The sequence below is a fragment of the Lampris incognitus genome, chromosome 11 (assembly GCF_029633865.1).
Source record: "Lampris incognitus isolate fLamInc1 chromosome 11, fLamInc1.hap2, whole genome shotgun sequence".
In the NCBI taxonomy this organism is placed as follows: Eukaryota; Metazoa; Chordata; class Actinopteri; order Lampriformes; family Lampridae; genus Lampris; species Lampris incognitus.
Genome location: NC_079221.1, coordinates 51,036,524 through 51,180,702, shown reverse-complemented (window position 1 = coordinate 51,180,702; position 144,179 = coordinate 51,036,524). Strand labels below are relative to the sequence as shown.

Below are 144,179 nucleotides of genomic sequence, written 5' to 3'. Positions count from 1 at the left end.
AACCAATTGTAGCTCGCTGCTATTTCAAAGTAGAATCTTCTATCTCTCGTTCCAGTGGCTTCTCTCAAGCGCTTGCCTGGCGTTCTGGAACCTAGCTGCTTCTGGGACGCCCTCCCTCTCGAGCAAGGCAGCTGATTGGCTAATCAGCACTGCACGTGCTGCGTTCAAGAAATAGCAGTCTGAACCAGCAATATGAATAGGAATTTATTGGTACCATGAATTACTTATCTACTGTTCACTATTTACTTGCAAAATGAATAACTATGATTATTTACCTATTTATTTATTATGATTCAACTGTAATTATATGTAGGTTATTTTAACATGGGTTACACATGTGCGTCTTGACTCTCACATTTTACAGCGAGGGTAAGTGATCTTTTAAATCTGTACTTCATTCTGCTGGTTCATTGTCTGTGTTGATAGCTGTCTTGTTAAGACAATGTGAGTTATCTCTCTTATCCTCCATAAACTACCATCACAGCTCATATATGAAACTCAGCTTATTTTCCATGTATGTGTAGCGAATTCGGGGGGCAGTCTGGGAGACCGTCGCCACAGCCGGGACGCGAACCCGTGTCTCCCACTCCGCAAGCAACAACGTTAACCAGCCGACTAAAGGGTCCGACCCGTTAGTCAAGGACCAACGCGTCTACTTATCCATGCACGTTACACTACCCCCCCTCCTCCTCCTCCTTCGGGAAGCGCGTCCCCGCGCTTAAGCATATCAGCTCCTTCACGCCTCTCGGCGCAGACGCTTCCGATGGCCTTACGGTCTCATCACCCCACTCCTGGTACCAAAATATGCAGCCTGGTAAAATTAATGATCCCAAGACAACATAAAAAAACAGCGTTCTTTATTCCGATCAATTTTATGATTTAGAAAAATGACATTAATAAATGTAGAGTTTCAACAATGATCCTGCTCAACATAAATCTCAGGCTCTTAGCCTATAAAATGCCTAATCCCTTGTGCAGCTAGCCGGTGGAAACTAGCTAGCATACAAGTGCCTAATCACATGAAAGACAATAACCACATAGAATAACTGCACAATAAATAACTGCAGGGTCCTCCCTGTTACACGAAAATAAATGAAACAAATGAAAAGCACAAAGTTAGTTGCCACCAAACACAACATCTGTAGCTAGTAAATGTGATTAGCCTAGCTAACACTCACAAGTACAGCGTTTTACATGGTCCTCCCCCACGTGGTGTGATGGATGCCTGACTCTGCTTGGCTATCCGTTACACATGGAAACGCTCTAACGATAAATCTGCGAAGATCTCACAGTATAACATTACAATCGGCAACAGATCTCACATATTACATCTAACACAGCATTATTAACATGAATCTTTCCATATGTTCTGCATTAGACACCATTTAATATAGAACGTTACCTCTTTTACAAGCTCTTAGAAACACAGCCGACCACTCCAGCGCACTTGAGGAAGGGAACAATAAACCCGGAACTTCCGGTTTAATCTCCGCTGTTCTAGCTCGCGCTGGGGGGGGGGGGCGCCACAAGGCACAGCGCCCTCTGGTGGTTTTTTACTTTAGAAATCAATCCCCACCCGGCTACATATGTAAATATTCACAGTGTATGATCTGGCATGTTAATGTAATATTCTAACTCATGTACACTCCGTAACGGTCGTGGTTGTGTGGTCTGGACCATCGGGGCTCGCCTGTTCTCCATCCCCTGATTGGTGTTTCTGTTCACCTGCACCCCATTTGCCTGAGTAACCTTGATTGGGGTGTTTCTGATAATCACACCAATGAGAGTTGATTTGTTTGGTCATCATGACAATCGGCTGGAAATCATGGCACTCCATGGCACATGGGTGATACCAGCCATGTGCCATGGAGTGCCATGTGCGTGCAGGTTTTTCTCCCCAACCCAACACTGCTGTACTTCAGATGAGTTCACTGACCACACACCTTCAGCCAAACACAGGAGGAATGGTCAGTGAGCTCAGCAGCTGTAGTGTTGGTCTGAAAGAAAACCTGTGTACACACAGCTCTTCATCACACATGGTTGAGTGCCACTGTCGTACGATCTGAATCTCCAGCTATATAATAACCTCCTCCCTCCCTCCCGACCCATTTCCCCAGTCTCACACGATCCTCTTCCCCTTCCTCAGCTGTTGAGGGCCAACCAGGGCCTGATGAGGTCTGGCCCCGTGATCAGCCATTAGAGGAAGGTGAAGAAGAGGAGGAGTCCGCTTTAGTTGAGTACAATGACCCCTGTACAGAGGAGGACCCTCCCTGGGCTCCAACAACCTACCTTGAGAAAGGTAGAGGATTTACGAAGAGACTGATTCTAAAACCAGATGCTAACCATCAGCACAACATATGGACCAAGCGAGACAACAGCTGGGATGAGAGTAAAGAACAAAAGAAGATGAACATCGCAGTTTCGATGCTTAAAGCAGCCAATATGTCAACTCCATGTCATCATTACGAGATTAGATCTTATCCAGCACAGAAGACATGGAATTGTTATTATTGTGTTTTTTCTCATTATTATTGTTGTTAATAAATATAGTAGTGGCAGTGTTGGTGGTGGTAATAGTAATCACAGTAGAACTAGTAGTAACAGACCTAAAGATGTGATTATTATCACAGTCTATTTTCTTTATTAGTGGGAGTAGTGGTCACAGCAGTGGTTATAATGGTAGTGTCTCTCGTAGGAGCAGTGATAGCTGTGTTTGTAGTACTTAGCTTTAATAGTACTAATAATTAGTAATAATAGTGGTAGTATAAGCACTGTGAATATTACTTGTACTACAAGTTGTTAATGTTATTGTTGGTTTACTGTTAACCAGCAGCGTGCTTAACTGGGTGTTTGTCTCCCTCTAGTGGTGGCCATCTATGACTACATGGCTGATCAGGAGGACGAGTTGTTCTTCCAAGAGGAGCCATTATCTGTGTGATCAAGAAAAACGAGGATGGCTGGTATGAAGGTGTGATGAACGCCACCACAGGCCTGTTTCCAGGAAACTACGTTGAGGCCATCATGCACTACGCTGACTAAGGGGGAGGGGGGGGTGTCTTTCTGTCTCCAGCTCACTTTTCACTTTATCTTCCTTTTTCTGGAGTTTCCACTTTTCTGTCCTCACGCTGTCGACTGCTCTTTTTCTCCTCCCCTCTTTCATTACCGTCACGTCTCTTTCTGACTTTGTGCCTTGCTGTCTCGGTCTTCACCCGCTCCCAGACTCACCTTGACCCCTCATCTTTGCTTGTGACCCTCCCAGCCTGGTGTAAAACAACCAAAAGTATCTGTATTTCATGGGGATGCACTTGTCATCACAGCCTTGACTAGAAGTGTTGCCTCTCTTGTCCTGCGGGGACCAAAAAGAAGAAGGTCTGTGTTAGTTAGTAGCGAGAAGTAGTGAAAAGGCTGGTGGATATGAGGCCTGCCAGTGTTGTGTTAGCCAAGCCATCATTACACAAGTCATAGTATTTGTATTGTTTCCCCCAACCATCGTTTATCAGTTAGATTATATTTTTGCTGGAGGTGTTACTGAATCATCAGTAGGACACCTTCCTACCAAACTTCCAAGCCCTACGCCTCTGCTGATTGTCATCCTTGGTAAACATCTTGAGGTCATCACTGTAGAACAGATGGGTCAGTTTGCCTTTCTGTGATTTGTACCCATAGCTGCTGTTGTTCAGTGGACTGCTGAGTGTTGCTAGTGCAAGGCAAAAGAGCAGTGGTGATAGTGAGTCCCCTTGGAAGATTCCACTTCTGATGTTGATCGGTCTCGATGTTAACGACCCCTCTGCATGATGGAGATTCAGGGTGGTCTTCCAGGTCTTCATGCTCTCCGTGATGAATTTGACAGTTGTTGGGCAGACTCTGTGGATCTTGAGTAGTAGTAATAGTAGTTGTGGTAGCAGCAGTAGTGGTATTAGTAGTGGTAGTAGTGGTAGTAGTGGTAGGAGTGGTAGTAGCAGTAGTAGCAGTAGTAGTGGTAGTAGTAGTAGTAGTGGTAGTAGCAGCAGTAGTAGTAGTAGTGGTAGTAGCAGTAGCAGTAGTGGTAGTAGTAGTAGTGGTAGTAGTATTAGTAGTGGTATTGGTAGTAGTAGTAGTAGTAGTAGTAGTAGTAGTAGTAGTAGTAGTAGTGGTAGTAGCAGTAGCAGTAGTAGTAGTGGTAGTAGTATTAGTAGTAGTAGTAGTGGTAGTAACAGTAGCAGTAGTAGTGGTAGTGGTAGTGTAATGGGGTTGAAAATAGCCTCAATGAAAAGTTATCTTAAAAACTATACCCCCCCCTATTTTTTAGATTTAGATCTAACTTAGTTACGTGATTGCAATGCAGTAAGGGTGTTTCTCCACCAAGCCATTAGAGGGCGCTGTAGCGCCTCTGTGGATCCCCGGAGTCAAGCTGCTCCCAGCTTCCTCAGCAGCTCAGAATAACCTGGTTGGAGCTGGAGTGAACATGGCCTCCTGCGTTTCTCTTCTATGATCCACAGGTGCCCTGCAGCAACACATGAAGCGCTTGGTTGGTTCATGGAAAGGTAACTAGATAGGTGACAGCAAGAGCTGCTAGTGTCCAATGTTTTGGGGATTGATTGATGTGTTGGTTTGGATGTGACGAACTCTACGCTGGTGGTTAGCCAGTCTAGGTTCGTTGCTGGCAACGGAGTCGTGAAACGTGAAAGGCAGTCTGATAATAAGGTCCGGAGACACGGCGAGATGCAAGTTTGTAGGGATGTGTTACTACGTTCAGGGCAGTACTATGGGGAAAGGGGACATTTTGAGAAATGTTCAGCTTCCGCCATTCCCGTTCAGATTGTATGTCCCGCGCTCTGGGAGTGACATGTGCACGTGCACCGTGGCAGTGTGTGTGCGTGGGTGCGTGCGCGCGCGCGCGCATGGAGCCGTGCAGAGAGGGAGAGAGAGAGAGAGAGAGAGAGAGAGAGAGAGAGAGAGAGAGAGAGAGAGAGAGAGAGAGAGAGAGAGAGAGAGAGAGAAAGGGAGAGAGAGAGAAATCGGAGCAGGTGCAGATCACGGCAGGAGAGTTCAGTAGTCATGACAGCTTCTATAGTAAAGATGGTGTTCTTCACTATGTTTATTCTACTGTATGTTTATTCTACTGTACATTGTAAATGGATGTATTATTTGTCACTGATCATATTATAATGATGACGTTTGGATATTATCGAAATTGCCGAAGAGGGTTATTGTTTATTATTTGAGATGTGATTGTTTGCTTGGTACTGTATAGTGAGTGATACAGTAAAATACATGGAAATGATTTATTAAAACGAGCTGAATGTTTTATGTTAAGCAGAATAAACTGGTTCGAGCTGGAGTGAACATGGACTCATGCGTTTCTCTTCTATGACCCACAGTTTATCTACCCAGCTCACCTCACCGGTCCACAGTACCCACTGTCTGTGGATCCTTGCTACCACCCAGATTCCCCTAGGTCTAGGCCGGTAACAGTAGTAGTAGTGGCAGTAGCAGTAGTAGTAGTGGTAGTAGCAGTAGTAGTAGTAGTGGTAGCAGTAGTAGCAGTAGTACTAGTAGTAGTAGCAGTAGTAGTAGTAGTGATAGTAGCAGTAGTAGTAGTATTAGCAGTAGCAGTGGTAGTGGTAGTGGTAGCGGTAGTAGTAGTAGCAGTAGTAGTAGTAGTAGTAGTAGCAGTAGCAGTAGTAGTAGCAGTAGCAGTAGCAGTAGCAGTGGTAGTGGTAGTGGTAGTGGTAGTAGTAGTAGTAGTAGTAGTAGTAGTAGTAGTAGTAGCAGTAGCAGTAGCAGTAGTAGTAGCAGTAGCAGTGGCAGTAGCAGTGGCAGTGGTAGTGGTAGTGGTAGCGGTAGCAGTAGTAGTAGTAGTAGCAGTAGCAGTAGTAGTAGTAGTAGCAGTAGCAGTAGCAGTAGCAGTGGCAGTGGCAGTGGTAGTGGTAGTGGTAGTGGTAGTGGTAGTGGTAGTAGTAATACACATGAATGTGTGTCCTACTGTCTGAGTGGTCCGGGTGCAGGCTGCTGACTGTCTATATCAGTCTCTTATCCACAGTTACAGCAGTGGGTTTTACTGTCATTGCATTACTCAGCCATGTTGCAGCACATTGTTAATACACACACATTTACAGTTAAAAGGGTTAACACATGTCCTGGGACTTTCATACTTCTACCAAGGAGAATACCATTTCCTGCTCAGGTGAACCTTCAGACTGAAATATCACCAATAGTCTACCAGATGACATCACAGCAGGTGGATTATTTCAATAGTGGCGGTTATTTCATAAGAGGACTGAAAGTCAATATGATGGCCAGCTGGCGGGGAATATTAGTGTGTAATGTACATACTCAGCACTTCCTGGTTTTGACTGCTGTCAGATTATATAGAGAGACCTTAGAAGAGACATGTTCCTTTGTCACATGACAGATGAGCAGGAGCAAGAGCACAGCAAGATGATAAACTGGTTTATTACTGGATCACCATAAGACCATCTGAAATAAGAGCTCTGTTAGAAAAGCTGCTCAACATTTAAGCGGGTCAAGCTCATTTTAAAGGACAGCTTAAGTCTGTCTGACAGAAGGACAACACTTTTACAGATGCTCCGCTCTAAACCTCACACACACCAAACAATTAGCACCTGCCAACTGTTTGTTTCTCTCCCAAACAGGATTTTATATCATGTTGGAAATAAACTTCTCAGTTCTTTGGTGAAACGTGTCTGAAAGCTGTAATTTCCATAGTCGAGGTTCACTGGTTCCCCCGGTCCAAGAATAGAGATGCACTTCAGAAGGTGTTTGTTTCATGCTCCATATTCAAACTCTGCTGTAGACTACAGGAAGGACTTGTGGGACTTCCTCAAATGGGTGGTGTGCTGCCTCCACCCTGTGGTTTGCATAGTCAAGCTTCACTGCTCCCTGCTGGGGCCAGAATAAGCCCTGTCAACACATGTCCACGTCTCAGAGGGACTCTACACCAGGTTTCTAACCCTTCTGTTTCAGCTCATGGTCAACAATATGTGCTCTGTAATGCCACAGTCCATTTCTAATTGTGTTTTCCAGACCAACCTAGTCCTGCTGCTGCTGCTGCTGCTCTGAAGTATTAGCTTCCCTTCAGGACTTTTGCAGCTGCACTTCTCTTGTTTCCAACTCCAGCAAGGGCTTGTGGGTATATATGGTGAGCACATGCTGATGGGACTAGTTGGTCAGGGCTGTACTCATAGTGAGGCACTCTGGATAAACATGTCAGCTATGACACAAGTGTAAAAGCTCATCTCACTTTATTGTCATTACCGGGATGAACTCTCTACAGCGCAGGTTAGAGTCCCTATCTTGTTACTACAGCAGATTATAAACCCACATTACAGGCCTGCCTGCTGTGGGCTGGCCAGGATTTGTAAATTATTTAAAGGGTTTTTATTTCAGCTTCAGCTGGTGCCACAGTTTGTAAATTCACGACAAACCAACAAATACAAAACTGGATCATTTGACAAAAACTTTATTAACTTCTGAGCAGCAGGCAAGCAGGAATACATTCAGCAACAGAAACCAACAGTAGAAGCAACAGATGAACTTAACCAAAGTGCCCCTCTCCCCAAACTCACCCCTACACACTTAACTACAACACACCTAAGCACACACATGTTAGAAACTGCAAGGGGGCTTTTGTGTTCACATTCCTGCCTCATTTTTATTCATCTCTTTTTATAACCCCATGCATTTGAGGGAAGGTTGCTTCCAGCCAGTAGGGGGCGTTTCTCTAGCCGCTGCACTGTGTCCTCCTGAGCTCGGTGGACTGCCTGCGGCCACCATGGGCCACCAAGCAGGTGTAGAGGTCTCCTTCATCCCAGCTGGCTTTGCTGAGGGTCAGGATGCTGCTGCGGCTGTACCCAGTGCTGCTCCACACCTCTTGTCCCGTCAGGACGCCCGCCGTCACCTCCCTCCCATCCTTCTGCCAAGTCACCAGCGCTCCTTTTGGGGAGTAGCTGCTCAGCAGACAGGACAGCGTGGCCGAGCCCTTGGACAACTCCTCAGAAGAGGGGGGGAGCAGGGAGAGGGTGGGTTTGACTGAGACCCCCGCTGTAAAGAGAGACACAACTGAATACACCGACTTGCTGAACTATGTGTTACTGAGAGCACTGCAGCACCACCACTACTCACCAGGACCATGTTAATGCTACTGTGCTGTGTGAATAAGCACATGCAGCATCAGTGTGTCATGTTGTAGTCTTTGTTTCCATGTCTTTATGTGTGCAGTGTGTTTTCCATAATCTATTTGTACAGTAGTCTATGTGTGTTTCCTTTAATCTGCCGTCTCTACTGTACCTGCAGGACCACAGTTGAAAATGAGTGATGCTGCTAAACTGCCACATTTACACAAATGTGTATCAATGTGCCCCGTCTGTGTGTAACTAAAGGCAACAAACTAAACTAATACTCACAATTTACATGACTTTTTACAACCTTAACAGTAAATAAAGGATGAAATAAACAATATGCCATAGGCTGTAAATCACCAGTTAAATATTCTGCAAGTTTACAATAAAATTAGTTTTAAAAGCAGTTTTCAGGTGTGCATATATGAATGTGTGTGGCACATAAAGTGAATATGAATGAGCTCATTTCTCAGACTGCCAGTGATTTAGCAGATTATAAATGTGTAAGTTAAACACGGCTTTACATGGGACTGTACACTGTGTGCAGCCTCTATTCAACATGTTCAGTGTGAGTAAAGCTCATTTAACCACCGTTGTACCTGCAGCTGATTTACACTGCTGCGGTGCAATCCTCATGCAACAATTTCTGCAGCTTTTACTGATACAAGACACCTAAAATATACACGGGTTAGAGACCAAACGTCGAATAAATAGCTCAGTGTTGAAGATTGTGATTTCAGTTTGTCTTGTAAGATTTCCAAACTGACAGCATTGTTCAGGCTTTAACCAATGGTCGACTAAAGCTGTCATGTCAAGTTATGTGACGATGCTACGGCATACTGATGTTGTTAGAATAACATGGACTACTTTACAATATTCAGCCATTGCCTTTCCACCCTGGAGTCCTGTTAAATGTCACGACTGACTCCAAATGAATCATTAAACAAATCAAAATCTAGTTTTGTTTTCCCAAACCAACACTCGACATACGTAGCAACACGTTGTGAGAAGCAGCTAATGTAGAAAATGACTATGGACACACAAATGTACAAGAGAAATCACTTACATGAGACGATGACCTCAGTGCCGCCACCAAAAGTGATCCACAGTGATAGAGCCTGGTTAAGACGCCGTACAAAAACCTCCTTTCCACTTGACACACCTCGATGGCTGCTGCTCAACACGCTCACGTGCTGCAGCTCAGCCTTATTAGTGTATATGGCAGGAAGTTTTAGCTTTTAACCCTCTGTTTTTACTCCAGCTCCACCACTTAGCCATTTCCTTATCAGAAACTGGATGACAACCAGCCTACTTATAATCCCACTGTACATCACAAGTATCCAGGTAAAACACCAAACTCATGATATCCACATTCTATTTTAACTATCCTGTCTATCAAAAGTTATATTCTAAATGATATTTTAACTATCCTGTCTATCAAAATCATATTCTAAATGATATTTTAACTATCCTGTCTATCAAAAGTTATATTCTAAATTAACTATCCTGTCTATCAAAAGTTATATTTTAAATTATATTTTAAGTATCCTGTCTATCAAAAGTTATATTCTAAATGATATTTTAACTATCCTGTCTATCAAAAGTTATATTCTAAATGATATTTTAACTATCCTGTCTATCAAAAGTTATATTGTAAATTAACTATCCTGTCTATCAAAAGTTATATTCTAAATTAACTATCCTGTCTATCAAAAGTCATATTCTAAATGATATTTTAACTATCCTGTCTATCAAAAGTCATATTCTAAATGATATTTTAACTATCCTGTCTATTAAAAGTCATATTCTAAATTATATTTTAACTATCCTGTCTATCAAAAGTTATATTTTAAATGATATTTTAAGTATCCTGTCTATCAAAAGTTATATTGTAAATGATATTTTAACTATCCTGTCCATCAAAAGTCATATTCTAAATGATATTTTAACTATCCTGTCTATCAAAAGTTATATTTTAAATGATATTTTAACTATCCTGTCTTTCAAAAGTTATATTTTAAATGATATTTTAACTATCCTGTCTATCAAAAGTTATATTCTAAATGACATTTTAACTATCCTGTCAATCAAAAGTTATATTCTATATTATATTTTAACTATCCTGTCTATCAAAAGTTATATTCTAAATTAACTATCCTGTCTATCAAAAGTTATATTCTAAATGATATTTTAACTATCCTGTTAATCAAAATTTATATTCTAAGTGATATTTTAACTATCCTGTCTATCAAAAGCTATATTATAAATGATATTTTAACTATCCTGTCCATCAAAAGTTATATTCTAAATTAACTATCCTGTCTATCAAAAGTTATATTTTAAATTATATTTTAAGTATCCTGTCTATCAAAAGTCATATTCTAAATGATATTTTAACTATCCTGTCTATCAAAAGTTATATTTTAAATTATATTTTAACTATCCTGTCTATCAAAAGTTATATTCTAAATGATATTTTAACTATCCTGTCTATCAAAAGTTATATTCTAAATAATATTTTAACTATCCTGTCCATCAAAAGTCATATTCTAAATGATATTTTAACTATCCTGTCTATCAAAAGTTATATTTTAAATGATATTTTAACTATCCTGTCTTCCAAAAGTTATATTTTAAATGATATTTTAACTATCCTGTCTATCAAAAGTTATATTCTAAATTAACTATCCTGTCTATCAAAAGTTATATTTTAAATTATATTTTAAGTATCTTGTCTATCAAAAGTCATATTCTAAATGATATTTTAACTATCCTGTCTATCAAAAGTTATATTTTAAATGATATTTTAACTATCCTGTCTATCAAAAGTTATATTCTAAATTATATTTTAACTTTCCTGTCAATCAAAAGTTATATTCTATATTATATTTTAACTATCCTGTCTATCAAAAGTTATATTCTAAATTAACTATCCTGTCTATAAAAAGTTATATTTTAAAATATATTTTAACTATCCTGTCTATCAAAAGTTATATTCTAAATGATATTTTAACCATCCTGTCTATCAAAAGTTATATTCTAAATTAACTATCCTGTCTATCAAAAGTTATATTCTAAATTAACTATCCTGTCTATCAAAAGTCATATTCTAAATGATATTTTAACTATCCTGTCTATCAAAAGTCATATTCTAAATTATATTTTAACTATCCTGTCTATCAAAAGTCATATTCTAAATTATATTTTAACTATCCTGTCTATCAAAATTATATTTTAATTATTTTAAGTATCCTGTCTATCAAAAGTTATATTCTAAATGATATTTTAACTATCCTGTCAATCAAAAGTTATATTTTAAATGATATTTTAACTATCCTGTCTGTCAAACGTTATATTCTAAATGATATTTTAACTATCCAGTCTATCAAAAGTCATATTCTAAATGATATTTTAACTATCCTGTCTATCAAAAGTTATATTTTAAATGATATTTTAACTATCCTGTCTTTCAAAAGTTATATTTTAAATGATATTTTAACTATCCTGTCTATCAAAAGTTATATTCTAAATGATATTTTAACTATCCTGTCAATCAAAAGTTATATTCTATATTATATTTTAACTATCCTGTCTATCAAAAGTTATATTCTAAATCAACTATCCTGTCTATCAAAAGTTATATTCTAAATGATATTTTAACTATCCTGTCTATCAAAAGTTATATTCTAGATGATATTTTAACTATCCTGTCTTTCAAAAGTTATATTTTAAATGATATTTTAACTAGTTAAAATGTAATTTTGCATATCAACAATTCAAATCTTGACATCAAATTAAATCCTAACTACTGAGGATTACAACTTTCCCCCATTCATTTCAGCGAGAACTGGAATTTAAATTAGTGGGATATTAAGTAGTTTAAGTACCAGTCGTTGAAATATTATTTTTTTTTGCAATATCAACATTTGGAACATAATTGTTGATATCAAAAACGAAATGTCTGACATCAACAACTGAACCTCTTATATCAACAACTGGTGTTTCAACTACTTAAAAGTGAATTATAACTACTTAAAATTCACTTTCTGATATGAAAATTGGATATTTTAACAAGTAAAAAAATGAATTGGTGATGATAATAAAGGACATTAAAAGCTGGAACAGCTTGCCATATTGTCCACCATGGACATCCTGTGGCCAAAATGTTGATCCAGTCTCCACAGGGATTTCTGTTTTCTTGGCCATTCAGACTTTTTATTTTTCCTTTGTCCGACTGCATGGTCCTCTCTAGTGTGCCCCCTGTAGGCAATAGATGTCCTGTGTGAATCCCTACACATCAACTGTTAATGCTGTGTAGAGTTCCCTGTGTTTTAACTGTGTCCTTTCAAGATGCATCTGTCATAAATGTCTGAAATACCAAAGATGAAGATCAAAAAAGGTCCATAAATTGACACCACGTATGGAAGAAAAGGAACGGGTTCATATGGTGCTACTGACATGTCACCTGAGAACAGGACCTGTTCAAGTCTTGTTGGGGTCCTAAGCAGAATTTGATTTGTCCTCCTGGTGTCCAAGCAGCACTTTGTTAATCGTAGGACTTCACAGTCTAAGAGGCAGCTTAGTTGTCTTATACCTTAGGTGGTCCTGCCTACATGGCAGATGTTTGTACAGCCTTCTATCACTGTGTGGTTGCTCAGCCATGAACACAGATATCACTCTGACAGTAGGAAATCCCTGCGTCCTCAGCCTGGACTGCTGTGACAGTCAGGGTGAAGTCACTCCCAGATCCGCCGGCGCTGAACCGAGAGGGACTTCCTGCCAGGAGAGTGGTCCCTGTGCCAGTCAAGGCTTTGGGGACTGTTCCTGGTTGTTGGTAGTACCAGGCTTGACATTGTTGGGTACGTTGAAGGTATATGGTGGGTTAGCCTACTTGTACACTGCTCAAAAAAATAAAGGGAACACCTAAAAACACAATATAGACCTCGATGAATGAAATATTTCAGCTGAAAATCTTTATTTATTAGACAGAGGAATGTGTTTAGAGCAAAATAACCTAAGAATGATCAATGGAAATCAAAATCATTAGCCCATTAAGGTCTGGATTCAGAATCATACTCAAAATCAAAGTGGAAAATGAGAACATAGGCTGATCCAACTTCTGTGGAAATTCTTCAAGACGATTCAAAATGAGGCTCAGTAGTGTGTGTGGCCTCCACGTGCCTGTATGCACTCCCTACAACGTCTGGGCATGCTCCTGATGAGACGACGGATGGTCTCCTGAGGGATCTCCTCCCAGACCTGGATCAGGGCATCGGTCAACTTCTGGACAGTCTGTGGTGCGACATCACGTTGGCGGATGGTACGAGACATGATGTCCCAGAGGTGCTCGATTGGATTCAGGTCTGGGGAACGTGCAGGCCAGTCCAGAGCATCAATGCCCTCGACATACAGGAACTGCTGACACACTCTGGCCACATGAGGACGAGCATTGTCATGCATGAGCAGGAACCCAGGGCCCACTGCACCAGCATATGGTCTGACAATGGGTCTGAGGATCTCATCCCGGTACCTAATGGCAGTCATGGTACCTCTGGCTAGCACGTAGAGGTCTGTGCGGCCCTCCAAGGATATGCCTCCCCAGACCATCACTGACCCACCGCCAAACCGGTCATGCTGGAGGATGTTGCAGGCAGCAGAACGTTCTCCACAGCGTCTCCAGACTCTCTCACGTCTGTCACATGTGTTCAGTGTGAACCTGCTCTCATCTGTGAAGAGCACAGGGCGCCAATGGCGAATCTGCCAACCAAGATGTTCTCTGGCAAAGGTCAATCGGGCTGCACGGTGTTGGGCTGTGAGCACAGGCCCCAATTGTGGACGTCGGGCCCTCATACCATCCTCATGCATTCTGTTTCTCACTGTTTGAGCAGAAACCTGCACATTAGTGGCCTGTTGAAGGTCGTTTTGTAGGGCTCCGGCAGTGCTCCTCCTGTTCCTCCTTGCACAAAGGACCAGATAGCGGTCCTGCTGCGGGGTTGTTGTCCTCCTGCGGCCCCCTCCACGTCTCCTGGTGTACTGGCCTGTCTCCTGGTACCTCCTCCGTGCTCTGGACACTGTGCTGGGAGACACATCAAATCTTCTTGCCACAGCACGCATTGATGTGCCATCCTGGATGAGCTGCACTACCTGAGCAACTTCTGTAGGTTGCAGATACCGCCTCATGCCACCTCTAGTGGTGAGGGCACTAGCAACATGAAAAACTAACCAAAGATCGGCCAGAAAAAGATGAGGACAGGCAAATGGTCTGTGGCCACCACCTGCAAATCCATTCCTTCTATAGGGGTTGTCTTGCAAATTGTCTAATTTCCACCTGGTGGAAATTAGACAATTTACCAAAAGGTGAAATTGATTCACAAACCAGTGTTGCTTCCTAACTGGACAGGTTGATATCTCAAAAGTGTGATTGACTTGGAGCTACATTGCATTGCTTATGTGTTCCATTTATTTTTTTGAGCAGTGTATATATATATATATATATATATATATATATATATATATATATATATATATATATATATTTAGTACTGTGCAGTGTTTTGCTACAGCGTGCCATGACGGCTTGACAACATGTGGAACAATGCATATCACAACAGGACTGGACAGAAAGGTCTCTTTAAGGACAGTACCCAAATGATTTGGAGGATTTCCAAATGTATTAAGTGACGTGTTGTCTGAACTTCATCATTCAGTATCTGCAAGACTTTTACACACTGAACCCTTCAGAATTGACCATTTTGTCAATGACAAAGCAATGAAGTGAGAACAGGTGTGGAGCCTAAATCTGCTGTATCTCCATCCATTACTACTGCAAAAAATAATACCAATGAAGAAGAATCACAGCCATAATCCCATCAGCTGGGCTGTTTCTAATGACATGTTAAAGGCTACAGGGCTGTGATGGACTACTGTATAAGCCTGTCCAAACAGCTGGGCTTGGTTCTGGGTAAAAGGGTCATTTTATTCTCCTCAGGTGTGATGGTGTGTTTCTTTGACCCAGCAATGTAAGGTGTGCAGTGACTCAGAGAAGTCTTGTGGCCCCATCGGGCCCGGAGACGGTCCTGGAGGGGAAGGACCTGACCTTGTCCTCTACGTCAGTGGGCTGTGTTTCTTTATTTTACACATGTTAAAAAGACACAATGTGTAACTGGAAAGACAATGTGAAGGAGAGTTGCCTAAAAACCCTCAGGGGGCTTGAAAAGTGGCATTCTGCAGGCGGCACACTGCAGGACACAACTACAGCAAGGCAGGACGCACAATTTATATGTGTCTATCAAGAACTCCACACATGGCAAAAGATGGAGACACAGTTCAGCACAGCACCCGACAACGCTGCAGCCCATAAACACCCATGTTACAGCAGTACAATGAATCAGACATAGTCACACACACACACACACACACACACACACACACACACACACACACACACACACACACACACACACACACACACACACACACACACACACACACACACACACACACACACACACACACACAAGTGATATTCATAACAGGCCTTTAAACTTACATGACAAAGGAAAATGGTGGTTGGAGCAGCTTATATAGGCAGACCATATGGAAAATGGCCACCAGAGGGCGCTGTGGGCAGCAGGATATTGTAGCCTATGCAGTCTACTGCCAGCTAGAAGCAGAGCTTGATAGGTCAGCACACACACATACAGGGCCACATTCACCACTGTTCAATGTCTCTCCATGTGGAGAGAATGGCTCCACTGTGGTTCTCTGGAGTCCCAGAGACTTGCAGATGGCTTTGTAGCCCTTTCCAGACTGAGATACCTCACCACTTTGTTTCTCTCCTCTTCTGGAGGTTCTTCTGATAGCAGCATAGTGTGCTGCCTGGTGACACCTTGTAGCTACGTCACATTGATGGTCAGGTTTTATATAAGTGGTGTTTAGCCTCAACAGGGCTGCAGGCATCAAGCCTGGGTGTGTCTGCTCCACCTGAACCCAGTGATCCATTACATTTGCTTCGTTGGTTGATGGAGCAACTAAGGGGGCAATTACTTGTTCCCACAGGGTCAGTTGGTGTTGGATAACCGTTCTCCTTAAATAGATAAAATGAGCATTTAACAACTGGATTGTGTGTTTACTCGGGTTCTCTTCGTCCTATTACATTTTGTATGAAGATCTGAATCAAATAAGTTTGACAAATATGCCAAAATAGAGGAAACCAGGAAGGGGCAAATCCTTGTTCATGGCACCGTAGATAGGGCAGCTCATATTTGTCCACAAAAGAAGTCCCCACGAGAGCAGTTTGAGTTGGATCATGAATAGTATTTCTATAAATGTGTGTGAACGGTACGAGCTCAAAGTCAACAACACCACAACGTGACAACAGGTGTATTAAAGAGACAACTCCTTATGGTTTTAGGAATGTTTTTAGACTCTTTCTCATGTCAATAATCCAAGATCATTTCTTCTTCATCTAACTTGGCATTAGTCACAGAAGGTGGTGGTGACTACTGTAATAAGTGGCTGGAGCACACACAAGACGGTGTGTCCTCACAGGACATGATATACACATCTGCTACTAACAGCAGTCTCACCAGGAAGCTCATTTGCATAGAGAGGACACTTCTTATTTGAAGGACATGCTTCACATCCTATGATCACACAAAAAGTACCATTTCAATAAAATGGAAAGTAAATCCTACATGACATGAAAGTGTGAGATTTACTTTGAACAATTACTGAATCCCCCAACCTCTGAAACCAGAGTTTAGCCTCCTCAGAAAATGGACAAAATAAATGTGGTCATCCATTGATAAAAGTCGGTGCTTCACACAATATGTTTAGAAAACTGCTGATTTCAGAGTTTTCAGTCATGTTGCCTTGTTGTTTGAGAGCAATGTAAAAGAATTATGATTTTAACCAAATATAACCTGATGCACCAACATGTTTAATGATGTGTTCACCTACATGGTGCAATAATTAAATCAAATGATCATTAATGGTGTGATTACCACCTTCTTTAAATAAATTAACATAAAACTGCCACAACAAGTATGTAAGTAAGAATTTGCCACTTAAAATATTTTCGTTGGTTTTGTGTACAAAATAATCTCCTATTGACATGTCGAGTGGATATTTTTTCTATCAAGTTATATATTTTATTTAGTGGTAATTATAAAACATATGATCAAATTCAAAATTGAAAGAATTCCTTGAAAAGTTATAAATTAGAATATATTTTGTTCAGTTTTGAAAGCAGAAGTTTTACTTAACATTGAGAATTTGCTGCCCAAATATCTTTTCAAAATATCATCTTGACATTTATTTAAAGTTTAATGAACGCAGTCATATTTTAGAATTACCGAATTTTTCTTTTTCTTTTGGTTTTTATCATTTGTTTATGTTGTGTCCAATTTTAACATTTCTGGTGTTAAAACTATTTGGTTGTATGTGTAGTGAGAAAGAGTCTCAATCCCAAGGGAAATGTTTTTTAGAGGAAACAGAAAACACTGGAAATAATTAACAATACCAATAACAATAACAATAATAATACTATTAATAATAACAATAATAATAATAATAATAATAATAATAACAATAACAATAATAATAATAATAATATTGGGGGTATGGGGTACCGGGACAGTTGCTACAAGCCATCCGGTCCTTGTATAACCAAAGTGAGAGCTGTGTCTGCATTCTCGGCACAAAGTCAAACACGTTTTCAGTGGGTGTCGGACTCCGCCAAGGTTGTCCCTTGTCTCCGATTCTGTTTGTGATATTCATGGACAGGATCTCAAGGCGCAGCCAAGGTGAGGAGTGTGTCCGTTTTAGAAACCTCAGAATTGCGTCTCTGCTCTTAGCAGATGATGTGGTTTTGTTGGCTTCATCAGAACGTGACCTCCAGCGAGCACTGGGGCGGTTTGCAGCGGAGTGTGAAATGGCAGGGATGAGAGTCAGCACCTCCAAGTCTGAGGCCATGTTCCTCTACTGGAAAATGGTGGATTGCTCCCTGCGGGTTGTGGATGAGTTGTTGCCTCAAGTGAAAGGGTTCAAGTATCTCGGGGTCTTGTTCACGAGTGAGGGTAGCATGGAGCGGGAGATTGACAGGCAGATTGATGCAGCATCAGCAGTAATGCGGAAGTCGTACCGAACCGTTTTGGTGAAGAAGGAGCTGAGCCGGAAGGCAAAGCTCTCAATTTACCAGTCAATCTTCGTTCCAACCCTCACCTATGGTCATGAGCTGAAATGAGTTTCCTCCGTATGGTGTCTGGGCTCAGCCTTAGAGATAGGGTGAGGAGCTCGGACATCCGGAGGGAGCTCAGAGTAGAGCCGCTGCTCCTTCGCGTCGAAATGAGCCAGTGGAGGTGGTTCAGGCATCTGATTAGGATGCCTCCTGGGCGCCTTCCTTTGGAGGTTTACTGGGTACGGCCAACTGGGAGGAGATACCGGGTTAGACCCAGATCTCGCTGGAGGGACTACATGTCCAATCTGGCCTGGGATCGCCTTGGAAACCACAGGAGGAGCTGGAGGGCGTTGCTGGGGAGAGAGACGTCTGGAGTGTACTGTACTTCAGATGAGTTCACTGACCACACACCTTCAGCCAAACACAGGAGGAATGGTCAGTGAGCTCAGCAGCTGTAGTGTTGGTCTGAAAGAAAACCTGTGTACACACAGTTCTTCATCACACATGGTTGAGTGCCACTGTCGTACGATCTGAATCTCCAGCTATATAATAACCTCCTCCCTCCCTCCCTACCCATTTCCCCAGTCTCACATGATCCTCTTCCCCTTCCTCAGCTGTTGAGGGCCAACCAGGGCCTGATGAGGTCTGGCCCCGTGATCAGCCATTAGAGGAAGGTGAGGAAGAGGAGGAGTCCGCTTTAGTTGAGTACAATGACCCCTGTACAGAGGAGGACCCTCCCTGGGCTCCAACAACCTACCTTGAGAAAGGTAGAGGATTTACGAAGAGACTGATTCTAAAACCAGATGCTAACCATCAGCACAACATATGGACCAAGCGAGACAACAGCTGGGATGAGAGTAAAGAACAAAAGAAGATGATCATCGCAATTTCGATGCTTAAAGCAGCCAATATGTCAACACCATGTCATCATTACGAGATTAGATCTTATCCAGCACAAAAGACATGGAATTGTTATTATTGTGTTTTTTCTCATTATTGTTGTTGTTAATAAATATAGTAGTGGCAGTGTTGGTGGTGGTAATAGTAACCACAGTAGAACTAGTAGTAACAGACCTAAAGATGTGATTATTATCACAGTCTATTTTCTTTATTAGTGGGAGTAGTGGTCACAGCAGTAGTTATAATGGTAGTGTCTCTCGTAGGAGCAGTGATAGCTGTGTTTGTAGTACTTAGCTTTAATAGTACTAATAATTAGTAATAATAGTGGTTTTATAAGCACTGTGAATATTACTTGTACTACAAGTTGTTAATGTTAGTGTTGGTTTACTGTTAACCAGCAGCGTGCTTAACTGCGTGTTTGTCTCCCTCTAGTGGTGGCCATCTATGACTACATGGCTGATCAGGAGGACGAGTTGTCCTTCCAAGAGGAGCCATTATCTGTGTGATCAAGAAAAACGAGGATGGCTGGTATGAAGGTGTGATGAACGCCACCACAGGCCTGTTTCCAGGAAGCTACGTTGAGGCCATCATGCACTACGCTGACTAAGGGGGGGGGGGTGTCTTTCTGTCTCCAGCTCACTTTTCACTTTATCTTCCTTTTTCTGGAGTTTCCACTTTTCTGTCCTCACGCTGTCGACTGCTCTTTTTCTCCTCCTCTCTTTCATTACCGTCACGTCTCTTTCTCACTTTTTGCCTTGCTGTCTCGGTCTTCACCCGCTCCCAGACTCACCTTGACCCCTCATCTTTGCTTGTGACCCTCCCAGCCTGGTGTAAAACAACCAAAAGTATCTGTATTTCATGGGGATGCACTTGTCATCACAGCCTTGACTAGAAGTGTTGCCTCTCTTGTCCTGCGGGGACCAAAAAGAAGAAGGTCTGTGTTAGTTAGTAGTGAGAAGTAGTGAAAAGGCTGGTGGATATGAGGCCTGCCAGTGTTGTGTTAGCCAAGCCATCATTACACAAGTCATAGTATTTGTATTGTTTCCCCCAACCATCGTTTATCAGTTAGATTGTTATCACGGGGAATATTTTTTCCTTGAGGTGTCACTAAATCATCGGTAGGACACCTTCCAACCAAACTTCCAAGCCCTACCCCATCCCTCCAACCTCCACCTTAACCAAACCACCCACACACAGACATGTCCTTCTCAACAGCCCTCGATGCAGCAGCGTAACCATGGAGAATAAACCCAGCTCTCTTCCTGCTGCGGAAAACCTCATCTTCCTCTGATCAGAGGGGTGAGAATACGACACATATGGGGGGGTGGGGGGTGAGGGTGGATTGATGACTCTTTTAAGACAGATGAGAGGAGGGAACAGGAAGACACCAGGAGAGAGACTTTGGCACCAGTGATGTCTTATCTCACCAAACTAGCAGAAAGCAAACAGCAATGGAACTACAGCAGATTAAGGAGCGACATGAACTCTCTTCCTCTGTGTAGCAGATGAAGGAAGTTCAAGTCCTGTTTGCCTCTGTACTTCCTGTCTGTCTGAGCAAAGAGAGAGTGGTTATGGCTCAGGTGGACAGTCGCTCTGTGATGCGATGCTTTTGTCCCTGGCAGCAGAACATGTTGCTTGCCTCACAAATCATTGTGTGTGAAACGTGTGAGTCAAGCCTTGCTTCCTGCGATTGGAGGGTCATGGTGGACATGACCTTGGTGTTTTCTACATTTTTCAAAGATGCATGTGGAATATATCTCTGTTAAAAGAGTTGTGAGTACACATTTTAATGCGAGCACAAAAACATACACTACACTATGCACTTATGTGTCCCGGATGTGCTGGAAAGTCCAACATTTCAACTTCTTACTGGAAAAGTGGGGTCGTCTGGTCCTTTAAGGTGAAGTGTGAAACTCAGAGCGTTTCTTTTCAGTCTGTAGGTCACCAAGATGCACTTATTAGAGCTCAGCAAGGCTGTATAGCATAATAGTACACAGCATTATTCACAATGTCTTCTCTTAAATACATATCATTTTGATTTTCAACATTGAATGGCCTCAAACTTTATGAAAAATAAAAACTGTGTGTTAAATGGCCAAACACAAGTTTGAAATATTAATTTACAACACAGCTGATACATTTCTTTGGTAATGGGCCAGTATACATTGCCAAATATTACTGACATAATGCCAGCCATATTAACGTCAGTCTCTTGTGGGTGTCCATATTTGTCCCCTGTTATTTCCAGTCTGGCCACTGGGAGGTGCAGCACTTCTTTTTGTGACCAACCAGCTAGAATTTCTGACGTCAGACATCAAGTGGAACACAACTTAACTGTTTCAACACAGTTTAGAAACAAAAAAGTACCATGATGCAACAGCACGTGTGTCCATGCCCCTGTCTTAGACTTAGGCTGTCTTAGACTTAGACTGTCTTAGACTTAGACTGACTTAGACTTAGACTGACTTAGACTTAGGCAGTCTTAGACTTAGACTGACTTAGACTGTCTTAGACTTAGACTGTCTTAGGCTTAGGCTGAAATGGATGATCCGCAGTGACGACCCCTAACAGGAGCAGCCGGAAGTAGTAGCAGTAGTATTAGCAGCAGTAGTAGTAGTAGTAGTAGTAGTAGTAGTAGTAGCAGCAGTAGTAGTAGTAGTAGTAGTAGTAGCAGTAGTAGTAGCAGCAGCAGTAGTAGTAGTAGTAGTAGTAGAAGCAGTAGTAGTAGTAGTAGTAGTAGTAGCAGTAGTGGTAGTAGTAGCAGTAGTGGTAGTAGTAGTAGTAGTAGTAGTAGCAGTAGTGGTAGTAGTAGTAGTAGCAGTAGTAGTAGTAGCAGTAGTAGCAGTAGTAGTAGTAGTAGTAGTAGTAGACTGTAGCTTCAGTTAGCACCCAGTCTTGTTCTCGCCTGTTTGTTTCTTATTGGTGCACAGATCTTCTCAGACAATACTTGATTTGGGATTAAGTTCATCTCTGGACACAACAATCAGGAATGTTAGACAATAGCAACTGATTTCAGGGAGGTTATTTGTATATGTGGCGCCATCCTGTGCTTTACCTGTGCCCCCGTCCAGAGGGTTACTGGTTGTGTCAGGAAGGGTATCCAGCGTGAGTTTTGTCAAATAGTTTTGCTGATAAAAACTAATTAATAAATAAACAAACAAATAAATAAATAAATAAATAAATAAATAAATAAATAATGGTGATGATAATAACAAAACATTTTATCTGTTGGCACCTTACAGAACACAGTAAAAAACAAGCAGCACTGTATCAGACAGCAGAGCCTCCAAACAAACCAGGTAGATAATAAGAAGTTAACACAACAGATAAGTATAACTGTGGCGTATTGATAAATGTTCTATCATTCACTGTGGATACGGAACTACTTATTGTTCACATGTTCTTGACCGGATGTAACCCCGCCCAGAAAGGATATAGATATTAGGTGCAAAAGCGCCAAATCCCAGAACTGCGCTCTCCAATGCCTTGACAGTCAGGTGGCCATGTGCAGCCGAGAGATATGAATAAAAGCTCCTTTACATAATTTCATCTCCGGGTACTTTGTCCATAAGAACACAACACTGGCGACGAGGGGGATTCGTTTTTATTCCACGAAAACGTTTTCTTCTGAGACGGAGGAAAAGGTGTGAGAGAAGAGAGAGCTAACCGGAGCAACTAGCAACGTCAGTCACGACAGGGCTGTGCTGAGCAGTGAGTCGGGTTTGTGCTTCAACGAGGCTAACGGAAGCTTCAGCACGGACGAGGATCGTTCTGCACAGTTTATCCAAGCCAACGGGGTTGAGGAGGGGAAGCAACGGGCTGTGCTCCTATCCGTGGTGGGTGCAAAGACTTTCGCTTTACTGACTGACTTGGTAGCGCCAAAGAAGCCATCGGAAACGCCATTAGCTGGTATTTTTAAAGCATTGAGGGACTTTTATGTGCCGAAGAAGAATGTCCTGAGCGAACGTTATAGCTTCCGTGCCCGCAAGCAACAAAGTGGTGAGTCTCTAGCCGAGTATGTTGCCGCGCTAAAAGGGTTAGCAGCCTCTTGCGCATTTGGCGCGACGCCAGAAGAACAACTGAGAGATCAGCTAGTATATGGTATCAGTAGTAAAGAGCTGAGAACTAAGCTGTTGAGTGCTGCTTATGGACAAGAGCTAAACTGGGCTAAAATGATGGACACGGTGAACAATTTTGAGTGCACATTCACGAGTCTTAGAGCGTTCCAGCAAGCTCCGCTGAGAACAGACATCGTGAGAGCCAGCAGCTACGAAGGGAGCGCCAGTGCGCGCGGAAACGCGGCACACGACAGGAAAAAGGGCGCCAGGGACACGGCGTGCTACCGGTGCCTCGGAGAGGGACATCAAGCAGCGACATGCAGGTACAAAGAGTTCCAGTGCAGAGCCTGCAACCGGAAGGGCCATTTGGAGAGGGCGTGCAGGTCCACTGCATCATCGGAGTCGGAGACGGCCAACCACGGCGGCAGCTCCAGACGGGGACCTAGGACGAGCCGGAGGGCCACTCCTGCAGAGAGGCAGACTCGCTACATCACCAGGGAGGAGTCTCCCCACGAGCAGCAAAGTGCATCGGAGGAAGAGACTGATGATGAGGACTACAGGGCCTCCAACAAAACCCACAAGCTGACCATCATCGAGGTAACAGGAACTGAAAAAGACTTGGGGTTGTTTTCCGTTACCGGTAGGCCTAAAAATGATAATGAATATGTCAGACCATTTATGGTTATGGTGAGATGTAATGGTGTAAAGATCAAAATGGAGGTAGATACAGGCGCAGCCATGAGTATCATAAATGAGAAACTGTACAGACAGAGGTTTAGCAAGTGTCAACTAATGCCATGTGATGTAAGTTTAAAAACTTATTCTTCAGAGCCGATTCCATTGTTGGGTAAATTCCAAGTGAAAGTACAGTGTGGGGAGCAAACAGAACAGCTATCTTTGTTAGTGTGTAAGGGACATGGGCCAACACTGATGGGTAGAAACTGGATCCAGTTCTTAAAGTTAGACTGGTCTAGAGTGAACCATGTACCGGGGGTAGTAGATCCACTGACTGAGATGTATCAGAAATACTTCCAGGTGTTTGAGAGAGACAGGGGGGTCATTTCAGGAGTAAAAGCAAGGTTACAGGTGGTTAGCGACGCCACGCCCAAGTTTTGCAAAGCAAGATCTGTTGTGGTTACACCGCCCCGAGCTGCTTCCCCGACACGTTCAAGCCACTCCCCCAGCTCGGACGTGCCGGAAACATCCGAGCGCTCGGCTCGCGCTCTGAGGAGACGAGCGCTGCACTGCACCAGGTGTTTGCCATCAGGCAGCCTTCTACAAGAAGCCTCCCAGAACGCCTCTCAGTGCTTCGACGTACTGAACCCTGCGACTCTCCCTCCGCGACTTCCACGGCTCCCCGCGTCTCCCTCGTCCCCAGCGACCTTCACGTTTCTCCCCGGACCTCTCCTGCGATCTCCCCCCTTGTCCCTCTATCTGGACCCCTCCTTTCGGACTCGACTTCCCGGATCTCGGACCTGGACTTTCTCGGACAACCCCTCTTGGATCACGGACTGGACTTTCTCGCCAGGTGCACGCACATTTCTTCAACACCTCCTGGTCATTTACATACCGCACCACACATTGGCTAAAAACACTCACACATAGTTATACACGCAAACCACGGGACACCACACATAGTTTATTCACACATCCCACTAACAGAACGCCTTTTTTTCACCATACATTTCCCTCCCATAATAAAACCTCCCTCTGTAGATTTTGAAGTCATCTCGTGTCTGTCTGTCTTGGGTTTCGCCACACGGGTCAGGTTCTGGTGCGCGAGCATAACAAGATCAGAGCCTTATGCACTGACTACAGCAGTAGAACGGCAGCTAGACAGACTGCAAGAAAAAGGAGTATGGACCCCGGTAGAATATAGTGAATGGGCTACTCCCATAGTATGTATCCCCAAAACAAATGGAGAAGTCAGAATATGCGGGGCTTATAAAGTGACAATAAACCCATGGCTAGAGGTAGACAAATATCCTCTGCCAAAGACACAAGACCTGTTTGCTAAACTAGCAGGTGGCAGGTATTTCACCAAGTTAGACCTCACACAAGCATATGAGCAAGTAGAGCTGGATGATGAATCCAAGCAGTACCCAACTATAAACACGCCTAAGGGGCTGTATCGTCTAAACAGGTTGCCATATGGAGTAGCAAGCTCTCCAGCAATATTCCAACGCATCATGGATCAGGTATTACAGGGGCTGCCAAGGGTGGTGTGCTATTCAGATGATATACTCATCACAGGGACAACAAAAGGCGAACACTGAGAAAATCTAGAACGAGTGCTGGAGTGGTTAAAAGATAGAGGTGTAAGGGTGAACAAAGACAAGCGTGCCTTCTTCCAGCCAAGTGTTACATATTTAGGGCACAAAATAGACAAGGAAGGGTTACACCCCATAGAAGAGAAGGTAACAGCCATAGCAAATGCTCCCACCCCAAAGAATGTCACAGAACTGAGAGAATTCTTAGCCCTACTGACATATTATGGGAAGTTTATGGACAACTTATCCACTATCATAAAGCCTATGACTGAGTTGTTACAGAAAGACAAGCCATGGGTATGGTCTACTAAGTGCCATGAAGCCTTTGAGAAGGCCAAGAGCCAGTTAACATCAGATACAGTGCTGACTCACTTTGACCCCCAGCTACCACTATTACTAGCGTGTGATGCAAGTGCCTATGGGTTAGGAGCAGTGATAGCACATAGAATGGCAGATGGTAGTGAACGTCCAATCGCATATGCCTCACGCACGCTTAGCAAGACTGAGATCAACTACTCTCAAATTGAGAAAGAAGCAATAGGCATCATTTTTGGGATACAAAAATTTAGTATATGGAAGGAAATTCATATTAGTGACGGATCATAAGCCTTTAGTAAAGATTCTAGGGCCAACAACAGGGGTGCCAGCATTAGCCGCTGCCCGCCTGCAGAGATGGGCATTACTCCTCTCTGCCTATCAGTATGACATAGTCTACAAACCCTCCTTACAGCATGCAAATGCAGATGGTCTGTCCAGGCTCCCAGTACAGGGAGAAGCACCAACGAGTAACCCAGAGTACAGAGTGTCTTGGTTAGAAGCAATGCCAGTCTCAGCCAAAGATATTAAAATCCAAACAGATAAAGACAGGGTGCTCACAAAAGTTAGGCTTTTTATACAGACAGGATGGCCTAAACATGTAGCAGATGAAGAATTAAAGCCATACTGGAACAGGGGTGACGAGCTCACAGTGGAAGCCGACTGTGTGTTATGGGGTTTACGGGTAATCATACCCATGACACTGAGACCTACACTCTTGAAAGAGTTGCATGCAGAGCATGTGGGCATTGTGAAGACAAAAGCAGTAGCCAGAAGCCATTTTTGGTGGCCACGCTTAGATCAGGAAATAGAAAATATGGTAAACAATTGTATTTTATGCCAAGAAAACAGACACCTGCCCACCAAAGCGCCCGTAAAACCATGGAAATGGCCAGAGCAGCCATGGGAGCGAATCCACATCGATTTTGCAGAAAAAGGGAAACAGCAGTTTCTTTTGGTCAGTGATGCATACTCGCGTTGGCCAGAGGTCAAGCTTATGACCAGGACTACAGCTACAGCCCTAGTAGATGCAATGAGGGGCCTCTTTGCAGCGTGGGGGCTCCTCCAAGTGGTCGTTTCAGATAATGGCCCACAGCTAGTGTCGAGGGAGTTTGAAACCTTCTTAGAACAAAATGGTGTCAAACACATCAAGTCCGCTCCTTACAATCCAGCTTCCAATGGACAGGCAGAAAGGTTGGTCCAGACTTTTAAACAGTCTTTAGAGAAGCAGAAGGAATATGGGTATCCAGTGCAACGGTGCATTGATAGTTTTTTGTTTAGTTATAGGAACACTCCATCAACAACCACAGGGAAATCCCCAGCTGAGCTCTTTCTGAAAAGACAGGTTCGAACCAGGTTGTCGCTGATAAAGCCAAAGTTCTCAGCACAGATGCAAGAGAAACACACAAAGGTTACAGGCAGTCCTAGAACCCTCCAGCCCAATCAGAAGGTGAAGGTTAGGGATTTTCGGGGAGGGGATGGGAAGAAATGGAAACCAGGGGTGATAGAGCGAGCTCTAGGGCCAGTGACTTACTTAGTCAAGGTAGAGGGGCAAACCCTCAAGAAACACATTGACCAGTTGATCACAGATAAGACCACAGACAACACAGGAGACCCAGAATTTGACATTGCAGAACATATGTTTGTCAGGGCTCCAGAAACGGAGGTGGTACCCAGTGGTGAACTGGAAAGAGATGAAGCATCTGCTGCTACGGAAACACCACGCACCAGACCACAGCGAAACAGACGAGCACCTGATAGGTTAACTTTATAATCTGCTTAGGAGAAACAATGATTGTAAACAACTGTTCATTGAGTGTTGACTGTAATAGGAAAAAGAATGTCACTGCTGTGGGTGGAAAACGGGTTTTATTTTTGTTGTTGTTGTTCAGATGAAAATATGAGAGGTTTAAAGTTTCTGGGGAGGAATGTGGTGTATTGATAAATGTTCTATCATTCACTGTGGATACGGAACTACTGATGGATTTTACAGGTTATTGACCGGATGTAACCCCGCCCAGAAAGGATATAAATATTAGGTGCAAAAGCGCCAAAACCCAGAACTGCGCTCTCCAATGCCTTGACGGACAGGTGGACATGTACAGCCGAGAGATTTGAATAAAAGCTCCTTTATGTAGCCGGGTGGTAAATCTGTTAAATATGTTAAATGATTTCCACTTAAATTTAGTATAGTTTAACTGTTAATATATGTAATTGTTACACTGTCAAGCCATGTAAAATGTCATTTGATGTATTTAAATTGTGAGGCAGATTGTGAGTGTATTTTTATAGTTTTGGTTGTCATTGCATGTTTTGACCAGTAAGTGGCAGTGGCGGACTTTTATTGTAACTCCGTGCAAGTTATCCAAGTGCATCTTGGGTATTCTTTCTTTTTTTTCTTGTGTGGAGCGCCTGAAGATTGCGGTGTGACAGTGCTCTGACTCCGTAACGCTACTGGAGTTGATGTTCGGTGATTTTGGGCGCGAGCCGTCGACCGCTGTTCGCCATTGCAGGCATGACAAGGTAACTGACAGAGTGAGAAGTTGCGCGATCTTCAGGAAGTTCCACATGTCTTTGTTAAATCCTGTTTAACGTACATAGTCCTCTGCCGTATTTTGCACCGTATTTTGTATTTATTATTTCCCTTTTTAAAATCTTTTCTGTTAAACTTGCCACATCTGTGAACATTTATGAGCTGTTTGCTCGAAAGACACAGGAATGTATGCACTCAGTAAAACGATCTGCATTCGAAGGTTCAAACAATAAAATGAAAGCTACAAGAACCCCGGAAGTAATTGTGTCCTGTGTGGTATCTAATTCCACGGGCTACATAATTTTGGTACCAGGAGTGGGGTGTAGCTAAAACATTTTTTTTAAAAATTGGCAACAGAGTGGCTTATTTTTACTTAAAAAAAATACGGCAGTGGTGAAGATTGCTGGTGACGTCCGTTGGTGTTGAGTCTGAAGCCATCCTGCTGTGGAGGTGGTGACCAGCGAGAGATGACGTGAGGGCATCTAAGAGGTTCTGGTGCTTCCTGTTTCACACGACTCAGCCGTACCAGCGCAGAGGACTCCAGCGCTAACTTCAGCTACAAAGACCAAGATCCAGCAAGGCTCCAAGTTAAAGACTGTCCTTGTAGTATCCTTGAACCAGGTTTTGAACTAAATATCCTCATTTATACTGGACTGAGAAAAGATTAATATATCATTATGTCTAGTGATTCTGGTGATGAAGGGAATTCACGTAATGATAATGGCCACACCTCAGGTGGCATAATGGGTATAGGTGAAGGTGCTACAAAAGAAATGCAGACCACCATGCAAGAGCTTGCCAGACTGCGAGATGAGCTCACCAGGTTAAATGGTGAAGCAAGGGCTCAGAGAGCAAGTGATAACAGTGCACCCACACGTTCATACATCTACGTTCCAAGAGAACGCCAGATCCAAGCATTTAGTGGGGAGTGTGGTACAGACAGGAGATCTGTCGAAGAGTTTATTGAAGAGGTTGAAAGGGTTTTAAGATACAGAGAGCAAACAACAGAAGAACAATGTGACTATATACTATCTCTATTGCATGGCCCTGCATTGGAAGAGGTGCGACTATGCATGAGGGGTCAGTCAGTGGGGCCCAGTGATTTATACTCTTACCTGAGCAATGCATTTGGGGAAAAGCGCAGTTCCACACAGCTTTTGCAGACCTTTTACAACCGTAACCAAACTGATGGAGAAGACCTCCGTGACTACTCCCATGCACTATCCCAGATTTTGAGCTCTGTAGTGAAACAGTCCACAGATGTAATGCGTAATGAGAAAATTGTGCTCAGAGACCAGTTTATTGAGGGTTTAAGAGAAGCAGCACTCAGGCGTGAACTCAGGAAAATGGTTAGGGACAAACCAGAGAGCAGTCTTCTAGATGTGAGGAACGAGGCCCTCCTGTGGGAGATGGAGGACAGCAGATCTCATCGTCCCAGGGTCATAAAGAGCAACCAAGTTACATCAGAGGTTCCAGAAACCCAGTGCTCTATTATTAAAACAAACAATGACCAAGGTACTGCATTAAATGATGTTCGGAGAGCAGTAGCCCATCAGGAAAAACAGCTAGCAGAGTTAGGCAAAACACTTGCTGATCTAGCCTTTACTGTAGGTGAACTGAGTAAGCGCAGCACTCAACAGACATTCCTAGAGCCCAAGCCACGACCTAGACCCCAGCCAAAGTTCACACCAGATGGTCAGCCTATCTGTTTCAAGTGTAGAGGCATAGGTCACATTGCAAGAAAATGCTCACCGGCCAGAGGGGGTCAAGGGGACGCAACACCTAGTTCTTATGTAGTGCAGGAAAACTCGCACCCTCAGTTGTCATGAGCCACACAACTCGAGGGGAGGAAGCTGGCTCACCAAAAGAGACTCCAGACAGAAGCAGGATCTTAGAGCGTGCAGTCGGAGAATGTAAAACTGTTGAGGTGAAACTACGAGGTGTTACAGTGTCCTGCTTACTTGACACTGGTAGCCAGGTCAGTACAATTTCTGAGAGTTTTTTCAGGGAACACCTGTCAGTGAAAGGCGAAGACGTTCACCCGGCATTTGAGTGGTTAAAGATCACTGCAGCTAATGGATTAGACATACCCTATATGGGCTATGTGGAGCTTGATGTAGAAGCCATGGGTCTGACTATCCCAGAGCGAGGTTTTCTGATAGTTAAAGATTCTGAACACTCTTCCTCTGTTCCAGGTCTAATAGGGATGAACATTGTCAAAAAATGCAGAGAGCTAGTACACACTGAGTTTGACACCACACTGCAGGAGAGGTTTGACTCAAACTGGAGAGAGGCTTTTAATCATCTTCATGCAGTACATGCAACAGACAGACTCTCTTTCACTAGGGTAGCTGGTAAGGATGTAGTCCATATACCTGCTTCATCCGCTGCTACAGTTATGGCTAGGGGACTCAGGACCGTGAGTGAGGATGGTTCTTTTTTGTTGCTGGAGTCTGTGGGTGTCCCCGTTCCTGGAGGTTTGGTTGTTGTGCCTACTTTGGTTTCATCGGGCAATCACATTTTTCCAGTCCGAGTCATGAACATGTCTGATGAAGATATCTGGCTAGGGCCACGGACGAGGCTAGGGGTTTTGACTCAGGTAGACTGTGTGAAAAGTGATGAGCTTTGTGAGGTACTGTTCCAGAGAATCTCAGCAGACACTGAACAAGTGAGTATCAGTGAACATCCTGAAACACCGACAGATGTGCAGGAAATTCTCGGCAAGCTCAATTTTTGTGGTAGCCCAGAACAGCAAGCACAGCTGACTTTGTTACTGGAGAAGTACTCTTTTGTGTTTGCAACAGAAGATGAAGATCTAGGCCACACTGACAAAGTACAACATGAGATCCATCTGACAGATGACATACCTGTAACACAGCCATACAGACGAATCCCACCCACACAGTACAGTGAAGTCAGGGAACATATTGGCAAGCTGCTAAAAAAAGGGGTCATTCAAGAAAGCTCCAGTGCTTATGCTTCGCCCATAGTACTAGTGAGAAAGGCAGATGGTAGTCTGAGGCTATGTGTCGATTACAGGAAATTAAACTCAATGACAAGACGTGATGCATTCCCGCTCCCGAGAATTGATTTGAGTTTTGATGCGCTGAGAGGGGCAAAGTTCTTTTCGACCATAGATCTGGCGAGCGGATACCACCAGGTAGCTATGCATGAGAGAGATCGGACTAAGACTGCATTTACTACACCGTTTGGTCTATATGAGTATGTGAGACTGCCTTTTGGTGTTTGTAACGGTCCAGCTACATTTCAGAGACTTATGCAAGTTACTATGAATGATCTCATTTTTCAGATACTCCTGGTCTACCTAGATGACATCTTGGTTTTTTCAGAGACATTTGAGCAGCATTTGGAGAGACTTGAGACTGTGTTTAAGAGACTGGCAGAGACGGGCCTTAAGGTGAAGTTGAGGAAGTGTGCTTTTTTACAACAGTCAGTAAAGTTTTTGGGTCATCAGGTGTCAGCAGAAGGTATAGGAACTGACCCCTCCAAGGTCTCTGCTGTTAAGAACTGGAAGGTCCCAACCACTGCCAAAGAGCTGCAGTCGTTCTTGGGTTTCTGTAGTTACTACAGGAGATTCATTCGAGGCTTCTCACAGATTGCCGGGCCACTGCATGACCTAGTCAACAAATGTTCAGGTGTGAAGAAAACTGGGAAAGTAGGTCACCAGTTTTGTAATATGTGGACACCAGAGTGTGACTCTTCCTTTGAGCAGTTAAAGGAAAAACTTACCTCTGCTCCCATTTTGGGTTTTGCCGACTTCACACAACCATTCGTAGTTGAGACAGATGCTAGTCAGCATGGATTAGGCGCTGTATTGTGTCAGCAGCAAGGTGACACCAGACGTGCCATAGCATATGCTAGCCGCAGACTACGCCAGGCTGAGAAGAATGACCGTAATTATAGTAGCATGAAGTTGGAGTTGATTGCCTTAAAATGGGCAGTTGCTGAAAAATTCAGGGGTTACTTGCTTGGTTCAAAGTTTGTTGTCCTGACTGATAACAATCCCCTCTGCCACCTCAAGACAGCCAAGTTAGGTGCTATAGAGCAGAGGTGGGTAGCGCAACTGTCTGTTTTTGATTTCGAGGTTAAGTACCGTCCTGGTAGCAGTAATGCCGCCGCAGATGCTCTCTCTAGGCAGGAGTTTGCAGGGGAGCCTGAAACAGACCCTGACTCGGATTTTGACGACTGTATCACTGTGTGTAACCTGATTGAGCGAGGAACAGTTCTGGATCCTGGTCTTGTCTCTAGAGGTCTGGAGTGTTACAAAGTGAGACAGATCCGTGCTGGGGAGTCGAGGTCTGGTGAGACAGGTACTAAACAGGGCAACACCCCCACACTGCCAGGTTATACCAGAGAGGAGCTGGTAGGTTTTCAGGCCGGTGACCCCACCCTAAAAGAGTTTAGGGCATTTTGGGATCGGGGGAGGAGGCCATGTCCCAGAGAGAGAGCAGCCCTGTCTAGTCAAGTGAAAAGATTGTTGAAACAATGGAGATGCATACAACAACGAGAAGGGTTGTTGTACAGGGTTATCACAGACCCACGTCATGGAGAAGTGTGGCAGTTACTTGTGCCTAGTTGTTTGAGGGACCAAGTTCTAGAAAATGTACATAACAACATGGGACATCAGGGCATAGAGCGCACTGTAAACTTGCTAAGAGAGAGGTGTTTTTGGGTAGGGCTATGCGAGGATGTTGAAAGCTGGGTTAAAAACTGTGAGCGGTGCATTTTGACCAAGATGCCTCAGCCAAAAATCCATGCTCCAGTTCAGGCACTCCTGGCCTCCCGACCTCTAGAAGTGGTGGCTGTTGATTTTACAGTGTTGGAGGCAGCTTCAGATGGCCGTGAAAATGTCCTTGTTGTGACCGATGTGTTTACAAAGTTCACACAAGCGTATGCTACCAAAGACCAGAAGGCTGACACTACAGCTAAAGTTTTGCTCAGGGAGTGGTTCATGAAATATGGGGTCCCAGAGAGACTCCACTCAGACCAAGGTCGAAATTTCGAGAGTGAAATTATAGCAGAGCTGTGCAAACTCTATGGGGTTAAAAAGACACGGACAACTCCCTACAGGCCACAGGGAAACGGTCAGTGTGAAAGATACAATCGCACACTCCATGACTTGTTAAGGACACTCCCACCAGAGAAAAAAAAGTGTTGGCCAGAGCATCTGTCTGAAGTAGTATATGCCTATAATGTCACTCCTCATTCCACCACAGGGTACTCGCCTTATTATTTGCTTTTCGGGGTACAGCCACATCTCCCAGTAGATGCTTTATTAGGGCGTGAGTGTGTGTCAGACAGGAAGCAGGATTGGTTGTCTGTTCATCAGGAGAGACTCAGACAGGCACACGAGAGAGCCAGAGAGTACTCAGAGCAGAAGGCAGCTGAGAGGATCTCACTGCAAAATGAGAAGGTGTATTGTCCTCCTGTGGACATTGGTCAGTTGGTTTTCCTATGTCACAGACCCCCAGGTAGACATAAGATTCAGGACACATGGACCTCAACAGTCCAGGGTACCACACACACCGTTGAACCTTTTGAGAGAGGTCCCATTAAAAGAGTTCATAGGTCAGAGTTGCGACCTTATGCAAAACCAGTTCCCAAACCAAGAACTAGAACTAGGTTACAGACCACTACACAGCCTGTAGCTGAGGATGAGCCTGAGTCACCTGAGACTGATTTTGTTATTGTTGAGGAAGTCATCCCTCGCCGGCTTGTGCAAGTACCTAACCTGCCTCTTGCAGCAGAAAGTGTTAGTTTACCTGTGACAGCACCCACAGATGAGAGTGACGGTGAAGGACCTGAGGAAGGTTATTCAGATATGAGAAATTGTGGCACAGAAACAGAATGTGTTAATGATGTGCATCCAGACGTTAGCGACAGTGACTTGCCCATTATTGAAAACAGGGACAGGCCTGCACCAACAGATGATGCTGGTGGAGCAGAACGTAGAACCTATGCACCTAAACCTGCCATTAGGAAAAGCAAGCGGGAAATGGCTGGATCTCATTCAAACCCATTTCATCTGCCAAAGTCAGCCTGTAATGCAGTCTCAGTCAGCACAGACATGGTCTCTAAGGTTTTGACAAGCCTGGGTGCTGCTCTCTTTGAAAAGGCCTTGCAGAGAGTATTTGAGTCAGTTCATGTTTCGTAGTCACCGAGGACGTTGACTATATTTGCAGGGGAGTATGTAGCCGGGTGGTAAATCTGTTAAATATGTTAAATGATTTTCCACTTAAATTTAGTATAGTTTATCTGTTAATATATGTAATTGTTACACCGTCAAGCCATGTAAAATGTCATTTTATGTATTTAAATTGTGAAGCAGATTGTGAGTGTATTTTTATAGTTTTGGTTGTCGTTGCATGTTTTGACCAGTAAGTGGCAGTGTTGCGGACTTTTATTGTAACTCTGTGCAAGTTATCCAAGTGCATCTTGGGTATTCTTTCTTTTTTTCTTGTGTGGAGCACCTGAAGATTGTGGTGTGACGGTGCTCTGACTCCGCAGTAAGTAGGGGTAAATATCTTGTGAAATATACCTGTAACATTATTCCAAACAATATTGTATGTCGGTAATTTGACAAGATGGTTTGATTTGGACGCTACTGGAGTTGATGTTCGGTGATTTTGGGCGCGAGCCGTCGACCACTGTTCGCCATTGCAGGCATGACAAGGTAATGTTGGCGTGCATAAAGCCACACCATGCCATTGTATTTGGGCAGTAAGGGAAATGTAAAGGTTTTATATGCATTTTAATTCTGTTTAAAGGTAACTGACAGAGTGAGAAGTTGCGCGGTCTTCAGGAAGTTCCACATGTCTTTGTTAAACCCTGTTTAACATACATAGTCCACTGCCGTATTTTCCACCGTATGTTGTATTTTGTATTTATTATTTTCCTTTTAAAATCTTTTCTGTTAAACTTGCCACATCTGTGAACATTTATGAGCTGTTTGCTCGAAAGACACAGGAATTTATGCACTCAGTAAAACGATCTGCATTCGAAGGTTCAAACAATAAAATTAAAGCTACAACAACCCCGGAAGTAATTGTGTCCTGTGTGGTATCTAATTCCACGGTCTACACGACATATTAAAGGCGACCCAAGTAATCCGACATCTCAAAAACCGCTTGATCAAAAAATCTGAAATTTGGTATACTTATACTTGGACCCATTTGGCTACATTGTCTAAAGTGCTGATTAGCTTGATTACAAAAATGGCTGCCAAACAGCCAATCAAAATTCAGCAGCTAATATCTGCTAGTGTGAACGGCCAATCTTCATGAAATTTGATAGGCTTATTCTTTGTGGCACATAGAAGCCATGTACCAAATATGAAACAGATCGGACACATGGCGGCTGCAATACTGCTTGGACCCCATTAATCGCCGCTTGCGGCTATATTTATTATTATTATTATTATTATTAATATTATTGTTATTATTATTACCATTATCATTATTATTATGTTTAGTATTGTTGTTGTCATTGTTATTATATTATTATTATTATTATTTCTATTATTATTATTATTATCATTGTTGTTATAGAGCTTATGTCCCAGCTGGCAGATCAGTCACTGTGAAACAGAAGGAGGTTTTTGTACGGCTCTCTATCACCGTGTGAACACAGCCTGACTATTGATACTGTGGAGACTCTGACAGTAGTAAACTGCTGTATCCTCAGCTTGGACTCCACCGATGGTCAGGGTGAAGTCAGTCCCAGACCCACTGCCACTAAACCTCGATGGAGTTCCAACATCTTGACCCCTTTAGTGGGCGAAACACCTCACCATATCCAAAACTCCATTGATTTCGAGGACAAGGTCCAAGGCGTAAAACTGGAACCGGATGAAACCATGGTATCCTACGACGTGACCTCTTTATTCACCTGCATCCCAACCATGAAGGCTTTGGAAACTGTGAGGCAACGTTTGCTACGTTACAACACCCTCCACAATAGGACCAACCTCAGCCCAGACCAGATTTTCCAACTACTGGACCTTTGCCTGAACACTACATATTTCCAATTCAGGGGCCAGTTTTACAGACAGAAACACGGCTGTGCAATGGGCTCACCGGTATCTCCCATTGTAGCCAACTTATATATGGAAGAGGTAGAACACAGGGCCCTGAACTTCTTCAGAGGAACACCTCCGAGCCACTGGTTCAGATATGTGGACGACACATGGGTCAAAATCCAAACATAAGAGGTGTAAGCGTTTACCAAACACATCAACTTAGTGGACAAGAACATTAACTTCACAAGGGAAGACGTAAAGTACAACAGTTTGCCCTTCTTGGACTGTGACGTCCACATTGGGGAAGACAGGAGCCTCCACATTGGGGTTTACAGGAAACCTACACACACAGAACAATATCTACTTTTCGACTCACACCACCCTCTGGAACACAAACTGAGCGTCATCAGAACTCTGCAACACAGAGCTGATAATGTGCCCAGCAACACTCAGGCCCATCGAGAAGAACACAAACACCTGAGGGAAGCTTTAAAAACCTGCGGCTACCCCAGTTGGACCTTTATGAAAACATAACACGTTCCAGAAAGACCAACCAGGTGAGCGATGAGGAGAAGAGGAACACAAGGAATAACATAGTCATCCCGTATGTTTCTGGGGTCTCCGAGAAACTCAGGAGAATGTTTAACAAACACCGCATCCCGGTATACTTCAAACCCAGCAACCCACTCCGACAAAGACTGGTTCATCCCAAAGACCAGGTACCACACACCCGGAAAAGCAATCTGGTGTATGCTGTACAATGCAATGAGGATTGCACTGACCTATACATAGGAGAAACCGAACAACCACTACACAAACAGATGGCCCAACAGAGAAGGCCAAACTCCTCAAGACAAGACTCAGCAGTCTATCTACACAGAAGACACACTCCTTCCAGGACAGCAACGTACACATTTTGGACAGAGAAGATAGATGGTTTGAAAGAGGGGTGAAGGAAGCCATCTATGTGAAACTGGAAAAACCATCCCTCAACAGAGAAGGAGGTCTGCCACACCACCTACCTCCCACTAACAATACCGTCCTTTCATCTCTACCCAGGAGACTCAAGAAGCCTAGCCTCCAAGAACAACAGTCGGTCACTAACGGCTCCAACGACTCATGACCACTGAATGGAGCACTAACGAAGTCAAAACTAACACCTCCAACGACCGTCGCTGCTTAACATCGGATCACAAAGAGCCATTGACATCAATAGCTCTGATAACGACTCCAAAGAGGATAGATATCTGAGTTTCATCACCAGCCAGTCAGACTAGCTTGGTCTAGTCAGAAAGGCACGAACTGATGAAGCCTCTTGGATGAGAGGCGAAACGTCTTCACGGATATGTACCAAATCCAGCTGCACTCGATTCAATTCCTTTGGACAACCATGACCTGGATGAATGAGAACATTCACAGACTTCCTGTAGTGTGGTATTCTAACACAGGTAGAAGGTTTTCTCTGCAGCATTGTGAGGATGTTTTGGGGATGTTGTTGAGGTAGCAGATTATATAATCTTATTTTATGAAACATTACCACAGTGTCTCAAAATAAAGGAATAACATTCTCACTGCAACATTCATAAAATGTTTGAGGATGTTATTGAGGCTGAGATGATGGAACATTTCCTATAACATGTTCCTGTCATGTGATATAATAACAAGGTCTCGGTCAAGGTCACATTTATTTTTAGAGCAACTCAACACCAAGCCAGGTTTGTGCCAAAGTGCTTTACAACCATCAGAATTGAGCAACAGTTATCATTAAACATAAGTACATACGTACACACATGCATCATCATCATCATCATCGGCGGTCACTCGAAGCGAGTATGACTGTCCTCTCAATTGGTTTGTCTACTTGTGGGTCTTCAGATGGTTGTAGAGGCAGATCTGCGATCCACATACTTTGGTGCAGTGTGGACAGGGGAAAGTGGTTGGTGGTTGGTGGTGGTGGTTGAGTCTTGTTCTCTGTCTCCTTGTGGTGCTGTGGTTTTTTCTCTGCAGCACAGTGGAGCTCCATTTCATGACATGCAGCTACCTCCTGCACGGATTTCTTCCAGGAGCATCTATCCAGTGCAATGTCTTCCCAGGTGCTCGATGTGATGGTGAATTTCTTCAGACTGGGCTTGATATTGTCCTTGAAACGGTTTTTTTGTTTTGCCTGCCGGGAGCTCACTGACCTTCCTTCAGCTGGGGTACAGGATCTCTTTGGGGAGACGTGTGTTGGACATGCGGATGACACGGCCTGTCCATCAGAGTTGGTGCTGCATTATTGTGGTGGTGATGCTAGTCATGTTGGCTTCTTCCAGAACACTGATGTTGGTGCGTCTGTCCTTCCAGCTGATCCTCAGCATCTTTCATAAGGATCTTTGGCGGTATTGTTCCAGGACTCTCAGGTGCCTGCTGTAGGTGGTCCATGACTCTGCTTCATACAGCAGGGTGGGGGGAACCACCCTTCTATAGACCAGGAGTTTTGTTTGGGCCTTTAGGTCTCGGTCTTCAAAGACTCTTACTGAGTCTGGCATAAGCACCACTGATACAACTCAGGAGATGGTTGACCTCAGACTCGATGTCAGTTTATGAGGAGAGAAGGCTGCCGAAGTAGGAGAAGTGATCAATGTCTTCAATAAACACATACATACGTATCTCTTTTAAAAGAGTTGTGAGTGCACATTTTAATGTGAGCACAAAAACATATACTACACTATGCACTTATGTGTTCCGGATGTGCTGGTAAGTCCGAAATTTCAACTTCTTACTGGAAAAATGGGGTCGTCTGGTCCTTTAAGTTGAAGTGTGAAACTCAGAGCGTTTCTTTTCAGTCTTTAGGTCACCAAGATGCAGTTATTAGAGCTCAGCAAGGCTGTATAGCATAATAGTACACAGCATTATTCACAATGTCTTCTCTTAAATACATATAATTTTGATTTTCAACATTGAATGGTCTCAACTTTATGAAAAATAAAAACTGTGTGTTAAATGGCCAAACACAAGTTTGAAATATTAATTTACAACACAGCTGATACATTTATTTGGTAATGGGCCAGTTTACATTGCCAAATATTACTGACATAATGCCAGCCATATTAACATCAGTCTCTTGTGGGTGTCCATATTTGTCCCCTGTTATTTCCAGTCTGGCCACTGGGAGGTGCAGCACTTCTTTTTGTGACCAACCAGCTAGAATTTCTGACGTCAGACATCAAGTGGAACACAACTTAACTGTTTCAACACAGTTTAGAAACAAAAAAGGTACCATGATGCAACAGCACGTGGGTCCATGCCCCTGTCTTAGACTTAGACTGACTTAGACTTAGACTGAAATGGATGATCCACAGTGACGACCCCTAACAGTAGCAGCCGAAAGTAGTAGCAGTAGTAGTAGTAGCAGTAGTAGTATAAGTAGTAGTAGTAGCAGCAGTAGTAGTTGTAGTAGTAGTAGTAGTAGTAGCAGTAGTAGTAGTAGAAGTAGTAGTAGAAGTACTACTAGTAGTAGTAGAAGTAGTAGTAGAAGTAGTAGTAGAAGTAGTAGCAGTAGTAGTAGAAGTAGTAGTAGTAGTAGTAGTAGAAGTAATAGTAGTAGTAGTAGTAGACCAGGGGTCCCCAATTACCTTTCATAGCGGGCCGTTTTCAGGGCCACTTTTAAAACCACGGGCCACTCAACCTCCAGCAGATTGTTGTTCATTAGTTTGTTTTGGTGTCGATACGTTGCAGGTATTATAATTTAAACAGAGATTTTTCATCTATTTTTCGATATATTACTAGTCTTACTTTTACTAAGAAAAAAAAATATTTTTTTTTGGTAGGGAAATAAAAAAATTCTTCCTTCTGGCATTTCTCCAAAAATTCTTGCGGACCGTAAATCAACCCGTCACGGGCCGAACGTGGCCCGCGGGCCGCCTATTGGGGACCCCTGTAGTAGACTGTAGCTTCAGTTAGCACCCAGTCTTGTTCTCGCCTGTTTGTTTCTTATTGGTGCACAGATCTTCTCAGACAATACTTGATTTGGGATTAAGTTCATCTCTGGACACAACAATCAGGAATGTTAGACAATAGCAACTGATTTCAGGGAGGTTGTTTGTATATGTGGCGCCATCCTGTGCTTTACCTGTGCCCCCGTCCAGAGGGTTACTGGTTGTGTCAGGAAGGGTATCCAGCGTGAATTTTGTCAAACCGTTTTGCTGATTAAAAAAAAAATAATAATAATAATGATGATGATGATGATGATAACAATAAAACATTTTATCTGTGGGCACCTTAGAGAACACAGTAAAAAACAAGCAGCACTGTATCAGACAGCAGAGCATCAAAACAAAGCAGGTAGACAATAAGAAGTTAACACAACAGATAAGTATAACATCATCATCTGCACCAAACTCAATGAAGCGTGGATCAGACTGAATATGCCAGTTTGAAAAGGTGCGTTTTGAGATGAGATTTGAAGGTTGAAAGAGAGTCAGTCTTGTGACTGTCTTGTGGGAGAGAGGTCCATAGGCGGGGGGCAGAATGACTGAAGGCTCTAGACCCCATGGTAGTCAAGCGGGCCAAAGGTGCAGTGAGTTAGAGAGCAGAAGAGGATCTGAGAGTGTGGGAGGGCGTGTGGATATGAAGGAGTTCAGAAAGATATGAAGGAGCTAGGTTATTAAGGGTCTTAAAGGTGAGGACAAGACCAGACCGGATCTGTCAAGGCCTGGATTAACAACGGCCTCCATTGGTGCTGCGCCCAGTTTCCATCAGTACGATGGAACTGTAAAATCCACTGTGGTGACCCCTGAGAAACAGGAAACAAGCTGAAAGACAAACAAGAAGATCTGCATATGTAGGGGAGCTTGTATTTGGACATAAATGAAAAACCCTGAGAGAAGTTTTTTTTTCTTCCAGTTTCATCATGAACTGGATTTGTGTTCGAGTGTGTGAACGGTATAATCTGAATATCATGAAATCAAAGCATGACAATTTCACATAATTTCTCAAGGTGTTACGAAGTGTTATAGAGTGTTCTTAATCCAAGATCATTTCTTCTTCATCTAACTTGGCATTAGTCACAGAAGGTGGTGGTGACTACAGTAATAAGTGGCTGTAGCACACACAAGACGGTGTGTCCTCACAGGACATGATATACACATCTGCTACTAACAGCAGTCTCACCAGGAAGCTCATTTGCATAGAGAGGACACTTCTTCTTTGAAGGACATGCTTCAGTGCTCATGAAACCTTTATAACTCTGCAAGTCCAAAGCAAAGCCACCAACACTTGTTCATTGTGACAGCAAAGGTAAAAACCATGTGTTGGAGCAGCATTTTCATCCTGACATGTGCTGCCTTTATTCAAGGTAAGACCGGCAGAGATGATTCACTGTCTTCCTTGTTTTCCTCATCTCAACTTTTCCTCCCCTGAAAGAACTTTCTCTGATCTCACCAGTTTGTGTTTCCCCACCTGCACATTGTTTCTACCAAGTCCCTGTTTGTGTTTTACACTGTTGAGTTTCAGTTAAAACAACACCTGAAAAAAGGAATTCTATGTGTTTATGTGATGTAATGAGTAACACATCTGTCCTTTCACAGAGATTTCCAGATGTACATGTGAGACAATGAAGGCCTTCACTTTCAGTCTGTTTGTGTGTTTCTGTTTTCAGGATCAAGCAGTCAGGTCACTGTGACTCAGACTCCTTCAATGAAAGCTGCCAATGTAGGAGAATCAGTCAGTCTGGCATGCAAACTGAGTCAACCTGCTGATACTGGTTGTGATAGTGGCACGAGACTCTGTTTCTCCTGGTACCAACAGAAACCTGGAGAAACTCCTAAACTCCTCATTTATTACGCAAACACTCTTCAGTCAGGAACTCCATCGAGGTTTAGTGGCAGTGGGTCTGGGACTGACTTCACCCTGACCATCAGTGGAGTCCAGGCTGAGGATACAGCAGTTTACTACTGTCAGAGTCTCCACGATATCAATAGTCAGGATGTGTTCACACGGTGATAGAGAGCCGTACAAAAACCTCCCTCTGTTTCACAGTGACTGATCTGCCAGCTGGGACATACGGTAAGCTCTATAACAACAACATCACCATTAATAACACTAATGATAATAACAATAATAATAGTAATAATAATAATAATAATAACAAAAATATAATTGTAGTACTATGTTGTTGTTGGTCTTCTTCTAATATATGGTATTAGTTGCATTGTCTGTTTTTCTATTCTATTATTGTTATTGTATTACTGGTTTCATACTAATGCACAAATAAAAAATATTAAATATTCTTTTCAAATTTGTCAGTTTTGTCAGTGTTTCTCTTTTGTTGTCCTCACATCTGTATACATCCTATGATCACACAAAAAGTACCATTTCAATAAAATGGAAAGTAAATCTTACATGACATGAAAGTGTGAGATTTACTTTGAACAATTACTGAATCCCCCAACCTCTGAAACCAGAGTTTAGCCTCCTCAGAAAATGGACAAAATAAATGTGGTCATCCATTGATAAAAGTCGGTGCTTCACACAATATGTTTAGAAAACTGCTGATTTCAGAGTTTTCAGTCACGTTGCCTTGTTGTTTGAGAGCAATGTAAAGAATTATGATTTTAACCAAATATAACCTGATGCACCAACATGTTTAATGATGTGTTCACCTACATGGTGCAATAATTAAATCAAATGATCATTAATGGTGTGATTACCACCTTCTTTAAATAAATTAACATAAAACTGCCACAACAAGTATGTAAGTAAGAATTTGCCGCTTAAAATATTTTCGTTGGTTTTGTGTACAAAATAATCTCCTATTGACATGTCGAGTGGATTTTTTTTCTATCAAGTTATATGTTTATTTAGTGGTAATTATAAAACGTATAATCAAATTCAAAATTAAAATAATTCCTTGAAAAGTTATGACTTACGATATATTTTGTTCAGTTTTGAAAACAGAAGTTTTACTTAACAACATTGAGAATTTGCTGGCCAAATTTCTTTTCAAAATATCATCCTGACATTTATTTAAAGTTTAATAAAAGCAGTCATATTTTAGAATGACCGAATTTTTCTTTTTCTTTTGGTTTTTATCATTTGCCAATGTTGTGTCCAATTTTAACATTTCTGGTGTTAAAACTATTTGGTTGTATGTGTAGTGAGAAAGAGTCTCAATCCCAAGGGAAATGTTTTTTGGAGGAAACAGAAAACACTGGAAATAATTAACAATAATAATAATAATAATAATAATAATAATAATAACAACAATAACAATAATAATAATAATGGGGGTATGGGGTACCGGGACAGTTGCTACAAGCCATCCGGTCCTTGTATAACCAAAGTGAGAGCTGTGTCTGCATTCTCGGCACAAAGTCAAACACGTTTTCGGTGGGTGTCGGACTCCGCCAAGGTTGTCCCTTGTCTCCGATTCTGTTTGTGATATTCATGGACAGGATCTCAAGGCGCAGCCAAGGTGAGGAGTGTGTCCGTTTTAGAAACCTCAGAATTTCGTCTCTGCTCTTAGCAGATGATGTGGTTTTGTTGGCTTCATCAGAACGTGACCTCCAGCGAGCACTGGGGCGGTTTGCAGCGGAGTGTGAAATGGCCAGGATGAGAGTCAGCACCTCCAAGTCTGAGGCCATGGTCCTCTACTGGAAAATGGTGGATTGCTCCCTCCGGGTTGGGGATGAGTTGTTGCCTCAAGTGAAGGAGTTCAAGTATCTCGGGGTCTTGTTCACGAGGGAGGGTAGGATGGAGCGGGAGATTGACAGGCGGATTGGTGCAGCATCAGCAGTAATGTGGACGTTGTACCGGACCGTCGTGGTGAAGACGGAGCTGAGCCGGAAGGCAAAGCTCTCAATTTACCAGTCAATCTTCGTTCCAACCCTCACCTATGGTCATGAGCTGAAATGAGTTTCCTCCGTAGGGTGTCTGGGCTCAGCCTTAGAGATAGGGTGAGGAGCTCGGACATCCGGAGGGAGCTCAGAGTAGAGCCGCTGTTCCTTCGCGTCGAAATGAGCCAGTGGAGGTGGTTCAGGCATCTGATTAGGAAACCTCCTGGGCGCCTTCCTTTGGAGGTTTACTGGGTACGGCCAACTGGGAGGAGATCCCGGGGTAGACCCAGAACTCGCTGGAGGGACTTCATGTCCAATCTGGCCTGGGAACGTGTTGAATTAACGTTAGCCATCCTACAGCGAATTAATTGTCTTGCCAAGACATAAACATAAATTGTGCCATTCAGGCGGAAAATGACACACACCCACACTGTGCTCTTGCGTTCGAACAAGAGAAGAAGAATATTTATTTGACACATGCGCAGATCTATATATACAATACGGGTCCTCACAGGATCAAAAAGCTGGTCATTGACAATGCGTGGATGAGACTGCATTAGATCACATGTTCAACACCCCCACTCAGGCTCATCTTTATAGCAGTGTCAAAATAACAAAAAACAAAAACAAAATAATGTCTCCCATGATCCCATACACCAGTAGACTGTTTTTCATAGACACAATTGTCTGCTGCGTTCTGTTCAAAACCATTTTCTACCAGGTGATCATGAAATAGCTTATTCCAATTACGTCCAGATTGCTTTAGACCATACAAAGACTTGTTGAGTTTACATACTAAATGTTCATTAGTTTTAGACTTTACTTCAAATCCCTCAGGTTGCTCGATGTAAACCTCACAATCTATTGGAGCGTGTAAATAAGCTGTTTTGACATCCATTTGGTGGAGCACAAGGTCATCCTGTGCGGCTTTCTGCATGAGAATCCTCACTGAGGTCATGCTAGCGGTCGGAGAGAAGGTCTCCTTGTAATCTATACCCTCTACCTGGCTGTACCCCTTTGCTACATATCTAGCTTTGAAAGTCTCAGGTTGGTCAGGGCTTTCTTTGACAGCAAAAACCCAACGCTCCCCCACTGCTCTTTTTCCCTTTTGCAGTGGACACAGGGTGAAGGTGTCATTCTCTTTTAATGAGGTAAATTCGTCCTCCATTGCTTTGACCCACTTCTGAGATCTTTCAGAGCTAATAGCCTCTGTATATGTTTTGGGTACATCATAGACAGCTCTATAGAAATAATCCACCTCTTGTTCATCTTCAATATGTTCAGTCTTACACTGATAGTCCCAAATATATGCTGGTGGTCTTCTACTTCTGTCTGGGTAGCGGCGTGTGCCCCCACTATCACCTTGAACCCTAGGTGATGTGCCACTTTCACCCCTTGCCTCTGTAGGTGCTGTCTGACTAGCCTGGGGCTGTTCACCCATCCTAGTTGGTGCTCCATTCAGCTCAGTGTCATCATAACAATCATCATCAGAATAGTCATGTAGACCTGTCTGGATCTGGCTGCCCTTCAATATGGGCTTGACTTGTCTGTGCTTTGACACTCTCCCTGTCTCTGGGAAGTACACGTTGTATGCAGGGCTATATTTGTCATACCCTATGAAAATGCCCTTTTCACACCATGGATCAAGTTTCTTTTTGTCTTGCTTATAAGCATAACACTCAGTACCAAATACCATCATGTGAGCAATATTGGGAGTTTTACCTGTGAAAGCACTATATGGAGTTAGCCCAAGTCGCTTGCAATAGCATCTGTTGCGTATCTGTGCAGCCGTTTGCACTGCAAACCTCCATAGCTGTTTTGGTAATTTACTCTCAGTAAGCATGCACCGGCCCATGTCAAATAATGTTCTCCAATTTCTCTCTGCTGTGCCGTTTTGATGCGGTGAATAAGGAGCACTAGTCTGATGACTGATCCTGTTCTCCCTAAGAAGGTCTTGGAACTCTCTCCCCGTGAATTCTGTACCATTGTCAGAGCGTATAGTCCTGACTTTCCCGTATGGGGCAGTATCAGCTAGGAATTTCTCTGTGGCTCTGGATGTGTCGCTTTTTGTCTTAAGGAAATAGGTCCAAGTCATACCACTATAGTCATCTGTGAAGGCTACTGTGTATCTATACCCGTCTCTGTCGGTTGGGTCCATAGTACCACACAGGTCAGTGTGAACTACTTCTAGTATCTCTGTAGCTTTGCTATCGGCCTGTCTGTTTCTCATCTCAACAGTTTTGCCCTCTATACATATGTCACAGTTGAGAGTGGACTTATCACACTTTCCCTTGATTTTCATGCCATCGACCACATTCTCCAATCGGGAGACATCATCAAAGTTACAGTGTCCAAGTATTCTGTGCCACGGCTGTATATCATGACACACCTTGACCTTGTCATTGTTTTCATCAGTAACCGTGGGCAGATAATACAGTTGACCACATACCTCAATGTTAAACCTTGTAGCATCATTGACACCCATCCAGTTATCACCATCTTTGAAATGCAATTCTGCCCCGTTGCCTGTAGCTGCCCTCACAGAGAACACATCTTGTGGAAAGGTTGGTATATACAAAGCATTTTTCAGCAGTGCTCTCACCTTGTGACCCTTACTGTCTACAAGGGAGATTTCTGCTTCTCCTCTGGCTTTGGCAACCCCAGTAACTTTTGTACCATCAGCTAGTTCAGTCACATGGTTCTCAGGTCTGAAAGCTTTATCGATAGTCTTAAACTTCTTAAAGTCACTTATCATGTGCGATGTCACACCACAGTCCACCATTAAGCCTTTAGTGTTAACCGTCCTCTTCACTGGACTACCGCTACCGATCAGCTTAAAACAATACGACCTTTTATCGCCGCAGTCCCCATCGTCTGCGTCTCGTCTTCGCCCATGCTGGTCTGCGGCTCTTCGTTGCGGCTCTTCTCCCATCGCCCGCGACATGGAGTCCCGCTGTCTTCCCCGGCGTGGCGTGTCGCTCCTGCGGTCTCGTCTCCTCTCGTCAGGCAGGTTGTTGTTGGGACACGTCCTGGAAATGTGTCCCCTACGGTGGCATCTCCAGCATTCAACGTTGGTGGAATCTGGTCCTCCGTCCTCCGGTCCTCCGGTCCTCCGCCTCGTCCCCGTGGCTGGTAGCTGGCTGTCCCCGCGGCTCGCATCACGTTGTCCTCGGTCAGGTCACTCGGCTTGAATCTTTCGGCGTCCTCGAAGTTCCTCAGCTTTGCCTTGAAGTCACCGAACGTCAGATTCTCGCCCGTCTGAGTAATGTGGACCACAGACGGTTTAAATAAGTCCGGCAGGCCTTTCACTACCATCGCAACTTTCAGCCCGTCACTGATATTCTCGTCCGCCCCGCCAACCAAGCGAGTATTGTCTCAGCGCGAGCAACATATTCTGTGACAGCCTCGTTGCTTTGCACGCGGAGGGCCGCGAGCTCGCAGTATAAACTCACTGCACGCGGCTTTCCTTTGCCTGCATAATGCCCCCGTGGTATCGCCAACGCCTTGCGTCCGTCTCCTGCCGCCTCTCTCATAACAAGCGGCAAACTCTTGTCGTCTAAAACGTGCAGCAGTTCCGCGTGTGCCTGTGCGTTCTTCGCAGCGTCGGCTGCTGGTACAGCGTCGGCGTCCTCATCTCCGCCAACCTGCGGCTCGGCTTTGATTGCTGCCGAAAGCCCGCGCAGTTCCAAATGTGCGAGGCATCTCGTTTCCCACAGTTCGTACCACCTTTCATCGCCGTCAAACAACAGCCGGCTAAATCGTTGGCTAGACATAGCGCTGGGCCCAGAACCTGCTGAGTTAACGTTAGCCATCCTACAGCGAATTAATTGTCTTGCCAAGACATAAACATAAAGTGTGCCATTCAGGCGGAAAATGACACACACCCACACCGCGCTCCGGCGTTCGAACAAGAGGAGTGTGGTGGACACGTATTGGGGATAGAATTCCCCCCAGGAACTAAGGGTTAAGTCATGGTTGCCCTGGCAGGTTAACGCAGGGTTAAGTCATGGTTGTCCAGCCAGTTTTCTGGTTCTTCTTGCCGCCTCCGCTCAGTCGAGCTGTGGTTTTGTTGTCTCTCGGATTTACCGTGGATTAAAGAAAGTTGCCTACACGGCTAAAGTGTGAACCTACGGTCTTCTCCGCTCCTTCGGCTCTACACTGGTGACCCCGACGTGATTTTTGGATAAGTTTTCTGAAACCACACACATTATGGCTACGAACGCCGTTGCAATTAAACTGCCGGAGTTTTGGGAGTCTTCCGCGGCTACATGGTTCGCGCAGGCTGAGGCACAGTTCGCGCTCAGAGACATAACAGCGGACGAGACCAGGTACTACTACGTAGTGGCGGCGCTGGGGGGCGCTACGGCTTCCAGGATAAGCGGTTTCATAACCAACCCACCGGCCGATGGTAAAGACGCCGCACTTAAACATCTCCTCCTTGAAACTTTTGAACTGTCAATAACGGAGAGAGCACGTCGCCTCTTCGCAATTCAGGGCTTGGGAGATGGCAAACCATCGGCGCTAATGAGCAGGATGTTAAACCTACTGGGTCAAGAAAAGCCATGTTTCCTGTTTATGGAGCTGTTTCTGCGCAACATGCCGCCCCACGTCCAGACTGCGCTCGCTAACTCCACCATCACTGATCCCCGTGAGCTGGCAAAGGAGGCTGACCGATTCTTCGTCGCTACACAACGTTCCTCCCATGCCGGGGTGCTGGCTCCTACCTTCACTGGCCCCCCGCCGACATCGCGGGCGTGGCCCGACGGTGGCGCCACAGCGTCAGACCGCTACAAGCCCTCTGGACTCTGTATGTACCACGCTCGATTTGGTGCGAAAGCTAAACGGTGCCGTTCCCCCTGCAACTACAGGCCGGCGGGAAACGAGAGGGCCAACACTCAGTAGTGGCCATGAGTGTTGGCGATACGAGCAGGCTACTCTTCATCCTCGACACCATCTCCGGTCGGCGATTTCTCTGTGACACGGGCGCACAGAGAAGCGTGCTCCCTGCTACTGACGTCGACATCATGGGCGGGGAGCGGGGCCCCCAGTTGGCGACGGCCGACGGCAGCCCTATCCACACCTACGGCGTGCGGTCTGTAGAACTGTGTTTTGGTGGACAACGTTTCACGTGGGAGTTCGTCATGGCCAATGTAACGCTTCCCCTCCTCGGAGCTGATTTTTTATGCGCTTACGGTTTGCTAGTGGACATTCAGAACAGCCGTCTGGTCGACGCCTTAACCTTCTCCTCCTTCGCATGTACGCGGGGGGAAGCAGCCTGTGCAGGTCTAGCCAACTCTCTCTCAGAGGCAGACAAGTTCAACCGCCTCCTCGCTTAGTTCCCCGACCTCACCCAGCCTACCTTCTCTGCACCCACCGCTAAGCATGGGGTGGTGTTGAGATATGACACCAGTGTATTTGTATGACTATGTGTTACTGTGTACTATTATTTTGTTTACGACTTTGTTTGTCCACAAGTGGGCGGTGTTGCGCTTGCATGCGCGGATTGATTACGTCACTGAGACGCCGTTCATTTTCTTCTTCTCCCAAAACGACCGAATAAAGGAAGGCTGCATTTTTTCCCTCCAGCAGAAGTTCGATAGTCAGTACGATTCTTTATAACGGTTTAATAATCCACTTCATCTGCGCAGAGATAGACATAAAGTATTAGTCTAGTCTTCTAACAGGTTATGGGCCCAGATAACGTTGGATTATTTAGTAGCTTGATAAAAGAAGTACACAAAGTGTGATAACCTCGGATGGCGGGATGCGCACAGGTTAGCACGGAGTAGCAAGTTAGCAAGTGTGAAGCTAGTTAGCATCGAGAGAGGCTATCGGGAAGCTAACGGAACGCTAAGCTAAGCTAACGCTACCTAGGGAGATGGAGCGAAAGAAGAGCAGGTGGCCCACATTCAACGGACAGGCCGATGAGTATGAACTGTGGGAAGAGCGAATGCTCTGCTGCATGCAGGATGTGGGGCTGAAAACCACCATTCTTACCGAGCCCGTGGGACCTTTGACAGTGGAAGAGCAGGCCCTAGACGAGGAGCGGAACGCGGACGCCTACTGCGCATTGGCGCCTTTATTGGACAACACAAGCTTGGGACTGATCTTCAGAGAAACGCAGAACAACGGTAGAGAGAGTCTACGGGTGTTGCGGGAACATTACATTGGTAAGGGCAGACCCCGGATTGTCACTCTGTATGTAACATTGACTGGGCTAAAGAAAGCTGATAATGAGACGATAACCGAATACATTATCCGAGCTGAACAAATCATTACGGCTCTCAAAGGGGCGGGAGAAGCACCGAGTGAGGGACTAATGATGGCCATGGTGATGAGGGGGTTACCCGAGAGATATAAGCCATTCACTCTAATGGTGACACATGGCGACAGTGAGTTGACATTGGGACAATGTAAGGCCAAATTGAGAAACTTTGAGGCGGCTGAAGATGTAGCTAATGTTACAGCATCGGACGAGACGTCCGAGAGGGTGATGAAGGCCCACGCAGCGCCTAAGAAAAAGCCAGTGAAACGCTGTGAGGGAGATGATGAACAAACGGTGTGCTGGCGATGCGGTGACAAAGGCCATCGGAAATCGGACTATTCACGCAGCGTGTGGTGCAGCTTCTGCCGGATCAAGGGTCACACGGACAAAGTGTGCAAGAAGAAGGACCGCGCTGATGGAGCCAGGTGTGCACGCGAGCAAGGTGGCGGCGGCGGTGGTGGTCACGGAGCAGGTCGAGGTAAGGGACCGGGGAATGCTGCGGAAGAAGAGAACTACATCTTCAGAGTGCAGGCTGGAGAGACCAGCTCAGCAGGACCAGGACGACGGCAACAGTTCAAACCAGGAATGATTGTGGACTGTAGGGCTTCTTCCCACATGGTGTGGTGCAGGGCAGGGGAGATGCTACGGTATGTCTGCTCGACAGTGAGTGGCGACGGTGTAGAGTGACACTGCGGAACGCACTATATATTCCATCGTACCCCCAAGAGCTTTTCTCTGTGAAGTCTGCGACAGCACACGGAGCCAGTGTGTTCTTCGAAGAGGGTTGAGATGCCCTGATGTCACCGGATGGTACCAGGTTTGACATTTTTGTACAGGGGAAAATGTACTATTTGCAAACTGAATGTGTTGTTGAAAAGTGCCATGTGAGCCATGATATAGAAACTTGGCATGAGATAATGGGCCACTGCAACTATGACGATATCATAAAGATACAGGATATCACTGATGGTATGCATATAAAGGGTAAAGTGTGTAAACCTGACAAAGAGTGTGCAGTATGCATAGAAGGGAAGTTTACCCAAAACAGGAACAGGAAATCTACAGACAAAGCCAAGACACCACTGGAGTTGGTAAACACTGATTTAGCCGGTCCTGTGGCAAACGAGTCCATTAATGGTTTCAGGTACATGCAATCATTTACAGATGTGTGCACAGGGGCTGTGTGTGTTTATTTCTTAAAAACAAAGAGTGACACAGTGCAAGCGACCGAGAAATTTCTGGCAGATGTAGCTCCCTATGGGACAGTGAAATGCATAAGGTCAGATAATGGAACTGAGTTTACAGGCAAGGAGTTTCAAACCCTGTTGAGACGGAACAAAATAAGACATGAGACGTCCTGCCCATACTCTCCCCATCAAAATGGCGTTGCAGAGAGAGAAGGACGCACACTATTCGAGATGGCAAGGTGTATGCTAATAGATAGTGGTCTACCAAAGAGCCTCTGGCATTATGCTGTACAGGAGGCAGCCCACACCAGAAACAGATGCTTCAACAAGCACACAGGCACTACGCCATACACGGCAATGACAGGTAAAAAGTGCAACATGCCTAGAATGCAAAAGTTCGGGACAGAATGCTATGCTTACCAGCAGGACAAGGGAAAGTTAGATTCTAGATGTGAGAGGGGGCGTTTTGTAGGACATGACAAGAACAGCCCGGCCTACCTAGTCTACTACCCTGACCAAGAGAAAGTACAGAAACACAGACTAGTTAAGTTTATACACAAGGCAACTAGTGAAAATTATACTCAGACACCAGGTCTGCACCCAGAAGACTGGGTAAGAGAGAGAAAGTCTGTTGAGACAGCTGCAACTCAGCCTAGAGTACAGACTGACGGTACACAGTCAGCACCCGAGGATGATGACGAGGAGCACCCAAGGGTGACATCACAAGCCTCAGCCAGTGGGAGGTACCCCCAAAGGGAATGCAACCCTCCGAGATACCTGATTGACTATAGTCAGGGCGACAGTGATGACAGCTCACTCACTACTATAGATTATGCATACAGGGCAGTGTGCGGTGTCCCTCTGACCTTTAAAGAGGCCATGGAATCGCCAGAATCAGAAAAGTGGTCCAGGGCAATGGACGAGGAAATGGAGTCTCTAAGAGACAACAAAACATTCACCCTTACGAAATTGCCAGAGGGCAAGAAAACAGTGGGAGGAAGGTGGGTGTATTCGATAAAGACAGATATAGACGGACACGACAAGTACAAGGCTAGATTTGTAGCAAAGGGATATAGCCAGAGAGCTGGGGTGGATTATGGGGAGACATTTTCGCCGACAGCCAACCTAACAAGTGTTCGAGTGCTTCTACAGAAGGCGGCTCAATATGACTTGATTTTACACCAGATGGATGTAAAGACGGCCTATCTTCATGCCCCCATAGACTATGACATATACATAGAACAACCTAAGGGTTATATTGAGAAGGGAGAAAAACTAGTGTGTAAACTAGAGAAGTCAATCTACGGCCTCAAGCAGTCTGGCCGCAATTGGAATTTACTGTTACACGAGTGTTTGACAGGTGATGGTTTTACACAAAACCAATCAGACCATTGTGTGTACTCCAAGGAGTCAAAGGAAAGGATGTCATTGGTGTATTGCCCTACAGACGAAATGGTTGCGGATGTAATGACGAAGCCCGCATCCAAGGTAAAACTGAAGACATTTGCTAAGGCAATGTTTGGTGTGTGAAATGTGAGTGGTATGGGTTATACCAAGTTTTATTTTTATTTTTGTTCTATGAATAAGAAAAGGTATACAGTAAGCACATGATTCATAAGTGGGAGTGTTGAGATATGACACCAACGTATTTGTATGACTATGTGTTACTGTGTACTATTATTTTGTTTACGACTTTGTTTGTCCACAAGTGGGCGGTGTTGCGCTTGCATGCGCGGATTGATTACGTCACTGAGACGCTGTTCATTTTTCTTCTTCTCCCAAAACTACCGAATAAACGAAGGCTGCATTTTTTCCCTCCAGCAGAAGTTCGGTAGTCAGTACGATTCTTTATAACGGTTTAATAATCCACTTCATCTGCGCAGAGATAGACATAAAGTATTAGTCTAGTCTTCTAACAGAGACAAGATTGAGATGGCTTGGACATGTGTGGAGGAGAGATGCTGGGTATACTGGGAGAAGGATGCTGAATATGGAGCTGCCAGGGAAGAGGAGAAGAGGAAGGCCAAAGAGGAGGTTTATGGATGGGGTGAGGGAGGACATGCAGGTGGCTGGTGTGACAGAGGAAGATGTAGAGGACAGGAAGAAATGGAAACAGATGATCCGCTGTGGCGCCCCCTAACGGGAGCAGCTGAAGATAATAGTAGTAGTAGTAGTAGTGGTAGTAGTAGTAGTGGTAGTAGCAGTAGTGGTATTAGTGGTGGTAGTATTGGTAGTAGTGGTAGTAGCAGTAGTAGTAGTAGTAGTGGTGGTAGCAGTAGCAGTAGTAGTAGTAGTAGTAGTAGTGGTAGTAGCAGTAGTAGTAGTAGTAGTAGTAGTAGTGGTAGTACCAGTAGCAGTAGTCGTAGTATTAGTGGTAGTAGCAGTAGTAGAAGTAGTAGTGGTAGTAGTGGTACTAGCAGTAGTAGTGGTAGTGGTAGTAGTAGTGGTAGTAGTATTAGTAGTGGTAGTAGTGGTAGTAGTAGCAGTAGTAGTGGTAGTAGTGGTGGTAGTAGTGGTAGCACTAGTGGTAGTAGTGGTAGTAGCAGTAGCAGTAGCAGTAGTAGTGGTAGTGGTAGTGTAAGGGGTTGAAAATAGCCTCAATGAAAAGTTTATCTTAAAAACTATACCCCCACCCCTATTTTTATATTTAGATCTAACTTAGATACGTAATTGCAATGCAGTAAGGGTGTTTCTCCACCAAGCCAGTAGAGGGCGCTGTAGCGCTTCTGTGGATCCCCGGAGTCAAGCTACTCCCAGCTTCCTAAGCAGCTCAGAATAAACTGGTTCAAGCTGGAGTGAACATGGACTCATGCGTTTCTCTTCTATGATCCACAGTTCATCTACCCAGCTCACCTCACCGGTCCACAGTACCCACAGTCTGTGGATCCTTGCTACCACCCAGATTCCCCTAGGTCTAGGCCGGTAACAGTAGTAGTAGTGATAGTAGCAGTTGTACTACTACTACTAGTAGTAGTAGTAGTAGTAGTAGCAGTAGTAGTAATAGTAGTAGTAGTAGTAGTAGTAGCAGTAGTAGTAGTAGTAGTAGTAGTAGTAGTAGTAGTAGTAGTGGTAGTAGCAGTAGTAGCAGTAGTAGTAGTGGTAGTAGTAGCAGTAGTGGCAGTAGCAGTAGCAGTAGCAGTGGTAGTGGTAGTGGTAGTGGTAGTAGCAGTAGCAGTAACAGTAGCAGTAGCAGTAGCAGTAGCAGTAGCAGTAGCAGTAGTAGCAGTGGTAGTGGTAGTGGTAGTAGTAATACACATGAATGTGTGTCCTACTGTCTGAGTGGTCCGGGTGCAGGCTGCTGACTGTCTATATCAGTCTCTTATCCACAGTTACAGCAGTGGGTTTTACTGTCATTGCATTACTCAGCCATGTTGCAGCACATTGTTAATACACACACATTTACAGTTAAAAGGGTTAACACATGTCCTGGGACTTTCATACTTCTACCAAGGAGAATACCATTTCCTGCTCCGGTGAACCTTCAGAGTGAAATATCACCAATAGTCTACCAGATGACATCACAGCAGGTGGATTATTTCAATAGTGGCGGTTATTTCATAAGAGGACTGAAAGTCAATATGATGGCCAGCTGGCGGGGAATATTAGTGTGTAATGTACATACTCAGCACTTCCTGGTTTTGACTGCTGTCAGATTATATAGAGATACCTTAGAAGAGACATGTTCCTTTGTCACATGACAGATGAGCAGGAGCAAGAGCACAGCAAGATGATAAACTGGTTTATTACTGGATCACCATAAGACCATCTGAAATAAGAGCACTGTTAGAAAAGCTGCTCAACATTTAAGCGGGTCAAGCTCATTTTAAAGGACAGTTTAAGTCTGTCTGACAGAATGACAACACTTTTACAGATGCTCCGCTCTAAACCTCACACACACCAAACAATTAGCACCTGTCAACTGTTTGTTTCTCTCCCAAACAGGATTTTATATCATGTTGGAAATAAACTTCTCAGTTCTTTGGTGAAACGTGTCTGAAAGCTGTAATTTCCATAGTCGAGGTTCACTGGTTCCCCCGGTCCAAGAATAGAGATGCACTTCAGAAGGTGTTTGTTTCATGCTCCATATTCAAACTCTGCTGTAGACTACAGGAAGGACTTGTGGGACTTCCTCAAATGGGTGGTGTGCTGCCTCCACCCTGTGGTTTGCATAGTCAAGCTTCACTGCTCCCTGCTGGGGCCAGAATAAGCCCTGTCAACACATGTCCACGTCTCAGAGGGACTCTACACCAGGTTTCTAACCCTTCTGTTTCAGCTCATGGTCAACAATATGTGCTCTGTAATGCCACAGTCCATTTCTAATTGTGTTTTCCAGACCAACCTAGTCCTGCTGCTGCTGCTGCTGCTGCTCTGAAGTATTAGCTTCCCTTCAGGACTTCTGCAGCTGCACTTCTCTTGTTTCCAACTCCAGCAAGGGCTTGTGGGTATATATGGTGAGCACATGCTGATGGGACTAGTTGGTCAGGGCTGTACTCATAGTGAGGCACTCTGGATAAACATGTCAGCTATGACACAAGTGTAAAAGCTCATCTCACTTTATTGTCATTACTGGGATGAACTCTCTACAGCGCAGGTTAGAGTCCCTATCTTGTTACTACAGCAGATTATAAACCCACATTACAGGCCTGCCTGCTGTGGGCTGGCCAGGATTTGTAAATTATTTAAAGGGTTTTTATTTCAGCTTTAGCTGGTGCCACAGTTTGTAAATTCATGACAAACCAACAAATACAAAACTGGATCATTTGACAAAAACTTTATTAACTTCTGAGCAGCAGACAAGCAGGAATACATTCAGCAACAGAAACCAACAGTAGAAGCAACAGATGAACTTAACCAAAGTGCCCCTCTCCCCAAACTCACCCCTACACACTTAACTACAACACACCTAAGCACACACATGTTAGAAACTGCAAGGGGGCTTTTGTGTTCACATCCCTGCCTCATTTTTATTCATCTCTTTTTATAAACCCATGCATTTGAGGGAAGGTTGCTTCCAGCCTGTAGGGGGCGTTTCTCTAGCCGCTGCACTGTGTCCTCCTGAGCTCGGTGGACTGCCTGCGGCCATCGTGGGCCACCAAGCAGGTGTAGAGGTCTCCTTCATCCCAGCTGGCTTTGCTGAGGGTCAGGATGCTGCTGCGGCTGTACCCAGTGCTGCTCCACACCTCTTGTCCCGTCAGGACGCCCGCCGTCACCTCCCTCCCATCCTTCTGCCAAGTCACCAGCGCTCCTTTTGGGGAGTAGCTGCTCAGCAGACAGGACAGCGTGGCCGAGCCCTTGGACAACTCCTCAGAAGAGGGGGGGAGCAGGGAGAGGGTGGGTTTGACTGAGACCCCCGCTGTAAAGAGAGACACAACTGAATACACCGACTTGCTGAACTATGTGTTACTGAGAGCACTGCAGCACCACCACTACTCACCAGGACCATGTTAATGCTACTGTGCTGTGTGAATAAGCACATGCAGCATCAGTGTGTCATGTTGTAGTCTTTGTTTCCATGTGTTTATGTGTGCAGTGTGTTTTCCATAATCTATTTGTACAGTAGTCTATGTGTGTTTCCTTTAATCTGCCGTCTCTACTGTACCTGCAGGACCACAGTTGAAAATGAGTGATGCTGCTAAACTGCCACATTTACACAAATGTGTATCAATGTGCCCCGTCTGTGTGTAACTAAAGGCAACAAACTAAACTAATACTCACAATTTACATGACTTTTTACAACCTTAACAGTAAATAAAGGATGAAATAAACAATATGCCATAGGCTGTAAATCACCAGTTAAATATTCTGCAAGTTTACAATAAAATTAGTTTTAAAAGCAGTTTTCAGGTGTGTGTATATGAATGTGTGTGGCACATAAAGTGAATATGAATGAGCTCATTTCTCAGACTGCCAGTGATTTAGCAGATTATAAATGTGTAAGTTAAACACGGCTTTACATGGGACTGTACACTGTGTGCAGCCTCTATTCAACATGTTCAGTGTGAGTAAAGCTCATTTAACCACCGTTGTACCTGCAGCTGATTTACACTGCTGCGGTGCAATCCTCATGCAACAATTTCTGCAGCTTTTACTGATACAAGACACCTAAAATATACACGGGTTAGAGACCAAACGTCGAATAAATAGCTCAGTGTTGAAGATTGTGATTTCAGTTTGTCTTGTAAGATTTCCAAACTGACAGCATTGTTCAGGCTTTAACCAATGGTCGACTAAAGCTGTAATGTCAAGTTATGTGACGATGCTACGGCATACTGATGTTGTTAGAATAACATGGACTACTTTACAATATTCAGCCATTGCCTTTCCACCCTGGAGTCCTGTTAAATGTCACGACTGACTCCAAATGAATCATTAAACAAATCAAAATCTAGTTTTGTTTTCCCAAACCAACACTCCACATACGTAGCAACACGTTGTGAGAAGCAGCTAATGTAGAAAATGACTATGGACACAAATGTACAAGAGAAATCACTTACATGAGACGATGACCTCAGTGCCGCCACCAAAAGTGTACCACAGTGATAGAGCCTGGTTAAGACGCCGTACAAAAACCTCCTTTCCACTTGACACACCTCGATGGCTGCTGCTCAACACGCTCACGTGCCGCAGCTCAGCCTTATTAGTGTATATGGCAGGAAGTTTTAGCTTTTAACCCCTCTGTTTTTACTCCAGCTCCACCACTTAGCCATTTCCTTATCAGAAACTGGATGACAACCAGCCTACTTATAATCCCACTGTACATCACAAGTATCCAGGTAAAATACCAAACTCATGATATCCACATTCTATTTTAACTATCCTGTCTATCAAAAGTTATATTCTAAATGATATTTTAACTATCCTGTCTATCAAAAGTTATATTCTAAATGATATTTTAACTATCCTGTCTATCAAAAGTCATATTCTAAATGATATTTTAACTATCCTGCCTATCAAAAGTTATATTCTAAATGAACTATCCTGTCTATCAAAAGTTATATTTTAAATGATATTTTAAGTATCCTGTCTATCAAAAGTCATATTCTAAATGATATTTTAACTATCCTGTCTATCAAAAGTTATATTCTAAATGATATTTTAACTATCCTGCTTATCAAAACTTATATTCTAAATGATATTTTAACTATCCTGTCTATCAAAAGATATATTTTAAATTATATTTTAACTATCCTGTCTATCAAAAGTTATATTCTAAATGATATTTTAACTATCCTGTCTATCAAAAGTTATATTCTAAATTAACTATCCTGTCTATCAAAAGTTATATTCTAAATTATATTTTAAATATCCTGTCTATCAAAAGTTATATTCTAAATGATATTTTAAATATCCTGCCTATCAAAATTTATATTTTAAATTATATTTTAAGTATCCTGTCTATCAAAAGTTATATTCTAAATGATATTTTAACTATCCTGTCTATCAAAAGTTATATTTTAAATGATATTTTAAGTATCCTGTCTATCAAAAGTTATATTCTAAATTCTATTTTAACTACCCTGTCTATCAAAAGTTATATTCTAAATTAACTATCCTGTCTATCAAAAGTTATATTCTCAATTATATTTTAACTATCCTTTCTATCAAAAGTTATATTCTAAGTGATATTTTAACTATTCTGTCTATCAAAAGTTATATTTTAAATGATATTTTAACTATCCTGTCTATCAAAAGTTATATTCTAAATTATATTTTAACTATCTTGTCTATCAAAAGTCATATTCTAAGTGATATTTTAACTATCATGTCTATCAAAAGTTATATTTTAAATGATATTTTAACTATCCTGTCTATCAAAAGTTATATTCTAAATTATATTTTAACTATCTTGTCTATCAAAAGTCATATTCTAAATGCTATTTTAAGTATCCTGTCTATCAAACGTTATATTTTAAATGATATTTTAAGTATCCTGTCTATCAAAAGTTATATTCTAAATTCTATTTTAACTATCCTGTCTATCAAAAGTTATATTCTAAATTAACTATCCTGTCTATCAAAAGTTATATTCTAAATTATATTTTAACTATCCTGTCTATCAAAAGTTATATTCTAAATTATATTTTAACTATCCTGTTTGTCAAAAGTTATATTCTAAGTGATATTTTAAGTATCCTGTCGATCAAAAGTTATATTCTAAATTATATTTTAACTATCCTGTCTATCAAAAGTTATATTCTAAATTAACTATCCTGTCTATCAAAAGTTATATTCTCAATTATATTTTAACTATCCTTTCTATCAAAAGTTATATTCTAAGTGATATTTTAACTATTCTGTCTATCAAAAGTTATATTTTAAATGATATTTTAACTATCCTGTCTATCAAAAGTTATATTCTAAATTATATTTTAACTATCTTGTCTATCAAAAGTCATATTCTAAGTGATATTTTAACTATCATGTCTATCAAAAGTTATATTTTAAATGATATTTTAACTATCCTGTCTATCAAAAGTTATATTCTAAATTATATTTTAACTATCTTGTCTATCAAAAGTCATATTCTAAATGCTATTTTAAGTATCCTGTCTATCAAACGTTATATTTTAAATGATATTTTAAGTATCCTGTCTATCAAAAGTTATATTCTAAATTCTATTTTAACTATCCTGTCTATCAAAAGTTATATTCTAAATTAACTATCCTGTCTATCAAAAGTTATATTCTAAATTATATTTTAACTATCCTGTCTATCAAAAGTTATATTCTAAATTATATTTTAACTATCCTGTTTGTCAAAAGTTATATTCTAAGTGATATTTTAAGTATCCTGTCGATCAAAAGTTATATTCTAAATTATATTTTAACTATCCTGTCTATCAAAAGTTATATTTTAAATGATATTTTAAGTATCCTGTCTATCAAAAGTTATATTCTAAATGATATTTTAACTATCCTGCCTATCAAAAGTTATATTTTAAATTATATTTTAAGTATCATGTCTATCAAAAGTTATATTCTAAATTATATTTTAACTATCCTGTCTATCAAAAGTTATATTTTAAATGATATTTTAAGTATCCTGTCTATCAAAAGTTATATTCTAAATGATATTTTAACCATCCTGTCTATCAAAAGTCATATTCTAAATGATATTTTAACTATCCTGTCTATCAAAAGTTATATTTTTAATGATATTTTAAGTATCCTGTCTATCAAAAGTTATATTCTAAATTATCTTTTAGCTATCTTGTCTATCAAAAATGATATTTTAACTATCCTGTCTATCAAAAGTTATATTTTAAATGATATTTTAAGTATCTTGTCTATCAAAAGTTATATTCTAAATTATATTTTAACTATCCTGTCTATCAAAATTTATATTCCAAATTAACTATCCTGTCTATCAAAAGTTATATTCTAAATCATATTTTAACTATCCTGTCTATCAAAAGTTGTATTCTAAATTAACTATCCTGTCTATAAAAAGTTATATTTTAAATGATATTTTAAGTATCCTGTCTATCAAAAGTTATATTCTAAATGATATTTTAACTATCATGCCTATCAAAAGTTATATTTTAAATGATATTTTAAGTATCCTGTCTATCAAAAGTTATATTCTAAATTATATTTTAACTATCCTGTCTATCAAAAGTCATATTCTAAATGATATTTTAAGTATCCTGTCTATCAAAAGTTATATTCTAAATTATATTTTAACTATCCTGTCTATCAAAAGTTATATTCTAAATTAACTATCCTGTCTATCAAAAGTTATATTCTAAATGATATTTTAACTATCCTGTCTATCAAAAGTTATATTCTAAATGATATTTTAAATATCCTGCCTATCAAAATTTATATTTTAAATTATATTTTAAGTATCCTGTCTATCAAAAGTTATATTCTAAATGATATTTTAACTATCCTGTCTATCAAAAGTTATATTTTTAATGATATTTTAAGTATCCTGTCTATCAAAAGTTATATTCTAAATTATCTTTTAGCTATCTTGTCTATCAAAAATGATATTTTAACTATCCTGTCTATCAAAAGTTATATTTTAAATGATATTTTAAGTATCTTGTCTATCAAAAGTTATATTCTAAATTATATTTTAACTATCCTGTCTATCAAAATTTATATTCCAAATTAACTATCCTGTCTATCAAAAGTTATATTCTAAATCATATTTTAACTATCCTGTCTATCAAAAGTTGTATTCTAAATTAACTATCCTGTCTATAAAAAGTTATATTTTAAATGATATTTTAAGTATCCTGTCTATCAAAAGTTATATTCTAAATGATATTTTAACTATCATGCCTATCAAAAGTTATATTTTAAATGATATTTTAAGTATCCTGTCTATCAAAAGTTATATTCTAAATTATATTTTAACTATCCTGTCTATCAAAAGTCATATTCTAAATGATATTTTAAGTATCCTGTCTATCAAAAGTTATATTCTAAATTATATTTTAACTATCCTGTCTATCAAAAGTTATATTCTAAATTAACTATCCTGTCTATCAAAAGTTATATTCTAAATGATATTTTAACTATCCTGTCTATCAAAAGTTATATTCTAAATGATATTTTAAATATCCTGCCTATCAAAATTTATATTTTAAATTATATTTTAAGTATCCTGTCTATCAAAAGTTATATTCTAAATGATATTTTAACTATCCTGTCTATCAAAAGTTATATTTTAAATGATATTTTAAGTATCCTGTCTATCAAAAGTTATATTCTAAATTCTATTTTAACTACCCTGTCTATCAAAAGTTATATTCTAAATTAACTATCCTGTCTATCAAAAGTTATATTCTCAATTATATTTTAACTATCCTTTCTATCAAAAGTTATATTCTAAGTGATATTTTAACTATTCTGTCTATCAAAAGTTATATTTTAAATGATATTTTAACTATCCTGTCTATCAAAAGTTATATTCTAAATTATATTTTAACTATCTTGTCTATCAAAAGTCATATTCTAAGTGATATTTTAACTATCATGTCTATCAAAAGTTATATTTTAAATGATATTTTAACTATCCTGTCTATCAAAAGTTATATTCTAAATTATATTTTAACTATCTTGTCTATCAAAAGTCATATTCTAAATGCTATTTTAAGTATCCTGTCTATCAAAAGTTATATTCTAAATGATATTTTAACTATCCTGCCTATCAAAACTTATATTTTAAAATATATTTGAAGTATCCTATCTATCAAAAGTTATATTCTAAGTGATATTTTAACTATCCTGTCTATCAAAAGTTAAATTTTAAATTATATTTTAAGTATCCTGTCTATCGAAAGTTATATTCTCAATTAACTATCCTGTCTATCAAAAGTCATTTTCTAAATGATATTTTAACTATCCCGTCTACCAAAAGTTATATTTCAAATGATATTTTAAGTATCCTGTCTATCAAAAGTTACATTCTAAATTATATTTTAGCTATCCTGTCTATCAAAAGTTATATTCTAAATTAACTATCCTGTGTATCAAAAGTTATTTTCTAAATGATATTTTAACTATCCTGTCTATCAAACGTTATATTTTAAATGATATTTTAAGTATCCTGTCTATCAAAAGTTATATTCTAAATTCTATTTTAACTATCCTGTCTATCAAAAGTTATATTCTAAATTAACTATCCTGTGTATCAAAAGTTATATTCTAAATTATATTTTAACTATCCTGTCTATCAAAAGTTATATTCTAAATTATATTTTAACTATCCTGTTTGTCAAAAGTTATATTCTAAGTGATATTTTAAGTATCCTGTCAATCAAAAGTTATATTCTAAATTATATTTTAACTATCCTGTCTATCAAAAGTTATATTTTAAATGATATTTTAAGTATCATGTCTATCAAAAGTTATATTCTAAATGATATTTTAACTATCCTGCCTATCAAAAGTTATATTTTAAATTATATTTTAAGTATCATGTCTATCAAAAGTTATATTCTAAATTATATTTTAACTATCCTGTCTATCAAAAGTTATATTTTAAATGATATTTTAAGTATCCTGTCTATCAAAAGTTATATTCTAAATGATATTTTAACCATCCTGTCTATCAAAAGTCATATTCTAAATGATATTTTAACTATCCTGTCTATCAAAAGTTATATTTTAAATGATTTTTAAGTATCCTGTCTATCAAAAGTTATATTCTAAATTATCTTTTAGCTATCTTGTCTATCAAAAATTATATTTTAACTATCCTGTCTATCAAAAGTTATATTCTAAATTATATTTTAACTATCCTGTCTATCAAAAGTTATATTCTAAATTATCTTTTAACTATCCTGTCTATCAAAAATTATATTTTAACTATCCTGTCTATCAAAAGTTATATTCTAAATTAAGTATCCTGTCTATCAAAAGTTATATTCTAACTGATATTTTAACTAGTTAAAATGTAATTTTGCACATCAACAATTCAAATCTTGACATCAAATTAAATCCTAGCTACTGAGGATTACAACTTTCCCCCATTCATTTCAGTGAGAACTGGAATTTAAATTAGTGGGATATTAAGTAGTTTAAGTGCCAATCATTGAAATATTTTTTTTTTGCAATATCAACATTTGGAACATAATTGTTGATATCAAAAAAGAAATGTCTGACATCAACAACTGAACCTCTTATATCAAAACTGGTATTTCAACTACTTAAAAGTGAATTATAACTACTTAAAATTCAATTTCTGATATGAAAATTGGATATTTTAACAAGTTAAAAATGAATTGGTGATGATATTAAAGGACATTAAAAGCTGGAACAGCTTGCCATATTGTCCTCCATGGATATCCTGTGGCCAAAATGTTGATCCAGTCTCCACAGGGATTTCTGTTTTCTTGGCCATTCAGACTTTGCATTTTTCCTTTGTCCGACTGCATGGTCCTCTCTATTGTGCCCCCTGTAGGCAATAGATGTCCTGTGTGAATCCCTACACATCAACTGTTAATGCTGTGTAGAGTTCCCTGTGTTTTAACTGTGTCCTTTCAAGATGCATCTGTCATAAATCTCTGAAATACCAAAGATGAAGATCACAAAAGGTCCATAAATTGACACCACGTATGGAAGAAAAGGAACGGGTTCATATGGTGTTACTGACATGTCACCTGAGAACAGGACCTGTTCAAGTCTTGTTGGGGTCCTAAGCAGAATTTGATTTGTCCTCCTGGTGTCCAAGCAGCACTTTGTTAATCGTAGGACTTCACAGTCTAAGAGGCAGCTTAGTTGTCTTATACCTTGGGTGGTCCTGCCTACATGGCAGATGTTTGTACAGCCTTCTATCACTGTGTGGTTGCTCAGCCATGAACACAGATATCACTCTGACAGTAGGAAATCCCTGCGTCCTCAGCCTGGACTGCTGTGACAGTCAGGGTGAAGTCACTCCCAGATCCGCCGGCGCTGAACCGAGAGGGACTTCCTGCCAGGAGAGTGGTCCCTGTGCCAGTCAAGGCTTTGGGGACTGTTCCTGGTTGTTGGTAGTACCAGGCTTGACATTGTTGGGTACGTTGAAGGTATATGGCGGGTTAGCCTACTTGTATATTTGTAGCTCATCTCCTGAATCAGTGGAGACACATTTCAGGCAGTCTGGTTAATGTGACAAGTCACTGTTTCATCTAGAAATGTCTTCTGATGGGTCCTGTTCAGCTGTTACAGACACCTTGTCTTTCATCAGAGGAAGGTTTTTGTGCAGGTCTTCATCACTGTGTGAGTGGTGAGACTTCATGTTGCTGACAGTAGTAAACTCCTGAGTCCTCTGTCTGGATGTTACTGATGGTGATTCTGAAATCATAACCGTTGCCACTGCTGCTGTAACCACCTGAAATAAAACCCCAATAGAAATTAATAATGAATCTGGGAGCTTCTCCTGGTTTCTGATGATACCGGGCTAAGTCATTACCAATGGCTCCACTGGCTGATGGAGGCAGGACCTCCTGTCTGGACTGAGACAGACTCTGGAGTCTGGGTCAGTAAAGTGTCTCCTTTACACCCTGAAACAAAACACATGGAGCTTTTACTATTATTTTATTCATAAATCATATCAGTCATGTTTATCATGTCACATGGGAGGACAGTGAAATAAAGACATAAAATAAACAACTCATGTGCTGTGCAGCATTGTTGAACGACAACAACAAAGTGGATGCAAAGGACAGCTAACTTAGTTGTCTCAGTAGGGTACCAAATGGGACAGCTATGCCACCAGCTGAATAAAGAAGCCCATAGCAGTATAGTAATAAGAAATAAAACACAATCAATAGTGATACTATGGCAGGATGAGGAAAAACACAGGAGACCAAGGCGAGTTTGATGTTTATTCCTCAACTCCAAAAACCAACTGCAGCAGGAACAACCCTGCACCAGAGAGCCCGGGAACATAAACCACGCCCCCAGCTCACAGCCCTGCTTGGTGAGAGGCATAGCCCCTAGTGTCCACCACACAGCCCCCCCCCCCCCGAACACCCAGAAGGGATTCCTGGATAGAAAATTAGTGTCTCACTGGAGGCTTAAGCAGCCTGCCATAACGGCTGCGCCGTCCCTCAGCCGAAACAGTAGGTGAAACACAGTCCAAAGCCGGCTGAGAAGCTGAATGCTGAACCCGTGAAGATACTGCCGGGGTCCTGGAAGGAGGACGACCCCGACGGGGAACCTGGGCCGGAAACACAACTTCGCCTGCCACCCTGTGCGCCGGTTTAAGCCTATCAAGCGTGACACACTCCCTACGCCCACCCATATCCAGCACAAAACCCTTAGGACCCGTCTCAAGAACCCGAAATGGGCCATCGTATGGGGGTTGGAGGGGCGAGCGGTGAGCATCATGCCGGACAAAAACAAAACGAGCCGACATGAGCTCCGCAGGCACGAACGACCGCGGAAAACAGTGGTGACGGGGCCTGGAACTCGAGTGCTGTTGGACAAATAAGGATAAACGGCCGGACGGGGTCGAGGAGCGGAACTCTCAGGCAAAAATTCCCCAGGGACGCGGAGCGGCTGGCCGAGCACCAGCTCAGCGGCGGAAGCGTCGAGGTCCTCCTTAGGAGCCGAACGCAACCCGAGCATAACCCAAGGTAAACGATCCACCCAGTTACCATCCGAGAGCGCAGCGCACAGAGCTGCCTTGAGCGACTGGTGAAAACGTTCACACAAGCCGTTAGCCTGCGGGTGGTACGCGGTAGTGCGGTGTACCTGCACAACCAGGGATCGCGCAAGTGCCGAACAGAGCTCTGACATGAACTGGGGGCCCCTGCCTGAGGTGATATCTGACGGAGTGCCGAAACGGGCAACCCAGGAGGAAAGAAACGCGCGTGCAACATCCGAGGATGTTGTGGAGGACAGAGGGACAACCTCTGGCCACCTGGTGGTCTGATTTACCATTGTGAACAGGTGCGTAAAACCTGTGAAGAAGGTAGAGGGCCCACCAGGTCCACATGCACGTGGTCGAAACATCTGGCCGGGACCGGAAACGGTTCGAGGGGCGATTTAGTGTGCTGGTGGACCTTATCGCGCTGGCACGCTACACATGCAGCTGCCCACCCCTTGACTTCCTTGCGGAGGCCAGGCCAAACGAACTTGGAACCGACCAACTTCACCGATGCCCGAACTCCAGGGTGCGAGAGGGAGTGAATCGAATCGAAAACTCGACGGCGCCAGGCCACTGGAACAACGGGACGGGGACGGCCGGTGGAGACATCGCAGAGGAGGGGAGGACTGCCCTCCTGCATCACAGCGTCCTCTAGCTTGAGACCGGTACGCGTTGACCTAAGGGCAAGCACGTCAGGGTCGCTGGGCTGGTCGGCAGCCATAGCGGAGAAATCCACACCGAGGTGCACAGGACACACAAGCACACGCGACAGACAATCAGCAACAGGGTTGGACTTCCCGGCCACATGCTGAATGTCCGTTGTGAACTCGGAGATCGCCGCTAGGTGGCGTTGCTGACGAGCAGACCACGGCTCAGTCACCTTGGACATGGCGAAAGTCAGCGGCTTATGATCCACATAAGCCGTGAATGGGCGACCCTCCAGCAGGAAGCGGAAATGCCGGGTTGCAAGGTGCAGTGCCAGCAACTCCCGGTCAAAAACGCTATACTTGCGCTCGCTGTCCCGCAGTTTGCGGCTAAAAAATGCGAGTGGCTGCCACGCATTCGCCACGCGCTGTTCAACCACAGCCCCCACGGCTATGTCAGACGCATCGGTTGTTAAAGCTATGGACGCCGTGGATGTGGGATGGGCGAGGAGGGCAGCGTTAGCCAGGGCGCACTTAGCTCCGTCAAAGTCCTGGACCCGTTCGGGAGTCCAGACGACTGGGTCGTTAGCCTTCTTAAGCCGCAGGGCTTCGTAAAGTGGCTGAAGGAGGTGGGCAGCGCGAGGGAGGAAACGGTTATAGAAATTCACCATGCCCAAGAATTCCTGCAATGCCTTAACAGAGACTGGGCGGGGAAATTCCGCCACCGCTTGCACCTTAGAAGGCAACGGGACCGCGCCTTGCGGCGAAATGCGGTGACCCAAGAAGTCAATCACCGGCAGTCCAAACTGACACTTGGCCGGGTTGACTATCAGGCCGTGTTCGTCCAGGCGACGGAAAACCTGTTTCAGGTGCGCCAGGTGCTCTTCAGCTGACGGACTGGCCACTAATATGTCGTCGAGATAAACGAACACGAAAGCAAGGTCACGCAACACCGAGTCCATCAGCCTCTGAAAGGTTTGCGCTGCCCCCTTCAAGCCAAAAGGCATGCGCATGAACTCAAAAAGCCCAAACGGGGTCATCACTGCGGTCTTGGGCACGTCCTCTGCGCGCACGGGAACCTGATGATAGCCGCGCACCAGGTCCACCTTAGAGAAAATAGTGGTACCTGCCAGGCGTATGGAAAAGTCCTGAATGTGTGGGATGGGATAGCGGTCATTGGAGGTGACGTTGTTCAGGCGGCGAAAGTCGCCGCAAGGCCGCCACGACCCATCCGCCTTGGGCACCGTGTGAAGCGGCGAGGCCCACGGGCTGTTGGAACGCCTCACTATACCCAGACGCTCCATGATGGCGAACTCCTCCTTAGCTGGAGCCCATTTTACCGCGTCGAGGCGCCGCGCGCGCGCAAAAACTGGCGGTCCCAGAGTGGGAATGAAATGTTCTACTGTAGAGCCGAAGGAACGGAGAAGACCGTAGGTTCACACTTTAGCCGTGTAGGCAACTTTCTTTAATCCACGGTGAATCAGAGAGACAACAAAACCACAGCTCGACTGAGCGGAAGCGGCAAGAATAACCAGAAAACTGGCTGAACAACCATAACTTAACCCTGAGTTAACCTGCCAGGGCAACCCTGACTTAACCCTTAGTTCATGGGGTGAATTATATCCCCAATACGTGTCCACCACAGTGTGATTATTACCTTCTTTAAATAAATTAACATAAAACTGCCACAACAAGTTTGTAAGTAAGAATTTGCCACTTAAAATATTTTCGTTGGTTGTGTGTACAAAATAATCTCCTATTGACATGTTGAGTGGATTTTTTTCTATCAAGTTATATATTTATTTAGTGGTAATTATAAAACGTATAATCAAATTCAAAATTAAAACAGTTCCTTGAAAAGTTATAACTTACAATATATTTTGTTCAGTTTTGAAAACAGAAGTTCTTTGTGATCCGGTGTTAAGCAGCGACGGTCAAACACCTGAGGGGAGCTTTAAAAACCTGCGGCTACCCCAGTTGGACCTTTGTGAAAACTGCAACACGTTCCAGAAAGACCAACCAGGTGAGCGATGAGGAGAAGAGGAACAGAAGGAATAACATAGTCATCCCGTATGTTTCTGGGGTCTCCGAGAAACTCAGGAGAATGTTTAACAAACACCGCATCCCGGTATACTTCAAACCCAGCAACACACTCCGACAAAGACTGGTTCATCCCAAAGACCGTGTACCACACACCCGGAAAAGCAGTCTGGTGTATGCTGTACAATGCAATGAGGACTGCACTGACCTATACATAGGAGAAACCAAACAACCACTACACAAACGGATGGCCCAACACAGAAGGCCAAACTTCTCAGGACAAGACTCAGCAGTCTATCTACACCTAAAGGAGAAGACACACTCCTTCCAGGACAGCAACGTACACATTTTGGACAGGGAAGATAGATAGTTTGATAGAGGGGTGAAGGAAGCCATCTATGTGAAACTGGAAAAACCATCCCTCAACAGAGGAGGAGGTCTGCCACACCACCTACCTCCCACTTACAATGCCGTCCTTTCATCTCTACCCAGGAGACTCAAGAAGCCTAGCCTCCAAGAACAACAGTCGCTCACTAACGGCTCCAACGACTCATGACCACTGAATGGAGCACTAACGAAGTCAAAACTAACACCTCCAACGACCGTCGCTGCTTAACATCGGATCACAAAGAGCCATTGACATCAATAGCTCTGATAACGACTCCAAAGAGGATAAATATCTGAGTTTCATCACCAGCCAGTCAGACTAGCTTGGTCTAGTCAGAAAGGCACGAACTGATGAAGCCTCTTGGATGAGAGGCGAAACGTCTTCACGGATATGTACCAAATCCAGCTGCACTCGATTCAATTCCTTTGGACAACCATGACCTGGATGAATGAGAACATTCACAGACTTCCTGTAGTGTGGTATTCTAACACAGGTAGAAGGTTTTGTCTGCAGCATTGTGAGGATGTTTTGGGGACGTTGTTGAGGTAGCAGATTATATAATTTTATTTTATGAAACATTGCCACAATGTTTCAAAATAAAGGAATAACATTCTCACTGCAACATTCATAACATGTTTGAGGATGTTATTGAGGCTGAGATGATGGAACATTTCCTATAACAATATCCTGTCTTTGGCGGTATTGTTCCAGGACTCTCAGGTGCCTGCTGTAGGTGGTCCATGACTCTGCTTCATACAGCAGGGTGGGGGGAACCACCCCTCTGTAGACCAGGAGTTTTGTTTGGGCCTTTAAGTCTCGGTCTTCAAAGACTCTTACTGAGTCTGGCATAAGCACCACTGACACAACTCAGGAGATGGTTGACCTCAGACTCGATGTCAGTTTTTGAGGAGAGAAGGCTGCCGAAGTAGGAGAAGTGATCAACGTCTTCAATAAACACATACATACGTATCTCTGTTAAAAGAGTTGTGAGTACACATTTTAATGCGAGCACAAAAACATATACTACACTATGCACTTATGTGTTCCGGATGTGATGGAAAGTCCGAAATTTCAACTTCTTACTGGAAAAATGGGGTCGTATGGTCCTTTAAGTTGAAGTGTGAAACTCAGAGCGTTTCTTTTCAGTCTGTAGGTCACGAAGATGCACTTATTAGAGCTCAGCAAGGCTGTATAGCATACTAGTACACAGTATTATTCACAATGTCTTCTCTTAAATACATATAATTTTGATTTTCAACATTGAATGGTCTCAACTTTATGAAAAACAAAAACAGTGTGTTAAATGGCCAAACACAAGTTTGAAATATTAATTTACAACACAGCTGATACATTTCTTTGGTAATGGGCCAGTTTACATTGCCAAATATTACTGACATAATGCCAGCCATATTAACGTCAGTCTCTTGTGGGTGTCCATATTTGTCCCGTTATTTCCAGTCTGGCCACTGGGGGGTGCAGCACTTCTTTTTGTGACCAACCAGCTAGAATTTCTGACGTCAGACATCAAGTGGAACACAACTTAACTGTTTCAACATGGTTTAGAAACAAAAAAGTACCATGATGCAACAGCACGTCTGTCCATGCCCCTGTCTTAGACTTAGACTGACTTAGACTTAGACTGTCTTAGACTTAGACTTAAATGGATGATCCGCAGTGACGACCCCTAACAGGAGCAGCCGAAAGTAGTAGCAGTAGTAGTAGTAGTAGCAGTAGTAGCAGTAGTAGTAGTAGTAGTAGCCGTGGTAGTAGTAGTAGTAGCAGTAGTAGTAGTAGTAATAGTAGTAGTAGTAGTAGTAGTAGTAGACTGTAGCTTCAGTTAGCACCCAGTCTTGTTCTCGCCTGTTTGTTTCTTATTGGTGCACAGATCTTCTCAGACAATACTTGATTTGGGATTAAGTTCATCTCTGGACACAACAATCAGGAATGTTAGACAATAGCAACTGATTTCAGGGAGGTTATTTGTATATGTGGTGCCATCCTGTGCTTTACCTGTGCCCCCGTCCAGAGGGTTACTGGTTGTGTCAGGAAGGGTATCCAGCGTGAATTTTGTCAAATCGTTTTGCTGATTTAAAAAAAATGCAAAAAAAATAATAATGATGATGATGATAACAATAAAACATTTTAATTGTGGGCACCTTAGAGAACACAGTAAAAAAACAAGCAGCACTGTATCAGACAGCAGAGCATCAAAACAAAGCAGGTAGACAATAAGAAGTTAACACAACAGATAAGTATAACATCATCATCTGCACCAAACTCAATGAAGCGTGGATCAGACTGAATATGCCAGTTTGAAAAGGTGCGTTTTGAGATGAGATTTGAAGGTTGAAAGAGAGTCAGTCTTGTGACTGTCTTGTGGGAGAGAGGTCCATAGGCGGGGGACAGAATGACTGAAGGCTCTAGACCCCATGGTAGTCAAGCGGGCCAAAGGTGCAGTGAGTTAGAGAGCAGAAGAGGATCTGAGAGTGTGGGAGGGCGTGTGGATATGAAGGAGTACAGAAAGATACGAAGGAGCTAGGTTATTAAGGGACTTAAAGGGGAGGACAAGACCAGACCGGATCTGTCAAGGCCTGGGTTAACAACGGGCTCCATTGATGCTGCGCCCAGTTTCCATCAGTACGATGGAAACTGTAAAATCCACTGTGGTGACCCCTGAGAAACAGGAAACAAGCTGAAAGACAAACAAGAAGATCTGCATATGTAGGGGAGCTTGTATTTGGACATAAATGAAAAACCCTGAGAGAAGTTTTTTTTTTCTTCCAGTTTCATCATGAACTGGATTTGTGTTCGAGTGTGTGAACGGTATAATCTGAATATCATGAAATCAAAGCATGACAATTTCACATAACTTCTCAAGGTGTTATGAAGTGTTATAGAGTGTTCTTAATCCAAGATCATTTCTTCTTCATCTAACTTGGCATTAGTCACAGAAGGTGGTGGTGACTACTGTAATAAGTGGCTGTAGCACACACAAGACGGTGTGTCCTCACAGGACATGATATACACATCTGCTACTAACAGCAGTCTCACCAGGAAGCTCATTTGCATAGAGAGGACACTTCTTATTTGAAGGACATGCTTCAGTGCTCATGAAACCTTTATAACTCTGCAAGTCCAAAGCAAAGCCACCAACACTTGTTCATTGTGACAGCAAAGGTAAAAACCATGTGTTGGAGCAGCATTTTCATCCTGACATGTGCTGCCTTTATTCAAGGTAAGACCGGTAGAGATGATTCACTGTCTTCCTTGTTTTCCTCATCTCAACTTTTCCTCTCCTGAAAGAACTTTCTCTGATCTCACCAGTTTGTGTTTCCCCACCTGCACATTGTTTCTACCAAGTCCCTGTTTGTGTTTTACACTGTTGAGTTTCAGTTAAAACAACACCTGAAAAAAGGAATTCTATGTGTTTATGTGATGTAATGAGTAACACATCTGTCCTTTCACAGAGATTTCCAGATGTACATGTGAGACAATGAAGGCCTTCACTTTCAGTCTGTTTGTGTGTTTCTGTTTTCAGGATCAAGCAGTCAGGTCACTGTGACTCAGACTCCTTCAATGAAAGCTGCCAATGTAGGAGAATCAGTCAGTCTGGCATGCAAACTGACTCAACCACCTAGTACTTATAACAGCAATCCCTGTTTCTCCTGGTACCAACAGAAACCTGGAGAAACTCCTAAACTCCTCATTTATTACGCAAACACTCTTCAGTCAGGAACCCCATCGAGGTTTAGTGGCAGTGGGTCTGGGACTGACTTCACCCTGACCATCAGTGGAGTCCAGGCTGAGGATACAGCAGTTTACTACTGTCAGAGTTACCACGATATCAATAGTCAGCGGGTGTTCACACGGTGATAGAGAGCCGTACAAAAACCTCCCTCTGTTTCACAGTGACTGATCTGCCAGCTGGGACATACGGTAAGCTCTATAACAACAACATCACCATTAATAACAATAATGATAATAACAATAATAATAATAACAAAAATATAATTGTAGTAATATGTTGTTCTTGGTCGTCTTCTAATATATGGTATTAGTTGCATTGTCTTTTTTTCTATTCTATTATTGTTATCGTATTACTGGTTTCATACTAATGCACAAATAAAAAATATTAAATATTCTTTTCAAATTTGTCAGCTTTGTCAGTGTTTCTCTTTTGTTGTCCTCACATCTGTATACATCCTATGATCACACAAAAAGTACCATTTCAATAAAATGGAAAGTAAATCCTACATGACATGAAAGTGTGAGATTTACTTTGAGAAATTACTGAATCCCCCAACCTCTGAAACCAGAGTTTAGCCTCCTCAGAAAATGGACAGAATAAATGTGGTCATCCATTGATAAAAGTCGGTGCTTCACACAATATGTTTAGACAACTGCTGATTTCAGAGTTTTCAGTCACGTTGCCTTGTTGTTTGAGAGCAATGTAAAGAATCATGATTTTAACCAAATATAACCTGATGCACCAACATGTTTAATGATGTGTTCACCTACATGGTGCAATAATTAGTTAATGATCATTAATGGTGTGATTATTACCTTCTTTAAATAAATTAACATAAAACTGCCACAACAAGTATGTAAGTAAGAATTTGCCGCTTAAAATATTTTCATTGATTTTGTGTACAAAATAATCTCCTATTGACATATTTACTGGATTTTTTTTTCTATCAAGTTATATATTTATTTAGTGGTAATTATAAAACGTATAATCAAATTCAAAATTAAAATAAATCCTTGAAAAGTTCTAACTTACAATAGATTTTGTTCAGTTTTGAAAGCAGAAGTTTTACTTAACAACATTGAGAATTTGCTGCCCAAATATCTTTTCAAAATATCATCCTGACATTTATTTAAAGTTTAATAAAAGCAGTCATATTTTAGAATGACCTAATTTTTATTTTTCTTTTGGTTTTTATCATTTATCAATGTTGTGTCCAATTTTAACATTTCTGGTGTTAAAACTATTTGGTTGTATGTGTAGTGAGAAAAAGTCTCAATCCCAAGGGAAATGTTTTTTGGAGGAAACAGAAAACACTGGAAATAATTAACAATAACAATAACAATAACAATAATAATAATAATAATAATAATAATAATAACAATAATAATAATAATGGGGGTATGGGGTACCGGGACAGTTGCTACAAGCCATCCGGTCCTTGTTTAACCAAAGTGAGAGCTGTGTCTGCATTCTCGGCACAAAGTCAAACACGTTTTCGGTGGGTGTCGGACTCCGCCAAGGTTGTCCCTTGTCTCCGATTCTGTTTGTGATATTCATGGACAAGATCTCAAGGCGCAGCCAAGGTGAGGAGTGTGTCCGTTTTAGAAACCTCAGAATTGCGTCTCTGCTCTTAGCAGATGATGTGGTTTTGTTGGCTTCATCAGAACGTGACCTCCAGCGAGCACTGGGGCGGTTTGCAGCGGAGTGTGAAATGGCCGGGATGAGAGTCAGTACCTCCAAGTCTGAGGCCATGGTCCTCTACTGGAAAATGGTGGATTGCTCCCTCCGGGTTGGGGATGAGTTGTTGCCTCAAGTGAAGGAGTTCAAGTATCTCGGGGTCTTGTTCACGAGTGAGGGTAGGATGGAGCGGGAGATTGACAGGCGGATTGGTGCAGCATCAGCTGTAATGTGGACGTTGTACCGGACCGTTGTGGTGAAGACGGAGCTGAGCCGGAAGGCAAAGCTCTCAATTTACCAGTCAATCTTCGTTCCAACCCTCACCTATGGTCATGAGCTGAAATGAGTTTCCTCCGTAGGGTGTCTGGGCTCAGCCTTAGAGATAGGGTGAGGAGCTCGGACATTCGGAGGGAGCTCAGAGTAGAGCCGCTGCTCCTTCGCGTCGAAATGAGCCAGTGGAGGTGGTTCAGGCATCTGATTAGGATGCCTCCTGGGCGCCTTCCTTTGGAGGTTTACTGGGTACGGCCAACTGGGAGGAGATCCCCGGGGGAGACCCAGAACTCGCTGGAGGGACTACATGTCCAATCTGGCCTGGGAACGCCTTGGAAACCCCAGGAGGAGCTGGAGGACGTTGCTGGTGAGAGAGACGTCTGGAGTGTATTGTACTTCAGATGAGTTCACTGACCACACACCTTCAGCCAAACACAGGAGGAATGGTCAGTGAGCTCAGCAGCTGTAGTGTTGGTCTGAAAGAAAACCTGTGTACACACAGCTCTTCATGACACATGGTTGAGTGCCACTGTCGTACGATCTGAATCTCCAGCTATATAATAACCTCCTCCCTCCCTCCCGACCCATTTCCCCAGTCTCACATGATCCTCTTCCCCTTCCTCAGCTGTTGAGGGCCAACCAGGGCCTGATGAGGTCTGGCCCCGTGATCAGCCATTAGAGGAAGGTGAGGAAGAGGAGGAGTCCGCTTTAGTTGAGTACAATGACCCCTGTACAGAGGAGGACCCTCCCCGGGCTCCAACAACCTGCCTTGAGAAAGGTAGAGGATTTACGAAGAGACTGATTCTAAAACCAGATGCTAACCATCAGCACAACATATGGACCAAGCGAGACAACAGCTGGGATGAGAGTAAAGAACAAAAGAAGATGAACATCGCAATTTCGATGCTTAAAGCAGCCAATATGTCAACACCATGTCATCATTACGAGATTAGATCTTATCCAGCACAAAAGACATGGAATTGTTATTATTGTGTTTTTTCTCATTATTGTTGTTGTTAATAAATATAGTAGTGGCAGTGTTGGCGGTGGTAATAGTAATCACAGTAGAACTAGTAGTAACAGACCTAAAGATGTGATTATTATCACAGTCTATTTTCTTTATTAGTGGGAGCAGTGGTCACAGCAGTAGTTATAATGGTAGTGTCTCTCGTAGGAGCAGTGATAGCTGTGTTTGTAGTACTTAGCTTTAATAGTACTAATAATTAGTAATAATAGTGGTAGTATAAGCACTGTGAATATGACTTGTACTACAAGTTGTTAATGTTATTGTTGGTTTACTGTTAACCAGCAGCGTGCTTAACTGCGTGTTTGTCTCCCTCTAGTGGTGGCCATCTATGACTACATGGCTGATCAGGAGGACGAGTTGTCCTTCCAAGAGGAGCCATTATCTGTGTAATCAAGAAAAACGAGGATGGCTGGTATGAAGGTGTGATGAACGCCACCACAGGCCTGTTTCCAGGAAGCTACGTTGAGGCCATCCTGCACTACGCTGACTAAGGGGGAGGGGGGGGTGTCTTTCTGTCTCCAGCTCACTTTTCACTTTATCTTCCTTTTTCTGGAGTTTCCACTTTTCTGTCCTCACGCTGTCGACTGCTCTTTTTCTCCTCGTCTCTTTCATTACCGTCACGTCTCTTTCTCACTTTGTGTCTTGCTGTCTCGGTCTTCACCCACTCCCAGACTCACCTTGACCCCTCATCTTTGCTTGTGACCCTCCCAGCCTGGTGTAAAACAACCAAAAGTATCTGTATTTCATGGGGATGCACTTGTCATCACAGCCTTGACTAGAAGTGTTGCCTCTCTTGTCCTGCGGGGACCAAAAAGAAGAAGGTCTGTGTTAGTTAGTAGTGAGAAGTAGTGAAAAGGCTGGTGGATATGAGGCCTGCCAGTATTGTGTTAGCCAAGTCATCATTACACTACACATTACATTACACATTAAAGCCATATTGGCTTTATTGAAGAGTAGCTAATATTATCATTATCATTATTGTTGTAATTATTATTATTATTATTAGTAGGATTGCTGTTATTATTATTATTGTAATTGTTATTATTATTATTAGTATTAGTATTGCTGTTATTATTATTATTGTTATTATTATTAGTATTAGTATTAGTATTGCTGTTATTATTATTATTATTGTAATTGTTATTATTATTATTAGTAGTATTAGTAGTATTAGTATTGCTGTTATTATTATTATTGTAATTGTTATTATTATTATTAGTAGTATTAGTATTGCTGTTATTATTATTATTATGGTAATTGTTATTATTATTATTATTTGTATTGCTGTTATTGTTATTGTAATTGTTATTATCATTATTATTATTAGTATTATTATTGCTGTTATTATTATTATTATTATTATGAGAAAAAGCGATGCCTGTAAGACCAACGTTGACTAGTTCTTTTTTTTTCGATTTGACCTCTTGCAATATGGCTTTATTGATGAGTAGCTATACTTCATCTTCGTCTTCTTCTTCTTCTTATTATGGACTGTGGGAGGAAACAGGAGCCTCCAGAGGAAACCCACGCAGACACGGGGAGAACATGCAAACTCCACACAGAGGACGACCCGGGACGACCCACCAAGGTTGGACTACCCCGGGGCTCGAACCCAGGACCTTCTTGCTGTGAGGCGACCGTGTTAACCACTGCGACACCGTGCCACCTATTATTGTTATTGATATTGTTATGATTGGTATTATTGTTGTTGTTGTTGTTGCCATATAAACCGACTTACGGCAAGTTGCAGATTTTTTCTTTCTATTTTTCTCAGGTTTTGCAGTAATGACCAAACAGCAGCAGGATAAACGGTTTGGATGATGGATGGGTGGATAGATGATGGATGGGTGGATGGATGGATGGGTGGGTGGGTGGGTGGATGTGTAGCCGGGTGGAAAATCTGTTAAATATGTTAAATGATTTTCCACTTAAATTTAGTATAGTTTAACTGTTAATATATGTAACTGTTACACTGTCAAGCCATGTAAAATGTCATTTGATGTATTTAAATTGTGAAGCAGATTGTGAGTGTATTTTTATAGTTTTGGTTGCCTTTGCATGTTTTGACCAGTAAGTGGCAGTGTTGCGGTCTTTTATTGTAACTCCGTGCAAGTCATCCAAGTGCATCTTGTGTACTCTTTCTGCAAGTTATCCAAGTGCATCTTGGGTATTCTTTCTTTTTTTTCTTGTGTGAAGCACCTGAAGATTGCGGTGTGACGGTGCTCTGACTCCGCAGTAAGTAGGGGTAAATATCTTGTGAAATATACCTGTAACATTATTCCAAACAATATTGTATGTCGGTAATTTGACAAGATGGTTTGATTTAGACGCTACTGGAGTTGATGTTCGGTGATTTTGGGCGCGAGCCGTCGACCACTGTTCGCCATTGCAGGCATGACAAGGTAATGTTGGCGTGCATAAAGCCACACCATGCCATTGTATTTGGGTAGTAAGGGAAATGTAAAGGTTTTATATGCATTTTAATTCTGTTTAAAGGTAACTGACAGAGTGAGAAGTTGCGCGATCTTCAGGAAGTTCCACATGTCTTTGTTAAACCCTGTTTAACATATATAGTCCACTGCCGTATTTTGCACCGTATGTTGTATTTTGTATTTATTATTTTCCTTTTAAAATCTTTTCTGTTAAACTTGCCACATCTGTGAACATTTATGAGCTGTTTGCTCGAAAGACACAGGAATTTAGGCACTCAGTAAAACGATCTGCATTCGAAGGTTCAAACAATAAAATTAAAGCTACAAGAACCCCGGAAGTAATTGTGTCCTGTGTGGTATCTAATTCCACGGGCTACATAATTTTGGTACCAGGAGTGGGGTGTAGCTAAAACATTTTTTTAAATTGGCAACAGAGTGGCTTATTTTTACTTAAAAAAAATACGGCAGTGGTGAAGATTGCTGGTGACGTCCGTTGGTGTTGAGTCTGAAGCCAACCTGCTGTGGAGGTGGTGACCAGCGAGAGACGACGTGAGGGCCTCTAAGAGGTTCTGGTGCTTCCTGTTTCACACGACTCAGCGGTACCAGCGCAGAGGACTCCAGCGCTAACTTCAGCTACAAAGACCAAGATCCAGCAAGACTCCAAGTTAAAGACTGTCCTTGTAGTATCCTTGAACCAGGTTTTGAACTAAATATCCTCATTTATACTGGACTGAGTAAAGATTACTATATCATTATGTCTAGTGATTCTGGTGATGAAGGGAGTTCACGTAATGATAATGGCCACACCTCAGGTGGCATAACGGGTATAGGTGAAGATGCTACAAAAGAAATGCAGACCACCATGCAAGAGCTCGCCGGACTGCGAGATGAGCTCACCAGGTTAAATGGTGAAGCAAGGGCTCAGAGAGCAAGTGATAACAGTGCACCCACACGTTCATACATTCACGTTCCAAGAGAACGCCAGATCCAAGCATTTAGTGGGGAGTGTGGTACAGACAGGAGATCTGTCGAAGAGTTTATTGAAGAGGTTGAAAGGGTTTTAAGATACAGAGAGCAAACAACAGAAGAACAGTGTGACTATATACTATCTCTATTGCGTGGCCCTGCATTGGAAGAGGTGCGACTATGCATGAGGGGTCAGTCAGTGGGGCCCAGTGATTTATACTCTTACCTGAGCAATGCATTTGGGGAAAAGCGCAGTTCCACACAGCTTTTGCAGACCTTTTACAACCGTAACCAAACTGATGGAGAAGACCTCCGTGACTACTCCCATGCACTATCCCAGATTTTGAGCTCTGTAGTGAAACAGTCCACAGATGTAATACCTAATGAGAAAACTGTGCTCAGAGACCGGTTTATTGAGGGTTTAAGAGAAGCAGCACTCAGGCGTGAACTCAGGAAAATGGTTAGGGACAAACCAGAGAGCAGTCTTCTAGATGTGAGGAACGAGGCCCTCCTGTGGGAGATGGAGGACAGCAGGTCTCATCGTCCCAGGGTCATAAAGAGCAACCAAATTACATCAGAGGTTCCAGAAACCCAGTGCTCTACTATTAAAACAAACAATGACCAAGTTCCTGCAGTAAATGATGTTCGGAGAGCAGTAGCCCATCAGGAAAAACAGCTAGCAGAGTTAGGCAAAACACTCGCTGATCTAGCCTTTGCTGTAGGTGAACTGAGTAAGCGCAGCACTCAACAGACATTCCTAGAACCCAAGCCACGACCTAGACCCCAGCCAAAGTTCACACCAGATGGTCAGCCTATCTGTTTCAAGTGTAGAGGCATAGGTCACATTGCAAGAAAATGCTCACAGGCCAGAGGGGGTCAAGGGGACGCAACACCTAGTTCTTATGTAGTGCAGGAAAACTCGCACGCTCAGTTGTCATGAGCCACACAACTCGAGGGGATGAAGCTGGCTCACCGAAAGAGACTCCAGACAGAAGCAGGTTCTTAGAGCGTGCAGTCGGAGAATGTAAAACTGTTGAGGTGAAACTACAAGGTGTTACAGTGTCCTGCTTACTTGACACTGGTAGCCAGGTCAGTACAATTTCTGAGAGTTTTTTCAGGGAACACCTGTCAGTGAAAGGCGAAGACATTCACCCGGCATTTGAGTCGTTAAAGATCACTGCAGCTAATGAATTAGACATACCCTATATGGGCTATGTGGAGCATGATGTAGAAGCCATGGGTCTGACTATCCCAGAGCGAGGTTTTCTGATAGTTAAAGATTCTGAACACTCTTCCTCTGTTCCAGGTCTAATAGGGATGAACATTGTCAAAAAATGCAGAGAGCTAGTACACACTGAGTTTGACACCACACTGCAGGAGAGGTTTGACTCAAACTGGAGAGAGGCTTTTAATCATCTTCATGCAGTACATGCAACAGACAGACTCTCTTTCACTAGGGTAGCTGGTAAGGATGTAGTCCATATACCTGCTTCATCTGCTGCTACAGTTATGGCTAGGGGACTCAGGACCGTGAGTGAGGATGGTTCTTTTTTGTTGCTGGAGTCTGTGGGTGTCCCCGTTCCTGGAGGTTTGGTTGTTGTGCCTACTTTGGTTTCATCGGGCAATCACATTTTTCCAATCCGAGTCATGAACATGTCTGATGAAGATATCTGGCTAGGGCCACGGACTAGGCTAGGGGTTTTGACTCAGGTAGACTGTGTGAAAAGTGATGAGCTTTGTGAGGTACAGTTCCAGAGAATCTCAGCAGACACTGAACAAGTGAGTATCAGTGAACACCCCGAAACACCGACAGATGTGCAGGAAATTCTCAGCAAGCTCAATTTTTGTGGTAGCCCAGAACAGCAAGCACAGCTGACTTTGTTACTGGAGAAATACTCTTTTGTGTTTGCAACAGAAGATGAAGATCTAGGCCACACTGACAAAGTACAACATGAGATCCATCTGACAGATGACATACCTGTAACACAGCCATACAGACGAATCCCACCCACACAGTACAGTGAAGTCAGGGAACATATTGGCAAGCTGCTTAAAAAAGGGGTCATTCAAGAAAGCTCTAGTGCTTATGCTTCGCCCATAGTACTAGTGAGAAAGGCAGATGGTTGTCTGAGGCTATGTGTTGATTACAGGAAACTCAACTCAAAGACAAGACGTGATGTATTCCCGCTCCCGAGAATTGATGAGAGTTTTGATGCGCTGAGAGGGGCAAAGTTCTTTTCGACCATAGATCTGGCGAGCGGATACCACCAGGTAGCTATGCATGAGAGAGATCGGACTAAGACTGCATTTACTACACCGTTTGGTCTGTATGAGTACGTGAGAATGCCTTTTGGTGTTTGTAACGGTCCAGCTACATTTCAGAGACTTATGCAAGTTACTATGAATGATCTCATTTTTCAGATACTCCTGGTCTACCTAGATGACATCTTGGTTTTTTCAGAGACATTTGAGCAGCATTTGGAGAGACTTGAGACTGTGTTTAAGAGACTGGCAGAGACGGGCCTTAAGGTGAAGTTGCAGAAGTGTGCTTTTCTACAACAGTCATTAAAGTTTTTGGGTCATCAGGTGTCAGCAGAAGGTATAGGAACTGACCCCTCCAAGGTCTCTGCTGTTAAGAACTGGAAGGTCCCAACCACTGCCAAAGAGCTGCAGTCGTTCTTGGGTTTCTGTAGTTACTACAGGAGATTCATTCGAGGCTTCTCACAGATTGCCGGGCCACTGCATGACCTAGTCAACAAATGTTCAGGTGTGAAAAAAAACAGGGGAAGTAGGTCACCAGTTTTGTAATATGTGGACACCAGAGTGTGACTTCCTTTGAGCAGTTAAAGGAAAAACTTACCTCTGCTCCCATTTTGGGTTTTGCTGACTTCACACAACCATTCGTAGTTGAGACAGATGCTAGTCAGCATGGATTAGGCGCTGTATTGTGTCAGCAGCAAGGTGACACCAGACGTGTCCTAGCATATGCTAGCCGCAGACTACGCCAGGCTGAGAAGAATGACCGAAATTATGGTAGCATGAAGTGGGAGTTGCTTGCCTTAAAATGGGCAGTTGCTGAAAAATTCAGGGGTTACTTGCTTGGTTCAAAGTTTGTTGTCCTGACTGATAACAATCCCCTCTGCCACCTCAAGACAGCCAAGTTAGGTGCTATATAGCAGAGGTGGGTAGCGCAACTGTCTGTTTTTGATTTCGAGGTTAAGTACCGTCCTGGTTGCAGTAATGCCGCCGCAGATGCTCTCTCTAGGCAGGAGTTTGCAGGGGAGCCTGAAACAGACCCTGACTCGGATTTTGACGACTGTATCACTGTGTGTAACCTGATTGAGCGAGGAACAGTTCTGGATCCTGGTCTTGTCTCTAGAGGTCTGGAGTGTTACAAAGTGAGACAGATCCATGCTGGGGAGTCGAGGTCTGGTGAGACAGGTACTAAACAGGGCAACACCCCCACACTGCCAGGTTATACAAGAGAGGAGCTGGTAGGTTTTCAGGCCGGTGACCCCACCCTAAAATAGTTTAGGGCATTTTGGGATCGGGAGAGGAGGCCATGTCCCAGAGAGAGAGCAGCCCTGTCTAGTCAAGTGAAAAGATTGTTGAAACAATGGAGATGCATACAAAAAAGAGAAGGATTGTTGTACAGGGTTATCACAGACCCACGTCATGGAGAAGTGTGGCAGTTACTCGTGCCTAGTTGTTTGAGGGACCAAGTTCTAGAAAATGTACATAACAACATGGGACATCAGGGCATAGAGCGCACTGTAAACTTGCTAAGAGGGAGGTGTTTTTGGGTAGGGCTATGCGAGGATGTTGAAAGCTGGGTTAAAAACTGCGAGCGGTGCATTTTGACCAAGATGCCTCAGCCAAAAATCCATGCTCCAGTTCAGGCATTCCTGGCCTCCCGACCTCTAGAAGTGGTGGCTGTTGATTTTACAGTGTTGGAGGCAGCTTCAGATGGCCGTGAAAATGTCCTTGTTGTGACCGATGTGTTTACAAAGTTCACACAAGCGTATGCTACCAAAGACCAGAAGGCTGACACTACAGCTAAAGTTTTGCTCAGGGAGTGGTTCATGAAATATGGGGTCCCAGAGAGACTGCACTCAGACCAAGGTCGAAATTTCGAGAGTGAAATTATAGCAGAGCTGTGCAAACTCTATGGGGTTAAAAAGACACGGACAACTCCCTACAGGCCACAGGGAAACGGTCAGTGTGAAAGATACAATCGCACACTCCATGACTTGTTAAGGACACTCCCACCAGAGAAAAAAAAGTGTTGGCCAGAGCATCTGTCTGAAGTAGTATATGCCTATAATCTCACTCCTCATTCCACCACAGGGTACTCGCCTTATTATTTGCTTTTCGGGGTACAGCCACATCTCCCAGTAGATGCTTTATTAGGGCGTGAGTGTGTGTCAGACAGGAAGCAGGATTGGTTGTCTGTTCATCAGGAGAGACTCAGACAGGCACACGAGAGAGCCAGAGAGTACTCAGAGCAGAAGGCAGCTGAGAGGATCTCACTGCAAAATGAGAAGGTGTATTGTCCTCCTGTGGACATTGGTCAGTTGGTTTTCCTATGTCACAGACCCCCAGGTAGACATAAGATTCAGGACACATGGACCTCAACTTTCCAGGGTACCACACACACCGTTGAACCTTTTGAGAGAGGTCCCATTAAAAGAGTTCATAGGTCAGAGTTGCGACCTTATGCAAAACCAGTTCCCAAACCAAGAACTAGAACTAGGTTACAGACCACTACACAGCCTGTAGCTGAGGATGAGCCTGAGTCACCTGAGACTGATTTTGTTATTGTTGAGGAAGTCATCCCTCGCCGGCTTGTGCAAGTACCTAACCTGCCTCTTGCAGCAGAAAGTGTTAGTTTACCTGTGACAGCACCCACAGATGAGAGTGACGGTGAAGGACCTGAGGAAGGTTATTCAGATATGAGAAATTGTGGCACAGAAACAGAATGTGTTAATGATGTGCATCCAGACGTTAGCGACAGTGACTTGCCCATTATTGAAAACAGGGACAGGCCTGCACCAACAGATGATGCTGGTGGAGCAGAACGTAGAACCTATGCACCTAAACCTGCCATTAGGAAAAGCAAGCGGGAAATGGCTGGATCTCATTCAAACCCATTTCATCTGCCAAAGTCAGCCTGTAATGCAGTCTCAGTCAGCACAGACATGGTCTCTAAGGTTTTGACAAGCCTGGGTGCTGCTCTCTTTGAAAAGGCCTTGCAGAGAGTATTTGAGTCAGTTCATGTTTCGTAGTCACCGAGGACGTTGACTATATTTGCAGGGGAGTATGTAGCCGGGTGGTAAATCTGTTAAATATGTTAAATGATTTTCCACTTAAATTTAGTATAGTTTAACTGTTAATATATGTAATTGTTACACTGTCAAGCCATGTAAAATGTCATTTTATGTATTTAAATTGTGAAGCAGATTGTGAGTGTATTTTTATAGTTTTGGTTGTCATTGCATGTTTTGACCAGTAAGTGGCAGTGTTGCGGACTTTTATTGTAACTCTGTGCAAGTTATCCAAGTGCATCTTGGGTATTCTTTCTTTTTTTCTTGTGTGGAGCACCTGAAGATTGTGGTGTGACGGTGCTCTGACTCCGTAGTAAGTAGGGGTAAATATCTTGTGAAATATACCTGTAACATTATTCCAAACAATATTGTGTGTCGGTAATTTGACAAGATGGTTTGATTTAGACGCTACTGGAGTTGATGTTCGGTGATTTTGGGCGCGAGCCGTCGACCACTGTTCGCCATTGCAGGCATGACAAGGTAATGTTGGCGTGCATAAAGCCACACCATGCCATTGTATTTGGGATGTAAAGGTTTTATATGCATTTTAATTCTGTTTAAAGGTATCTGACAGAGTGAGAAGTTGCGCGGTCTTCAGGAAGTTCCATATGTCTTTGTTAAACCCTGTTTAACATACATAGTCCACTGCCGTATTTTGCACCGTATGTTGTATTTTGTATTTATTATTTTCCTTTTAAAAGCTTTTCTGTTAAACTTGCCACATCTGTGAACATTTATGAGCTGTTTGCTCGAAAGACACAGGAATTTATGCACTCAGTAAAACGATCTGCATTCGAAGGTTCAAACAATAAAATTAAAGCTACAAGAACCCCGGAAGTAATTGTGTCCTGTGTGGTATCTAATTCCACGGTCTACACGACATATTAAAGGCGACCCAAGTAATCCGACATCTCAAAAACCGCTTGATCAAAAAATCTGAAATTTGGTATACTTATACTTGGACCCATTTGGCTACATTGCCTAAAGTGCTGATTGGCTTGATTACCAAAATGGCTGCCAAACAGCCAATCAAAATTCAGCAGCTAATATCTGCTAGTGTGAACGGCCAATCTTCATGAAATTTGATAGGCTTATTCTTTGTGACACATAGAAGCCATGTACCAAATATGAAACAGATCGGACACATGGCGGCTGCAATACTGCTTGGACCCCATTAATCGCCGCTTGCGGCTATATTTATTATTATCATTATTTTTATTAATATTATTGTTATTATTATTATTATTATTATTTCTATTATTATTATTATTATTATCATTGTTGTTATAGAGCTTATGTCCCAGCTGGCAGATCAGTCACTGTGAAACAGAAGGAGGTTTTTGTACGGCTCTCTATCACCGTGTGAACACAGCCTGACTATTGATACTATGGAGACTCTGACAGTAGTAAACTGCTGTATCCTCAGCTTGGACTCCACCGATGGTCAGGGTGAAGTCAGTCCCAGACCCACTGCCACTAAACCTCGATGGAGTTACAACATCTTGACCCCTTTAGTGGGCGAAACACCTCACCATATCCAAAACTCCATTGATTTCGAGGACAAGGTCCAAGGCGTAAAACTGGAACCGGATGAAACCATGGTATCCTACGACGTGACCTCTTTATTCACCTGCATCCCAACCATGAAGGCTTTGGAAACTGTGAGGCAACGTTTGCTACGTTACAACACCCTCCACAATAGGACCAACCTCAGCCCAGACCAGATTTTCCAACTACTGGACCTTTGCCTGAACACTACATATTTCCAATTCAGGGGCCAGTTTTACAGACAGAAACACGGCTGTGCAATGGGCTCACCGGTATCTCCCATTGTAGCCAACTTATATATGGAAGAGGTAGAACACAGGGCCCTGAACTTCTTCAGAGGAACACCTCCGAGCCACTGGTTCAGATATGTGGACGACACATGGGTCAAAATCCAAACATAAGAGGTGTAAGCGTTTACCAAACACATCAACTTAGTGGACAAGAACATTAACTTCACAAGGGAAGACGTAAAGTACAACAGTTTGCCCTTCTTGGACTGTGACGTCCACATTGGGGAAGACAGGAGCCTCCACATTGGGGTTTACAGGAAACCTACACACACAGAACAATATCTACTTTTCGACTCACACCACCCTCTGGAACACAAACTGAGCGTCATCAGAACTCTGCAACACAGAGCTGATAATGTGCCCAGCAACACTCAGGCCCATCGAGAAGAACACAAACACCTGAGGGAAGCTTTAAAAACCTGCGGCTACCCCAGTTGGACCTTTGTGAAAACATAACACGTTCCAGAAAGACCAACCAGGTGAGCGATGAGGAGAAGAGGAACACAAGGAATAACATAGTCATCCCGTATGTTTCTGGGGTCTCCGAGAAACTCAGGAGAATGTTTAACAAACACCGCATCCCGGTATACTTCAAACCCAGCAACCCACTCCGACAAAGACTGGTTCATCCCAAAGACCGGGTACCACACACCCGGAAAAGCAATCTGGTGTATGCTGTACAATGCAATGAGGATTGCACTGACCTATACATAGGAGAAACCAAACAACCACTACACAAACGGATGGCCCAACACAGAAGGCCAAACTCCTCAAGACAAGACTCAGCAGTCTATCTACACAGAAGACACACTCCTTCCAGGACAGCAACGTACACATTTTGGACAGGGAAGATAGATGGTTTGAAAGAGGGGTGAAGGAAGCCATCTATGTGAAACTGGAAAAACCATCCCTCAACAGAGAAGGAGTTCTGCCACACCACCTACCTCCCACTAACAATACCGTCCTTTCATCTCTACCCAGGAGACTCAAGAAGCCTAGCCTCCAAGAACAACAGTCGCTCACTAACCGCTCCAACGACTCATGACCACTGAATGGAGCACTAACGAAGTCAAAACTAACACCTCCAACGACCGTCGCTGCTTAACATCGGATCACAAAGAGCCATTGACATCAATAGCTCTGATAACGACTCCAAAGAGGATAAATATCTGAGTTTCATCACCAGCCAGTCAGACTAGCTTGGTCTAGTCAGAAAGGCACGAACTGATGAAGCCTCTTGGATGAGAGGCGAAACGTCTTCACGGATATGTACCAAATCCAGCTGCACTCGATTCAATTCCTTTGGACAACCATGACCTGGATGAATGAGAACATTCACAGACTTCCTGTAGTGTGGTATTCTAACACAGGTAGAAGGTTTTGTCTGCAGCATTGTGAGGATGTTTTGGGGACGTTGTTGAGGTAGCAGATTATATAATCTTATTTTATGAAACATTACCACAGTGTCTCAAAATAAAGGAATAACATTCTCACTGCAACATTCATAACATGTTTGAGGATGTTATTGAGGCTGAGATGATGGAACATTTCCTATAACATGTTCCTGTCATGTGATATAATAACAAGGTCTCGGTCAAGGTCACATTTATTTTTAGAGCAACTCAACACCAAGCCAGGTTTGTGCCAAAGTGCTTTACAACCATCAGAATTGAGCAACAGTTATCATAAAACATAAGTACATACGTACACACATGCATCATCATCATCATCATCGGCGGTCACTCGAAGCGAGTATGACTGTCCTCTCAATTGGTTTGTCTACTTGTGGGTCTTCAGATGGTTGTAGAGGCAGATCTGCGATCCACATACTTTGGTGCAGTGTGGACAGGGGAAAGTGGTTGGTGGTTGGTGGTGGTGGTGGGTGAGTCTTGTTCTCTGTCTCCTTGTGGTGCTGTGGTTTTTTCTCTGCAGCACAGTGGAGCTCCATTTCATGACATGCAGCTACCTCCTGCACGGATTTCTTCCAGGAGCATCTATCCAGTGCAATGTCTTCCCAGGTGCTCGATGTGATGGTGAATTTCTTCAGACTGGGCTTGATATTGTCCTTGAAACGGTTTTTTTGTTTTGCCTGCCGGGAGCTCACTGACCTTCCTTCAGCTGTGGTACAGGATCTCTTTGGGGAGACGTGTGTTGGACATGCGGATGACACGGCCTGTCCATCAGAGTTGGTGCTGCATTATAGTGGTGGTGATGCTAGTCATGTTGGCTTCTTCCAGAACACTGATGTTGGTGCGTCTGTCCTTCCAGCTGATCCTCAGCATCTTTCATAAGGATCTTTGGCGGTATTGTTCCAGGACTCTCAGGTGCCTGCTGTAGGTGGTCCATGACTCTCCTTCATACAGCAGGGTGGGGGGAACCACCCCTCTGTAGACCAGGAGTTTTGTTTGGGCCTTTAGGTCTCGGTCTTCAAAGACTCTTACTGAGTCTGGCATAAGCACCACTGACACAACTCAGGAGATGGTTGACCTCAGACTCGATGTCAGTTTATGAGGAGAGAAGGCTGCCGAAGTAGGAGAAGTGATCAACGTCTTCAATAAACACATACATACGTATCTCTGTTAAAAGAGTTGTGAGTACACATTTTAATGCGAGCACAAAAACATATACTACACTATGCACTTATGTGTTCCGGATGATGCTGGAATGTCCGAAATTTCAACTTCTTACTGGAAAAATGGGGTCGTCTGGTCCTTTAAGTTGAAGTGTGAAACTCAGAGCGTTTCTTTTCAGTCTGTAGGTCACCAAGATGCACTTATTAGAGCTCAGCAAGGCTGTATAGCATAATAGTACACAGCATTATTCACAATGTCTTCTCTTAAATACATATAATTTTGATTTTCAACATTGAATGGTCTCAAACTTTATGAAAAATAAAAACTGTATGTTAAATGGCCAAACACAAGTTTGAAATATTAATTTACAACACAGCTGATACATTTATTTGGTAATGGGCCAGTTTACATTGCCAAATATTACTGACATAATGCCAGCCATATTAACGTCAAGTCTCTTGTGGGTGTCCATATTTGTCCCCTGTTATTTCCAGTCTGGCCACTGGGAGGTGCAGCACTTCTTTTTGTGCCCGACCAGCTAGAATTTCTGACGTCTGACATCAAGTGGAACACAACTTAACTGTTTCAACACAGTTTAGAAACAAAAAAGGTACCATGATGCAACAGCACGTGTGTCCATGCCCCTGTCTTAGACCTAGACTGTCTAGACTTAGACTGAAATGGATGATCCACTGTGACGACCCCTAACAGGAGCAGCCAAAAGTAGTAGCAGTAGTATTAGCAGCAGTAGTAGTAGTAGTAGTAGTAGTAGCAGTAGTAGTAGTAGTAGTAGTAGTAGAAGTATTAGTATTGGTAGTAGTAGTAGTAGTAGCAGTAGCAGTAGTAGTAGTAGTAGTAGTAGTAGTAGTAGCAGTAGCAGTAGTAGTAGTAGTAGAAGTATTAGTAGTAGTAGTAGTAGCAGTAGTAGTAGTAGCAGTAGTAGTAGTAGTAGTAGTAGTAGCAGTAGCAGTAGTATTAGTAGTAGTAGTAGCAGCAGCAGTAGTAGTAGTAGAAGTATTAGTATTACTATTATAGTAGTATTAGCATTAGTAGTAGTAGTAGTAGTAGTAGCAGTAGTAGTAGTAGAAGTATTAGTATTAGTAGTAATAGTAGTAGTAGTAGGAGCAGTAGGAGCAGTAGTAGTAGTAGTAGTAGTAGTAGTAGTAGTAGTAGTAGTAGACTGTAGCTTCAGTTAGCACCCAGTCTTGTTCTCGCCTGTTTGTTTCTTATTGGTGCACAGATCTTCTCAGACAATACTTGATTTGGGATTAAGTTCATCTCTGGACACAACAATCAGGAATGTTAGACAATAGCAACTGATTTCAGGGAGGTTATTTGTATATGTGGCGCCATCCTGTGCTTTACCTGTGCCCCCGTCCAGAGGGTTACTGGTTGTGACAGGAAGGGTATCCAGCGTGAGTTTTGTCAAATCGTTTTGCTGATTAAAAAAAAATGAAATAAATAATAACAATAATAATGATAAAACATTTTATCTGTGGGCACCTTACAGAACACAGTAAAAAACAAGCAGCACTGTATCAGACAGCAGAGCATCAAAACAAAGCAGGTAGACAATAAGAAGTTAACACAACAGATAAGTATAACATCATCATCTGCACCAAACTCAATGAAGCGTGGATCAGACTGAATATGCCAGTTTGAAAAGGTGCGTTTTGTGATGAGATTTGAAGGTTGAAAGGGAGTCAGTCTTGTGACTGTCTTGTGGGAGAGAGGTCCATAGGCGGGGGGCAGAATGACTGAAGGCTCTAGACCCCATGGTAGTCAAGCGGGCCAAAGTTGCAGTGAGTTAGAGAGCAGAAGAGGATCTGAGAGTGTGGGAGGGCGTGTGGATATGAAGGAGTTCAGAAAGATACGAAGGAGCTAGGTTATTAAGGCACTTAAAGGTGAGGACAAGACCAGACCGGATCTGTCAAGGCCTGGGTTAACAACGGCCTCCATTGATGCTGCACCCAGTTTCCATCAGTACGATGGAAACTGTAAAATCCACTGTGGTGACCCCTGAGAAACAGGAAACAAGCTGAAAGACAAACAAGAAGATCTGCATATGTAGGGGAGCTTGTATTTGGACATAAATGAAAAACCCTGAGAGAAGTTTTTTTTTTCTTCCGAGTTCATCATGAACTGGATTTGTGTTCCAGTGTGTGAACGGTATAATCTGAATATCATGAAATCAAAGCATGACAATTTCACATAACTTCTCAAGGTGTTACGAAGTGTTATAGAGTGTTCTTAATCCAAGATCATTTCTTCTTCATCTAACTTGGCATTAGTCACAGAAGGTGGTGGTGACTACTGTAATAAGTGGCTGGAGCACACACAAGACGGTGTGTCCTCACAGGACATGATATACACATCTGCTACTAACAGCAGTCTCACCAGGAAGCTCATTTGCATAGAGAGGACACTTCTTCTTTGAAGGACATGCTTCAGTGCTCATGAAACCTTTATAACTCTGCAAGTCCAAAGCAAAGCCACCAACACTTGTTCATTGTGACAGCAAAGGTAAAAACCATGTGTTGGAGCAGCATTTTCATCCTGACATGTGCTGCCTTTATTCAAGGTAAGACCGGCAGAGATGATTCACTGTCTTCCTTGTTTTCCTCATCTCAACTTTTCCTCTCCTGAAAGAACTTTCTCTGATCTCACCAGTTTGTGTTTCCCCACCTGCACATTGTTTCTACCAAGTCCCTGTTTGTGTTTTACACTGTTGAGTTTCAGTTAAAACAACACCTGAAAAAAGGAATTCTATGTGTTTATGTGATGTAATGAGTAACACATCTGTCCTTTCACAGAGATTTCCAGATGTACATGTGAGACAATGAAGGCCTTCACTTTCAGTCTGTTTGTGCGTTTCTGTTTTCAGGATCAAGCAGTCAGGTCACTGTGACTCAGACTCCTTCAATGAAAGCTGCCAATGTAGGAGGATCAGTCAGTCTGGCATGCAAACTGAGTCAACCTGTTAATACTGTTTGTGGTAGTGGCAGGAGTCCCTGTTTCTGCTGGTACCAACAGAAACCTGGAGAAACTCCTAAACTCCTCATTTATAACGCAAACACTCTTCAGTCAGGAACTCCATCGAGGTTTAGTGGCAGTGGGTCTGGGACTGACTTCACCCTGACCATCAGTGGAGTCCAGGCTGAGGATACAGCAGTTTACTACTGTCAGAGTTACCACTATATCAATAGTCAGCGGGTGTTCACACGGTGATAGAGAGCCGTACAAAAACCTCCCTCTGTTTCACAGTGACTGATCTGCCAGCTGGGACATACGGTAAGCTCTATAACAACAACATCACCATTAATAACAATAATAGTAATAATAATAATAATAATAATAATAAAAATATAATTATAGTAATACGTTGTTCTTGGTCTTCTTCTAATATATGGTATTAGTTGCATTGTCTGTTTTTCTATTCTATTATTGTTATTGCATTACTGCTTTCATACATATGTAGCCGGGTGGTAAATCTGTTAAATATGTTAAATGATTTTCCACTTAAATTTAGTATAGTTTAACTGTTAATATATGTAATTGTTACACTGTCAAGCCATGTAAAATGTCATTTGATGTATTTAAATTGTGAGGCAGATTATGAGTGTATTTTTATAGTTTTGGTTGTCATTGCATGTTTTTGACCAGTAAGTGGCAGTGGCGGACTTTTATTGTAACTCCGTGCAAGTTATCCAAGTGCATCTTGGGTATTCTTTCTTTTTTTTCTTGTGTGGAGCGCCTGAAGATTGCGGTGTGACGGTGCTCTGACTCCGTAGTAAGTAGGGGTAAATATCTTGTGAAATATACCTGTAACATTATTCCAAACAATATTGTATGTCGGTAATTTGACAAGATGGTTTGATTTAGACGCTACTGGAGTTGATGTTCGGTGATTTTGGGCGCGAGCCGTCGACCGCTGTTCGCCATTGCAGGCATGACAAGGTAATGTTGGCGTGAATAAAGCCACACCATGCCATTGTATTTGGGATGTAAAGGTTTTATATGCATTTTAATTCTGTTTAAAGGTAACTGACAGAGTGAGAAGTTGCGCGATCTTCAGGAAGTTCCACATGTCTTTGTTAAACCCTGTTTAACGTACATAGTCCACTGCCGTATTTTGCACCGTATTTTGTATTTATTATTTCCCTTTTTAAAATCTTTTCTGTTAAACTTGCCACATCTGTGAACATTTATGAGCTGTTTGCTCGAAAGACACAGGAATGTATGCACTCAGTAAAACGATCTGCATTCGAAGGTTCAAACAATAAAATTAAAGCTACAAGAACCCCGGAAGTAATTGTGTCCTGTGTGGTATCTAATTCCACGGGCTACATAATTTTGGTACCAGGAGTGGGGTGTAGCTAAAACATTTTTTTTAAATTGGCAACAGAGTGGCTTTTTTTTACTTAAAAAAAAAAATACGGCAGTGGTGAAGATTGCTGGTGACGTCCGTTGGTGTTGAGTCTGAAGCCATCCTGCTGTGGAGGTGGTGACCAGCGAGAGACGACGTGAGGGCATCTAAGAGGTTCTGGTGCTTCCTGTTTCACACGACTCAGCCGTACCAGCGCAGAGGACTCCAGCGCTAACTTCAGCTACAAAGACCAAGATCCAGCAAGGCTCCAAGTTAAAGACTGTCCTTGTAGTATCCTTGAACCAGGTTTTGAACTAAATATCCTCATTTATACTGGACTGAGTAAAGATTAATATATCATTATGTCTAGTGATTCTGGTGATGAAGGGAGTTCACGTAATGATAATGGCCACACCTCAGGTGGCATAATGGGTATAGGTGAAGGTGCTACAAAAGAAATGCAGACCACCATGCAAGAGCTTGCCAGACTGCGAGATGAGCTCACCAGGTTAAATGGTGAAGCAAGGGCTCAGAGAGCAAGTGATAACAGTGCACCCACACGTTCATACATCTATGTTCCAAGAGAACGCCAGATCCAAGCATTTAGTGGGGAGTGTGGTACAGACAGGAGATCTGTCGAAGAGTTTATTGAAGAGGTTGAAAGGGTTTTAAGATACAGAGAGCAAACAACAGAAGAACAATGTGACTATATACTATCTCTATTGCGTGGCCCTGCATTGGAAGAGGTGCGACTATGCATGAGGGGTCAGTCAGTGGGGCCCAGTGATTTATACTCTTACCTGAGCAATGCATTTGGGGAAAAGCGCAGTTCCACACAGCTTTTGCAGACCTTTTACAACCGTAACCAAACTGATGGAGAAGACCTCCGTGACTACTCCCATGCACTATCCCAGATTTTGAGCTCTGTAGTGAAACAGTCCACAGATGTAATACCTAATGAGAAAACTGTGCTCAGAGACCGGTTTATTGAGGGTTTAAGAGAAGCAGCACTCAGGCGTGAACTCAGGAAAATGGTTAGGGACAAACCAGAGAGCAGTCCTCTAGATGTGAGGAACGAGGCCCTCCTGTGGGAGATGGAGGACAGCAGGTCTCATCGTCCCAGGGTCATAAAGAGCAACCAAGTTACATCAGAGGTTCCGGAAACCCAGTGCTCTATTATTAAAACAAACAATGACCAAGGTATTGCATTAAATGATGTTCGGAGAGCAGTAGCCCATCAAGAAAAACAGCTAGCAGAGTTAGGCAAAACACTCGCTGATCTAGCCTTTGCTGTAGGTGAACTGAGTAAGCGCAGCACTCAACAGACATTCCTAGAGCCCAAGCCACGACCTAGACCCCAGCCAAAGTTCACACCAGATGGTCAGCCTATCTGTTTCAAGTGTAGAGGCATAGGTCACATTGCAAGAAAATGCTCACAGGCCAGAGGGGGTCAAGGGGACGCAACACCTAGTTCTTATGTAGTGCAGGAAAACTCGCACCCTCAGTTGTCATGAGCCACACAACTCGAGGGGAGGAAGCTGGCTCACCAAAAGAGACTCCAGACAGAAGCAGGATCTTAGAGCGTGCAGTCGGAGAATGTAAAACTGTTGAGGTGAAACTACGAGGTGTTACAGTGTCCTGCTTACTTGACACTGGTAGCCAGGTCAGTACAATTTCTGAGAGTTTTTTCAGGGAACACCTGACAGTGAAAGGCGAAGACATTCACCCGGCATTTGAGTGGTTAAAGATCACTGCAGCTAATGGATTAGACATACCCTATATGGGCTATGTGGAGCTTGATGTAGAAGCCATGGGTCTGACTATCCCAGAGCGAGGTTTTCTGATAGTTAAAGATTCTGAACACTCTTCCTCTGTTCCAGGTCTAATAGGGATGAACATTGTCAAAAAATGCAGAGAGCTAGTACACACTGAGTTTGACACCACACTGCAAGAGAGGTTTGACTCAAACTGGAGAGAGGCTTTTAATCATCTTCATGCAGTACATGCAACAGACAGACTCTCTTTCGCTAGGGTAGCTGGTAAGGATGTAGTCCATATACCTGCTTCATCTGCTGCTACAGTTATGGCTAGGGGACTCAGGACTGTGAGTGAGGATGGTTCTTTTTTGTTGCTGGAGTCTGTGGGTGTCCCCGTTCCTGGAGGTTTGGTTGTTGTGCCTACTTTGGTTTCATCGGGCAATCACATTTTTCCAGTCCGAGTCATGAACATGTCTGATGAAGATATCTGGCTAGGGCCACGGACTAGGCTAGGGGTTTTGACTCAGGTAGACTGTGTGAAAAGTGATGAGCTTTGTGAGGTACAGTTCCAGAGAATCTCAGCAGACACTGAACAAGTGAGTATCAGTGAACACCCCGAAACACCGACAGATGTGCAGGAAATTTTCGGCAAGCTCAATTTTTGTGGTAGCCCAGAACAGCAAGCACAGCTGACTTTGTTACTGGAGAAGTACTCTTTTGTGTTTGCAACAGAAGATGAAGATCTAGGCCACACTGACAAAGTACAACATGAGATCCATCTGACAGATGACATACCTGTAACACAGCCATACAGACGAATCCCACCCACACAGTACAGTGAAGTCAGGGAACATATTGGCAAGCTGCTTAAAAAAGGGGTCATTCAAGAAAGCTCTAGTGCTTATGCTTCGCCCATAGTACTAGTGAGAAAGGCAGATGGTAGTCTGAGGCTATGTGTCGATTACAGGAAACTCAACTCAAACACAAGACGTGATGCATTCCCGCTCCCGAGAATTGATGAGAGTTTTGATGCGCTGAGAGGGGCAAAGTTCTTTTCGACCATAGATCTGGCGAGCGGATACCACCAGGTAGCTATGCATGAGAGAGATCGGACTAAGACTGCATTTACTACACCGTTTGGTCTGTATGAGTACGTGAGAATGCCTTTTGGTGTTTGTAACGGTCCAGCTACATTTCAGAGACTTATGCAAGTTACTATGAATGATCTCATTTTTCAGATACTCCTGGTCTACCTAGATGACATCTTGGTTTTTTCAGAGACATTTGAGCAGCATTTGGAGAGACTTGAGACTGTGTTTAAGAGACTGGCAGAGACGGGCCTTAAGGTGAAGTTGCAGAAGTGTGCTTTTCTACAACAGTCAGTAAAGTTTTTGGGTCATCAGGTGTCAGCAGAAGGTATAGGAACTGACCCCTCCAAGGTCTCTGCTGTTAAGAACTGGAAGGTCCCAACCACTGCCAAAGAGCTGCAGTCGTTCTTGGGTTTCTGTAGTTACTACAGGAGATTCATTCGAGGCTTCTCACAGATTGCCGGGCCACTGCATGACCTAGTCAACAAATGTTCAGGTGTGAAAAAAACAGGGAAAGTAGGTCACCAGTTTTGTAATATGTGGACACCAGAGTGTGACCCTTCCTTTGAGCAGTTAAAGGAAAAACTTACCTCTGCTCCCATTTTGGGTTTTGCCGATTTCACACAACCATTTGTAGTTGAGACAGATGCTAGTCAGCATGGATTAGGCGCTGTATTGTGTCAGCAGCAAGGTGACACCAGACGTGTCCTAGCATATGCTAGCCGCAGACTACGCCAGGCTGAGAAGAATGACCGAAATTATAGTAGCATGAAGTTGGAGTTACTTGCCTTAAAATGGGCAGTTGCTGAAAAATTCAGGGGTTACTTGCTTGGTTCAAAGTTTGTTGTCCTGACTGATAAAAATCCCCTCTGCCACCTCAAGACAGCCAAGTTAGGTGCTATAGAGCAGAGGTGGGTAGCGCAACTGTCTGTTTTTGATTTCGAGGTTAAGTACCGTCCTGGTTGCAGTAATGCCGCCGCAGATGCTCTCTCTAGGCAGGAGTTTGCAGGGGAGCCTGAAACAGACCCTGACTCGGATTTTGACGACTGTATCACTGTGTGTAACCTGATTGAGCGAGGAACAGTTCTGGATCCTGGTCTTGTCTCTAGAGGTCTGGAGTGTTACAAAGTGAGACAGATCCGTGCTGGGGAGTCGAGGTCTGGTGAGACAGGTACTAAACAGGGCAACACCCCCACACTGCCAGGTTATACCAGAGAGGAGCTGGTAGGTTTTCAGGCCGGTGACCCCACCCTAAAAGAGTTTAGGGCATTTTGGGATCGGGGGAGGAGGCCATGTCCCAGAGAGAGAGCAGCCCTGTCTAGTCAAGTGAAAAGATTGTTGAAACAATGGAGATGCATACAACAACGAGAAGGGTTGTTGTACAGGGTTATCACAGACCCACGTCATGGAGAAGTGTGGCAGTTACTCGTGCCTAGTTGTTTGAGGGACCAAGTTCTAGAAAATGTACATAACAACATGGGACATCAGGGCATAGAGCGCACTGTAAACTTGCTAAGAGGGAGGTGTTTTTGGGTAGGGCTATGCGAGGATGTGGAAAGCTGGGTTAAAAACTGCGAGCGGTGCATTTTGACCAAGATGCCTCAGCCAAAAATCCATGCTCCAGTTCAGGCATTCCTGGCCTCCCGACCTCTAGAAGTGGTGGCTGTTGATTTTACAGTGTTGGAGGCAGCTTCAGATGGCCGTGAAAATGTCCTTGTTGTGACCGATGTGTTTACAAAGTTCACACAAGCGTATGCTACCAAAGACCAGAAGGCTGACACTACAGCTAAAGTTTTGCTCAGGGAGTGGTTCATGAAATATGGGGTCCCAGAGAGACTGCACTCAGACCAAGGTCGAAATTTCGAGAGTGAAATTATAGCAGAGCTGTGCAAACTCTATGGGGTTAAAAAGACACGGACAACTCCCTACAGGCCACAGGGAAACGGTCAGTGTGAAAGATACAATCGCACACTCCATGACTTGTTAAGGACACTCCCACCAGAGAAAAAAAAGCGTTGGCCAGAGCATCTGTCTGAAGTAGTATATGCCTATAATGTCACTCCTCATTCCACCACAGGGTACTCGCCTTATTATTTGCTTTTCGGGGTACAGCCACATCTCCCAGTAGATGCTTTATTAGGGCGTGAGTGTGTGTCAGACAGGAAACAGGATTGGTTGTCTGTTCATCAGGAGAGACTCCGACAGGCACATGAGAGAGCCAGAGAGTACTCAGAGCAGAAGGCAGCTGAGAGGATCTCACTGCAAAATGAGAAGGTGTATTGTCCTCCTGTGGACATTGGTCAGTTGGTTTTCCTACGTCACAGACCCCCAGGTAGACATAAGATTCAGGACACATGGACCTCAACAGTCTACAAGGTAGTTGACATCCAGGGTACCACACACACTGTTGAACCTTTTGAGGGAGGTCCCATTAAAAGAGTTCATAGGTCAGAGTTGCGACCTTGTGCGAAACCAGTTCCCAAACCAAGAACTAGAACTAGGTTACAGACCACTACACAGCCTGTAGCTGAGGATGAGCCTGAGTCACCTGAGGCTGATTTTGTTATTGTTGAGGAAGTCATCCCTCGCCGGCTTGTGCAAGTACCTAACCTGCCTCTTGCAGCAGAAAGTGTTAGTTTACCTGTGACAGCACCCACAGATGAGAGTGACGGTGAAGGACCTGAGGAAGGTTATTCAGATATGAGAAATTGTGGCACAGAAACAGAATGTGTTAATGATGTGCATCCAAACGTTAGCGACAGTGACTTGCCCATTATTGAAAACAGGGACAGGCCCGCACTAACAGAGGATGCTGGTGGAGCAGGACGTAGAACCTATGCACCTAAACCTGCCATTAGGAAAAGCAAGCGGGAAATGGCTGGATCTCATTCAAACCCATTTCATCTGCCAAAGTCAGCCTGTAATGCAGTCTCAGTCAGCACAGACATGGTCTCTAAGGTTTTGACAAGCCTGGGTGCTGCTCTCTTTGAAAAGGCCTTGCAGGGAGTATTTGAGTCAGTTCATGTTTCGTAGTCACCGAGGACGTTGACTATATTTGCAGGGGAGTATGTAGCCGGGTGGTAAATCTGTTAAATATGTTAAATGATTTTCCACTTAAATTTAGTATAGTTTAACTGTTAATATATGTAATTGTTACACTGTCAAGCCATGTAAAATGTCATTTGATGTATTTAAATTGTGAGGCAGATTATGAGTGTATTTTTATAGTTTTGGTTGTCATTGCATGTTTTTGACCAGTAAGTGGCAGTGGCGGACTTTTATTGTAACTCCGTGCAAGTTATCCAAGTGCATCTTGGGTATTCTTTCTTTTTTTTCTTGTGTGGAGCGCCTGAAGATTGCGGTGTGACGGTGCTCTGACTCCGTAGTAAGTAAGGGTAAATATCTTGTGAAATATACCTGTAACATTATTCCAAACAATATTGTATGTCGGTAATTTGACAAGATGGTTTGATTTAGACGCTACTGGAGTTGATGTTCGGTGATTTTGGGCGCGAGCCGTCGACCGCTGTTCGCCATTGCAGGCATGACAAGGTAATGTTGGCGTGAATAAAGCCACACCATGCCATTGTATTTGGGATGTAAAGGTTTTATATGCATTTTAATTCTGTTTAAAGGTAACTGACAGAGTGAGAAGTTGCGCGATCTTCAGGAAGTTCCACATGTCTTTGTTAAACCCTGTTTAACGTACATAGTCCACTGCCGTATTTTGCACCGTATTTTGTATTTATTATTTCCCTTTTTAAAATCTTTTCTGTTAAACTTGCCACATCTGTGAACATTTATGAGCTGTTTGCTCGAAAGACACAGGAATGTATGCACTCAGTAAAACGATCTGCATTCGAAGGTTCAAACAATAAAATTAAAGCTACAAGAACCCCGGAAGTAATTGTGTCCTGTGTGGTATCTAATTCCACGGGCTACACATATAACAAATATTAAACATTCTTTTCAAATTTCTCAGTTTTGTCAGTGTTTCTCTTTTGTTGTCCTCACATCTGTATACATCCTATGATCACACAAAAAGTACCATTTCAATAAAATGGAAAGAAAATCCTACATGACATGAAAGTGTGAGATTTACTTTGAACAATTACTGAATCCCCCAACCTCTGAAACCAGAGTTTAGCCTCCTCAGAAAAGGGACAAAATAAATGTGGTCATCCATTGATAAAAGTCGGTGCTTCACACAAACTATGTTTAGAAAACTGCTGATTTCAGAGTTTTCAGTCACGTTGCCTTGTTGTTTGAGAGCAATGTAAAGAATTATGATTTTAACCAAATATAACCTGATGCACCAACATGTTTAATGATGTGTTCACCTACATGGTGCAATAATTAAAATCAATCGATCATTAATGGTGTGATTATTACCTTCTTTAAATAAATTAACATAAAACTGCCACAACAAGTATGTAAGTAAGAATTTGCCACTTAAAATATTTTCGTTGGTTTTGTGTACAAATTAATCTCCTATTGACATGTCGAGTAGATTTTTTTTCTATCAAGTTATATGTTTATTTAGTGGTAATTATAAAACGTATAATCAAATTCAAAATTAAAATAATTCCTTGAAAAGTTAAAACTTACAATATATTTTGTTCAGTTTTGAAAGCACAATTTTTACTTAACAACATTGAGAATTTGCTGCCCAAATATCTTTTCAAAATATAATCCTGAAATTTATTTAATGTTTAATAAAAGCAGTCATATTTTAGAATGACCTAATTTTTCTTTTGGTTTTTATCATTTGTCAATGTTGTGTCCAATTTTAACATTTCTGGTGTTAAAACTATTTGGTTGTATGTGTAGTGAGAAAGGGTCTCAATCCCAAGGGAAATGTTTTTTGGAAGAAACAGAAAACACTGGAAATAATTAACAATAACAATAATAATAATAATAACAACAATAACAATAATAATAATAATGGGGGTACGGGGTACCGGGACAGTTGCTACAAGCCATCCGGTCCTTGTATAACCAAAGTGAGAGCTGTGTCTGCATTCTCGGCACAAAGTCAAACAGGTTTTCAGTGGGTGTCGGACTCCGCCAAGGTTGTCCCTTGTCTCCGATTCTGCTTGTGATATTCATCGACAAGATCTCAAGGCGCAGCCAAGGTGAGGAGTGTGTCCGTTTGGGAACCTCAGAATTGCATCTCTGCTCTTAGCGGATGATGTGGTTTTGTTGGCTTCATCAGAACGTGACCTCCAGCGAGCACTGGGGCGGTTTGCAGCGGAGTGTGAAATGGCCGGGATGAGAGTCAGCAACTCCAAGTCTGAGGCCATGGTCCTCTACCGGAAAATGGTGGATTGCTTCCTCCGGGTTGGGGATGAGTTTTTGTCTCAAGTGAAGGAGTTCAAGTATCTCGGGGTCTTGTTCACGAGTGAGGGCAGGATGGAGCGGGAGATTGACAGGCGGATTGGTGCAGCATCAGCAGTAATGTCGACGTTGTACCGGACCGTTGTGGTGAAGAAGGAGCTGAGCCGGAAGGCAAAGCTCTCAATTTACCAGTCAATCTTCGTTCCAAGCCTCACCTATGGTCATGAGCTGAAATGAGTTTCCTCCGTAGGGTGTCTGGGCTCAGCCTTAGAGATAGGGTGAGGAGCTCGGACATCCGGAGGGAGCTCAGAGTAGAGCCGCTGCTCCTTTGCGTCGAAATGAGCCAGTGGAGGTGGTTCAGGCATCTGATTAGGATGCCTCCTGGGCGCCTTCCTTTGGAGGTTTACTGGGTACTGCCAACTGGGAGGAGATCCCGGGGTAGACCCAGAACTCGCTGGAGGGACTTCATGTCCAATCTGGCCTGGGAACGTGTTGAGTTAACGTTAGCCATCCTACAGCGAATTAATTGTCTTGCCAAGACATAAACATAAAGTGTGCCATTCAGGCGGAAAATGACACACACCCACACTGTGCTCTTTCGTTCGAACAAGAGAAGAAGAATATCTATTTGACACATGTGCAGATCTATATATACAATACGGGTCCTCAGAGGACCAAAAGCTGGTCATTGACAATGCGTGGATGAGACTGCATTAGATCACATGTTCAACACACCCACTCAGGCTCATCTTTATAGCAGTGTCAAAATAAATAATGTCACCCATGATCCCATACACCAGTAGACTGTTTTTCAGAGACACAATTCTCTGCTGCGTTCTGTTCAAAACCATTTTCTACCAGGTGATCATCAAATAGCTTATTCCAATTACGTCCAGATTGCTTTAGACCATACAAAGACTTGTTGAGTTTACATACTAAATGTTCATTAGTTTTAGACTTTACTTCAAATCCCTCAGGTTGCTCGATGTAAACCTCACAATCTATTGGAGCGTGTAAATAAGCTGTTTTGACATCCATTTGGTGGAGCACAAGGTCATCCTGTGTGGCTTTCTGTATGAGAATCCTCACTGAGGTCATGCTAGTGGTCGGAGAGAAGGTCTCCTTGTAATCTATACCTTCTACCTGGCTGTACCCCTTTGCTACATATCTAGCTTTGAAAGTCTCAGGTTGGTCAGGGCTTTCTTTGACAGCAAAAACCCAACGCTCCCCCACTGCTCTTTTTCCCTTTTTACAGTGGACACAGGGTGAAGGTGTCATTCTCTTTTAATGAGGTAAATTCGTCCTCCATTGCTTTGACCCACTTCTGAGATCTTTCAGAGCTAATAGCCTCTGTATATGTTTTGGGTACATCATAGACAGCTCTATAGAAATAATCCACCTCCTGTTCATCTTCAATATGTTCAGTCTTACACTGATAGTCCCTAAGATATGCTGGTGGTCTTCTACTTCTGTCTGGGTAGCGGCGTGTGCCCCCACTATCACCTTGAACCCTAGGTGATGTGCCACTTTCACCCCTTGCCTCTGTAGGCGCTGTCTGACTAGCCTGGGGCTGTTCACCCATCCTAGTTGGTGCTCCATTCAGCTCAGTGTCATCATAACAATCATCATCAGAATAGTCATGTAGACCTGTCTGGATCTGGCTGCCCTTCAATATGGGCTTGACTTGTCTGTGCTTTGACACTCTCCCTGTCTCTGGGAAGTACACGTTGTATGCAGGGCTATATTTGGCATACCCTATGAAAATGCCCTTTTCACACCTTGGATCAAGTTTCTTTTTGTCTTGCTTATAAGCATAACACTCAGTACCAAATACCATCATGTGAGCAATATTGGGAGTTTTACCTGTGAAAGCACTATATGGAGTTAGCCCAAGTCGCTTGCAATAGCATCTGTTGCGTATCTGTGCAGCCATTTGCACTGCAAACCTCCATAGCTTTTTTGGTAATTTACTCTCAATAAGCATGCACCGGCCCATGTCAAATAATGTTCTCCAATTTCTCTCTGCTGTTCCGTTTTGATGCGGCGAATAAGGAGCACTAGTCTGATGACTGATCCTGTTCTCCCTAAGAAGGTCTTGGAACTCTCTCCCCAGTGAATTCTGTACCATTGTCAGAGCGTATAGTCTTGACTTTCCCGTACGGGGCAGTATCAGCTAGGAATTTCTCTGTGGCTCTGGATGTGTCGCTTTTTGTCTTAAGGAAATAGGTCCAAGTCATACCACTATAGTCATCTGTGAAGGCTACTGTGTATCTATACCCGTCTCTGTCGGTTGGGTCCATAGGACCACACAGGTCAGTGTGAACTACTTCTAGCATCTCTGTAGCTTTGCTATCGGCCTGTCTGTTTCTGATCTCAACAGTTTTGCCCTCTATACATATGTCACAGTTGAGAGTGGACTTATCACACTTTCCCTTGATTTTCATGCCATCGACCACATTCTCCAGTCGGGAGACATCATCAAAGTTACAGTGTCCAACTATTCTGTGCCATGGTTGAATATCATGACACACCTTGACCTTGTCATTGTTTTCATCAGTAACCGTGGGCAGATAATACAGTTGACCACATACCTCAATGTTAAACCTTGTAGCATCATGGACACCCATCCAGTTATCACCATCTTTGAAATGGAATTCTGCCCCGTTGCCTGTAGCTGCCCTCACAGAGAACATATCTTGTGGAAAGGTTGGTATATACAAAGCATTTTTCAGCAGTGCTCTCACCATGTGACCCTTACTGTCTACAAGGGAGATTTCTGCTTCTCCTCTGGCTTTGGCAACCCCAGTAACTTTAGTACCATCAGCTAGTTCAGTCACATGGTTCTCAGGTCTGAAAGCTTTATCGATAGTCTTAAACTTCTTAAAGTCACTTATCATGTGCGATGTCGCACCACAGTCCACCATTAAGCCTTTAGTGTTAACCGTCCTCTTCACTGGACTACCGCTACCGATCAGCTTAAAACAATACGACCTGTTATCGCCGCAGTCCCCATCGTCTGCGTCTCGTCTTCGCCCATGCTGGTCTGCGGCTGTTAGAAGACTAGACTAATACTTTATGTCTATCTCTGCGCAGATGAAGTGGATTATTAAACCGTTATAAAGAATCGTACTGACTACCGAACTTCTGCTGGAGGGAAAAAAATGCAGCCTTCGTTTATTCGGTAGTTTTGGGAGAAGAAGAAAATGAACAGCGTCTCAGTGACGTAATCAATCCGCGCATGCAAGCGCAACACCGCCCACTTGTGGACAAACAAAGTCGTAAACAAAAAAATAGTACACAGTAACACATAGTCATAAAAATACACTGGTGTTATATCTCAACACTCCCACTTATGAATCATGAGCTTACTGTATACCTTTTCATATTCATAGAACAAAATTAAAATAAACTTGGTATAACCCATACCACTCACATTTCACACACCAAACATTGCCTTAGCAAATGTCTTCAGTTTTACCTTGGATGCGGGCTTCGTCATTACATCCGCAACCATTTCGTCTGTAGGGCAATAGACCAATGACATCCTTTCATCTCTTATGGTAGACCTTATAAAGTGGTATTTGATATCCACATGTTTGCAGCGTTGCCTACACACCGGGTTCTTCGCTAAAGCTATTGTCCCCTGGTTGTCCTCATAAACCACTGTTCTCTTGTATTCATATGAATCAATACCTCCCAGTAACTGTTCAACATAAATACATTCCTGGATGGCTAAAGCCAGAGCCATATACTCCGCCTCGCACGTAGAAAGTGCCACAGTAGCTTGTTTCTTGGCTTTCCAAGAGATAAGTGCACTTCCCCTGCTCATGCTCACACAGTAACCTGATGTGCTGCGTCTATCCGCAGTATCTGAAGCCCAGTCGGCATCACTATATGCCTGTAAGCCAAGCTTCTCGTCGCTCTTCCTGTAACAGAGCTGTTTGTCTGTGGTGCCCTTAAGGTAACGAAACACATGTTTTACTGTCACCCATTGCTCTTCAGTAGGCTGTGCAAAATGCTGAGATAGCTTGCTCACAACAAAACATAAATCTGGACGTGTACATGTAGCTAAGTATATTAGACTCCCGACCACCTCTCTGTACTTTTTCACATCTAACATTTTTGGTGCATCTTCTGAGTAGACTAATTTCTGCTCACATGGGGTTTCTCTTACCCTGCACTCCTGCATATCAAAACGCTCCAATATTTTCTCAGAGAACCTTTGTTGTGAAACTGTTACACAGTTGGCGGACTGAGTGAAGTCCATCCCAAGAAAGCACTTTAACCTGCCCAGATCTTTCATCCTGGATTTTGTGGACAGCATCTTTTTCAATTTACTCAGCATCTCTGTGCTGCTTGATGCTATGATAAGATCATCTACCCAGGTTATAATGATCGTTTTCCCTTCCTTTGACTCCTTGGAGTACACACAATGGTCTGATTGGTTTTGTGTAAAACCATCACCTGTCAAACACTCGTGTAACAGTAAATTCCAATTGCGGCCAGACTGCTTGAGGCCGTAGATTGACTTCTCTAGTTTACACACTAGTTTTTCTCCCTTCTCAATATAACCCTCAGGTTGTTCTATGTATATGTCATAGTCTATGGGGGCATGAAGATAGGCCGTCTTTACATCCATCTGGTGTAAAATCAAGTCATACTGAGCCGCCTTCTGTAGAAGCACTCGAACACTTGTTAGGTTGGCTGTTGGCGAAAATGTCTCCCCATAATCCACCCCAGCTCTCTGGCTATATCCCTTTGCTACAAATCTAGCCTTGTACTTGTCGTGTCCGTCTATATCTGTGTTTATCGAATACACCCACCTTCCTCCCACTGTTTTCTTGCCCTCTGGCAATTTCGTAAGGGTGAATGTTTTGTTGTCTCTTAGAGACTCCATTTCCTCGTCCATTGCCCTGGACCACTTTTCTGATTCTGGCGATTCCATGGCCTCTTTAAAGGTCAGAGGGACACCGCACACTGCCCTGTATGCATAATATATAGTAGTGAGTGAGCTGTCATCACTGTCGCCCTGACTATAGTCAATCAGGTATCTCGGAGGGTTGCATTCCCTTTGGGGGTACCTCCCACTGGCTGAGGCTTGTGACGTCACCCTTGGGTGCTCCTCGTCATCATCCTCGGGTGCTGACTGTGTACCGTCAGTCTGTACTCTAGGCTGAGTTGCAGCTGTCTCAACAGACTTTCTCTCTCTTACCCAGTCTTCTGGGTGCAGACCTGGTGTCTGAGTCTCATTTTCACTAGTTGCCTTGTGTATAAACTTAACTAGTCTGTGTTTCTGTACTTTCTCTTGGTCAGGGTAGTAGACTAGGTAGGCCGGGCTGTTCTTGTCGTGTCCTACAAAACGCCCCCTCTCACATCTAGAATCTAACTTTCCCTTGTCCTGCTGGTAAGCATAGCATTCTGTCCCGAACTTTTGCATTCTAGCCATGTTGCACTTTTTTCCTGTCATTGCCGTGTATGGCGTAGTGCCTGTGTGCTTGTTGAAGCATCTGTTTCTGGTGTGGGCTGCCTCCTGTACAGCATAAAGCCAGAGGCTCTTTGGTAGACCACTATCTATTAGCATACACCTTGCCATCTCGAATAGTGTGCATCCTTCTCTCTCTGCAACGCCATTTTGATGGGGAGAGTATGGGCAGGACGTCTCATGTCTTATTTTGTTCCGTCTCAACAGGGTTTGAAACTCCTTGCCTGTAAACTCAGTTCCATTATCCGACCTTATGCATTTCACTGTCCCATAGGGAGCTACATCTGCCAGAAATTTCTCGGTCGCTTGCACTGTGTCACTCTTTGTTTTTAAGAAATAAACACACACAGCCCCTGTGCACACATCTGTAAATGATTGCATGTACCTTAAACCATTAATGGACTCGTTTGCCACAGGACCGGCTAAATCAGTGTTTACCAACTCCAGTGGTGTCTTGGCTTTGTCTGTAGATTTCCTGTTCCTGTTTTGGGTAAACTTCCCTTCTATGCATACTGCACACTCTTTGTCAGGTTTACACACTTTACCCTTTATATGCATACCATCAGTGATATCCTGTAGCTTTATGATATCGTCATAGTTGCAGTGGCCCATTATCTCATGCCAAGTTTCTATATCATGGCTCACATGGCACTTTTCAACAACACATTCAGTTTGCAAATAGAACATTTTCCCCTGTACAAAAATGTCAAACCTGGTACCATCCGGTGACATCAGGGCATCTCTGCCCTCTTTGAAGAACACACTGGCTCCGTGTGCTGTCGCAGACTTCACAGAGAAGAGCTCTTGGGGGTATGATGGAATATATAGTGCGTTCCGCAGTGTCACTCTACACCGTCGCCCCTCACTGTCGAGCAGACATACCGTAGCATCTCCCCTGCCCTGCACCACACCAAAGGTGCACTTACCGTCCGCCAGCTCCATGCAGTGTTTCTCTGGCTCGAACGAGCTGTCAAAGCTCTTGAACTTCTTCTTATCATTGACTATGTGGCAAGAAGCCCCACAGTCCACAATCAATCCTGGTTTGAACTGTTGCCGTCGTCCTGGTCCTGCTGAGCTCGTCTCTCCAGCCTGCACTCTGAAGATGTAGTTATCTTCTTCCGCAGCATTCCCCGGTCCCTAACCTCGACCTGCTCCGTGACCACCGCCGCCGCCGCCACCTTGCTCGCGTGCACATCTGGCTCCATCAGCGCGGTCCTTCTTCTTGCACACTTTGTCCGTGTGACCCTTGATCCGGCAGAAGCTGCACCACACGCTGCGTGAACAGTCCGATTTCCGATGGCCTTTGTCACCGCATCGCCAGCACACCGTTTGATCATCTCCCTCACAGCGTTTCACTGGCTTTTTCTTAGGCGCTGCGTGGGCCTTCATCACCCTCTCGGACGTCTCGTCCGATGCTGTAGCATCTACATCTTCTGCCGCCTCAAAGTTTCTCAATTTGGCCTTAAATTGTCCCAATGTCAACTCACTGTCGCCATGTGTCACCATTAGAGTGAATGGCTTATATCTCTCGGGTAACCCCCTCATCACCATGGCCATCATTAGTCCCTCACTCGGTGCTTCTCCCGCCCCTTTGAGAGCCGTAATGATTTGTTCAGCTCGGATAATGTATTCGGTTATCGTCTCATTATCAGCTTTCTTTAGCCCAGTCAATGTTACATACAGAGTGACAATCCGGGGTCTGCCCTTACCAATGTAATGTTCCCGCAACACCCGTAGACTCTCTCTACCTTTGTTCTGCGTTTCTCTGAAGATCAGTCCCAAGCTTGTGTTGTCCAATAAAGGCGCCAATGCGCAGTAGGCGTCGGCGTTCCGCTCCTCGTCTAGGGCCTGCTCTTCCGCTGTCAAAGGTCCCGCGGGCTCGGTAAGAATGGTGGTTTTCAGCCCCACACCACGCATGCAACAGAGCATTCGCTCTTCCCACAGTTCATACTCATCGGCCTGTTCGTTGAATGTGGGCCACCTGCTCTTCTTCCGCTCCATCTCCCTAGGTAGCGTTAGCTTAGCTTAGCGTTCCGTTAGCTTCCCGATAGCCTCTCTCGATGCTAACTAGCTTCACACTTGCTAACTTGCTACTCCGTGCTAACCTGCGCGCATTCCGCCATCCGAGGTTATCACACTTCGTGTACTTCTTTTATCAAACTACTAAATAATCCAACGTTATCTGGGCCCATAACCTGTTAGAAGACTAGACTAATACTTTATGTCTATCTCTGCGCAGATGAAGTGGATTATTAAACCGTTATAAAGAATCGTACTGACTACCGAACTTCTGCTAGAGGGAAAAATGCAGCCTCCGTTTATTCGGTAGTTTGGGGAGATGAAGAAAATGAACGGCGTCTCAGTGACGTAATCAATCCGCGCATGCAAGCGCAACACCGCCCACTTGTGGACAAACAAAGTCGTAAACAAAATAATAGTACACAGTAACACATAGTCATACAAATACGCTGGTGTCATTGTTATGTATGCACACATCGACAGTGCTGCATTTGATTTGGTGCTGTTCTATTGTGCTGGGATCGATTGGTGATGCCTGCGGGCTCTGGGTTGTTTGATCGGGTCTGCCTTTGATGCTGGGTCAGTCTAAATAAAGAATGCCACGGAGAGGTTGTGTCGAGCGACAGCGCTGTGTCCTGACGTGATTTCTAAATACAATATTGGCGACGAGGATGGCTGATATCTCTCTCCCACCACCTGCCCCCTTCCTGGCGTTACCTGGCGAGCCTCCGGTACCATGGACTCGCTGGCTACATAGTTTTGAAAATTACATCATCGCCTCAGGGCTCGACGACGTGAGCCAGGCTAGGAAGACGGCTCTGTTGCTTCACTGCTTGGGAGCAGAGGGTCATCGTGTGCTCGGGACTCTGGGGAACGTCACAAACTTTGCCGAAGCTGTGGGACTTATGAGCACCCATTTCGCTGCTCCACAGAGTGCCCTCCTTCGGCGATTTATATTCCGTCAGCGACACCAACTGCCTGGTGAGTCTGTGCGGCAGTACGTAGCTAATTTGCGAGGGCTAGCTAGCTCATGCAAGTTTGGCGCGCTTCAGGACGAGATGGTTCGCGACCAGCTAATCGAACACACCAACAACGCAAAGGTGCGTGAGACTCTCCTGCTGGAAAAAGATGATCTGCTGCTGTCCAGAGCAATTACCATCGCACTACAGGTTGAGGGAGCAGCTGAGTGTGCTGCTATGCTAAATACACAGCAAGTGGCCACCTCCAGTCAAGCTGCCAACGACTCCTCCCTCTACTCACGGCTGCCCCTCGGGACGCAACCCAGCCAGAGCGAGGCGGGCGCCGACTCCACTGGGGACGTCTTGCAACTGCAACGACGGCGTTCTCGGCCCCGCCCTCAACAGTCCTGTGGTAACTGTGGGTCTCGGTCTCATGTTTCAAGGGCTCAGAACTGCCCTGCCCGTGGCCAGACATGCCGTAGCTGCGGTAAGCACAATCACTTTGCCAACGTCTGTCGATCTTCCCCGGCTGGGTCAGAGGGCCACACCCCCCAGTCTTCAACCGCCGTCATTCACAAGGTGAGCTCTGGGCCAGTGTCATTCAAATCATGCACAGTCAACATTAATGATGTGTGCATCCCCCTGCTGTTGGACACCGGTGCAAGTGTGTCTCTCCTGAATGTTGATACCTACAGTCAATTTTTCGGTTCACTGCCACTGTCCGCACCCTCAGCTGTCCTCTGTGGGTATGGTGACTCCAAAATCGATCTGGTTGGCTCTCTCCAAGTGACTGTCCGCTATGGAACCAAGCTGGTGCCCAATGCAGTTTTTCATGTGGCACGCCGTGGGGCCAACCTGATGGGCCTGGACCTGTTCTCCGCTCTGGGGTTTTCCCTCTTAGACACAAGGGGGGCAGCAATCCTGACTGTCGCCACACCTTGGCAGCAGAAGTGGCCATCGCTGTTTATGGGGCTGGGCTGCCTCTCCGCCTTCACCCATCAACCTCTCCTCAACCCTGCTGTGAAATCTGTCATCCAACCACTGCGCCGCATCCCGTTGGCTCTCCGTGATGGGGTCTCCGCCGAGCTGCAACAACTGCTGGAAGCTGGCATCATTGAACCGGTGGACGCGTCACCTTGGGTCTCAAACCTCGTGGTGGCTAAGAAGAAGTCGGGGGGCCTGCGTGTCTGCGTCGATCTACGTGCAGTAAATAAGGCAGTGGTCCCTGATAAGTATCCACTGCCCACCTCAGAAGAACTCACTGCTCAGTTCTATGGCTCTGAGGTGTTCTCCAAGCTCGACCTCAGACAGGGGTACTTACAGGTGCCCCTCCACCCCAGCAGCCGAAACCTCACAGCCTTTGTGACACATGCAGGAGTGTTTCGCTACACCAGGATGCCTTTCGGTCTCAGCTCCGCCCCTAGCTGCTTCCAGAAAATCATGGTCTCCGTGCTGGCTGGCATACTGGGCGTGGCCATTTATCTGGACGATATAGTGGTACACGGGCCCACCAGTGAAATCCACGACAAGCGCCTTAACATGGTCTTCGCAGCCCTGTCCAAGCACAAGCTAACTCTCAATGCTGAGAAATGTGTCCTCTCTGTACCAGCCATCGACTTCGTTGGGTTCCGGCTGTCAGCGAGCGGTGTAACTCCACTACAATCCAACGTGGACGCCATTCAGGCCATCCCTGAGCCCAGCTCGGCCGCCCAGGTCGCCTCCTTCCTGGGTATGACAAGTTACTACCTGAGGTTTCTTCCCCAGTACTCTGCGACCACAGCCCCCCTGCGCCAGCTGCTGCGTAAGGACGAGCCATGGGTGTGGTCAAAGGCATGCAGTGACGCTGTGCGTGATCTCAAGACTCAACTGACTTCACCACCAGTGTTGGCTCACTTCGACATCTCCAGCTCCACCTTTGTGACCTGTGACGCATCAGCCACAGCGATAGGGGCCGTGCTGTCTCAAACCCAGAACGGTGTGGAGAAGCCCATTGCCTTCGCCTCCCGTGCCCTCAACCTGACCAAGCAGCGGTACTCCGTGGGTGAGCGTGAGGCGTTAGCCTGTATCTGGGCTTGTGAAAGGTGGCACCTCTACCTCTATGGCCGCTCCTTCACCCTCAGGACAGATCACCAGGCCCTGACAGCGCTGCTGTCCACATCTGGGACAGGCCACAAACCCCTGAGGCTGCACCGCTGGTCTGACCGCCTCCGCCAGTACAACTTCAGCCTGCAGTTCACCCCAGGCAGAGACAATGTTGTCGCCGACCTGCTCTCTCGCTCTGTCTCCACCCCAGCTCCACAGACGGACACTGACTGTGTGGAAAAGGACATTGTCCAAATGCTACACACACCCCTCCAGGCCACTGTCTCTCTGCAGGAGCTGAGGGCAGCCTCCGAACAGGACCCTGTCCTCTCCCAGCTCCGCACCTACATCCAGAACGGCTGGCCTCACAAGGTCCCAGAGGAGCTGGCTGCGTTCGCCCGAGTCAGACAGGAGCTCTCCTGCTGGAACGACACCTGCGTGGCACGTGGGTTTTGCACAGTGGTCCCAGCTGCTCTCCGTGCACGTGTTTTGAATACGGCGCATGAAGGCCACCTGGGCATTGTGAAACTGAAACAGCGCTGCCGAGACCTGGTGTGGTGGCCGGGGATAGACAGAGATATTGAGGCTCTGGTGAAGGACTGTTCTGCCTGCCTTGTGAGTGGCAAGACTGGCCACCAGGCTCCCCCACCCCTGCAACCTCTCGCCTGGCCCTCTCAGCCCTGGGAACACCTGCAGTTGGACATTTGTGGTGAGATCCATGGAGTTCCCCACCACCAACGCTTCATGGTGGTCGCCTACGATCTACACTCAAAATGGCCTGAACTCACCACTTCCGGCACTGTGACCTCACAGATCATCATCGACTTCCTGGACTCTCTTTTCTCTCGCTGGGGCCTCCCAAAGGCCATCACCACTGACAACGGCCCTCAGCTGGTCTCTGCTGAGTTCACTGCTTATCTCGACAGCAAGGGCATCCGTCATATACGCACTGCGTACTACCACCCCCAGGCCAATGGCGGCGTTGAACGTTTTCACCAGTCACTGAAGAACGGCCTCAGAGCACACATGGCCCAAGGGTGCTCTTTCACGCAGGCCATCCGTCACACTCTGCTGCACTATCGGGCCACACAGCACTCGACCACAGGCGTCTCCCCAGCCTCTCTCATGCTAGGCCGGGAACTGTGCATGCCCCTTGACAGGCTCCGCCCCTCCACACCTCAGGCACCTCCCTCTGGGGTCAGAGCCTCAGTCACTCGTCAGCAGACGCGGATGAAGCAACGGTTTGACCAGTCAAAACGAACCAGGGTGCCAGACATCAATGTGTCAGACTGGGTCAGGGTCCGCAGGCCCCACAGGGACAATAAAATGGCTTCATACTGGTCCTCTCCTCTCCAAGTCACCCGTCAGCTGGGCCCAGCCACTTACCTCCTCAGCGATGGCACTCGGTGGCACGCCAGTCGTCTACGGAAGGTGTCAGCTCCGCCACACACAGCTGGTGACACAACCATAGCCATTCCCTCAGCATGGCGAGACGCCCCGGGGCTTCATGCAGCTCCTACACGGGCCCCAGACATTTCTGGGCCTCAGCTTCCCCTGCCATCTCCCTCCCCACCTCGGCCTGCCCAGCCTCAGGCCGCCCCGCGACCTGTTCGCACACGTTTACGCCCTGGCCACCTAGAGGACTTTGTGTCAACCTTTCATGTTTGAAATCCTGCCGGGGGGGGGCGGGAAATGTTATGTATGCACACATCGACAGTGCTGCATTTGATTTGGTGCTGTTCTATTGTGCTGGGATCGATTGGTGATGCCTGCGGGCTCTGGGTTGTTTGATCGGGTCTGCCTTTGATGCTGGGTCAGTCTAAATAAAGAATGCCACGGAGAGGTTGTGTCGAGCAACAGCGCTGTGTCCTGACGTGATTTCTAAATACAATAGTCATATCTCAACACGGTCGAACCGGGCGCTCGCCTCGGCAGCCCAACACGGCAACAGACGACTCCTTCTGCGTTCCTCGATGGTCGCATGAACCCACCACTACACTGTAACTGATAACGTTACTTCGCTAAACTAGAAGACGGCCCGACTCACTGTGGGGAGAGCCCCTTACCGCATCCAGTCCATTCGCCCGTCTTGCTGTGCTAACAACGGACACCGACTGGCTAGCTCGCTCCGTAACGTCGCTGGGTCCACATATGGGACTGACGAGTAGTCAGTTTGTCTCCCCAATCCACACAAACAGTTCCCGGGATGGGTCTCGGTGAGACACCCGCACACATCACGGTTCACTAAACTCCAATTACATTTCTCTCACCGCAAAATAGCATATAACAACTCGACATCACACTGCTCCGTTGCTCACACAAGGGACGAGAGACCTCCTCTCTCTCCAGGTCAGTCTGCTCGTGCTGACGTTTTCCGCCGCCCTCTCAACCAATCACATTCAAGGTAAGGTATTCTCTCCACAGCCAACCAATCACAACAATGGTAAGTTTTCAACAATAAAAGTAAATGCATTTCACATTGGTAAACAACTGTTTTGCAGAACAATATCAACAATATAATATATTCATATTCAAAAGGTATACAAAATAACAAACATAGGCCAAACTCTTATCTAATAGTGCAGTATAATATATCTAAGGCCTATAATTTAACCACAGGGTTACACATGTTCCTGTCATGTGATATAATAACAAGGTCTCGGTCAAGGTCACATTTATATTTAGAGCAACTCAACACCAAGCCAGGTTTTGTGCCAAAGTGCTTTACAACCATCAGAATTGAGCAACAGTTTTCATAAAACATAAGTACATACATACACACATGCATCATCATCATCATCATCATCATCATCATCATCATCATCGGTGGTCACTTGAAGCGAGTATGACTGTCCTCTCAATTGGTTTGTCTACTTGTGGGTCTTCAGATGGTTGTAGAGGCAGATCTGCGATCCACATACTTTGGTGCAGTGTGGACAGGGGAAAGTGGTGGTGGTTGGTGGTGGTGGTTGAGTCTTGTTCTCTGTCTCCTTGTGGTGCTGTGGTTTTTTCTCTGCAGCACAGTGGAGCTCCATTTCATGACATGTAGCTACCTCCTGCACGGATTTCTTCCAGGAGCATCTATCCAGTGCAATGTCTTCCCAGGTGCTCGGTGTGATGGTGAATTTCTTCAGACTGGGCTTGATATTGTCCTTGGAACGGTTTTTTCTTTTGCCTGCAGGGAGCTCACTGACCTTCCTTCAGCTGGGGTACAGGATCTCTTTGGGGAGACGTGTGTTGGACATGCGGATGACACGGCCTGTCCATCAGAGTTGGTGCTGCATTATTGTGGTGGTGATGCTAGTCATGTTGGCTTCTTCCAGAACACTGATGTTGGTGCGTCTATCCTTCCAGCTGATCCTCAGCATCTTTCATAAGGATCTTTGGCGGTATTGTTCCAGGACTCTCAGGTGCCTGCTGTAGGTGGTCCATGACTCTGCTTCATACAGCAGGGTGGGGGGAACCACCCCTCTGTAGACCAGGAGTTTTGTTTGGGCCTTTAGGTCTCGGTCTTCAAAGACTCTTACTGAGTCTGGCATAAGCACCACTGACACAACTCAGGAGATGGTTGACCTCAGACTCGTTGTCAGTTTATGAGGAGAGAAGGCTGCCGAAGTAGGAGAAGTGATCAATGTCTCCAATAAATACATACATACGTATCTCTGTTAAAAGAGTTGTGAGTACACATTTTAATGCGAGCACAAAAACATATACTACACTATGCACTTATGTGTTCCGGATGTGCTGGAAAGTCCGAAATTTCAACTTCTTACTGGAAAAATGGGGTCGTCTGGTCCTTTAAGTTGAAGTGTGAAACTCAGAGCGTTTCTTTTCAGTCTGTAGGTCACCAAGATGCACTTATTAGAGCTCAGCAAGGCTGTATAGCATAATAGTACACAACATTATTCACAATGTCTTCTCTTAAATACATATAATTTTGATTTTCAACATTGAATGGTCTCAAACTTTATGAAAAATAAAAACAGTGTGTTAAATGGCCAAACATACGTTTGAAATATTAATTTACAACACAGCTGATACATTTCTTTGGTAATGGGCCAGTTTACATTGCCAAATATTACTGACATAATGCCAGCCATATTAACGTCAGCCTCTTGTGGGTGTCCATATTTGTCCCCTGTTATTTCCAGTCTGGCCACTGGGAGGTGCAGCACTTCTTTTTGTGACCAACCAGCTAGAATTTCTGACGTCAGACATCAAGTGGAACACAACTTAACTGTTTCAACACAGTTTAGAAAAAAAAGGTACCATGATGCAACAGCACGTGTGTCCATGCCCCTGTCTTAGACTTAGACTGACCCAGGCTTAGACTGTCTTAGACTTAGACTGACCCAGACTTAGACTGTCTTAGACTTAGACTGAAATGGATGATCCACTGTGATGACCCCTAACAGGAGCAGCCAAAAGTTGTAGCAGTAGTATTAGTAGCAGTAGTAGTAGTAGTAGATAGTAGTAGTGGTAGTAGTAGTAGTAGAAGTAGTAGTAGTAGCAGTAGTAGTAGTAGTAGTAGAAGTATTAGCATTAGTATTATTATTATTATTATTATTATTAGTAATAGTAGTAGTAGTAGTAGTAGTAGCAGTAGTAGAAGTAGTGGTAGTAGTAGAAGTAGTAGCAGTAGTAGTAGTAGTAGTAGCAGTAGTAGTATTAGTAGTAGAAGAAGAAGTAGTAGTGGTAGTAGTAGTAGTAGTAGAAGTAGTAGTAGTAGAAGTAGTAGTAGTAGAAGTAGTAGTAGTAGTAGTAGCAGTAGTAGTATTAGTAGTAGAAGAAGAAGTAGTAGTGGTAGTAGTAGAAGTAGTAGCAGTAGTAGTAGTAGTAGTAGCAGTAGTAGTATTAGTAGTAGAAGAAGAAGTAGTAGTGGTAGTAGTAGTAGTAGTAGAAGTGGTAGTAGTAGCAGTAGTAGTAGTAGTAGTAGTAGTAGTAGTAGTAGTAGTAGTAGACTGTAGCTTCAGTTAGCACCCAGTCTTGTTCTCGCCTGTTTGTTTCTTATTGGTGCACAGATCTTCTCAGACAATACTTGATTTGGGATTAAGTTCATCTCTGGACACAACAATCAGGAATGTTAGACAATAGCAACTGATTTCAGGGAGGTTATTTGTATATGTGGCGCCATCCTGTGCTTTACCTGTGCCCCCGTCCAGAGGGTTACTGGTTGTGTCAGGAAGGGTATCCAGCGTGAATTTTGTCAAATCGTTTTGCTGAATAAAAAAGAGCAAAATAAATAAATAATGATGATGATGACGATAATAATAACAATAACAAAACATTTTATCTGTGGGCACCTTACAGAACACAGTAAAAACCAAGCAGCACTGTATCAGACAGCAGAGCATCAAAACAAAGCAGGTAGACAATAAGAAGTTAACACAACAGATAAGTATAACATCATCATCTGCACCAAACTCAATGAAGCGTGGATCAGACTGAATATGCCAGTTTGAAAAGGTGCGTTTTGAGATGAGATTTGAAGGTTGAAAGAGAGTCAGTCTTGTGACTGTCTTGTGGGAGAGAGGTCCATAGGCGGGGGGCAGAATGACTGAAGGCTCTAGACCCCATGGTAGTCAAGCGGGCCAAAGGTGCAGTGAGTTAGAGAGCAGAAGAGGATCTGAGAGTGTGGGAGGGCGTGTGGATATGAAGGAGTTCAGAAAGATATGAAGGAGCTAGGTTATTAAGGGTCTTAAAGGTGAGGACAAGACCAGACCGGATCTGTCAAGGCCTGGGTTAACAACGGCCTCCATTGGTGCTGCGCCCAGTTTCCATCAGTACGATGGAAACTGTAAAATCCACTGTGGTGACCCCTGAGAAACAGGAAACAAGCTGAAAGACAAACAAGAAGATCTGCATATGTAGGGGAGCTTGTATTTGGACATAAATGAAAAACCCGGAGAGAAGTTTTTTTTTTTCTTCCAGTTTCATCATGAACTGGATTTGTGTTCGAGTGTGTGAACGGTATAATCTGAATATCATGAAATCAAAGCATGACAGTTTCACATAACTTCTCAAGGTGTTATGAAGTGTTATAGAGTGTTCTTAATCCAAGATCATTTCTTCTTCATCTAACTTGGCATTAGTCACAGAAGGTGGTGGTGACTACTGTAATAAGTGGCTGGAGCACACACAAGACGGTGTGTCCTCACAGGACATGATATACACATCTGCTACTAACAGCAGTCTCACCAGGAAGCTCATTTGCATAGAGAGGACACTTCTTATTTGAAGGACATGCTTCAGTGCTCATGAAACCTTTATAACTCTGCAAGTCCAAAGCAAAGCCACCAACACTTGTTCATTGTGACAGCAAAGGTAAAAACCATGTGTTGGAGCAGCATTTTCATCCTGACATGTGCTGCCTTTATTCAAGGTAAGACCGGCAGAGATGATTCACTGTCTTCCTTGTTTTCCTCATCTCAACTTTTCCTCTCCTGAAAGAACTTTCTCTGATCTCACCAGTTTGTGTTTCCCCACCTGCACATTGTTTCTACCAAGTCCCTGTTTGTGTTTTACACTGTTGAGTTTCAGTTAAAACAACACCTGAAAAAAGGAATTCTATGTGTTTATGTGATGTAATGAGTAACACATCTGTCCTTTCACAGAGATTTCCAGATGTACATGTGAGACAATGAAGGCCTTCACTTTCAGTCTGTTTGTGTGTTTCTGTTTTCAGGATCAAGCAGTCAGGTCACTGTGACTCAGACTCCTTCAATGAAAGCTGCCAATGTGGGAGAATCAGTCAGTCTAGCATGCAAACTGAGTCAACCTGCTGATACTGATTGTGGTAGTGGCACGAGACTCTGTTTCTCCTGGTACCAACAGAAACCTGGAGAAACTCCTAAACTCCTCATTTATGAAGCAAACACTCTTCAGTCAGGAACCCCATCGAGGTTTAGTGGCAGTGGGTCTGGGACTGACTTCACCCTGACCATCAGTGGAGTCCAGGCTGAGGATACAGCAGTTTACTACTGTCAGAGTCTCCACTATATCAATAGTCAGTATGTGTTCACACGGTGATAGAGAGCCGTACAAAAACCTCCCTCTGTTTCACAGTGACTGATCTGCCAGCTGGGACATACGGTAAGCTCTATAACAACAACATCACCATTAATAACAATAATGATAATAACAATAATAATAGTAATAATAATAATACTAATAATAATAATAATAGTAATAATAATAGTAATAATAATAATAATAACAAAATTATAATTGTAGTAATATGTTGTTCTTGGTCTTCTTATAATATTTAGTATACATCTTATTGTCTGTTTTTCTATTCTATTATTGTTATTGTATTACTGGTTTCATACTAATGCACAAATGAAAAAATATTAAATATTCTTTTCAAATTTGTCAGTTTTGTCAGTGTTTCTCTTTTGTTGTCCTCACATCTGTAGACATCCTATGATCACACAAAAAGTACCATTTCAATAAAATGGAAAGTAAATCCTACATGACATGAAACTGTGAGATTTACTTTGAACAATTACTGAATCCCCCAACCTCTGAAACCAGAGTTTAGCCTCCTCAGAAAATGGACAAAATAAATGTGGTCATCCATTGATAAAAGTCGGTGCTTCACACAATATGTTTAGAAAACTGCTGATTTCAGACTTTTCAGTCACGTTGCCTTGTTGTTTGAGAGCAATGTAAAGAATTATGATTTTAACCAAATATAACCTGATGCACCAACATGTTTAATGATGTGTTCACCTACATGGTGCAATATTTAAAATCAAATGATCATTAATGGTGTGATTATTACCTTCTTTAAATAAATTAACATAAAACTGCCACAACAAGTATGTAAGTAAGAATTTGCCACTTAAAATATTTTCGTTGGTTTTGTGTACAAAATAATCTCCTATTGACATGTCGAGTGGATGTTTTTTCTATCAAGTTATATATTCATTAATTGGTCATTATAAAACGTATAATCAAATTCAAAATTAAAATAGTTCCTTGAAAAGTTAAAACTTACAATATAAGTAAGTGTAATTACAACAACATACATGTCAATACCAACAGCAACAGCTGTTATACTGCAAATCAAGGTCGCTAGTTTTGAGACACCCTGAATTACCTATAACCTAGTCTACAAACTTCTTGTTCAGTTTAAGCAGCAGCTGATTTCCAAAGTTAGTTGAGCTCATCCTTGCTGTCTTTGCAGTGAACAGTAATCCAGCACAACTGAAAAGCCGCTCGCAGGCAGCTGAAGCAGGCAGGCCAGTGTTGAGTTTCAGAGAGAGTTTTTTTTAAAATTTGTAAAATGTATGGTTTCAGTGGTATTATTGGCTTTCCATAATAGTAGAGACCAAAATTTAAAGTCTTTCTACTTGATTTGCCTTGTAAATCGAGTAGAAAGACTTCACATTTTGGCCTTTATTATTTAGAGAAAGCCAATAATACCACTAAAACCATACATTTATCACTAGATGTGATTAAACTTGCAAAGACAGATGTCACACTTTCCCCTTGCTCATGGAGAGTCATGTTCCTGTAATTGTAATGCATTTCCAATGGAGGGAAATACATTGAAATGCATTGAGTACCTGAAACATGAAACGCAACCCAGAATTTTCAATGTTAACACTTGTTAACATGTTCAGCATGGTCAGAGGTTTTTAAAAAAAAGTTGGTTTGGTTCGATTGTCAGGAGGGTGCACGGTAAGGCCCCTTAGCTCCCCGCCTATAGTGGAGGAGCGCTGAGTGCCCTGTAATGTTGGTTAGGCAAAGTGCCTCACACTACAACCCTCTCTGTTAACACAGCTGATACATTTGATTGGACTGTAAATTCAAAGACACAATCAAACTGAAACCCGTGGCAATTTCGACGGGGTAACACCGACTATTCATAGCAGCTAAATTTAACCAAGGCTAATGTGCCCGAGTCCACTCAAGACTACTAGCAACTAACAGCTAGCCTTTACACACTCAAGTACCAGGGGCTAGCTGTTATGCAAATTTAGCCAATGTCCTAAAGACTTAAACAGATTGCAAATATACATTACGCGTTTTGTATCTGTTTGAAGTACGATAAACGTGCGGGTTGTCGGCTGCAGCGAGTTCATTTGGTACTTAATGATGTGTCACGTGTTTGATTATGTTAGCATAGCAGCTAATTAGAATGTGCTGGCTAGCTGTGGGTTTCTTCTACTGTCAGTGGTTGCAGGTGCTAGCATAAAAATGCCCACGAAATGGGGTGAGCCTGGGTTGGCTATATTAAATGAAACTACTAACGAGACAGCAGAAATACTTACCAAAACATGCTTCTGCAGATGTGAAGTGGAGTTGTTGAAAGCAGACAGGTACTTCACTGCTGGGAGGCCCATCTTGCACTGCACGATGATGCTGTTGCCTTTCCTAAGCTTGAACAAAAAGAAATCTTCCAAATGTGGCCAAGGATTTGTTTCTGCATCCAGTTCTACAGACTTCGATGTTTCAGCTTGAGCTTCATCTATTATTTCTAGGTCCGGGTCTTCTGGACCGCGACCGCTGGCCGTGCCTGCTTTGTCGACCTCCATTCTAGCACTAGAAACTAAAAACTTCGCGCCCACTAACCTAGCTTGTCCGCGGGCGCCCTCCATGTTCACGCGCCAGTGCTAACACGTCATCATTTCTCACTGTTGGTTCTGGCCATTGGTTTACTGACTGTGGTTCTGGCGCGTATTTTTCCCCTGTAGGTTGAATTGTTATTTTTACTCAGTAACGGATAGGATTTATAAAGTAACTAAGTACATTACTTGAGTCAAAACGTACTCAAGTAAAATACAAAATACCAATTTTAAATTGTACTTCAAAAATACAAAATACACAGAAAAAGTATTCAATACAGTAACGTGAGTAAATGTATTTCGTTACTTTCCACCTCTGGGTGTGTGGTACCCGGTCTTTGGGATGAACCAGTCTTTGTCGGAGTGGGTTGCTGGGTTTGAAGTATACCGGGATGCGGTGTTTGTTAAACATTCTCCTGAGTTTCTCGGAGACCCCAGAAACATACGGGATGACTATGTTATTCCTTCTGGTCCTCTTCTCCTCGTCGCTCACCTGGTTGGTCTTTCTGGAACGTGTTGCAGTTTTCACAAAGGTCCAACGGGGGCAGCCGCAGGTTTTTAAAGCTCCCCTCAGGTGTTTGACCGTCGCTGCTTAACATCGGATCACAAAGAGCCATGGACATCATTAGCTCTGATGACGACTCCAAAGAGGATAAATATCTTAGTCTCATCACCAGCCAATCAGACTAGCTTGGTCTAGTCAGAAAGGCACGAACGGATGAAGCCTCGTGGATGGGAGGCGAAACGTCTTCACGGATATGTACCAAGTCCAGTTGCAATTGATTCAACTCCCTTGGACACACTACAGGAACGTTTTATACAACACGTTGTGTAATCTGAGGCCTCGGTAACATGCTGAAAACATGTTGTAAATGTAGCTTTGAGAATGTTCTTCCTTTGTTATCGTGCAACATGATCTGTGGCCTGACAACATCCTCTGAATGTGTGCAGTTGAAACGTTGTGTCCTAGTTAACCTTTCACCTTATAGGCACATTATTTGACATGATGAACATGTGAAAACCCTCTCTGAACATGAGAGTAAAAGTGTTCTATAAAACAGTACTAGAGCTCATGGGTTAGGTCAGCCAGTGCGGGATGAAGGTTGCTGCTAGCTGGGCCGCTGTCTGTGCAGAGACACTGTGGACAACAGAACTTGTCCCATGGCTTCAGTTAGCAGCCATTCTTGTTCTCGCCTGTTTGGTTCTTACTGCTGCACAGATCTTCCCAGACAATACTTGATTTGGGATTAAGTTCATCTCCGGACACAACAGTCAGGAATGTTGGACAATAGCCACTGATTTCAGGGAGATTATTTGTATATGTAGGGGAGCTTGTATTTGGACATGAATTGAAAAGCCTGAACGAAGGTTGTTTTTTCTTCATTGTTTGTTTTTCCCCTTTTTCTCCCCAATTGCTAATGAATTTATTTCTGATTTTTCCCTTTTCCCCCCAATTTAGTGGCCAATCGACCCCTATTTTAATTCAAACACCCACCATCGTACTGCATGCGTTCGCCAACTGCATCTCTCCGGGTGGCGGTCTGGAAGGAGACGCCGCCCCCCTTTCGGGACAAGGCGACTCCAGGCCGAACCACTGCTTTTCCCCACACAACCAGAGGCGCATTCATGTGACGAACCCAAGCCGACTCCGCCCCCCTCCCGAAGACGGCGCTCGATTCCGGCCATAGGCGGATCTGACGAGACCGGGGCGCGAGCGCCGGTCCCCAGTGGGCAACTGCGTCGACCCAAAGCCGATGCTTAGACCGCTACACCACCGAGGACCCCTTCTCCCCAATTGTATCCGGCCAATTACCCCACTCTTCTGAGCCGTCCAAGTCTCTGCTCCACCCCCTCTGCCCATCCGGGGAGGGCTGCACACTACCACGTGCCTCCTCCCATACATGTGGAGTCACCAGCCGCTTCTTTTCACCTGGCAGTGAGGAGTCTCACCAGGGGGACATAGCGTGTAGAAGGATCACGCTGTTCCCACTCTCCCCCCGAACAGTCGTCACGACTGACCAGAGGAGGCGCTATTCCAGCGACCAGGGGACACACACACATCCGGTTCCCACCCGCAGATTAGATTAGACTGGATTGTTTTATTAGCCACGTGTACAAGGCTGGTGGAATTTGTTTTTGGTACACATTAAACTCTGCAGCACAATACACACATGGACCACAACTGACACCCACACATCACCACAAACAATACAATGAAATGAAAGTGTTAAAGAGTGCCATGCAAACTGAGTCAACCCCCTGATACTTATCAGAGCAATCCACTTATCTCCTGGTACCAACAGAAACCTGGAGAAACTCCTAAACTCCTCATTTACTGGACAAACACTCTTCAGTCAGGAACTCCATCGAGGTTTAGTGGCAGTGGGTCTGGGACTGACTTCACCCTGACCATCAGTGGAGTCCAGGCTGAGGATACAGCAGTTTACTACTGTCAGAGTGAACACTATATCAATAGTCAGGATGTGTTCACACGGTGATAGAGAGCCGTACAAAAACCTCCCTCTGTTTCATAGTGACTGATCTGCCAGCTGGGACATACGGTAAGCTCTATAACAACAACATCACCATTAATAACAATAATGATAATAATAATAATAATAATAATAATAATAATATAACTGTAGTGATGTTTTGTTCTTGGTCTTGTTGTAATTTTTAGTATAAGTCGTATTGTCTTTTTTTAGTATTCTATTATTTTTATTGTGTTACTGGTTTCATATTAATGCACAAATTAAAAAATATTAAATATTCTTTTCAAATTTCTCAGTTTTGTCAGTGTTTCTCTTTTGTTGTCCTCACATCTGTATACATCCTATGATCACACAAAAAGTACCATTTCAGTAAAATGGAAAGTAAATCCTACATGACATGAAAGTGTGAGATTTACTTTGAAACATTACTGAATCCCCCAACCTCTGAAACCAGAGTTTAGCCTCCTCAGAAAAGGGACAAAATAAATGTGGTCATCCATTGATAAAAGTCGGTGCTTCACACAATATGTTTAGAAAACTGCTGATTTCAGAGTTTTCAGTCACGTTGCCTTGTTGTTTGAGAGCAATGTAAAGAATTATGATTTTAACCAAATATAACCTGATGCACCAACATGTTTAATGATGTGTTCACCTACATGGTGCAATAATTAAACCAAATGATCATTAATGATGTGATTATCACCTTCTTTAAATAAAGTAATATAAAACTGCCACAACAAGTATGTAAGTAAGAATTTGCCACTTAAAATATTTTCGTTGGTTTTGTGTACAAAATAATCTCCTATTGACATATTGACTGGATTTTTTTTCTGTCAAGTTAAATATTTATTTCGTGGTAATTATAAAACGTATAATCAAACTCAAAATTAAAATAATTCCTTGAAAAGTTAGAAATTAGAATATATTTTGTTCAGTTTTGAAAGCAGAAGTTTTACTTAACAACATTGACAATTTGCTGCCCAAATATCTTTTCAAAATATCATCCTGAAATTTATTTAATGTTTAATAAAAGCAGTCATAATTTAGAATGACCGAATTTTTCTTTTTCTTTTGGTTTTTATCATTTGTCAATGTTGTGTGCAATTTTAACATTTCTGGTATGTATGTGTAGTGAGAAAGAGTCTCAATCCCAAGAGAAATATTTTTTGGAGGAAACAGAAAACACTGGAAATAATTAACAATAACAATAATAATAATAATAATAATAATAATAATAATAATAATAATAATAAATATAATAATAATAATAATAATAATAATAATAATAATAATAATAATAATAATAATAATAATGGGGGTATGGGGTACCGGGACAGTTGCTACAAGCCATCCGGTCCTTGTATAACCAAAGTGAGATCTGTGTCTGCATTCTCGGCACAAAGTCAAACACGTTTTCAGTGGGTGTTGGACTCCGCCAAGGTTGTCCCTTGTCTCCGATTCTGTTTGTGATGTTCATGGACAGGATCTCAAGGCGCAGCCAAGGTGAGGAGTGTGTCCGTTTTAGAAACCTCAGAATTGCGTCTCTGCTCTTAGCAGATGATGTGGTTTTGTTGGCTTCATCAGAACGTGACCTCCAGCAGGCACTGGGGCGGTTTGCAGCGGAGTGTGAAATGGCCGGGATGAGAGTCAGCACCTCCAAGTCTGAGGCCATGGTCCTCTACTGGAAAATGTTAGATTGCTCCCTCCGGGTTGAGGATGAGTTGTTGCCTCAAGTGAAGGAGTTCAAGTATCTCGGGGTCTTGTTCACGAGTGAGGGTAGGACGGAGCGGGAGATTGACAGGCGGATTGGTGCAGCTGTAATGCGGAAGTCGTACCGAACCATTTTGGTGAAGAAGGAGCTGAGCCGGAAGGCAAAGCTCTCAATTTACCAGTCAATCTTCGTTCCAACCCTCACCTATGGTCATGAGCTTTGGGTAGTGACCGAAAGGGTGAGATCGTGGATACAGAATGAGTTTCCTCCGTAGGGTGTCTGGGCTCAGCCTTAGAGATAGGGTGGGGAGCTCGGACATCCGGAGGGAGCTCAGAGTAGAGCCGCTGCTCCTTCGCGTCGAAATGAGCCAGTGGAGGTGGTTCAGGTATCTGATTAGGATGCCTCCTGTGCGCCTTCCTTTGGAGGTTTACTGGGTACGGCCAACTGGGAGGAGATCCCGGGGAGACCCAGAACTCGCTGGAGGGACTACATGTCCAATCTGGCCTGGGAAGGCCTTGGAAACCCCAGGAGGAGCTGGAGGACGTTGCTGGGGAGAGAGACGTCTGGAGTGCCCTACTTAGCTTGCTGCCACCGCGACCCGACCCCGGAGAAGCGGCTACGATGAATGAATGAATAAATGAATAATGATAATAAATTGAGGTTGTACCCAAACATTATGAACAGAGCGGATCATAAAACAGAAGTTGCCGTGAGAAAGGGAAAGTCCAGTTAAACATTTATTTGGCCACGGTAAAGCAAAAGCTTATTTTCAGCGTCAGTGTGAAGACAACAGTTCTTTATCAGTAGCAGCTAAACAAAGGCAGGTCTGCATGGAGGAGACTCTGTGCATCAGCCCCACTCGGTGGTTTATAAGGACAGACTCAACTCTTGTCACTCAGTGACACCCATCACACCTACATGTCTCTCATCTGCATGTGCGTCTTGACTCTCACATGTTACAGCGCAGGTAAGTGATCTTTTAAATCTGTATTTCATTCTGCTGGTTCATTGTCTGTGTTGATAGCTGTCTTGTTAAGACAATGTGAGTTATCTCTCTTATCCTCCATAAACTACCAACACAGGTCATATATGAAACTCAGCTTATTTCCCATGTATGTAAATAATCACAGTGTATGTTCTGGCATGTTAATGTAATATTCTAACTCATGTACACTCCGTAACGGTCATGGTTGTGTGGTCTGGACCATCGTGGCTCGCCTGTTCTCCATCCCCTGATTGGTGTTTCTGTTCACCTGCGCCCCATTTGCCTGAGTAACCTTGATTGGGGTGTTTCTGATAATCACACCAATCAGAGTTGATTTATTTGGGCATCATGACAATCAGTTGGAAATCATGGCACTCCATGGCACATGGGTGATACCAGCCATGTGCCATGGAGTGCCATGTGCGTGCAGGTTTTTCTCCCCAACCCAACACTGCTGTACTTCAGATGAGTTCACTGACCACACACCTTCAGCCAAACACAGGAGGAATGGTCAGTGAGCTCAGCAGCTGTAGTGTTGGTCTGAAAGAAAACCTGTGTACACACAGCTCTTCATCACACATGGTTGAGTGCCACTGTCGTACGATCTGAATCTCCAGCTATATAATAACCTCCTCCTCCCTCCCGACCCATTTCCCCAGTCTCACACGATCCTCTTCCCCTTCCTCAGCTGTTGAGGGCCAATCAGGGCCTGATGAGGTCTGGCCCCGTGATCAGCCATTAGAGGAAGGTGAGGAAGAGGAGGAGTCCGCTTTAGTTGAGTACAATGACCCCTGTACAGAGGAGGACCCTCCCTGGGCTCCAACAACCTACCTTGAGAAAGGTAGAGGATTTACGAAGAGACTGATCCTAAAACCAGATGCTAACCATCAGCACAACATATGGACCAAGCGAGACAACAGCTGGGATGAGAGTAAAGAACAAAAGAAGATGAACATCGCAATTTCGATGCTTAAAGCAGCCAATATGTCAACACCATGTCATCATTACGAGATTAGATCTTATCCAGCACAAAAGACATGGAATTGTTATTATTGTGTTTTTTCTCATTATTGTTGTTGTTAATAAATATAGTAGTGGCAGTGTTGGTGGTGGTAATAGTAACCACAGTAGAACTAGTAGTAACAGATCTAAAGATGTGATTATTATCACAGTCTATTTTCTTTATTAGTGGGAGTAGTGGTCACAGCAGTAGTTATAATGGTAGTGTCTCTCGTAGGAGCAGTGATAGCTGTGTTTGTAGTACTTAGCTTTAATAGCACTAATAATTAGTAATAATAGTGGTAGTATAAGCACTGTGAATATTACTTTTACTACAAGTTGTTGTTATTGTTGGTTTACTGTTAACCAGCAGCGTGCTTAACTGCGTGTTTGTCTCCCTCTAGTGGTGGCCATCTATGACTACATGGCTGATCAGGAGGACGAGTTGTTCTTCCAAGAGGAGCCATTATCTGTGTGATCAAGAAAAACGAGGATGGCTGGTATGAAGGTGTGATGAACGCCACCACAGGCCTGTTTCCAGGAAGCTACGTTGAGGCCATCATGCACTACGCTGACTAAGGGGGAGGGGGGGTGTCTTTCTGTCTCCAGCTCACTTTTCAATTTATCTTCCTTTTTCTGGAGTTTCCACTTTTCTGTCCTCGCGCTGTCGACTACTCTTTTTCTCCTCCTCTCTTTCATTACCGTCACGTCTCTTTCTGACTTTGTGCCTTGCTGTCTCGGTCTTCACCCGCTCCCAGACTCACCTTGACCCCTTATCTTTGCTTGTGACCCTCCCAGCCTGGTGTAAAACAACCAAAAGTATCTGTATTTCATGGGGATGCACTTGTCATCACAGCCTTGACTAGAAGTGTTGCCTCTCTTGTCCTGCGGGGACCAAAAAGAAGAAGGTCTGTGTTAGTTAGTAGTGAGAAGTAGTGAAAAGGCTGGTGGATATGAGGCCTGCCAGTGTTGTGTTAGCCAAGCCATCATTACACAAGTCATAGTATTTGTATTGTTTCCCCCAACCATCGTTTATCAGTTAGAGTATTTTTTTGCTGGAGGTGTTACTGAATCATCAGTAGGACACCTTCCTACCAAACTTCCAAGCCCTACGCCTCTGCTGATTGTCATCCTTGGTAAACATCTTGAGGTCATCAATGTAGAACAGATGGGTCAGTTTGCCTTTCTGTGATTTGTACCCATAGCTGCTGTTGTTCAGTGGACTGCTGAGTGTTGCTAGTGCAAGGCAAAAGAGCAGTGGGGATAGTGAGTCCCCTTGGAAGATTCCATTTCTGATGTTGATCGGTCTCGATGTTAACCACCCCTCTGCATGGTGGAGATTCCGGGCGGTCTTCCAGGTCTTCATGCTCTCCGTGATGAATTTGACAGTTGTTCGGCAGACTCTGTGGATCTTCAGGCTCTTCTCTATCCAGGAGTGTGGCATGCTGTCAAATGCCTTCCTGTAGTCAAACCAAGCTGCTGACAAGTTCTTTTCCTTCGATTTGACCTCTTGCAATAGTGCTTTATTGAGGAGTAGCTAATATTATCATTATCATTATTATTGTAACTATTATTATTATTATTATTATTATTAGTATTGCTGTTATTATTATTATTGTAATTGTTATTATTATTAATGATAGTATTGCTGTTATTATTATAATTATAATAATAATTATTATTATTAGTAGTATTAATATTTCTGTTATTATTATTATTGTAATTGTTATTATTATTATTATTATTAGTTGTAGTAGTATTAGTATTGCTGTTATTATTATTATTATTGTAATTGTTATTATTATTATTAGTAGTATTATTATTATTATTATTAGTATTGCTGTTATCATTAGTATTATATTATTATTGTTAGTATTAGTATTGCTGTTATTATTATTGTTATTATGAGAAAAAGCGATGCTTGTGTAGCCCGGGGTTCTTGTAGCTTTAATTTTATTGTTTGAACCTTCGAATGCAGATCGTTTTACTGAGTGCATACATTCCTGTGTCTTTCGAGCAAACAGCTCATAAATGTTCACAGATGTGGCAAGTTTAACAGAAAAGATTTTAAAAAGGGAAATAATAAATACAAAATACGGTGCAAAATACGGCAGTGGACTGTGTACGTTAAACAGGGTTTAACAAAGACATGTGGAACTTCCTGAAGATCGCGCAACTTCTCACTCTGTCAGTTACCTTTAAACAAAATTAAAATGCATATAAAACCTTTACATCCCAAATACAATGGCATGGTGTGGCTTTATTCACGCCAACATTACCTTGTCATGCCTGCAATGGCGAACAGCGGTCGACGGCTCGCGCCCAAAATCACCGAACATCAACTCCAGTAGCGTCTAAATCAAACCATCTTGTCAAATTACCGACATACAATATTGTTTGGAATAATGTTACAGGTGTGGTGGACACGTATTGGGGACAGAATTCAACCCAGGAACTAAGGGTTAAGTCATGGTTGCCCTGGCAGGTTAACGCAGGGTTAAGTTATGGTTGTCCAGCCAGTTTTCTGGTTATTCTTGCCGCCTCCGCTCAGTCGAGCTGTGGGTTTTGTTTGTCTCGCTGATTTACCGTGGATTAAAGAAAGTTGCCTACACGGCTAAAGTGTGAACCTACGGTCTTCTCCGTTACTTCGGCTCTACACTGGTGACCCCGACGTGATTTTCGGATAAGTTTTCTGAAACCACACACATTATGGCTACGAACGCCGTTGCAATTAAACTGCCGGAGTTTTGGGAGTCTTCCGCGGCTACATGGTTCGCGCAGGCTGAGGCGCAGTTCGCGCTCAGAGACATAACAGCAGACGAGACCAGGTACTACTACGTAGTGGCAGCGCTGGGGGGCGCTACGGCTTCCAGGATAAGCGGTTTCATAACCAACCCACCGGCCGATGGTAAATACGCCGCACTTAAACATCTCCTCCTTGAAACTTTTGAACTGTCAGCAACGGAGAGAGCACGTCGCCTCTTCGCAATTCAGGGCTTGGGAGATGGCAAACCATCGGAGCTAATGAGCAGGATGTTAAACCTACTGGGTCAAGAAAAGCCATGTCTCCTGTTTATGGAGCTGTTTCTGCGCAACATGCCGCCCCACGTCCAGACTGCGCTCGCTAACTCCACCATCACTGATCCCCGTGAGCTGGCAAAGGAGGCTGACCGATTCTTCGTCGCTACACAACGTTCCTCCCATGCCGGGGTGCTGGCTCCTACCTTCACTGGCCCCCCGCCGACATCGCGGGCGTGGCCCGACGGTGGCGCCACAGCATCAGACCGCTACAAGCCCTCTGGACTCTGTATGTACCACGCTCGATTTGGTGCGAAAGCTAAACGGTGCCGTTCCCCCTGCAACTACAGGCCGACGGGAAACGAGAGGGCCAACACTCAGTAGTGGCCATGAGTGTTGGCGATACGAGCAGGCTACTCTTCATCCTCGACACCATCTCCGGTCGGCGATTTCTTTGTGACACGGGCGCACAGAGAAGCGTGCTCCCTGCTACTGACGTCGACATCATGGGCGGGGAGCGGGGCCCCCAGTTGGCGACGGCTGACGGCAGCCCTATCCACACCTACGGCGTGCGGTCTGTAGAACTGTGTTTTGGTGGACAACGTTTCACGTGGGAGTTCGTCATGGCCAATGTAACGCTTCCCCTCCTCGGAGCTGATTTTTTGTGCGCTTACGGTTTGCTAGTGGACATTCAGAACAGCCGTCTGGTCGATGCCTTAACCTTCTCCTCCTTCGCATGTACGCGGAGGGAAGCGGCCTATGCAGGTCTAGCCAACTCTCTCTCAGAGGCAGACAAGTTCACCCGCCTCCTCGCTGAGTTCCCTGACCTCACCCAGCCTACCTTCTCTGCACCCACCGCTAAGCATGGGGTGGAGCATCACATTGCTACGAAGGGGCCCCCGGTCTACGCCAGAGCCAGGCGTCTCGACCCCGCCAAACTCGCCATTGCCAAGTCTGAGTTCGAGCACCTGGAACGCATGGGGATCATCCGCCGCTCTGACAGCCCGTGGGCGTCCCCACTCCACATCGTCGCTAAGCCTGATGGAGGTTGGCGCCCATGCGGGGACTACCGCCGACTAAATGACGCCACCACGCCTGACCGCTATCCTGTCCCGCATATCCAGGACTTTTCTGCAAACCTGTCTGGCAAATGCGTCTTCTCAAAAGTCGACCTGGTCCGTGGTTATCATCAAGTTCCCGTGCACCCCTCAGACATCCCCAAGACAGCGGTGACAACCCCATTCGGCCTATTTGAATTCCTACGAATGCCATTTGGACTCAAAAACGCGGCCCAGTCCTTTCAGCGGCTGATGGATTCAGTGCTCCGTGGCCTTCCTTTCATCTTCGTCTATTTGGACGACATACTCATCGCCAGCGCCTCCGAGGAAGAACACCTGTCCCATCTTCATGCCCTCTTCACACGCCTCAGCCAGCATGGGCTGATCGTCAACCCGGCGAAGTGCCGGTTCGGGCTGACAGCCATTGATTTCCTCGGGCACCGCATCACTGGGAACGGGGCAGTCCCCCTGCCCTCAAAGGTGGAAGCGGTGGCGGCCTTTCCGCGCCCCCAAACAGCTCGTGCGCTCAGGGAGTTCATCGGGATGGTGACATTCTACCACCGCTTCATTCCCCGAGCCGCCTTTATCATCCGGCCACTGTACGAGGCGCTGAAAGGCATGTCCCCCAACCAGGCGGTCGACTGGACAGCAGAGCGGGACCGTGCGTTCACCGAGACTAAAGCTGCGCTCTCCCAGGCTACCCTGCTAGCGCATCCTTCACCTACAGCGCCTATTTCCATAACCACGGATGCATCGGACTATGCTGTTGGTGCGGTTCACGAACAGTGGGTGGGGGGGGCTTGGCAGCCTTTGGCCTTTTTCAGTCGCCAGCTTACACCCCGAGAGCGCAAGTATAGTACTTTTGACAGGGAACTCCTCGGTCTCTGGCTCGCCGTCCGGCATTTCCGTTTCCTGCTAGAGGGCCGCGAGTTTACTGCGTACGTGGACCACAAGCCCCTCACGTTTGCCATGTCCAAGACGGCGGAGCCATGGTCCGCTCGCCAGCAGCGACAACTCTCCTACATTTCGGAATTCACTACCGACATCCAGCACGTCGCTGGTAAGTCTAACCAGGTAGCTGACTGCCTGTCCAGGGCAGTGATTGGAGCGGTCCACCTAGGCCTTGACTATGCACAGATGGCTGCTGACCAGGCCACGGACCCGAGCATCCTCCGTCTCCGGGCCTCCGACACGGGGCTCCGCCTGCAGGACGTTCCTTTCAGCGACACAGGTGTCACCCTCCTGTGTGACGTCTCCACAGGACAGCCCAGGCCCATCGTCCCGCACAGCTGGAGACGCCCCGTATTTGAAGCTGTGCACGGCCTCTCTCATCCAGGCGGTAAGCCATCCGTGCGCCTGACCTCTGCTAAGTTTGTGTGGGAGGGACTTAAGAGAGACGTGAAAGCGTGGGCCGACTCGTGTGTTGCCTGTCAGCGGGCTAAGATACACCGCCACATTAAGGCGCCCCTGGAACGCTTCGCAGTGCCGGAGAGACGATTTGACCATGTCCACGTCGACCTGGTTGGTCCCCTACCCCCCTCCCATGGGTTCACCTACCTCTTCACTGTGGTGGACAGGACTACGCGCTGGCCTGAAGCTGTTCCCCTGGCATCCACGACGTCTGCTGATGTGGCCCGGGCTTTTATTGGGTCGTGGGTCTCACGTTTCGGTACGCCTTCCGACCTTTCATCTGACCGTGGGCCACAGTTTACCTCAGAGCTATGGAATGCTGTGGGTGAGGCTCTGGGCGTCAAGCTTCATCGCACTACCGCCTACCACCCTCAGGCGAACGGCCTATGTGAGCGCTTCCACCGGTCCATGAAGGCTGCGCTTCGGGCTACTCTCAAGGACTGCAACTGGGTTGACAAGCTCCCATGGGTCATGCTGGGCCTGCGGACCGCCCCGAAGGAAGACCTACAAGCCTCCTCTGCGGAGCTGGTGTACGGCACGCCGCTGCGAGTCCCAGGCGATTTCATGCCCAATGCAACGCGTCCCTGGTCAGCTGTGGACCAACGAGCCTCCTTGCTGGACGGGGTCAGAGCTTTCACACCCGTCCCTACCGCCCAACACGGCGCTCCGGTGTCCCAGGTGCCCCCAGGTCTGCAGTCAGCGGACTACGTGTTCATCCGTCACGACGCACACCGCCCCCCTCTGCAACCCCCTTATGACGGCCCCTTCCGCGTCCTGGAACGGGGAACTAAGCACCTGGTGGTGGATTTTGGGGGCACGGCCGAGCATGTTTCAGTGGACCGAGTTAAACCCGCACACCTGGACTTGACGCAGCCGTTGGAGTTAGCCCAACCTCCTCGTCGCGGTCGTCCCCCGGCTCCGCCTCCTCCCCCCGTGGAGGCCCGAACTGCCTCTTCTGCTCCTCAGGCCGACCTCCACAGGCCCGCGTCAATGCCTCCCACAGACACTCCGGCCCCTGTTATCCGGAGCCGCCGCGGACGGCCTGTCGTCCACCCGCGCCTGCCTGACTTCGATTACTAGGGCGAATTCTGGGGGGGCTCATGTGGTGGACACGTATTGGGGACAGAATTCAACCCAGGAACTAAGGGTTAAGTCATGGTTGCCCTGGCAGGTTAACGCAGGGTTAAGTTATGGTTGTCCAGCCAGTTTTCTGGTTATTCTTGCCACCTCCGCTCAGTCGAGCTGTGGGTTTTGTTTGTCTCGCTGATTTACCGTGGATTAAAGAAAGTTGCCTACACGGCTAAAGTGTGAACCTACGGTCTTCTCCGTTCCTTCGGCTCTACAGTATAACCCATACCACTCACATTTCACACACCAAACATTGCCTTAGCAAATGTCTTCAGTTTTACCTTGGATGCGGGCTTCGTCATTACATCCGCAACCCTTTCGTCTGTAGGGCAATACACCAATGACATCCTTTCCTTTGACTCCTTGGAGTACACACAATGGTCTGATTGGTTTTGTGTAAAACCATCACCTGTCAAACACTCGTGTAACAGTAAGTTCCAATTGTGGCCAGACTGCTTGAGGCCGTAGATTGACTTCTCTAGTTTACACACTAGTTTTTCTCCCTTCTCAATATAACCCTCAGGTTGTTCTATGTATATGTCATAGTCTATGGGGGCATGAAGATAGGCCGTGTTTACATCCATCTGGTGTAAAATCAAGTCATATTGAGCCGCCTTCTGTAGAAGCACTCGAACACTTGTTAGGTTGGCTGTTGGCGAAAATGTCTCCCCATAATCCACCCCAGCTCTCTGGCTATATCCCTTTGCTACAAATCTAGCCTTGTAGTTGTCGTGTCCGTCTATATCTGTCTTTATCGAATACACCCACCTTCCTCCCACTGTTTTCTTGCCCTCTGGCAATTTCGTAAGGGTGAATGTTTTGTTGTCTCTTAGAGACTCCATTTCCTCGTCCATTGCCCTGGACCACTTTTCTGATTCTGGCGATTCCATGGCCTCTTTAAAGGTCAGAGGGACACCGCACACTGCCCTGTATGCATAATCTATAGTAGTGAGTGAGCTGTCATCACTGTCGCCCTGACTATAGTCAATCAGGTATCTCGGAGGGTTGCGTTCCCTTTGGGGGTACCTCCCACTGGCTGAGGCTTGTGATGTCACCCTTGGGTGCTCCTCGTCATCATCCTCGGGTGCTGACTGTGTACCGTCAGTCTGTACTCTAGGCTGAGTTGCAGCTGTCTCAACAGACTTTCTCTCTCTTACCCAGTCTTCTGGGTGCAGACCTGGTGTCTGAGTATAATTTTCACTAGTTGCCTTGTGTATAAACTTAACTAGTCTGTGTTTCTGTACTTTCTCTTGGTCAGGGTAGTAGACTAGGTAGGCCGGGCTGTTCTTGTCATGTCCTACAAAACGCCCCCTCTCACATCTAGAATCTAACTTTTCCTTGTCCTGCTGGTAAGCATAGCATTCTGTCCCGAACTTTTGCATTCTAGCCATGTTGCACTTTCTTCCTGTCATTGCCGTGTATGGCGTAGTGCCTGTGTGCTTGTTGAAGCATCTGTTTCTGGTGTGGGCTGCCTCCTGTACAGCATAATGCCAGAGGCTCTTTGGTAGACCACTATCTATTTGCATACACCTTGCCATCTCGAATAGTGTGCGTCCTTCTCTCTCTGCAACGCCATTTTGATGGGGAGAGTATGGGCAGGACGTCTCATGTCTTATTTTATTCCGTCTCAACAGGGTTTGAAACTCCTTGCCTGTAAACTCAGTTCCATTATCCGACCTTATGCATTTCACTGTCCCATAGGGAGCTACATCTGCCAGAAATTTCTCGGTCGCTTGCACTGTGTCACTCTTTGTTTTTAAGAAATAAACACACACAGCCCCTGTGCACACATCTGTAAATGATTGCATGTACCTGAAACCATTAATGGACTCGTTTGCCACAGGACCGGCTAAATCAGTGTTTACCAACTCCAGTGGTGTCTTGGCTTTGTCTGTAGATTTCCTGTTCCTGTTTTGGGTAAACTTCCCTTCTATGCATACTGCACACTCTTTGTCAGGTTTACACACTTTACCCTTTATATGCATACCATCAGTGATATCCTGTAGCTTTATGATATCGTCATAGTTGCAGTGGCCCATTATCTCATGCCAAGTTTCTATACCATGGCTCACATGGCACTTTTCAACAACACATTCAGTTTGCAAATAGTACATTTTCCCCTGTACAAAAATGTCAAACCTGGTACCATCCGGTGACATCGGGGCATCTCTGCCCTCTTCGAAGAACACACTGGCTCCGTGTGCTGTCGCAGACTTCACAGAGAAGAGCTCTTGGGGGTACGATGGAATATATAGTGCGTTCCGCAGTGTCACTCTACACTGTCGCCCCTCACTGTCGAGCAGACATACCGTAGCATCTCCCCTGCCCTGCACCACACCAAAGGTGCGCTTACCGTCCGCCAGCTCCATGCAGTGTTTCTCTGGCTCGAACGAGCTGTCAAAGCTCTTGAACTTCTTCTTATCATTGACTATGTGGGAAGAAGCCCCACAGTCCACAATCAATCCTGGTTTGAACTGTTGCCGTCGTCCTGGTCCTGCTGAGCTCGTCTCTCCAGCCTGCACTCTGAAGATGTAGTTCTCTTCTTCCGCAGCATTCCCCGGTCCCTGACGTCGACCTGCTCCGTGACCACCACCGCCGCCGCCTTGCTCGCGTGCACACCTGGCTCCATCAGCGCGGTCCTTCTTCTTGCACACTTTGTCCGTGTGACCCTTGACCCGGCAGAAGCTGTACCACACGCTGCGTGAACAGTCCGATTTCCGATGGCCTTTGTCACCGCATCGCCAGCACACCGTTTGTTCATCATCTCCCTCACAGCGTTTCACTGGCTTTTTCTTAGGCGCTGCGTGGGCCTTCATCACCCTCTCGGACGTCTCGTCCGATGCTGTAACATTAGCTACATTTTCTGCCGCCTCAAAGTTTCTCAATTTGGCCTTAAATTGTCCCAATGTCAACTCACTGTCGCCATGTGTCACCATTAGAGTGAATGGCTTATATCTCTCGGGTAACCCCCTCATCACCATGGCCATCATTAGTCCCTCACTCGGTGCTTCTCCCGCCCCTTTGAGAGCCGTAATGATTTGTTCAGCTCGGATAATGTATTCGGTTATCGTCTCATTATCAGCTTTCTTTAGCCCAGTCAATGTTACATACAGAGTGACAATCCGGGGTCTGCCCTTACCAATGTAATGTTCCCGCAACACCCGTAGACTCTCTCTACCTTTGTTCTGCGTTTCTCTGAAGATCAGTCCCAAGCTTGTGTTGTCCAATAAAGGCGCCAATGCGCAGTAGGCGTCGGCGTTCCGCTCCTCGTCTAGGGCCTGCTCTTCCACTGTCAAAGGTCCCACGGGCTCGGTAAGAATGGTGGTTTTCAGCCCCACACCATGCATGCAACAGAGCATTCGCTCTTCCCACAGTTCATACTCATCGGCCTGTCCGTTGAATGTGGGCCACCTGCTCTTCTTCCGCTCCATCTCCCTAGGTAGCGTTAGCTTAGCTTAGCGTTCCGTTAGCTTCCCGATAGCCTCTCTCGATGCTAACTAGCTTCACACTTGCTAACTTGCTACTCCGTGCTAACCTGCGCGCATTCCGCCATCCGAGGTTATCACACTTCGTGTACTTCTTTTATCAAACTACTAAATAATCCAACGTTATCTGGGCCCATAACCTGTTAGAAGACTAGACTAATACTTTATGTCTATCTCTGCGCAGATGAAGTGGATTATTAAACCGTTATAAAGAATCGTACTGACTACCGAACTTCTGCTAGAGGGAAAAATGCAGCCTCCGTTTATTCGGTAGTTTGGGGAGATGAAGAAAATGAACGGCGTCTCAGTGACGTAATCAATCCGCGCATGCAAGCGCAACACCGCCCACTTGTGGACAAACAAAGTCGTAAACAAAATAATAGTACACAGTAACACATAGTCATACAAATACGCTGGTGTCATATCTCAACACGGTCGAACCGGGCGCTCGCCTCGGCAGCCCAACACGGCAACAGACGACTCCTTCTGCGTTCCTCGATGGTCGCATGAATTCACCACTACACTGTAACTGATAACGTTACTTCGCTAAACTAGAAGACGGCCCGACTCACTGTGGGGAGAGCCCCTTACCGCATCCAGTCCATTCGCCCGTCTTGCTGTGCTAACAACGGACACCGACTGGCTAGCTCGCTCCGTAACGTCGCTGGGTCCACATATGGGACTGACGAGTAGTCAGTTTGTCTCCCCAATCCACACAAACAGTTCCCGGGATGGGTCTCGGTCAGACACCCGCACACATCACGGTTCACTAAACTCCAATTACATTTCTCTCACCGCAAAATAGCATATAACAACTCGACATCACACTGCTCCGTTGCTCACACAAGGGACGAGAGACCTCTTTCTCCCCGTCCAGTCTGCTCGTGCTGACGTTTTCCGCCGCCCTCTCAACCAATCACATTCAAGGTAAGGTATTCTCTCCACAGCCAACCAATCACAACAATGGTAAGTTTTCAACAATAAAAGTAAATGCATTTCACATTGGTAAACAACTGTTTTGCAGAACAATATCAACAATATAATATATTCATATTCAAAAGGTAAACAAAATAACAAACATAGGCCAAACTCTTATCTAATAGTGCAGTATAATATATCTAAGGCCTATAATTTAACCACAGGGTTACACATGTTCCTGTCATGTGATATAATAACAAGGTTTCGGTCAAGGTCACATTTATATTTAGAGCAACTCAACACCAAGCCAGGTTTTGTGCCAAAGTGCTTTACAACCATCAGAATTGAGCAACAGTTTTCATAAAACATAAGTACATACGTACACACATGCATCATCATCATCATCATCATCATCATCATCATCATCATCATCATCGGTGGTCACTTGAAGCGAGTATGACTGTCCTCTCAATTGGTTTGTCTACTTGTGGGTCTTCAGATGGTTGTAGAGGCAGATCTGCGATCCACATACTTTGGTGCAGTGTGGACAGGGGAAAGTGGTGGTGGTTGGTGGTGGTGGTTGAGTCTTGTTCTCTGTCTCCTTGTGGTGCTGTGGTTTTTTCTCTGCAGCACAGTGGAGCTCCATTTCATGACATGTAGCTACCTCCTGCACGGATTTCTTCCAGGAGCAGCTATCCAGTGCAATGTCTTCCCAGGTGCTCGGTGTGATGGTGAATTTCTTCAGACTGGGCTTGATATTGTCCTTGGAACGGTTTTTTTCTTTTGCCTGCCGGGAGCTCACTGACCTTCCTTCAGCTGGGGTACAGGATCTCTTTGGGGAGACGTGTGTTGGACATGCGGATGACACGGCCTGTCCATCAGAGTTGGTGCTGCATTATTGTGGTGGTGATGCTAGTCATGTTGGCTTCTTCCAGAACACTGATGTTGGTGCGTCTGTCCTTCCAGCTGATCCTCAGCATCTTTCATAAGGATCTTTGGCGGTATTGTTCCAGGACTCTCAGGTGCCTGCTGTAGGTGGTCCATGACTCTGCTTCATACAGCAGGGTGGGGGGAACCACCCCTCTGTAGACCAGGAGTTTTGTTTGGGCCTTTAGGTCTCGGTCTTCAAAGACTCTTACTGAGTCTGGCATAAGCACCACTGACACAACTCAGGAGATGGTTGACCTCAGACTCGATGTCAGTTTATGAGGAGAGAAGGCTGCCGAATTAGGAGAAGTGATCAATGTCTTCAATAAACACATACATACGTATCTCTGTTAAAAGAGTTGTGAGTACACATTTTAATGCGAGCACAAAAACATATACTACACTATGCACTTATGTGTTCCGGATGTGCTGGAAAGTCCGAAATTTCAACTTCTTACTGGAAAAATGGGGTCGTCTGGTCCTTTAAGTTGAAGTGTGAAACTCAGAGCGTTTCTTTTCAGTCTGTAGGTCACCAAGATGCACTTATTAGAGCTCAGCAAGGCTGTATAGCATAATAGTACACAACATTATTCACAATGTCTTCTCTTAAATACATATAATTTTGATTTTCAACATTGAATGGTCTCAAACTTTATGAAAAATAAAAACAGGGTGTTAAATGGCCAAACATACGTTTGAAATATTAATTTACAACACAGCTGATACATTTCTTTGGTAATGGGCCAGTTTACATTGCCAAATATTACTGACATAATGCCAGCCATATTAACGTCAGTCTCTTGTGGGTGTCCATATTTGTCCCCTGTTATTTCCAGTCTGGCCACTGGGAGGTGCAGCACTTCTTTTTGTGACCAACCAGCTGGAATTTCTGACGTCAGACATCAAGTGGAACACAACTTAACTGTTTCAACACAGTTTAGAAACAAAAAAGTACCATGATGCAACAGCACGTGTGTCCATGCCCCTGTCTTAGACTTAAACTGACTTAGACTTAGACTGTCTTAGACTTAGACTGAAATGGATGATCCGCAGTGACGACCCCTAACAGGAGCAGCCGAAAATAGTAGCAGTAGTATTAGTAGCAGTAGTAGTAGTAGTAGTAGTAGCAGCAGTAGCAATAGTAGTAGTAGTAGTAGCAGTAGCAGTAGCAGCAGTAGTAGTAGTACTAGCAGTAGTAGTAGTAGCAGTAGTAGTAGCAGTAGAAGTAGTAGTAGTAGTAGTAGTAGCAGCAGTAGTAGTAGTAGTAGTAGTAGTAGTAGTAGTAGTAGTAGTAGTAGTAGTAGTAGACTGTAGCTTCAGTTAGCACCCAGTCTTGTTCTCGCCTGTTTGTTTCTTATTGGTGCACAGATCTTCTCAGACAATACTTGATTTGGGATTAAGTTCATCTCTGGACACAACAATCAGGAATGTTAGACAATAGCAACTGATTTCAGGGAGGTTATTTGTATATGTGGCGCCATCCTGTGCTTTACCTGTGCCCCCGTCCAGAGGGTTACTGGTTGTGTCAGGAAGGGTATCCAGCGTGAATTTTGTCAAATCGTTTTGCTGATTAAAAAAAATAAAAAAAATAAAAAATAATAATAATAATGATGATGATGATGATGATGATAATAATAATAATGATAATAATAATAAAACATTTTATCAGTGGGCACCTTACAGAACACAGTAAAAAACAAGCAGCACTGTATCAGACAGCAGAGCATCAAAACAAAGCAGGTAGACAATAAGAAGTTAACACAACAGATAAGTATAACATCATCATCTGCACCAAACTCAATGAAGCGTGGATCAGACTGAATATGCTAGTTTGAAAAGGTGCGTTTTGAGATGAGATTTGAAGGTTGAAAGAGAGTCAGTCTTGTGACTGTCTTGTGGGAGAGAGGTCCATAGGCGGGGGGCAGAATGACTGAAGGCTCTAGACCCCATGGTAGTCAAGCGGGCCAAAGGTGCAGTGAGTTAGAGAGCAGAAGAGGATCTGAGAGTGTGGGAGGGCGTGTGGATATGAAGGAGTTCAGAAAGATACGAAGGAGCTAGGTTATTAAGGGTCTTAAAGGTGAGGACAAGACCAGACCGGATCTGTCAAGGCCTGGGTTGACAACGGCCACCATTGGTGCTGCACCCAGTTTCCATCAGTACGATGGAAACTGTAAAATCCACTGTGGTGACCCCTGAGAAACAGGAAACAAGCTGAAAGACAAACAAGAAGATCTGCATATGTAGGGGAGCTTGTATTTGGACATAAATGAAAAACCCTGAGAGAAGTTTTTTTTTTTCTTCCAGTTTCATCATGAACTGGATTTGTGTTCGAGTGTGTGAACGGTATAATCTGAATATCATGAAATCAAAGCATGACAGTTTCACATAACTTCTCAAGGTGTTACGAAGTGTTATAGAGTGTTCTTAATCCAAGATCATTTCTTCTTCATCTAACTTGGCATTAGTCACAGAAGGTGGTGGTGACTACTGTAATAAGTGGCTGGAGCACACACAAGACGGTGTGTCCTCACAGGACATGATATACACATCTGCTACTAACAGCAGTCTCACCAGGAAGCTCATTTGCATAGAGAGGACACTTCTTATTTGAAGGACATGCTTCAGTGCTCATGAAACCTTTATAACTCTGCAAGTCCAAAGCAAAGCCACCAACACTTGTTCATTGTGACAGCAAAGGTAAAAACCATGTGTTGGAGCAGCATTTTCATCCTGACATGTGCTGCCTTTATTCAAGGTAAGACCGGCAGAGATGATTCACTGTCTTCCTTGTTTTCCTCATCTCAACTTTTCCTCTCCTGAAAGAACTTTCTCTGATCTCACCAGTTTGTGTTTCCCCACCTGCACATTGTTTCTACCAAGTCCCTGTTTGTGTTTTACACTGTTGAGTTTCAGTTAAAACAACACCAGAAAAAAGGAATTCTATGTGTTTATGTGATGTAATGAGTAACACATCTGTCCTTTCACAGAGATTTCCAGATGTACATGTGAGAGAATGAAGGCCTTCACTTTCAGTCTGTTTGTGTGTTTCTGTTTTCAGGATCAAGCAGTCAGGTCACTGTGACTCAGACTCCTTCAATGAAAGCTGCCAATGTAGGAGAATCAGTCAGTCTGGCATGCAAACTGAGTCAACCTGCTAATACTGATTGTGGTAGTAGCTGGAGACCATGTTTCTCCTGGTACCAACAGAAACCTGGAGAAACTCCTAAAGTCCTCATTTACTGGGCAAACACTCTTCAGTCAGGAACTCCATCGAGGTTTAGTGGCAGTGGGTCTGGGACTGACTTCACCCTGACCATCAGTGGAGTCCAGGCTGAGGATACAGCAGTTTACTACTGTCTGAGTTCCCACAATATCAATAGTCAGGCTGTGTTCACACGGTGATAGAGAGCCGTACAAAAACCTCCCTCTGTTTCACAGTGACTGATCTGCCAGCTGGGACATACGGTAAGCTCTATAACAACAACATCACCATTAATAACAATAATGATAATAATGATTATTATTATTATAGTAATAAAAACACTAATGATAATAATAGTAATAATAATAATAATAATATAACTGTAGTGATGTTTTGTTCTTGGTCTTCTTCTAATATTTAGTATACGTCGTATTGTCTTTTTTGGTATACTATTATTGTTATTGTATTACTGGTTTCATACTAATGTAC

General features: G+C 43.9%; 1 protein-coding gene and 1 gene segment (V, D, J or C); both read right to left on the bottom strand.

Moving 5' to 3' along the window:
- Nucleotides 1-7,476: 7,476 nt before the first annotated feature.
- On the bottom strand, nt 7,477-40,035 carry LOC130120408 (Ig lambda-2 chain C region-like). The segment is given in 4 exon segments: nt 7,477-8,043; nt 9,187-9,241; nt 12,793-12,965; nt 40,029-40,035. Coding segments are annotated over 4 exon segments (555 nt in total).
- Nucleotides 40,036-56,444: 16,409 nt separating this feature from the next.
- LOC130120407 (immunoglobulin lambda-1 light chain-like) lies at nt 56,445-103,094 on the bottom strand. The gene is made up of 5 exons (XM_056288946.1): nt 103,025-103,094; nt 65,422-65,505; nt 65,003-65,175; nt 58,175-58,229; nt 56,445-57,033 (listed from the first exon to the last, which is right to left on the bottom strand). Exons 1-5 carry the CDS (start codon nt 103,092-103,094, stop codon nt 56,714-56,716), a joined length of 702 nt encoding a protein of 233 aa, XP_056144921.1. The 3' UTR covers nt 56,445-56,713.
- Nucleotides 103,095-144,179: the final 41,085 nt, after the last annotated feature.

Coding starts and splice junctions, on each gene's coding strand:
- LOC130120407 (XM_056288946.1), bottom strand. CDS start 103,094: ATGGTTTTGAACAGAACGCAGCAGAGAATTGTGTCTCTGAAAAACAGT. Junction 65,506..103,024: donor ACTGGTGTATGGGATCATGG/GTGACATTATTT, acceptor GTTTTATTTCAG/GTGGTTACAGCAGCAGTGGC. Junction 57,034..58,174: donor CACTGAGGTCATCGTCTCAT/GTAAGTGATTTC, acceptor CTCTCTTTACAG/CGGGGGTCTCAGTCAAACCC.